At 34.6% G+C, this 144,179-nt stretch overlaps 6 protein-coding genes across 6 annotated transcripts in view; 2 read left to right on the plus strand and 4 right to left on the minus strand.

Moving 5' to 3' along the window:
* Positions 1-4,837: 4,837 nt before the first annotated feature.
* LOC138328286 (guanylate cyclase soluble subunit alpha-2-like) lies at positions 4,838-60,700 on the minus strand. Its single transcript, XM_069275028.1, has 10 exons — positions 59,436-60,700; positions 29,622-29,692; positions 28,884-29,005; positions 21,315-22,024; positions 20,647-20,826; positions 14,837-14,975; positions 13,987-14,153; positions 8,935-9,078; positions 8,343-8,497; positions 4,838-8,219 (listed from the first exon to the last, which is right to left on the minus strand). Exons 1-10 carry the CDS (start codon positions 59,805-59,807, stop codon positions 8,018-8,020), a joined length of 2,262 nt encoding a protein of 753 aa, XP_069131129.1. The 5' UTR covers positions 59,808-60,700; the 3' UTR covers positions 4,838-8,017.
* A 23,740-nt stretch (positions 60,701-84,440) lies between these two features.
* On the plus strand, positions 84,441-85,853 carry LOC138327183 (5-hydroxytryptamine receptor 1F-like). The gene has a single exon (XM_069273167.1). It carries the CDS (start codon positions 84,441-84,443, stop codon positions 85,851-85,853), a length of 1,413 nt encoding a protein of 470 aa, XP_069129268.1.
* A 2,476-nt stretch (positions 85,854-88,329) lies between these two features.
* LOC138327184 (5-hydroxytryptamine receptor 1F-like) lies at positions 88,330-88,993 on the plus strand. Its single transcript, XM_069273168.1, has 2 exons — positions 88,330-88,441; positions 88,596-88,993. Exons 1-2 carry the CDS (start codon positions 88,330-88,332, stop codon positions 88,991-88,993), a joined length of 510 nt encoding a protein of 169 aa, XP_069129269.1.
* Positions 88,994-93,469: 4,476 nt separating this feature from the next.
* Positions 93,470-108,332, minus strand: LOC138328287 (ribonucleoside-diphosphate reductase large subunit-like). The gene is made up of 18 exons (XM_069275029.1): positions 108,166-108,332; positions 107,438-107,526; positions 107,041-107,218; positions 106,746-106,846; positions 106,004-106,103; positions 105,625-105,701; positions 104,502-104,587; positions 103,839-103,980; positions 102,763-102,846; positions 101,918-102,159; positions 101,155-101,356; positions 99,391-99,540; positions 98,750-98,971; positions 98,209-98,282; positions 97,645-97,780; positions 96,877-96,972; positions 96,336-96,524; positions 93,470-94,154 (listed from the first exon to the last, which is right to left on the minus strand). Exons 1-18 carry the CDS (start codon positions 108,182-108,184, stop codon positions 93,972-93,974), a joined length of 2,370 nt encoding a protein of 789 aa, XP_069131130.1. The 5' UTR covers positions 108,185-108,332; the 3' UTR covers positions 93,470-93,971.
* Positions 108,333-126,206: 17,874 nt separating this feature from the next.
* LOC138327185 (uncharacterized) lies at positions 126,207-130,001 on the minus strand. Its single transcript, XM_069273169.1, has 3 exons — positions 129,471-130,001; positions 128,763-128,856; positions 126,207-126,313 (listed from the first exon to the last, which is right to left on the minus strand). The coding sequence occupies exons 1-3, from the start codon at positions 129,756-129,758 to the stop codon at positions 126,207-126,209; spliced, it is 489 nt and encodes a 162-aa protein (XP_069129270.1). The 5' UTR covers positions 129,759-130,001.
* A 12,953-nt stretch (positions 130,002-142,954) lies between these two features.
* Positions 142,955-144,179, minus strand: part of LOC138326925 (C-type lectin domain family 4 member M-like) — a 2,997-nt gene continuing 1,772 nt past the window's right edge. The window contains exons 3-4 of the mRNA XM_069272900.1: positions 144,069-144,156; positions 142,955-143,255 (exon numbers count right to left, since the gene is read on the minus strand). Of these exons, the coding sequence (XP_069129001.1) occupies positions 143,038-143,255; positions 144,069-144,156 (306 nt within the window). The 3' untranslated portion in view covers positions 142,955-143,037. The remainder of the gene's footprint in view (positions 143,256-144,068; positions 144,157-144,179) is intronic.

A 144,179-nucleotide genomic window follows, 5' to 3' on the forward strand; every position in this document is an offset into this window, starting at 1 on the left:
TTATGAGCCTCTGTAAAACGAATTCCAAAACCTCTCATATAAAATGAACACAAATTTTTGATATCTTTATCACATATCTACAACACTATATTTCGAAAAATTCAAAGTCAAACAGCAAAGGCAATCGTTTTTGCATAACAACCATCCTTATTTATAGATGATATTTACAAATTTATTACATCAGTCACGGAATACCTAGCGTTCTTGTTTTTTCTTAAATAGTGTTTTTAATTCATTTTTTCCCTTTAACTTTCTTCACTGTGATATACACATGCTTCGGTGTTGACCTGGTATTTGTTCAGCCAAATATCGCAAAGTCTGACAAGTTCATGTGGTTGTCTATTAAATTTCAACTGCTCGGTTTATAGAATTTTATATAAATGATTTTAGAAAAGGTTTTGACGACTTGAAAAAAATTCTCCATTTCTGTATTATCAGGAATGACTTGCAATATTAAAACGTATTTCTGAAAATAATTCCTTTTTGTATCTGTACCTTTCGTTTGGTTTTCATGTTTTTCTCGTTCTGATGAGAGGATGTTTTTCGCAACATTTGTAGATCTAGCTTTTATTTAATGCAGACGACAGGAGAGCCAAAGCAGCATCTGGCGATAAATTCGGTCAGTCACCCTGTCAAAAACCGGAAGTAGATACATCACGTGCAAGAAACTTCTATTTCCTGTAAGAGAAATAAATACTCCCACTGTGTAAACCGGATATAAATGTGATGTTGTCCGCGTTGGTCTCGCTTTCAGATGGAATTGCTAGCAGGGCTTTTTACGTAAGTGCTGTAAATATTCTTATTGGTAAGAGGCGTCCAGACTGTGCGCGTGAAGCAATTCTCGTGGGGAATTTAATACCACATTAATTACAATCGTATAATGTTCAATTGGAAAGAATCAGTGAAACACACAAGGTAGAGGGTAGGTCGTTATGTCATCCAAGTGTTTTAACGCCGATGTGTTAAGCTACATCCTCGCCTCCATTGCTACAATGGTAGAGAATAACGCTTTGGAATAAATCATATCGTTCTCCAGAGAGAGGCTATGGGGACAGCACAAGAAGTCAGGACGTCGCACAGAAATAATGTAATGAAGCTATGTGCACTACATACATGTAAACCGTTTCCCAAACGTGATATATAAAATAAGGTACATAAAATGCACGGTAATGACAATTTTGGTTATCGTGTAGGATGTCACCTTAAATGTTAATTTGATAATTGTGCCGATTGGTTCTCGTGAGGGATTGACTCCTTTGGGAACTCTTTCACGATCTTCTCTGTTAATCTATTGTAAAAGATTTCTCTAATCAACCGTAATGGTACATTTACACTTAATGCACTTCTGAAACGGTAACTATGGTTGGCATAAAACAAAACAAGATTTCAAATTTCAAAATCATGTTGGCTCTTTTCTTTGAAAAATGATAATTATTCATTTTTTTTTAAATCATCGTAAATTTACATGTCATATATTGATTAAAGCTAGAAAATTACCGTCGGTTTAGAAATATTAAATTGCCGTGGGTTAAGTACGTTTTACAATCAATTAATTCCATCATCGCGTAAACATATGGCGTCACAACTACCGGAAGTTGATACTTATCAACGATAAATATCACGTTACCCATGTCATTTTGGCATCCCAAAATCAACGAATTAATATGGGTTTACTTAAAAAAATATCTAAGAAATGGAAACTTCTTCAATCAGTAATTTTAATACGACTTTTGCACGATATCAATCAACCACTGGTCAGTTTCTTGGGCCAGGAACAAGTGTGAATTATACCCTTTGATAATATCGAAAGGTAGCATTGCTCTGGTGACGTAATCAAATATTGGTACTACGCAAAGTGCGCTGTTGTTAAAAGATTTTCTTCAATTTTTCACCTTAGCATTGCCATGGATTTGAATATATTCTGACAGTATCATTAGTCTATAACGACACGAGCGACATTTTTTAATCACAAAATGTCACAAGCGGCCGAACTCATTTAGTTGGTGTCACGCACAGGCATTCCTATTCTGGTGTACGTCACATTTGACCTTGTCCATCCAGATAAATACACCCCTTGGTGAAACCGGTCATTCCATCCATCATTCCATAATGATGGTCAAACACTGCTAACAGAAGATATGGTCTGGACATTGTCCATAATCAAACTGGTCATTATTTCATTATTTTGATATCAATTTGAGGATCCATCATTTTCATGTTTAGAAATATCAATCGACATTTGCGCCCAATCCTCACTATTTTGAAGGAGAGGAAAACGTATGACAATATTTGGTCATGGCATCGCCGTGCTTCGCTTAGGCTTTCGTTAATGTTTGCAATCCTCTTTCTATAGCAAACTATGTAAAATGAAGCTAATTACTCATATGACTTCGATAATTACCATGCTATTTTTTCGAGATTTGTGTTTGACGAACACACATTCCTTTTTTACTATATGTTAAACACTTTATCTGATATGATTACCTTTATAAAAATATCCTTGGTGATTTTAACCTTCGATCTGAGGTAGCAAAACGTCTCGTATATTATATAAATCAATTATTGATTTTTATTGTATGTCATAAAATACAGAAGCACCTGCATATAAACGTCGACATCAATTGACTGTGAAGCAATAGCGTTGCGAAATATAATGATTTGGTTTTTTTACATTTTGGTTCTTTGTATGACTTTTGATTATTCTAAATAAATTATTTTAATCAACTGTCTTCTTGAAGAAACGATACAAGTATGTATATCTATATTAGTTATATTATTTGTGTTCTTCTGTCTTCACATTTTAAAGTTCGGACCTAAATGTCTGTCGGCGGATCATTAAACCTAAATAAAAAAATGAAAAATACAATTTATAAAAAAACGTAATTTGCCTTAATTTCGGAAATAAAATGAAATATGAATCTTGGATTGGCTTGATTTACTAGCTTTTGATAATAAATTTCTTTTGTCACAGTGCGTTCATACAATATAAACACAAATTTCTAAGCGATTGTAATATCTAAATAAATCAGCTTAGATCTTTGATAAAAGTAAGGGAAGCGAAGGCATGACTTGCTCAAAAAGAAAATTGTTAATTATCCAACGTGTTTCATTTTGTTTGTTTGTTGATGTTTGTTGTGTTGTTTGTTCATGGTTTTGTTTTTTATCTTTTCTATTTTTTTCATTATTTTTTTGATTTTTCTCTTTTCTCAATTAAAAATGAAAACAAACAAAGAATACACAGCAATGTAATTCCTGTTTTTCAAACGCAAACAGAACTTTGATATCTAAACATTGATCATAGGGAATCTATCTGTAGCATAATGTGATCAAGCTAATAAATCCGTCAAAAGGAACCATGATATGGTCTGATTTTGTTTTGATGAAATTAGGTATCTTCAATAACACTAGATGATAAGATTAAATGTGCACTTTCCATTTATATCCTTGCCCTATTTTCATATCAGTATGCATCTGTCGAGCTTGTTGTACAAATATTTTGCCAAAGGCAACAACTGCAGTACATGTTTTCAATACAAAGACGCCATCTACGGCCATCAGCACGTTGTATGATACCATTGAAAAGTTTTTTTTTACCGAATTATGAATTACATCCATATTGTTCAGCCTTGATTGGCATTTATGATACTAAACCACAGATTGTCTGGCCTGTATTCTTATCTTAATTTGTTTTATTGCCTTCCTATATTAAACGTGGATATTTTTGTATGTGAATTATTTAGGCCAAAAATATGTGTCTGTTTAGGGTTACCCGACTTACCCTATTTTTTTACCCTCGACCCTTTTTTCCCCACTTTTCTACGAAAAAAATAAAATGTCGAGATTTTGATCTCAAACTCCGGTTCCGGTCATTATTTTAGAGTGAAAGACACTTAAAAACTCTTCCCGACCTACCGACCAATTTTTTTACCAATGTAAAACATTTTATTTTACCTTAACTTTAAACATTTTTAAATGTGTCGATTTTGTTGAATTATTCAGATTCACAAATCATTTCCATGTTACAGTATTAGTTGAGAACATCAGCTACCTATGATTCTGTTTTATATACCTTGCAGTTAGGGTGATATAATTGTACCTGTCGTCCCAACTGCACGATCGTGAAAGGTGACTTAATTTTGGATAGTATCGCTTCTCTTCAGCATTCGACCCTGTGAGAAAGGCGCTCTCTTTTACGATCAGTTTAATTTCTTAACATGTATTTTGATAAACCATTGTGGAAAACATATGATGGTTGCATGTAGTTGATTATACCATTATCAAGATTAATCCATGTCACAGAAAATGTCTCCTGGCTTAATTCTATAACAGACTATATAAGTAACAAACGACGAATCTACATCACAAACCTTTAGTCAAGCTACATGTATATATATATATATATATATATATAACCTTTGAAATATCAAAAACCATTTTATCACATAATCAACAACGCCGACTGTCAGTGTAGGTTTTGTACTTGACCTTGAACGAAATGATATGTGTTATCATAATATGTCTGACAGATGGACAAGTATCGCAGCCAGAAGAGTATTTACCCGTAGGTCAACCAGATTTTGTTGATTTTATGCTCCATTTTTTTTCCGATATTACTTCTAAATATATCTCCAGCAAAAAATTGAATACATAACCCCATGAAAACTTCACCTAATGTTGGTCTTGCTAACAAATTATCGCGTGAAAATCTGCTATTGAGACACGCTTGCGAACAAATTAGCTATCTTTGATCATCATGGAACGCCGAATTAGATATGCATGCAGCGCTTCGGCAGATTAAGTAAATAACACATTTCATTCAAAAGATCTGAGCCGATGATATCAACCAAAGATTTATTTTATTCCATTTGGGTCACAGCAGTGATGAAAGACCAAGAATATTGATTTCATACCTCACCTGACATTACGTTTACGCTGAAATACATTTCTTATTATATCAGAAACACTCTGCACCGAGAAGGTTTACCTCAGCTATTCAATTGACATAATTTTCTACCATCGCCATATTGGTTTCTTATCACATTCTTTAAACAGAGTCACATTACCTCGGTAAGCCAGGTTTTATTAGAGAAGATTAGCTAGTTTATTTTTTTAATATAATGAACTAGAATTTATTTTAATATAAATTTCTCTCACTGTTTACAAACTTACAAAAAAAATCTTGCAGAATATTTCATACTGTATTTTCTATTTGTTGATACTACTAGTACATACATGTACATATTTCAAAGTGAACAATAATTTAGCGTATTTGGCGTCAACCAATTAGCGCAAAAGTTATGATATGATTGTTACTGTAAACATGCGAATTCTACTTTGCGCAAATTTATTGAAAACGTGCATACTTTAGCTGTAATCGTATTTCATAACATTTCGTGCTTAAATTTGCGCGAAAATATTATTGTGATAGTTACATTGATAGAGCGGTTTTTGTGAATGCGCGAATTTCTTATTGCGCAATTTTTTTTCAAAATCAATTTTGCGCTAAATTTGTTTGAGCTTAAACAAATACGTTTACAGCAACAAACCTTTAAGGTGTGGAATAAAGAAAAAAATCATCACATTCCATATGGCGGGAAAAAAGTAATAGATAAATATGATTTGATGATTTGACCTCTCTGTCACAATATCACATAAAAGGTAGACATGGTTATATGTTTTCAAATAATAGATTATCACTCTTTTTCTCAACACACATGCATATATACAAGATAACATATCGAGAGTAAATGTTCATCATGGATTTCGAATATGAAATATATTAAAGATATAGTACAATGATATTTTCTTGGTGTAACTTTCATACCCTGATAATAAAACAATCTATAGAATAGTAACTTTCATAATAAATTGATGTACACTTTTGTTAAAGGGCCACTACGTTTCCGAAAACGCCGGAAAACAAAAGATGACCCACGTTTTGGAAATAACATTAAATCTAACGGTTTTTTTTTAAAATTGCTCTGGAAGTGCTGGAAAGTGTGTAATCGACATTTTTTGGACTCTACAGAGTTATCATCGTTTTGGAGTTAAAACTAAAATAAAATACCTTTCGGAAACGCAGCTGGCCTTTAAGTATTATTATATGAACATATATTTTAGTACAGATGTGTTATAGATAAAGTGAAAATTGTCAGAACGGTGGGTGAAGGTGTCTCCTGTTATCGATAACTTATATTCAAAAGGTTTATTATTTTACAATCTCTACATATAAAGGATTTCATAACAACTAAATCTTGTTTTATGTATGCTTTCTTCGAATTTACATAGTGGGACTTAAACGTAATCAGTATATGAAAAATAATAAATTAATATTGATAATATACAATGTTGCCTAGCAACAGAGAAATTATATTACATTGATATATACATCAATCAGCTTTTACTGTAATTACGTGATTAGAAACAATTGATGATTCATCATGACATCCATGATTCATTATTGAAAAGAAAAAGAAAAATTCTGATTATACCAGAGTGAAAAAAACAAACCTATATAGTATATAAGAATTTGTATATATTTGTGACATCAACCTAAGTGAATTACATGTTTGTGCTGTGTCCAATGATTGTCATTAGTGACAAGCACCATCCGGACACTGATCTAGCTAATTTCGAACAGTCAAGGACCTATATGTGTATGGGTATTTGCAGATAGACACTTGGAAGCAATACAAATAATAAAACATTTTAATTACACATCAATTCAATGATACGCTTGACAGACATGGCATGAGTCTTGTGAACATCTATACCTATATTATAGGGTTCATATCTTACTCAATAGAGGTGGGGAAGATACATTATATCCACCTACTAGGGTGTAATTAACATCATCATATCAAATATAACTATTTAATATTCTCAATATAAATATCACACGGATTTGCCTGCTAGACGCTATCGTCCAGGTAAATATACAACGCATTTTTAAGAATCTAAACTGTCTAAACTACTTTGTATTTGGTAATTATTATAATTACCAAACTTTCTTCTGGATGTAAGCTACTTTGGTCCCCAACCTAAAAGCTACATTATTTTCAATGTCTGTGAAGCGATATACAGATATCTATTCTTTAGGTGTTAGAATATCTAGGAAAATTATGTCCATGATGTACGTGGGTAAAAAAAATAGGTTCTAGTCTGTGATACTTTTAATAATTCAGGTCAATTTACATTTGCCAATTTTAACTGTAATAAAATTCTGCTGGAATTGCCGTTAAAACGTGTGCATTTATTTCATTTCCTTTGAATAGTTGTAAAATGTAATTTTTGAATTCTTCAGTTTTAATTTATTGCCAAAGGTATCGGATCAAAATAGTATAAATCAACGATCTACAAATTTAAATCAATATCTAGATTCAAATTTAGTTTTGTTTCTCCACTAATGAATCAATATTAGCAACATATTCATGGAATATTTTTCCTTTTTGGATGTAGTTACAAAACAAATAATTTTGTCTTACTACAACCAGTATAACATTGTATATACTATCATAAATATACGTCATTTCCGGTCTTTCATATTGAAAAGATTGAAATCGCACTTCGTTAGATTCGTTGATAAAGATGTCCGCACAGGCGATTGCTCGATTGTCACAAACCCTTCATGATGATTATAATTCTATTGGATACATAACCGCCGTACAATATGTGTCAGATATACATATACTATTTACAACATAAATAAATGGTATGTACATTTGTACGGATAAAGATGCAGCGTGGATACTATATGATGGAATACCACATATTATAGAACATACTATATTTCAACCAATTTAAATATCTTTTTTTAAAACATAATAAAAATTATTTCACCTAATGAAATCAAGAAATAAATACTTGTTTTCAATATCCTTTAAATGTGCATTTCTCTATCTAAATCATAGTGTATTGAGGGGAAAAGGACTGGACGGTATATAAATATAAATAAATACTCCGCACTTCGCACTTGATTCTCCCTGATTGGTCAAATCAAACGACATTTTTAGGCCTATTAGGTAAATGATACGTCTTCTCTCCTAAATTCCTCCATTTGTAAGGCAATATGGTCGACTTCTTTGTCGTCTATATTTGCCCCTGGGAATTTGAAATCGTCCAAAAAGTGACAGACTCCTTCTATGTCTTCAGGAAACCCGTCAGGAAGATCCGCTCGTGTTCTCGAGGTATAGGAAAAACCCTCAGTTTCCGAGATACAACTACAATATAAAATAAAAGAGTCATCTTCTTGCCATTCTTTTATCAAACCATAGTATTTTCAATTAAAAAGAAACTATAAAAAAATAAACAATAATGTTTAAATTTGAAAAGCAAATCCTTACTTGTAAGTGGTCGGACTAATGTTGATGCGTTCAGCCTCGCTCCCACTCTCAAATTTGTTTGCTAAAGTGACGTTATTTCCAAATAGACAGTATCTGGGCATGCGCACTCCAACAACTCCAGCCAATACAGAACCTGTGTGAAGTCCTATCCTCATCTACAAAAAAAATAATATCCTTTAAAAAAAACTTCGACACATGTGACAAAGATCATGATTGACGAAATACATTGTACCCTACCCACCTCAAAAAGAAAGTAATGTTAAAGTTTACTAAAACACACAGATTACATGAAATACTGCATAATTTCCGCGATTTACTAATTTTTGAACTAATTCGCGAGGGTTTATTTTCATGAATTATTTTTCTAGCTTTTTAAATCGTCAGTCTTACGAAAAGCATTACTAAGTGAAACCGTGATTTTGATAAATTTTGGTGGTATATAATTTCGAAATTTTGGATGGACCCGCGAATTTAGCGAAATTGAAACCGCCGCGAATATAAGAAACTATACAGTAGGTGCATATTAGCTATGACGGTCTTCATTCTGCCAATCATGAGGTTTGCAGACACAGCAAAAGCTTTAAAAACATACCCTGATAGCGTTGCCGTCCTTGGATCTTTCCTTGCCGGCTATTTCCATCATACGGAGTGCCATAAATGATATCTGTTGTGCGTGCCTCCTAGATCTCTTATGTAATCCTCCAGCCACGCAATATGCATCTCCAATTGTCTCCACCTGAGGCGACAAAACTTCACGTTGTAAAATAGACATAGTGTTACAAGTGACGTAAACACTACTTATTATGACGTGTATGTGCATACCTAGAAGTCATATAACACATTGAATAATGGAATAGTAACCATTCACATACATTTAACATGGACGGCGCACCGCTTCACTTCTCAACTAAATATCCGTTAATGGAAAGTTTACATATCAATAAGGACCTATTAGTGACTGCGAATCGAGTCGTCAAAATCATAATTCGACATTTACCTTCATTTTACTCAAGCACTTACTTTTGGCACGGATTGACAATATTTTGATTTTTCCAATAAAGAATTGTATTTCATATCCATAAAACAAGTCAACTCATAGTACTAAAGTCTCTTTGAATATACTTGAAACTGCAGCTTCCACTTTCATCTGGATAAAATTTAATCTGAGAATACGTAATAGTTGATTTAGCATATTCCATACTTTTCCTGAACATAAAATCGTATTGGTGAGAGTGCTTTCAAAATATATTTAAATTTTCCTTCGAGAACGATTTGGAATATGAAATTTTACGTTTTGCTAAAGTTTTAATTGTTAATGTTGTTATACTGCGCAAATTATATATATAAAAACCATGCATGTTCGTTTCATACGTTTGAGAACACAGGAAGACACAAAAATGATCCGGAAATCACAAGAAACCATTTTGTACATTTTGTCATTTGTTCACAAAATATCTACCAACTTGTTTCGGTTAACTTAACGTGCTGTGCTTATACTGCAAATCCAGGTTACATTCATTTTAAAGTGGGGCCATTCGGCAAGCGTATACTTTTAACAGTGAATTACAAAGTGAAGAATGTGTTTACAAAATGTCGAGTATCCTTCGACAAGATGTTGCTTGGCTCCTCCAATGTAAACCTTCAATGTATACATTCATAATTGATTCGACATCAGATTACTTTCGCTAGAATAAATATAATTATACTCCGTTAAATTAGTCTGCTTCGTAGACTTCCTACACCATAAGATTGGTCTCAAATTATAACCTGAATACTATAAATATCTTCATTGAAAAAGTGATCAGAACTATCGACCGATCATCATTGAGTTTATTACCAGTATTGTCCAGGTACGCAAAACATAAATAAAATTTTCAGAATTTCAATAAATGTTTAATTGAGATTATGCAATAATTGTTCCAAATACATTTTTGTATTTGGATTATTAACAAGAATACTACACACCTCTCCAATAAATACAGTTTTCGCATGCAATCTCAATCAAGGATAGCGTTTCAATGCCTAGCAGGCAAATTAGAGCTCTCATTTTCATCTAATTTATATCTGGCTTCATGAGATGATGCATTTCTTCAGACTTATTTTTGAAGATAAAGAAACGAGGAAAGAAATCTGAGGAAGACGTGGATTAAAATGGGATTTGTATAAGTCAGTGATACGGAAAGCCATTAGGTTTTCTGAGAGGTTTGATTACACAGAGAGATCGACCGTTATAAGAGTTAGGGTAGTTCGTCCAAATGGATTTGTCGTTATAACATAATTAGACTCGAGAAGGCTAATACCCAGTAATTAATATCGCGGGGCCTACTTTCCATTTCCAAGACCATAAAAAATGCTGACCAAAGAACAATTTTCAACACAGTTATAGGATACTGTCTGAGTGAGTTCATTTTAACAGTTGCAGAAACACAGAATGGATTAGTAGTTGCAATATCCGGTGACTCTTTCACTCAGTCGTTATTACAGAAACCAGGTTCTCGCATCAAGAAACAATGTCAGAGGTTTGCTTAGCCAATCAAAACTTTTGTGACATTAAATAACGTTATCTGTGATTGGTTAAGTCAAGTTGATATCGTATGAATACAATTGAAAATTGTTGTGTGTGGTAGAGGCAAACGTAAACACTGACTAACATAAAGCAGACGCATTTCCTTCAAACAAGATGTAGTCTTTTTACTTCTTTAAAACATTTTACATATACCGCGTTTTAAATTTCATGAAATAGTGTGAGTAATCATTCAGCATAATTTGCTGCTTTTATTTAATACATAATAGCATAATTTGCTGCTTTTATTTAATACATAATAGGTTATATGTGCAAATTTAAAGGAAAAGACAATATCGATAATGTGATAACTAAACAAGGACGATACCATTGATTGATACTGACGGTATCTGTGATCTTGGAGGGCTTTCAAATAACTGCAAGTTTTACTTATTTAGCAAACATAACAAATGGCTTATGCAAAAAGACGCATTATCAACAAGGAGGTTCAATCCACTTAATGCAAAGCAATTTCCTTTTATAATTATGTAAACTTGTCGTATGTTATGAAATGTATTGCTCCAAATCACCTGATATCATGACACTTCATGAAACTAACAACTGATTTCCATTATCCTACCGATGCAATTCAGTTGTGTCAGCATTTTGATATTGATTGAGATCATCAAAACCCTCAGAGTAAAATAAACACCTTTTACTTTATTAATATAACCCAAACGTTTCTCTGTGAATTTTTTCTTTCTTATCAAAACGTAATAACTCTGAGATTTGTCAGCAAATGTATAAGTTTATTGATTTAGTATATAATCAACACGCAATATACAATACGCTATGATGAATTTAATCAAGAAATTGCATCTCTTGAAAAGCCAGACATTTTCAAACACAACAAGGCTTATCGATAACATAAAACTGATGTGAAGCACTATACAACATTTTGAGATTTTAGACGATCAGCGGTTTTCAATGAATCGTGATTAAAACAGGAAAACAGTGTATTTTAATCCAGACAGAAAAAAACCACATTAGCTATTAACAAATAAAAAACTAGCTCATCCCGCGATTAAATATCCTTAAAGTTTTGTGACAGTATAGTGCCTTGTTCTTGTGGCATCTTGACGCGCGCCATGGCTTGCGTTACCATGGTAACCCTTAGGCAAATATATCTACCGGTGTGTCGTTATAAAGATTGCCTATATGACAGGAATATAAAAAACAACTCTCCTTTATTTAATTACTTTAGCTCTTGGGATATCCCGCAATACTAACAATATAACATTGCTTTAATATTGTATGGGTTTCTTTCGATCTGAAACAGTCCTTATTGTCTTCCTGCTGTTAATACGACCGATACGAGCGGGCCAAATATCCGAAACTCAACGCAAGCTTAATTGAAATTAAATAAAATCTGGACCGATTCATCTTGTTTTTAATGATTACTTTTCATTTTCTTTATTTACAACTAAATGTTAAATTTCCTTCATGACATTTTTACTGTAGACTTCAAACAAGAGGCCCAATGGCCATAACGGTCACATGAGATCTGATACAGATATTTTAACTTAAGCTGAAATAGAGAAGGACGTTGTACGGAATATCGATGTACCGTTAAAAAATTAATTTTATTCAGTAGAACAGAAGACGATATCTCTTTTGAAATGTTTGGTCCAATATCTTAACCAATGTATGTTCCGTGTATCACTGTGTACGATTTTGGTTCGGTTGGTGAAGTTATCTGTATGTTGACACCCAATGCTGTCCAATAGTTTAAGAATTTATTACATGGGGGAGATTCTTTTTAAAGATGCTCCACTGCCGACAGAGCATAAATGATATTCATCATTTGAACAATAATGGGTGTTTAATTGTGTATATATATGTCTAATTAACACAAAAAATAATAAAAAATGATTTATTTCGCCTTTGGTGTATGCGCAATCAGTACTTCATTCCATATAGGATATAGTGTCATGAAATTTGTTCGGGATGCAATTAAGTATTTTTCATATCTTTAACATGAAGTCAAAATGAAAGCTCCAACTTTTCAGTGGTGGTAACGGTGTAAAGTAAGTAACTTTTGTAACTTAAGAAAAACACTTAATCATCTGCTACTGTTTTTGAGAGTGAAAAAATACCATTGTCAGCGGTGGAGCATCTTTAACAGTATGTAATGAAATTGTTGAAATATAAATTACAATCATTAATGAATATTTATGCCTTTACTAAATCGGTCAAAAATGTTGTCACCAATTCCATTTTATTTCTCAAATACTATAGCAATTTACAATCAAAGTAAATATAATCTTTGTATATTTTTATAACTTCTATAAGTTTTTTTATGAAAACAAATCAACTTTATTTACTTTACGAGAAAGAATATAACGCTACCTATGAAGTATCACGAGAGTAAAAGTCACAAAATTGATACTAAATGACCCAAACTAGTGTATTTAAAAATCATCGGACAGCTTCACCCTTACCAGTAGACGGCAATGTAGTCATATATTTAAATGTCAAACACCAATAAAATCAGAGAGAGAATGGATGTTTACATCTTCGGGTTTAACAATTATTTTTCTGTAATTTAAACCCTATTTCCACACATATTTTACGTCCATGCGAAATTGAAACCTGTCTGGGATATAAAAAACGATTGAAAGGTCAAATAATACACCAACGACTATCAGTCCTAAAACTTTCAAAAGACACAAATATTATGTTGTGTAGACAATTTTTCGCATTTTGGTCATATCACCGTCTATAAAGATTGAATTACATACGCACAAATGGGTTATTTCACATAAATGCCACGTCATACTGTATATCAACTTAGGACTGACCTAATTTCGCGTTCTTATACCTAACTATATTTTCACGGCGACTGAATTTCACAATTTATTTATATTTTATTTTACATTAACACAAAGTGGTAAATAATCATGAACACTTTAAAATAACTTATTTTGGCAGCGATTTTCTTTCGTGTTATGATAACTAATTACATTTTCAAGGCAATTAAGTTTCCAAAATTCTACTCCAATGCAAAACACGCGAAAATATAGCGCTCGCAAAAAGAAGTTGTATTACAGTATCTTCAAGTAGATTAGGTCGACATCATACCTTGTAAACGTCGACAACTCCGCAGAAATGGTCAAACTGTGTGTATAGTGAATTCAGCATGTTGATGACTTCCATTGGTGTACAAGAAGAACATATCGCCGTAAACCCGACTATGTCACTGAACAACATCGTGACGTCATCAATCTTCATTGGGTCGATTGTCTCCCCTTGAATATTAAGGTGAAAACACAATTTAAAGCTATTGCTGTCTATAATTATATCTCTAGTCAAGTCTATTGTTATCTTCACAATTAGGTACCTTTCAGGCTGGGAGAATTATACGGTTTAATAGAAAGATATTATTAATCTTTAATGCTAAATTATCTGCTAAGAAGAAGATATCGCGTTACACAAACATAATATTTTGTATTTGCATATAACAGAGTTGTGGGGAAGTATTAATTGTGACGTCATGTAATTGCGAGCGTAAAGTCATACTTTTGGAAGAAAACGACGTGAATTGTGCCCACGAAATAATGATGTTAAAATTGAAACATACCCTCAAGGGAGCTTGCTCCATAATATGCAAAGACGGAATAAGTTTCTTTGAAATAAATCACTGGATACATATCCTTGAACAGTGTTTTCAACTCAGTACTTTGAGTGACGTTTTGTTTGTTAAGGAAGAGTATATTCTCAATGATTAATCCTTGACGGTCGTCCATATATGCTACTGGTTGCCAGTAAATTCAAAGCATACTTAACACTTGATTTTAAAATTTTTGTCACATTCAATATCGTTAGATCGTAAAACCTGTGAAACTTTAAGTAAAATAAAGTTAAGCAAGCTAACTTTGATTGCTATTTGCACAACATGGTGAAGGTTTAAAGCACTCTATCAAAGCCTCACCTCTCCAGAGACGCTCGGCGATGTTCGCGGGGAAGATCATTTCGAGTAGCTCTATGTTTTTAGCTTTCTCGTGTTCTACAGCCTGTGTTCCTTCAATGATACCATTCTTCAGCTCTTCCATACGCTTTTTCAAACTTGCCTGCAATAAACAATTAAATTTTTATAGACATATTACGTCAGCCTCTTTTTTATGAGTTTTGTATTTCTGCTTAAAATTACAATGACAATAATATTTCTTCAACCCGCACTACAAAAACGCGCTAAATATTTGAATGTGCTTTTGAAATGTTTGTACCAGAGTCAAACCAGATATTAAAATCTATACTGCAATAAACCACAGCTTTATTCTTTTATGATAATATCAATGATACGCTGGCTAAGGACGGACACAAACAAAATTGCTGCTTTCGAACGGGATTGTTATTACCAAATTCGTCCTGGCCAGCATACAATGACAATACGGACCAAAACAGATATTCAAAAGGGAGACTTCTCGAAACAGAAGAAAACGTTCAAAAGACATTGATTTGAAAACAAAATTTTACGAAAAACTAGAACTGGGACTCAAAAAAGAGGAATTTTTTGTCAGCACAAATTATTGATAGAACAAAACAAACGCAGTCTCTTCTTTGTAATGGATATTTACTATGATACCGAATATGGGGCTCCGTTATTATTTCCAATTTCGAATAAGGTTCTAATCGCGGAAGCCATTCAAACAATACAATAAAACACTGGAAGAGAAATATATTATCCTGGGAACAGCAGCGTATTATTATCGACCGGCTTGTCACGGGTCTGATAATTAACCATTGGGTGAAACTGCTACGGGATGTTATTTATCAGCTGGCCAATACGCTTCATCTCGAGGTAAATTACTCGAGACTTGTCTAATTTTGATCCTCATATGAGCAGCGTATAACGTGTTATCTTTTGATTTATTATTCCCCTAACAAACATTGACCAATATCAATGACCACCGGTCATTGTGGGGGCAAAGGCATGGCCGGAGTTCAATCAGGACATATGGACAAATATCTCACACATATATTCATATTCGGAATTAATATCGAGAATTCCATTAACATTCCGGGAAATAGACAGCTGTAGGTTGTTACATTGGTGTTTAATTAGCTTTATGTTAAATAGAAATTTATGTGTTATTAAAAAATGGCTGTCTTGCACAAACAGATAATATGATACATATCATCAAAAATGATAACAGCTCTCTATCAATTATTATGCAGGACTAGACTTTGACGAATTAAGAAAAAGATATAAGCAAAAGTCATATTCAAGTGAATCGGATGAAATACTTAAATCATCCCTTATAATTTTTATTTTAAAGCTTAAAATAGATACAGTTTTCACAGATTTCAATTCTTTGTTAATTCAAAAGTTCATATTTTCAACTAGGAAAGATATACAATTCACAAGGCTGCAAATGGTTGGGCATTTGTAGCCTTGTGCATTTATATTGCAAGCTTGGAATATCAAATATGTTTCATTGCAACCCCATTGATTCAAACATGCCACGATGATATGGGAAACCGCAGTAGAAAAGCTGCCAAATGGAATATCAAACCCGGACCATCGACAGGTCGTGGCGGTTCCAGTGAGTATATAGACAATACCTTATGGACTTAACAGAGTCAACATCAACATGAACAGGGCTACATTGTAATCACTTTGTATATTGATGTTTGGTTGGGAAGAAATAAGCGTTTAGTACCCATATATTTATGTGAATACTGAAGATCGCTTGTACGTAATGTCTCCCTAAACAATTGTTCGCTCAAGAAATTCAATTTTTAAAAAATGCCACATCTTTTGCGAAATTTTTATGGTCATGTTACTATATCTTATATCATCTTATCTTGTATAAGATGATTCTTTTTCTGTCGCTATTTAATATCACCGCGGCTCTACACAAAATAGCTGCAATATCGACAAGCACATCTGTTTATAAGACTGAAACCCATACTAGCGAAAACCGCGAAAAGTATTAGATGGACAAATGACAGATTCCAGAGTAGGTTGTGTTTTTTTTCGCGGGGAACTTTTCAACCTAAAACTACTTTTCATCTGGTATCAGAAGTATAGTCCAACATTAATCTACATGTTGCCATTGCTACCTAAATCACTTGACCGTGACAAATAAACGCTTCTACATCTTTTGATTAATCCAGGTAAAGTATTAACGATAACTGATAAGAACTATCAAATTCACCAAATTCATTTATACGAACCGATATAATCTAAACAAAAGCCTATTTTAAACGACAGCGCGATGTCTAAATAGATACATCTAGACCAATCATAGGGCTCCTACTATATAAACCCAATTTTGTTGCAAGTATACAATGGAGCCTGGTTACGGTACATGTTTTAAACACAATAACTTTTTATTCCTAGCATGAATATAGGGTTTATCAGATCCCAGGTCATCTGAGACTCTTTTCAGTCATAGACAACTCGTCTACGATACTCACAACAATAAAGTTTTAAGGGGACCCAGGGACAAAGCCAATTTATACTTATTGTACTTTGCCAAGATCTAGCGCGACCCGAGATAAAATAGACCATCGCCTGTAATTACAGGCACGTCCATATTGGTAATGGCACAAAAGTGTGCGTTGTTTGGAGTTTCAAACGGTCAGCGTATCTCACGAATTAAGTCGAAACAGTAAGTTTATAAAGCGAATTTACAATAATAAGTAATATGATTAGATCATCTTTGTATACCATAATTGGCTTTGATAAGCCCCCTGAGTCGGTGTATACGTCAAAGAGAGTTTCAGTTCCCGTTCTTTACTTTTGGTCTAATGGGTTATCTAAAGTTTTACAAAGGATAAACAAGGACCCATTAGTGGTGAACAACCCAGTTATTGGACTTTGGTTTACTATACAGAAGTGACACGGGACCAAAACCCTCTTGTGTGATTACTCAGGCCTAGAGTACATTGTTGTGTTGTACAGGGAAACGCTAAATCGCTAAGTCAACGTGTCCATCCTTTGTTATGGTAGGTAAAGACAAATCCTTCTAAAGTGCTGACAGGACGTGCAGTGTTATGTAAAGCCATGCAATACCTCTGTTCATGTATAATATTGGATATGTGTGTTTAAGCTCTCATATTCTATTAAATGGGATACACTATATTACCTAAATGGTCCTTTCAATACGGTATATGAACTATAATTGCACAACATACATTTTTTATAGAAGAACCAATGCAGTTTCCAGGTATATCGTATATAGCACTGTCTACTAAAGAAATCATACATTGTTACAAATTCAATATTTTAAAATAAAAAAGTGGGTTTTTACTCAACCTGAAGTTTTCAAATGTCATTGCAAAGCGACATTCATATTGGATTTAAAAATAATTTGGTCATTGTAAATGTGACATTGACATAAACGCACTCCCTTGATGTAGATGTTAGGATAAAAGCTAAATCCAGTATGACAGTTTTGTATTGTTTCCAGTTAGAAGGCATTACCGATGTTGCCTTCAATTATTTGCGCTTGAGGTACTTTTTCTGATTGTATTGTGTCTCTAGCCCGTATGACATAACATAACAATTATTGTCGGTATTATATTTTAACAGACAATATAATCTCCAGGACTATCGATGGGATCATGTGCTGACGAACCAGACGGAAGTGACACTTCAGCGCCATCTAGTGTCAAATTATTGGACCTTTTAAAAGCAGAACGAATTGTTTGACCACTTTCCAGATATCGTATCTATTAAATGTGCTCCACATGTGGTGCACATTAAGATTAACAAAAACAGGAGTATGTGGTCGATACGTCTACTTGGGTGTAAAATGCTGCTCCCGTCGCCCATAAAGGCAATGTCAGTACTTCGGCATCTCGCCAGACATACAAAGCCCTTGAGATGAGACCAGTCTGTCTATGGCCCTAGACACATTATTTGGAATATTTACATTTCTTGTATTGCTGTTAATTGATTATAGGACGACGTTGCCTTTAATATATTCAATTATTATTCACTTATTTCTTATAGAATTTATCTCCCGATAAAAAGTGATCATGAATGACATTGTCATATAAAAGACGCGGAACACAATTTCCCGAAGAATTCTTTGACCAACACCAAATATCTTCTAGGCATAAGTTGAACAACTTTGTATTTATTTCCAAGATTAGCATTGCCAAAGTCCGTCATTATGGTCAGCCGGGGTCAGTGAATAAATGTTTTACATTGATTTTTTTAACATCTTGGCATAGGACACGTTTGTAAATGTAGGGTGTAGACAATTAAATTCAAAAGAAGCTAACGTGGTGTCTTTCGATGCCTTTTACGATATGTCCTAGGGGAAACACATTTTAATATCTCCTTCATTTGCTCTCGCTACGTTGGAAGACATTGTCACAGGCTTAATAGGAACAATATTCTAATCGTATCCATAGCAACATTAATATCTACTATTATGAAAATAGATAACAATATGTTAGCATTATGGTGGAAAGTCGTCAAATCACCATATGAAAATCGTTGTATTGCAAAAGAGAAAACATATTATTTAAACTTATTTTTCCATTTCGATAATGTCACAATGTTCTGTGACTTTTGAATCTAGAAACCATTTCCATCCTCTCCTAAAATAAATAAATTATACTGTGTACAATTTACGTACCGTGAAGTTCAATGTTGACTACGTATGTTGAAAGATCAAGGTAAATAGAAAAGTGTTTGTCTGTGTTATATAAGAAAACGTCAGTACGTTTTATCATGATGACTTTAAACATTCACCTTGATGACCAAAGGTCAATGACAACTAATGACACTGGTTGGCCAAATATAGAAGCGTTCCTTCTTGTACCTCCTAGTCAGTCATAAGGTCACATTGTATGGCATCGAGCTTATTTCCCCACATAAGAAGATGTTTCAATTGTCTATTCAACAGATTGATTTCGTGGCATTTCAAGATTCTGCAGCCCACGATCTATAAATACAGAATTCTTAATTTTGATGGTGTTTCTGTCTATCCCTATAAATGTTTTATTAGATTTCCAATTCTTCACTGCAAAATACCATTATGTAGGAAGCTTTTACATGTAACTTCTTACATTATTTATAAGTTTGGCTACTAGATAGATTATTTGATAAACAATCTGGTATCGGTGTTCGCAGCAGCAATATTTCAATAATCAAACATTTACAAGAAAGCAGTTTATGTCTCTAAAGATTGTCAAGGTGAAATTATGTATTCATATGCGTTACACACTGATGAGTGCATGCATCCGTCTGGAATTTGTATATACACCAAAAAAGCTGTTTTATCAACTATATATTATTAATGTGCATAGAATAAAAATGTTTTTCGTTGGCATTTTATCAATCGTCTTGTCCACAGGGAAACTATCGCATAGTACGAAACGATATGAAGCGATGAAATAATAGATTATTCTATGCCATATAACTTTTACCCTATGTTAATAGGCTTAAAGGTATCAATATGCTCGGATATTGATTTCTTTATTATATGTGTGTCACTTGACGTAAAACAATGAATGTTTTAATTCTAAATGTCAATTTCAAGTGTTTGCCGATTTTGACTTGCAAAATGTAATTTATGTAATGTAGAAATAAATTAAATTTGCAATGATCTTGTAGTCTGTAGTAGGGAGCATTTGACAAATATGTCATAAATGTCTTTCATATCCGTTTCCATAATTGATTAAGCATTCCATCTTGCATATTTTAAGCCATTCACCTCCTCATTGTTAATAATCCTGGTTCTGTCAATGAAAGTCCTATCTGACATTTAAACACATTACCTGAGCTTTCGTCTGCTCTCCCACCAGAATGACGTCACGAGTGGCGTCATGGATAGGAACGTCAGAGATGTACAACCCTTTCGCAATCATCTCATCTAGCTTCTCAATACTCGGGGAGCCAAGGAAAAGGATTGCGTCTGACTCCTGAAGGTAAATCATCTGTCCCTTCAGAACGGTGTCCTGACAACCAAGAAATGCAATATAAAGTAAAGCACGTTTATAACGAACACGATAATAACAAATTCATGGTTATAATTTAGTACTTTTCATTCCCCCTCAAGGTTCCTATAAGATGTATATAATGTTTGTATTACAAACTATGCTTATGACGAAGTGATTCCGTTGGTCCTCAAAGGTTTGTTATAACATTGTTGACTGTATTAATAATGGAATGGCATCTTTGTTAAAAACTATAGAATATTACTGAAAATTTAAAAAAAACTTTAGAAATAACAAAATTAATAAACAAGGTCATATTGCCGTTAAGCAAGCAAACACGAAATAAAGTCGCTGCAAAATAAATTAATTTTGGTTTACATTATGAAAAGTCATTCTAATCAATGTCAAAGTCAAATTATTTAATAAATCAAATGTTAATAATGTACCAATACATTTTATCGTTTATTTTACATTAGATCTTCTAAAAATATGACGAAGGGAGACTATACCTGTGAAAGCTGGTTTCCCCCTCTTTGTTGGGATTTTGTCTCTAACACAAATGAAAAGTTCACTCTTGACAATAACTTTGAGAAGGTTAGTTCATCAAGCTTTGGACTCTTAACCTCAAAGTAGGTATCAAATCTCTGCCCCTTTTTAGCAAATCCTGGTGCTATCATTTTCAGAAGAGCCGATCCTAGTTGGGTGATTTTCAAGTCCCTATCAAAAATAACATGGAATGGAAATGTGGTACAAAATGTGTCAACGCCAATCTTAAGATCGGCCGGGTCATCGGATGTGGAAGCCCGAAAGGTACTGAATGTGCACTCCTTGCTATCCGAGTATTCTCTGGGTTTTATATTGAACACATGATGTGTCTTGGAAGCTTTTTCACTAACTTGTAATGAAACCTCGGCATTCACTGAGAACATGACTCGAGCGACAGATTGTATAATCCCACCATAGAATTCAAGGAGGTTTCGACGTTCAGAGTAAAAATGAAGCTCGACGCTTCCTTTTGAAGTATGAGAACATCGGAAGGATGGAGGCACTTGAGAACCAAACTTAGGAGATGTTCTTATATGTTCGTGAAGTCCGTCAAGGTTGCTGAAAAATTCTACCATGTTGCTCCCCATCATTCCAAGGGACCGCCCGTATTCAGTCAGGCAGAGTTGAACATATTCATCTCCAAGCATTCGTAAGACCTTGTCCTGTTTCACACCTGAAAGAAAAAAGGAATAATTTAAAATAAGAATTAACAAAATTAAACTCTTTCATGAAGTTATGAATTTTTTTTTTAAAGTAATTTGTTTCAATGAAAACAAATCAGTGTTTTTATTTGGAAGGCAACTTATTTGTTCGGGATTTGTTTGTTTATATGGAAATTTTATTTCAAAAACTTCGCAAAAAGCTTTGAATGTACAATGTCTCGGTAAGAAATTGGCACCGATTCAATGCTAACACTGATAATAACGGCAATACTGTTAACAAAACCGTCTTGAAAATTGAAAATGATAAAAAAACTATGTTTAGTTTTAGCATTTTTGCTTTCATATGTATTAGCCTCCATACCTGCATTATTGTTCCTAAAATACCAATGGCTATTGATTGTACGACAATACCTCAGTAGTAGTTCAAGGTCAAACAGTATCAAATTGTTAGGGATAAGAGACTGAATCTAGTGTCGACGTAGCTGGAGGAATGATACTATTTGGTGTTATATTCGACATTTATTGACATTCGACATACCAGGAGTAAGACTGAATGTTCACCACTACCTTATACGCGTGCTCAAAATTAGTCTGGGAGTTTACACTTAATACACCAAGTCTTAAAGTAATGTTGTTTAATTTAAATTTATATTCGTCAGAACCCCCAAAGACAATAAGCTTTATTTCTTAAATGACTAAAGGAAAGAATAGGTCTGTGGTGTAAATAACGGTAATATTCAAGTGTATTAACGGTTTGATCGAAGGATTAATGTCTTCAAATATTGAGGCTGAATACTCGAAATAGGATAGGTATCTAGGGAAAGATACTAGTACAACCAAAGAAAGTACAAATACGTTGTCAATTCCAAAGGGTTGCCATGGGGATATGTTAACAAAATCATTAAAGATTAGAAATGAAATAACAATTATACTAAAGGTCAATTAAAAAAACCGACTATTTAGGTAGTCGAACTTCGTTAACACGAATTTTGTTAACATTAAAACCCTGTTTAATTATTTAGTATTTAAGTAAATTTTCGCTATACATTCAATTCTAAAAGGTTACCATTGGGATATGTTAACAAATTATCATCAAAGAATGATGATGAAATAACAAATTATACTAAAGGTCACTTAAAACGAACGCCGAACTTCGTTGACATGAATTTATTTAACTTTAAAACCCTGTTTAATTCCAAATATTTTGTTACATTTTCGCTATACTTTAATGTTAAAGTAAACTCGAATACTCGGATATCTCGAGCTACTTCGTGGTCCCGTCAATATCGTGTTAACGAGATCTATCTGTTTCCTTCTTCTGTATAGTATAACCTTAGAGGAATACTTACGATGACACATTTTGAACCATATTGAGTGAATAAAATGCCATGGAAATGATAGCAAATATTGAGTGAATAAAATGCCGTGGAAAGAATAGCAAAAGAAAAACTCCAGTTTATTTATAAGTTTATTTTTAAAAGCCACTACCTTCCCACTGGAAATATCACATCACATTGAATGGGTGTATAGACCTTGAAACTTTAAACTTTTACCCGTACAATATCACCATAATAAAAACAGACATGAAATCGAAAGGTCACAGAAAGGGCAGGGACAGAATCTAAATATGTATGTTTATCAGAATAACCATGACACCAAATCTGAAGTTCAGAAAAAGAGCTAAAATGTCATCCTGTTATTTCGCATTGTTTACTACCCTTCGATATTTGCGCATGATTTTGAGCCAATATGTTCGCTTACAAACAGAAATTGATAGAAACATATCGAACGTCAAATATCTAGCCAATGGTAATCTCAGAGATGAATGCGTATTTGATCAGGGAAATCATTGGGGAAACTCTGCAATCATATTTACTTAATTAGATCATATGAGTGTGATGAACATTCATATGACGTGTCATATGTATAATTCTTGTTGGTTACATCGTATTTGATACGGTAATTAGAGATTATTCTATCTTCCTTGCGTAATATTCATAAACGTGAAACTTTTGATTGCGGTCAAAATATCGTACATAGTTGTTTTTGCACAAATGGTTTCCTTTGGCGATTTCCCGAGTTACTACAATTCAAAACCAGTTGATGACGAATATCCATTTAGCTTATACTGTTATATTGTGTGTTTAATTCTCAAAATGCCTGTTATAACAGATAATGGACCAGAATATCAAACAACAATGTATGGCATCATGGATTCGTTTTAATTGCAGTTACTGAAAACAAACATTCTTTTGCGGCTACTAAATTTCACGATTTTCATTTCAAAATAATTTCGCGAAAATTAACATTTGCGGATTTAAAAAATGAAAGGAAATTCCTTCCAGCATAAATGGTGCTGCTATTGATTCGTGAAGATAAATTCTCGCGAATTTACTTGGAACGCAAAATTCGCGAAAGCAAATCGTACATGAAAGAAATTTAATTAAAAAAAGTTATTGTTCTTTGTTCTTTGAACATTATTTGAATTATTAATGAACAAAACTAATTAGAACTGCCATTTCCTTTGTAAAGTGTATTGGGTAATTATATCAATCTCGATCATTATAACATTCAGTGCTTTTAAACCTCACCAATTTTAACATTGTTTCAAACATTATTATAATCCTTATATGACATTGACACGTTGTATGCGTCACAATATTAACCTACTCCTTAACTACTTTGTTTAATCACTAAATGTTATCTGAGATCGCCTTATGACGTAAACCGCCGAACAGGTATACAACACTTAGGGTTATATAGCTACACAGCACTTCAGAACGCTCTTCAGATTCCGATTATCAGATACTGTTAAGACAACAATAAATACACTCAAAGACGACTGCTGTGATAACTCTAAGGTGTACTTCAGTTACTGTGAAAAGGTTATTATGATCGATATTATTCATTTTCAAGGTATAGTACTTAATGAGCTACTAATATATGAGGACGAAGGGGATAGTGTTATGGTCGACTGCTTTATGTAGTTGAAAAGTACTTACAGTTTTTACGCCTTAAAGTTGTATGCTGTGTGACTTGTTGTATTTTTGGCATAGTTTTAAACATTCGATTAAACCGATTTTTGTAAAGTTCATATTCGCAAAGTTATTAAACAATTAAATTAAAATATCGATTTTTAACGTATACACGTTTAAAATAGCTCGGAAGTATCCGAACTTGTCCGATCTATTCCGATCTGTACGGGTATTTCCGATATTGACCACGTGACACGGCTTCGGAAGTTCCGATCTATACGGGTATCGCCGATGTCGGTCACGTGATGCAACTCGGCTTTCCGATATTACCCGAAAGTTAAAACATGGTGTTGACTGTGGCGGTTCTTTCAAAATGTGTGATATTTCTTGCGACATTTACCGCTATGTCAATAGTATAATCATATAGTACCATCCATATTCAAACATTGTATGTTTTACGACAGTTTGTGATGGTGAAAATAACAGGAAATACAACTTTAAAGATTTAGAGTTAGCCATGAAATTTCGATATCTTTGTTTCATTACAGATAATTAATTTTCTAAACAGTCCTTATTGCAATTTCTAATGTAACAACAACTAACTAATATAAGAAGATTTGAAATCGTGTTTAGATAATTCGAACTTGGTTACCATGGCAACCATTGAATAAATATCCGGTGAAGCACCAATACAAACTGTTGAATGGAAATGCACTCTGTGACCCCTAGTGAAGGAGGATGACAGTATCCCTGGAGCAGTTCAGTTGATTGGTACTTGAAAACATCCAACAAAGAAAAGTCAAAGATGCTGACATTGTAAAATTGTAAAACGGAGCTAGGTGCGTTCGATGTGGTAAACGTCCACAGTGAAACATGATTATTTCTACTTTTATTTTACCGTTAATCACTTTATTAAGACAATACGTTTTCTTAGTTATACAGCCTTCCTCGAGGGTTAAATTAACACGGAAGTTGCTTAAAATATTTAATTAACTGCATGTTCACTGTAGGACATTGACCTACACAATTTTGAAAATTGAAACAGAAAGGACTATGTATGGTTTTGGTACCTTGTTGGAACAAGAAATTCAGTTGATTTTTTAAAAACATTTAGTACATTAATTGATTAAATTGTAATAGAAGTTTTCTAGTGTTTCTGCTCCAGTTGCCGTGGTAACAAACCGCAATATTCATATATTTAGTTTAGTATTTAGTCATTTTTGGCATATTTTTGGTAAGTTTTCGTTCATGAAACCTTGAAGAAGCCTAATACTTATTATTAAATATTTACAGTTTGCAATGACATGGACTCAATAACCATGCTTTCTAGTATTATCATTATCAGTGTATAATGATAACACAACACGCGTGACAATTCTATTATTACGGGAATAGTCGATGGCATAGCAACGTGAGGTCATGGCCCCACTTATGATGGGAACATATGAATGACTCGATTCCAACCAGCTGTTCAATCGGATTCGTTGAAGATGACGGGAGAGAGAAAAAATATGCGTATTTCAATAAAAAAATATGCAACTGCCGCGAGAATAAATGATATTACGTGAAAAACTGTAAATATAAGGAATATATTTTTATTTTGTTGAGGTTATGAGGGTATAATGATAATGGAGCCCGTGTAAAATTTATGTAACCCGGCTTCGCCGGGGTTACATAATTTACAAATGCTCTATTATCATTATACCCTCATAACCTCAACAAAATAAAAATATATTCCTGAAGTATTGATAATGATTAAGAATTATAATATTGTAAGCGGAACAAACATATTTTTAATATAATTTTAAAGTTTGCTTGTAATTGTTCTATAGTATCAACATGAACAACTTCAAATATTGACAACATTTTCTCATTTACATGATATATGGATGTGCAGGATGATCACCATAGCAACTAAAAATGCAATACTATCATATTAATTGTACCAGGGTTGTACTCGATATTAAAAATTTAATCATTCAATCATTCGGGGTTAACAAGTCATTCATAGTCTTTTAGATAATTATTGTTTAGGCCATTTTTCTTTTTTGGTCTTCTTTTTCATTTGTTTTTACTACTTAGATACCACCTATCATTATGTATACATATTGTTTAGTGTATTGAAGTGGGTTTTTTTCGGAGATACAAAGTCTAGGCAATCATTGCATTCAATATAAAAACAACATTAAAACGATGCAATGTAATCAAATATCTGCCAATTTGATTAATGATACTTTTAGCTTGATTGGCCATACATCTACAATATTTTACTTTAATTACTTACGTACTTTAGATATATACATGGATATAAGTATATATTCGTAGACATTTTGTCTTGATGGCGTCACAAAAGATCTTAGTGTATTGTATTACACATTCAGTAAATACGAAAATATCCTCCATTTCAATATTAGATGCACTTTAGAAAGCATTAGCAATTATATAAAAATCTAAAACAAATTTGAAATGCTGTTATTTGATTTTGAATAATAATACACATCAAAGACTGACTAAGAATATTAAGCGAAATCCGACGCCATCTAGTCTTATTCCCAAGAGAAATTGTCACAAATTCGTTTCAAAATCAAAACTGACATTGCTGTATCAGTTATTGAATTTCCTTACTGCTCAAATATAGAATAGCAATATCAAGTTTAGAATTCAGTTAAACATCTAAATTGTGACATGTTGGTTGAATCACACACTTTTATCAGACAACGACTGAAATTGTTATCTAAAAAAAATATTACTAAATCAAGTGCAGTGCGTTACTATAAATAACTGAGATGAGAGTGAGAGTTAGACCTGGCAGATTGGTGGCGAAAACAACATGAAAGACTCAAAAGGATGGAATGGCATAGTATATATCAATTTGGAAAATACTTAGACCTTGCAAGGTAGACAATATTTTACTATGTATCATTTAATTTATCAAGTCAACCATGCTAGAATTTCTTTCTTTCTTTATCATTTATTTTTCACTGTTGATGAAACATTGCTCATAACATGGCCACAGAAATCAAATTAAAAGATAAAAGGTTATCCGTTAAAAGCTTGATCAAATTACTGCTAGCATTTTTGACACTGGTTATTTCTTTTATTTCCACACTTGTAGAATTTAATAATTAATACAAGTGACGATGTCCATTCTTGCCATTACCGACAATTATGACATACTGTTGGCGATCATGCAGCAACATTTAGAGCTTAAATTGGCCGCCTTGTGGCGCACTTATTTCTCAATTACGCGCCTCATAAAGGCAACTCTGTTTCCGGTCAATCACAATAAAGTAAAAATTAATGTGCGGAGAGTTATACCGTTGGACAACAATGGATAATAAAGGACAAAGTGTAGTTTAACGCACGTGAGAGTGGTAGGCCTCAAGGTGGTTGAGGCAAAGTAAGGGGTCACATGGGCTATTATATAACACCAAAACATTTTTGTGTAAAGTTAGTTATCAAAGTTTCCACCAATCAATAATTGTTATTCATCGGGAGAGCACTGTACTTTCGCTGTATGTCCATTTTCGTTATTTCAGAAAAGATCACAGCGATATAACTCCTATCAATATATGTAATGAATAACCTTATAAAATATATAACATAATATTGTCTTTTGTGAATTGTTAACATAGTTTTGTAGCGGGATTGGACTGCGTCGATCGTCATTTTCCAGTAAGCTCAGTCAGTAGAGCATTCGCCTATAGTGTTCGAAGGTGCCGGGTTCGAATCCCTGTCTGGACGCTACATTTACTCCTCAACTGTTACAGTTCCAAACAAACTTGATTTAGTTCTCCCAATATGTGAGTATAGGGTTTCGGGAAATCCAGTTTTGTTATTCTTATCATTAATTAATTTATTGATGCAAGAAGGTTCGAAGTCATAAGCGACTTACCTAGAACAGCAGCTGCTGCATCAGCCATACCAAGAAGGAAGGTTTCATCTATTGCTGCGTGACGTATATCCGGATCCAGGTATGACGTCACAAACGTCAGCTCATCAAAGTTTTTCAAGTTTCTGTAACATAATAGTTGAATGGTCACAGAAAATTACAGCAAAATTATCACATTTCTAATTACTATACGTAAAATTAAATCATACTAAACGATTGCTTAATTTAGATGTAAATTTACTGTTGATTCGTGTGTTATTTTCGCAGGGATAGTATTGTCGCAATTCTGTGTCATCGTGATGATCGCCTTAACTTCATCTGTGAGATACCAAGAAATGGTTAAATCATACATTCATTTCATAAATAATCTAATTATCTTGTTAAAGGAAGGTCTAAACATATAATAAAGGAAGAAACATGACTAAAGTACTTGAAAATGATTTTCTTAAGGATTTTTCAGTCGGTTGAAAAAAATAAATATTGTATATTATTTTCATTTGTGTGCGTTTAATAACATTGACGAGATTAAAATCCGTGAGACTTGAAAATACTAAATTAAGAATCAAGAAATGCATTAAAATTTTCACCAAAGCGTCATAACTCAGATATTTAGACTATAGACATCATACTGACCTAGTCCCCGATACATTTATACTACTCTCATAATGTAACACTTTCACAAGAAGACACAATTGAGGAAAGAACCTATATAATACGATAAAAGTGGTATAGGAAATGTACCTGACGCTCTCCATGATCTCTTCTTCCTTGTCGCGGATCACATTTTGGAAGGATCTGTTTATAAATCCGGTCTGGAAATAAAAAAAATGTAATATTTATTTCAAAATACCTTACGTTTATAAAAGCAAATCAACTTGAATTGTATATTTCGTTTCTCTTGATAACTCATTTGAATTGCAAACGTATAAGCTATTATTTCAGTATAGCAATATACTGCAATAGAAGACCAGCTTCATTTCTTATCCTTCAAGATTGGCATTGTTCATATCAGTGATTGAAATTGTCCATCTGATGCAATTTTCTACCAAGAATCAATGTTTATTTTTCAAAGCGGTGTTTAGTAAGAACGTTATTATGTTTTTTACGCAGAAACCTTATCTATATATTGTTTTCTCTATTGTTACAGTTGTCAAATACATTTCAAAAACACATCATATGCTGATTAACTTATTAAAATGCATTAAATTATCACAATTAGTAAAGTGCTATTATGCATAATCCGGTTCATAATTGCATTCATGTCATCAAAGCGAAATTCTAAAACTTTCATTGTCAGCAATTCGTTCACATGTCATGTCGTATTTGTGAAACTATTCATCTGCAGACCAAATTTGAAATTGAAATTGCAACATTTGCACAAATGATTTCTCCATTAACAAAAAAAATAATCACTTTCAGCTTCTTCACATCTGAGATTTAACAAAACCATATCTGACGTTGCAATACGTTACATACGTCATCCTAATTACAGGAAAAACCGACACAGATCAAAATGACGTTGCTGAAGAAATACCCCACTCAACCTCATGAATACTTCAGGGACTGTCAAAACAAATGAGTGTTTCATCAAAATAAAAACGGCATCCCTGAGGTAAAGGGTATCCAAACTTGTTTAATTCAAACCACGTTAAAAAACGGGATAAGCCATCGTGGAAGAAGAAATTTAAAAAGTTTCAATTTCTAGCAGGCAGCGGAAAGCAATGTCAGAAAATAATCGAATAATGGTTGCACCGTCGAAAGGTACCAATGCGTCCAATCACATGTGATAAAAATATCAATAGAAGGATTATTTTTCTTATCCTTCATGAATGGAGAATAATTGATTCGATAAGCCTTCTGTATTTTAAATGAAAGACAGAGTAATGCTTAACCACATTCTTCACTTCCCTATGTATTTAAGCGTTAGTATAATAAAGGATAAGTTTGGTTTTTCTAAGTAGGTCAAATTAGTCATCAACAAAAAACTGATAAATGATAATTGACATTGTTCACCAGTGATTGGTATTGTTATTTTTATTGATTGATATTTTTCACTAGTGTTTCACATTGTTCGTGAGTGATTGATATTGTTCATCAGTGTTTGACATTGTTCATAAGTGTTTGACATTGTTTATCAGTGATTGACCTTGTTCGTCAGTGTTTGATATTGTTCATCGGTGTTTGATACTGTTCACCAAAGATTGACATTGTTCACCAAAGATTGACGTTGTTTACCAAAGATTGGCATTGTTCATCTGTAACTGGCTCGTGAAGGATAGACATTTTTGATCAGTTATTGATATTTGTTCATCAGTAACTGACATTGGTCGTAATGCTGTTATTGTTCATTAGTGATCGAATTTGTTCATCAGTGTTTGATATTGCTCATCAGTGTTTGATATTGTTCATCAGTGATTAAAATTGTTAATCCGTGTTTGACATTGTTCATCAAAGATTGAAATTGTTCACCAAAGATTTATATTGTTTTTCACCAAAGATTGATGTTGCTCACCAAAGATTGATATTGTTTACCAAAGATTGACATTGTTTACCAAAGACATAGGTCATCAGTATTTGACATTGTACATCAGTGTTTGAAAATGTTCATCAGTGTTTGATATTGTTCACCAAAGATTGACATTGTTAACCAAAGTTTGTCATTATTCATCAGAGAATGACATTGTTCATCAGTAACTGGCATTGTTCATCAGTGATTGACAGTGTCCTTCAATAATTGGCAGTATCCATCATTAATTTAGAGTATATATTCTTATTCAAAGGTAATTTAAAAATGCTATGAATTCTAGGAAACAAGTTTTACTTTCACATGTCAATACATTCATCACCTGAACACTTGGCACAATTGTACTATGATTATTTTGGCATCTGTTGATATATATTCTCCGCAGTTTATGAGTCTACGATACCGATAGCATTGACTTTTGTAATTATCGTACGCTTGGGAAGGAAACAACATAATAACGTTACGGAAATGTCTATTACAAGTGGAGTTATGTCTCCGACCATTTTGATGACCTAAAGTAACATTATAAAGAGAGTGCAAATGATATGCATAAAATTTCGTCTGGTATCCGGTGTAGACCGGATGTAACAGTCTGTAAAACCGGAAGTGTTGAATAACGATATCCCGGATGTACGATCGAACTTTGGCACACGTAATGAATCCAGCGTAATCCGGCGTCTATCAGTACATCTAGCGAATTGTCACCATAAATAGCATACAAACGAAAAGCAATTACAATCAGGATTGCTTTGCATTAAACACTGTGTTCTTGCAATTGTCTAGGTATTTTCATTACACGTTGATGTTGATTTGATGTGGCTCCAGAAGGCTCCGTGTTCACTGACGTGGACATCTTTTATTATTTGATAACATTTGGTTTGTAAGTGTAGCTAATGTTATATATACATACTAAGGACCATTTCTAAAACTCAATTCAAAACGATGTTAGCGATTAACTGATAGTCCATTTCCAGTTAAAATCTTTTAAATTACATTCAAATATTTATTTTCTGTATTAACTCAAAGAATGCAAACCGCAATCGATTCGATCATATGATGTGTATTAATGATTTTGTAATTTGAGCTTGTTAAGATTTTCGTATTCAATTGAGTTCACAGCGAGTTTTATGTTTTTAATCTTTTTTTTTCTATTTTTATGAGCTTTTTTGCATATTATGATTACATTTAGAGATTTTTATTCTGACCCCAAGCAAAAGAAAAGTGCTGTTCAATCAGTTATTTGGAAAAAAAACTACATTGCGAAGCTTGCAAAATCAGGGAACAATGATTAAATAATTTTATGATACCGGATCAGGTGCAATACTTCATTTTCGTGTATGCAACCTCTCTAAATGCGATCTCGCGAGACTAAACAATATCTCGCGAGACTTTGCCACCCACCTTACATACGCACGTTTTGAGCGTGTCATGGCTGCTGGCTAGGACACTTTCATCGTTTGATCACCATAAAAATACTACAAAGCATGTTTTGTATAAACACAATATAATCTTCAGATAGAATCAAAGACGACAGAGAAAACGCGTGCTTTTCACTCCCCGAGGATGTTTTATAAAACAAATTCCGTACCAACTCCACTCCACTCCTCCTATAGGCACAACTGAACAATAGCAATTTGCTGTGATTATCTCATTTGAAATATTCATTCCAATCAGCGATAGTGATCTGAAGTCAGCCATTGTCTGTTTAATTACACATGGCATAGCTGTGTTTACAAATAACGTTACATGTTTGCCTTTAGCTCAGAGAATTTAGCCTCGAAGAACTTTCAGTAATTATTTATAGATAAGGCGAACGGTCTATGACGTCACAAGTTTCAATTCCACTCACAAATGTTTCTATGTTATGTGATTTGTCGAACGAGGTCAATACGAACATTCATCCTTACTGTAATAAACAGCTGGAAACAATTAATTTTATTTCAATTCTATCCCTGTAGTGTAAAAGTTAATCAAGCATTTTTATTACTTACTGAAGAATTACATTTAATATAACTTTGACGTCAAATACTATTTCAGCTTTCATACTTGATCTTGGTTATATATTGAAACATGTAGGATATTGACATTTATTTATCAGTGTCAAAATACATTAGTAATCAGGTAAGATCAGCATAGACCGTGATATAACCAAACGGATGTCGGCTACATAAACAACCGCTATTATATATAAAGATGGGTCAATGAAGTAATATCAACGATATGTTCCGGGTAACACGAGATCCTTACAAACTTATGTCTTTAAGACACGAATCACTTCAAATAGAGGATATGGGGCAAGGAAGTCATCATAAGCGTTTAGACAAAATAAATTGCAATGTATATAAAATAATATGACATTTGATTCAATATAACTATGTAACTACATAAACTGATTATTATTTCAATGAATGTTTTATTCATTTTTTAAAGATTGTTTTGTTAGGAGACAACCTTAAGACAGAATACTATAGGAATTAAATATTAAAATCTTTGGTAAAGGCTTTACAAAAAAAAAGTAAGTTTTGACGATAGTGCATTTTTTGTATGTACACCTTTGTGGTGAAAATATAAGATAAATAGAACATGCATTGTTGAAAAGTGGAGGGTTATTCGATATGCTTTATTTTACGTCATTCAATTTTTTTTTTTTGTTTTTTGTTTTTTGTTTTTGCGTTTTGTTTCGTTTGATTTGTTGTTGTTTATGTTTGTAGTTGTGGACAAACGTAGGAGTACCGTGACGCAACAGCAAGAGATGAATATTAACCCATATCATAAAAGGGCAACTTGTAAAATATCAGATATTAATGGTTACTGGGCAGTCATTTCTCTTGAAGAAACAAAGTGTTCCAAGGAACTATCCTAACTCCCATTGAGCAAAGAAAACATCCTATGAGGGAACTGAATCTGAAAGTGGTACGAAGCCAAACAAAATGTAAACATATATATCTAGGATTGCCATGTGGCGCCCTTGAAAAGACACCATAGTACAGATGGATGTTTTGATGTCAATATATTTTCTTAATCCACAAGATTTTGTATAAAAGATCAAAGCGCGGATACCTTTTACATTAACTTTTAATATCTTCTATAAACAATCACAGTTGAGTTATTATTACTGTAAAAACCCAACGGCTTTCCGAGTAGCTTGGCTTTTCTAAAAGAAGACGATTTCGGGTAAAAATAGCAATATTCACTCGATCCACATGGCTTTCGTGTATAAACAACCCTCGGGGAAATCGACACCAATGTATACAGAAATGTATTCGAGAAAATCCACCATATTACTCCTGCACTTCATATTGCGGCAAAAACTACCGAAAGTGATTTCCAAAACATTATCACAACATTCTTAAACGAATGTTCTTCCTATCACAATCAGTTCGCTTGAAGCATGATTAAGGAAGATAGTAGAATAGAATGAAGCCTGGATTTATCGTTTTCGAAAACAGCGGTTTTTAATATTATTTCTGATGTACGGAATATGTAAATACCAAAATAACACTCCTCGCAGCGATGGTGGTCACGCAAGCTAAATCTATTAAATACTGGCTTATCGACATTGAGAAGAGCACGACTTTCAAAGCCATCGAAAGTCGGTGTGATTAAAGAAACTATGAAACATAAATTGCAGGCGAATATTACGGGGAGATAATGCTATCAACGAGGCAGTTTCTTATAATTAGTATTATGTAATATAAATAAATGTCTGAAGTTTGGGCCTGCGTTATCAAGAGTCTCCATGGGGAGTTAATACAGGGGATGGGTATACAGAAAGCCACACTTTTACAAAGGTAAGGTAGTGAGTTTGAATCTATGATTCAGAAAGGGAGAGGCCACGACGGAAAATTTATCTGCATGTAAGTAAACTGCAATATGTCTTGAAAGATAAGACAAAAATGTATGTAAACTAATTTTTTAAATGAGTAATATAACGGTGGTGTGATGTTTTTGATAATAACACACGTACACTGGCGGAGGGGAATTAGTAGCATTTACCTGGGATATCATTCAAGCTGATGGCTTTGTGTTATATAACTGGTCCTTCGCCCTATGTTTCCCTGATGACGGGATATATTTCATACCCAGTCATTATAGTTACACCGGATGTTTACACCTTGTTGGTCGTTAAATTATATTGGTACATTGAAAATGCTGGTTATTTGCCAAGAATTAACATTAGGTCGGCGATTTTTGTTCACATAATCTTGAAATAAGTTAATTAGATGCTAAACGTTTACAGAAAAAAACTGTTGTAGCAATTTGGTAATATATATATTTTTCCTTATCAATAGGCACATACGAATGTAGAAAGTCGGTCGCTACTTCCAAAGTTTGTCCATAGACCTATTTATGTCTCACAGACATCTCTGAAGCATATGCATATACTACAGTAACGCCGATCTAGAGACTATATCTCCGCTTCAAGGGTCAGTAAAATGAATTGTAGAGACCAATTACCGGTCATGGAAAACATATATTACCAGTCTGTCCAATATATTCCGGCCTAATCGGGACGGAACAGCCTATAATGGTTCGGTGGTTTACTAAAGGGGCCTCGGGGACACTCTCAGACAAATTTCATTAGGACATCCAACACAAATTTTAGGTCCGATTCTTCCTTAAATCTGTCACCGAGATCAATATAAATGTATTTTATTCAAATCACCTACCGACATCAAAGTTTATCTAAAAGACATTTTCTATTCATTAACCACCAGACAAATATAATTGTATTAGATGGTTGATCAATCAATTCTGGGTTGGATGGGTTCAATCTTTACGAAATTAAATGTTTTTATCACTGAAAATAAAGTCCCCTAGCTCTTTGGTCAGTCTGAGTCCCATTTTATCTCTGCGACTCCGAAATTGAACTCGGAAAAATGGAAAATGAAAAATGAAAAATGAAAGGGGTTCCGAAAAGCCAAATGCATCTGTATCACATTATCCTGGTCAAATAATAACCAGAAAATCACCAGGAGAATTGTTATCAAAAGCAAAATTGATTTCTTCTTTGCGGTTCATTTTCACGCTTAACAGATCTTATAATACAATGTAACAATACACTAGAAAATTCAAAGGACATAAAGTAAATCAAATTTCAGAAGATAATTCAGAATATTCGATAACAATTTTTTAATCATATACATTTTAAATGATAGCAGTCGATGAGTATGGTTGTGTATCTTGGCACTTTCCATCACACACTTTTGACAATTTAGTGGTATTCAAGAACATATCAACTTCACAACATATTCCGATATCAAAACCCGGAAAGATGACACCTTTGTTACCAGTAAAAGTACATCCCGCATTCAATCGATTGTTTACCCAGAAATACACAATTTCAATTTTGTCTAATGCAATATCTGGTGTTTCCACCAACTACAGGCCTAATAAATCAGATTTCATAATTTTGTTATGAAAATGTCGTCTGCTGTCAGACAGAAAGGACATCCGGGCATTTGTTCTACTTGATACGGGTCTTGAACTCCATATCACCTTTGGGTAAACACATTGGTTTAGTTAAATATGTAATGATGTTTTAAAACGATTATCTATAATTTAAATCGTTTTAGATGAAAGTCAAAACGGTATTAATAAAAATGTAAATTTAGAAATGTTTTAGTGAGTAATTGCATAAAGTTGATATGGAACCGTTCAATAATGTACTTTTGTAAATGTACTTTAGTAGACCTTGTCTACTCATCAACAACTCCTAAAGGATAATCAATAAACAATAAACACGGCATGTTTACATTTGGTCACAGTTCAGTGATTCCAGGTAAAAACAACAAAAAACACAGTGAATGTATCATACTTGAATTTGTTTGTTCGCTCTATGTGCAATTGCATGACGAAATTACCGATTTAAGTTGTTCAGAATAGTGTCAAATCAAAGATCAATAGCAATTGAAATAAATATGATATATATCAAGACATCATCATTGTACCGAACGCGAAGTTAGTATAGACTGTTTTAGCTTACTCATAGCGTTAAAATATTAATATGAAGCTAGAAAAATTATTCTTTAGTCTTTATGTCTCTACTTATTTAGTAATAACGAAGGGCCGGCGAGAGATAAATATGTCCCGACATAATACTACAGGCCCTTTACCCCTGCGTTGCAAGTTCAAATCCGAGTGGAGCAGTTATCAGTATTGACCGCTGTGCGACGCTTATTCTCCGTGTACTCCTTCTTTCACTCACCTATAAACCAGGCATATCTTCAAATGACATTGACTTTTAATAGAAAGTTAAACTAATACAATTTATCATAATTATTTAACATGTACATTGCTTTATTCTATATCAACATTCAAGGTCATTGACGGATAACCTCTCTGTCTGCAATGTGTCGTGTGTACTGTATAATTGGAAAATTTCGCGGATGTAAAATTTCGCGATTCGCTGTTTGGAATTTATTCGCGTGGGATTATTTTCGCGAATTATCATTGTATTCTTTTAACCGTTATTTATACGAAATGCTTTAATATGTAAACCATGATTCCGAGAGGTTATTTATACGACATGTTTAATATATAAACCATGATTCCGAGAGGTTTTAAATTTGGATGAATTCGCTAATTTAGCGAAATTAAAGCCCTCTAAAATATTAGCAATTTTACAGTATTAGGAGTTCAATTCTTGCCATTTTTTAGTGCTCTAATACCGACACATACTTCCACTTTTTGCATTGCACAACAGAGTCAGGAATAGCATATACTATATATTCGAATACAATAAATAATGTCTGTTTCAAAAGTTTTCAATTAACTTGGGCAATTGTATAAATGTCATTCTTTATAACATTTACTATTTTATAACAGTTTGCGAGACGTTGTATTTTTTGTTTAAGTGTGTCTCGCTTGTAGTTTTTATTTTCGGTTGTAAATATTTCTATTGGAACTTAGTTAACAGGTTCTTTAGTGCAAGACATAACTTGCATTCTAAAGAAAGCAAGCTGTGGAAAAACAGCATGGTTAACCTTTGTTATCAATGTTATCAGTGTCACCTACATTTTTGTGTTATACAGTAGGGTACCAAGAGGGTACAGTGTGGGTTCTCTCGAGGTTTAAATAATTATCATATAACCAGTTAATTTAGTGGAATGATATTTTCGCGATTTCGCGGGACATTGCTACGATCGCGAGAAAATTTCATCCATGAAATATTGAGAAATGGGTGAGTCATAAACCTCCTTAAATCCAGATCGCGAAAATTAAAAAAAAACAACGCTGAAATTTAATTTCATAAATTTGAGTTCAAATCGGGAAAATTTTGAGCCGCGAAGATAACCGGCTATACGGTTTATACTTTCAAAATGAATATATGTAAACATTATACAGAAAGTATTTTGTTAATTAACAAAATAAACGACAATAAGAAATAGGTCTAATGGGCTGCATGTGTGTTTATCCTGTTAATGTGTATTGTGGACATTTTTTTATTCAGAAACAAAATATTGATAATTTCAAGCGAGGATAAGAACACAACCGTAATGAGATCAACATGTAACCAATATCCATTTTTATGATGGGAGATTACTTTTATGACGAATCTAACCGCCTCGAGTTGACATGAGAACAGACACGTTTTTGTTACGTTTGAATTTACGACAAGGAGAGAGAATAAGCATGATGATTAGCAAAAATAAGTTCAAACGTTATAAGATACCATGTCCTAAAACTGTGACCTCTCCCACTTCTTCCTGGTTTAAGAAATCTTACATCCAACAATACACTGTGGCGTTTATTGTCACGGTACTGCCACTATCAGATCAGCGACATTTTGTAACACTTAAATATTACGACAGGGACCTGACTGTAACTCCTTGATTTACATTTTTATTTCATTACCCGTTTGAATGGTATATGTTTATATACTTTTTATTGACATGGATCTCAAATGGTACGTACCCAACCAACTCTAATAACTTTGTTTATTTTATACATGAAGTCTCCTGTTAAAAGCATAAAACCTAGGGGTAAAGCTTAGTTCAAATGTCTCAGGTTCTCATAACATTTCCCTTGTTTATTTTATACATTAAAGCCATTTATCTACAAACAGTTATCAATCTCTTGTGAACAGGTCCTAAACACGAGATGAAAGAGTTTAACATCTAATAAATACAGCCATAAATGTATATTTATTCTAACAACGTTTGTTAAATGTAAACAAACCGATGTACTCACAATCTGATATGTTAGTTTCGTAAACAAACATCCCGGATATTGTAATTAAGTTCATTTTCTAATCAACCGCTGTTGTTATAATCGCGAATGAAAGATTAGTCATTGGAGGGCGAAAATACGGCTATATCATACACGTTTAATGTTCCAGGTGTCATGGATTTGGCAATTTCTCCAAGAGTTCATTTTGGTCTCTTATTCCTGAAAGTGAGTCTAAGGAACAATACAACTTTTTCTCCACGTTGTTCTCTTCTTCTGTCAGTCGCTTTCAAACGTTATTGTGCAATTTAATACTATGTTACTGCATAACCTCCATTTAAAGATGCTCCACCGCCGACAAAGCATAAATGATATTAATTATTTGAAAAATAATTGGTGTTTAATCGAGTATATATATGTCTAATTAACACAAAAATAACATAAAAATAATTTATTTTGCTTTTGGTGCATGCACAATCAGTACTTCACTCCATATAGGATATAGTGCCACGGATTTTTTTCGGGATGCAATTAATTATTTTTCATATTTTAACTTGGAGTTAAATTAGGAGCTCCAACTTTTTAATTGTTGCAATGGTGTAAAGTAAGTAACTTTTGTAACTGAAGAAAAATACTAAATCGTCTGCTCCTGTTTCTGGTAATGAAAATACCATTTGTCGGCGGTGGAGCATCTTTAAGGTATGTTTTCAAGTAACGGATGTTGCCTTCTTTCGATATTGAACATGCCATGAATAAAAGGAACGGAGGGGATGCACGGAAAGCCCTCATCGTACTCCTAGACATTCTCAAGACTTGCTTTAGCCGTGAGAAACGGAAGTTGTAACATGTATTCGAGGCTTCTTGGTGTATGACTAAATAGGTTTGCGACTTAAATGTCACGATTCGACACAATAAACACTGCACATTGTTACTGAAAAATAGTGTTTCCTTGGAAGCAAATGGATTTATCTTGTAACCTAAGTAAATGCTGCATCTTAATAGCATGCGATAAACAACAAACGTATACTATGAGAATTAGCATACATACATAGTCTATATTTTACAAGTGTATGGCTTCAAAGACGGTCTGCGGAGTGGTTTCCGGTACAATCTTCGGATTTCCGGTAAACATGTTAGCTAATAGGAACCTTAGTTGTCCGACATTATTAATGGAATTGGCGAGAGTGGGAAAAATTTTAATGGACTAGCATATTATCTGTATAATTTCACTGAGATTGTCATCCCTTGCAGAATGCGAGCTCCAACAAGATAACCTTTTAGTAAAGCCATAAACAGTTTATTTTCGTTTTATTGGATTTCTTCAGTTAAAACTGCGCATGAAATAAGTTTGGTCAAATCTGGCAGCATCCATCGTTGTTGTGTAAATAGTGAACCGTAGACTGTACAGATGCCTTTTCTGTTTCAGTAGTGTGTTGATTGTATTAAGCGTTATCAATTATTCAGTCAAAAATATACATGGATAACTTTTCCCAGCCGAATTGACGCTTCAGCTGTTTCCATTGTTTATAGTAACACTTTTACGCTTTTTAATGCTTGAGGTAAATTCTATGCTCTATATTTTAGTTCCATTATCTTTCCTACGTCACATAATGTTTTTTTGTGGCTGTTTGTTTATGTTTTGTTTTTGTTCTGTTTTTATATATTTATTTTTTTCTAAACTGATAAATAAATCTTTATACTAAAGGCCATTTGGTGTTGCTCAAGAATTCAGAGAAAAAATACGTTTGACATGCTGCTCATTCATAAGCCGCATTCCACTGGCAATTGTAATTCTGACTTTTTTTACAAATGAATCGAAGCACATCGCACAAATTAAGACTATTTGACATGCGTTCTTCTACTTATATTTGAATCGGCTACTGTAAATCTATAACACGCACATTTGAATGTAAGCACTATAAACTTTGCACTTTTATCCATTTACATAATACAGATGATTTAGTCGCGTCAAAACGTGTTCCGAGTGAGAAGCTATCTTCGGAAGTCATCTGTACAACGCTAAATATGGCATAATGAGGTTTGACTGCCGTGGTAAATCAAGCGTGTGAAGTACAATAATGTCGCATCGCCGCATACGCGGACAGAATGTACCCTAACATTTTGTCATTAGGTCCATTGTTTGCTACATTGTCGTACCGATAAAATGTGTGCAAAACCTCGTCTATCTCTGCAGTCATAATTGAATTGATTCCACGAGAGTTCGGGAGTTATTATTTAATTTACCTATTTGTGCGGTACTCAAAGACTTGTTTTATCTTTGACGCAAATAGCCGGGGAATCGTCGCGAGCGATGATTCTAAATGATTTATTCACCATATGGCAGCAAAAGTACAGTTATATCAAATACGCAACAATATGCAATAATTTTCAGCAGAAGTTACGAAATGAAGCATAAATAGAATTTTCTTGTAAAAAGTGCAATGATGTTAAAAGGATGAAAAGACATGGATTTAAAGTGATATCCGACAGAGAAGAAGCATTAAGAGTGTTTCAATTACAAATCCGACCAAAAATCAATTTATTTTATTACAGCCGGAACCCAGAGATCACAAATGATCTATGTTAAGTGCCAGCCGTAGGAGTGGTGAGTGCGTTTGTACAATACAAAATTTTGAAGGCAATTCTGATACATGTACTACACTTATGTAAAAAATATAAGACCACAAGATAGAATTATATTTAGAAGTTTACTGAATCAGAATATGGAACATTACATAAACATCTGAACATATCAGAACCAGAGGCTTCGAAAGAGTATGCGCTATTACATGTATTGACAACAACTATAATAACATAAAAGTTAATTCCATTCATATAAAATCTGAGGAGCAAAAAGGAAAGCAAAATCGTGGATAGTCTGTATTGTAATTATACTAAAACAAAACCTGAGTAAAACAGAGCAGTGCAATTTCGGAATCACAAAAAAAAAAAAAAAAAAAAAAAAATTTTGATATGGTCTGGTTTTAATGAGCTCAAATGGTATACAAAAACAACTCTTATTCACTATTTATCTATTAATGGTTATTTGGCAATTAAGGTATATATTTAACCTAAGATACCGTACAGCGTCCGGTACAATTACCTTACAACCGAAGAAACTGTCGTCCCACGTCTGCTGAAATACTGAACGCTGAGAAGGAACATGTACTACCATAACTGTTCATGCTATTGCGTATCAGTCAAGAGAAAGAGCCGAAAACCTTTACATCAGATTGCAAAATGTACATAAGCCAATTCTGAGAAGAAACCAATACGAAAATATCTGATTAGATCAACGGAAAGAAATCAAGAGCATTTTACTACTTATATTATGAAATGAGGGTACTATTTGCCATTCCTACGCCCTACCAGCATGACGAAACAGAAAAACTAAAAAAATCACCGAGAACAATTCTTTACTGCGACGAATAACGGCTCTACAAAAGCAGTTCCAGTGGAAATAAAAGATATAAATTCAAGCTTGTAGATTGCTTAAGTAACAATAGAGTTGCCGAAAAAAATATGAAACAAAATTTGCACTTCTCATAAGGTGCTAAAAATTTAACATTTTTATAGAATTATTAATCAATTCTAAGGCAACTATACAAAATGGTTGTCTGGGGATACGATGTCAATACTTCGAAATTAAGTTGTGTGCAAATATGAGAACAGCAGTTTTGTCCTTATGAATATAATAATGGCGCTGATATGAAGATTAGGGAATAATTACTCGGTATATGGAGCTTAACGTTCTTATGTGATACAAAAGAGAACTTTGTTATTCATAAATTGTAATTGTAAAGAAAGTTGGACTTACAATTACATTATTTAGCTATTGTAGAAGAAGTTGTTTTGATAACAACATTACGTATATCACTTGGGAATACAGACATACTATGCTTAAACCTGGTAATGTAGCTGGGGCATATACCTGTTAAGACGTAACCACGTTACTCTGCACAAAATAAAAGATTGAAGAACAACCTCAATGACTGATATATACTTTGGATGTCCAATTGTATTGAAAGCAGGGATAAAAAAGTATTAACTTGTACCAAGACGACATATGCTAAAGAAAAGGAAAACTAAGAATGGGATTGAGGGATAAAAATGTTTCTGGTTTCTCGCGACTTGTCTATTTCTCCAGGGGAATGGCATATCGCGGCTCAAAATGTAGCTTATGAAATTCTAGCGTCTTTTGTTGTAAAAAAGATGGTACCAAGCAATACTCTTGTTGATCCACATCTTGGTAAAAAATGAATGGTTTGAATTACTGCATTGCTGTTAATTGTCGCGGTTGTAATATTTTCCGGGCTTACTTTAACGCGGAAATAAAGTCCAAGAAACAAAAGAAACATAAATCATCGGTAAAACATATATATTTCAAATCCGCGAATTTTTTATCTAATTTTCTTGTTTTAAGCGAAAGTGTAGACCTCTGGAGATATACGATTAACTGACCTTTTTACAAGTGTGTACAAAAAAATATTGTTAAAGTTGATGCCATCATTTATATTTTAGATATATGACATTACTTATTTCTCATTTCGTTTCTGTTATTTTTAACCTTTTTACAAATAAAGCCCATGTTTTAAGTCATTGATGCAGACGTAAGCACTCTTGCTAGATCGAGGAACGAAATCATAGATATTTGCTGACTTGCGAGGCATTATTGTTATAGGTTTATTGCACTTTAATTAAGCAATCTACACTTGGTTATTGTCTTAAGGTTTTGCAATTTGTCATTATTAAAACTTTCTTTAAAAAGGAATATAATTTTATATATTATTTTCAGTTAAAAAGTTTAAATGCACGTTGTATTTTGCTGAAATATGGCACTGTCATGAAACTTGGACAATAACAGGGATTGTATTTTTGCTATCGTTATGGAAAACATCTTCCATTCTTTTCTTCACAAATAGGAAATCTGAATTCGACTTTTGGCGGTTTAATTTTGCCAGCCCCGATCTTTATATAATCATTTTTTTTTGCTATCATAACAATGTAAACTGTTAGAGTTTTGTCTTAAGTTCAAACCATTTAAGAGATATGCTGATTGCTTTACGATCAGATTTAGTAAGGAATGGATTATTTACAACACTTGATACTATATACATCGTTGTGTCGGCTCCGACGGCTAGACAACTGACATGAAGTTATTTATGAACAATTTGAAATTAAATACAAGACGATGTACAGACTAGCTGGCAACAACAAGTATTGCATTATACAACACAAATATATAGACTATTGTATTCCTCGATGTTCTTGGCGAGTCGTTGTGTGCAATAGCGTCGCTGTAATAATGTTATTGCTAGATAGAATGTCTTGCAGAAGACTTTTAAATAAGTAACATCCACTTTGGTAAACCGTAATTGATCACAAGCAAACGTCGTGTAAAATCTAGTTATTTTCTGTTAACCCATAATGTCACCTTGCCCTAACACCGTGACCATGACCTATTTTATAACCCTAGCAGTGACCCCAAAATCTATGGTTCAAAAATCAAAGCAAAAAGAAACAAAATAATACTTGAAACTCTTAGTAATCATGTAAAATAAATACTAAAACAATACTACCATTGGAAATCAAATGAAGCCATGGGATCTGGATGTTAAAGTGTTTGGTGCTTCAAAGAACATCCTGCTTTAAGCTGATGACAACATTTAAATAACAAAACGTAATTGTTAGAATTAAGACATAAGAAAACTAAATGATAAAACCATTGTACATTTTCAGTTGTTAAAAAGTTTTGGGAGTTCTTTAGGACATGCGACTTGCCGACTTCCGGTATATGATACTTGCAACGACTAGAGTTAAATCTCCCGACACTATAACGCCAATAACTGTATTTGATGTTTTGCCGTAACACTCTGAACAGCAAATGCTACTTCCTTTCTCAGCCAAAATTTTCAGATGTCTGAGCATGTCTGATACAGCTGGACACCATTACGACGTCCTAATGTGTTGTAATACATCTGAGGACAGCAATGTCACGTTTTTTCTATTCTCTGTGACAAGACGTTGCGAATGACTGCTCGTCTTATGCGAACTATTGTCTGGCAATATATTGCATAGAGTGTCTAAAGGAAATCAAATTAGCGAGGCTAATAAAGGAGTTGTACATGTCTGTACATGGGACACTTTCTCGGAACCAAATACATGAGGAGGCAATGAAGTGTTGTAAGCGAACTGATACATTTCGCGTCTGTGACGAAAAGCCACGGACACAAATAAGCTTCCAGCGTCACCATCATGCAGTTACAACGCAGAATTTCCTATAGACCATTGTGAAGCAATAATTTGACACCAAGACGGCTCTTATTCAATTCAGAGTATTAAATTTTGCGAAATAATAAACAGAACGTTATGATCTCTAACACAACTTCCATTTCAAACCCTATCATCTCAGATGTGTGCCCTTAAATGTTTTATATAAGAACAACAGACAAAATGCCGTGAAATACAACCATTTATATAGTACCGTACCCCAAGTGACCATTACAACTTAACCTGAAGCGAGGGTTTGCCTCACGTAGCAATAATCCAAGATATGTGTAATACTTAAAGTCTACCATACGCCATCCGTTGGGTGTGACCACAAATTCTGCCAACTCTGGATAATTTTACAGGCATGTAAAGAACAATTTTTGGAAGCATCGCGCGATCGGACGACTGACTCAGTGACTCCCCGGACACCGATACGCTATTTGTTTATTTACATCCTCATAATGACTATTGGTCACGGGTGTTATCATTATTCGTTTGGGTTTTGTTGTATTTTGATCTCTCAAATGTCTTAAGAGCACACGATCTATGAATTTATCATCTTATTCAAACATGTGTAGAATATCATATCATATGCTTTCTTACGGCAAGTTGTTTGTGAATGTAACCTTAGTGCCTTCCAACTTTATTATCGTTTATTATCGTCTTGACCCTTGCTCCAGTTTCATACTAAATATCCTCCCATGATATTCCGTCATTGCACCCATATCACAGAGTTGTCTGCCCTTGCGGAGATGTATCGAATGGGAATCCATTAATTTGTGAGCGAAATTTATGTTGTCCCTACAATATGCATTATGTTCATAAATATATGAAATGAGGAACGCAAGGACTCCTGGGAGATATTTATGAATATGTACAGTGTATAAGACATAGCAATAAATACGTAAGAGTAGATAACTCTGTAAATATAAATACAAAATATGATATGAGTATAAGAGGAGAAAACAGTTGCATGATGATGTTTATATTTAAATGAATACATACTGGAGATTTTGCGTTAACTAAAGGCAAACAGAGTTACAAGACCCGAAAACACTTACGCAATGTTAGGTGTTGTAAACGAGAGAGTTTAATAACGTGCAGTGGTAAACTAGTACATTACTCCTTAAACTTGGATGTAATTTTGTTTTCTATTCTTATTCAAATGGTGAAATTTCAAAAGAAGTGCTGTAAAATATAAAATATTATGTATATCTGTTTGCCAAATGTCTCTATTCCCCCACTTTTGACAAACTATAGTTAGTTTAGGTAAACGAACACATGTAAGCACAGGTAAACTTTTATATGGAACTGTCTATAATTGGTTTCCCATTGTAACATACTAACACTTTTCTTTGTTCTCTAAAATATGGGCAAAAGGAGAACACACAGAATCTTGTAAAGGCATCTCCATTAAAATTTATGACTTTCAAAATTACACGATGAAATATGACCGTACTAATAATACATCATGTTACGATAGTACTTCCTGGTTCATTGTCCTCATTACTGTTTTCTTGCACTCATATTTTCGAATTATGAATAATATCATATCTGCACCCTCTCCCCTATCACCTTAATCACCGCCGTCAGATCAAGGGCACGTGCGCTTTATCCCAATATTTAACCAGATATTAGCATTGGGGTTCGACAGATACAGGTTGCTGAAAAAAACGGCTGTTTGCATAAGACTTTTATATAATTGATATTTTTACTTGTACATTTTGCTTGCAACATTTGAATTACTTTCAGTTTGAGTTACAAAGTGGATAAATGCTATTTTTTTCAATAAAAGACAGTTTTCTACAACTATCAGCTCATAAGAAAGGGACATTGAACAGATTCCCAGGCGCAAACAGTACATAATATAACAGTCTTCCGCGGAGCAATTCAGCCAAGGAGTTTGTGGTAATTGCTTTGTCTGTGTTATTTGATTTGCTACGGCAAATACTTCAGTAAGATCATTCTTTATATTCGTATTGGTCATCTTCGGCGATGTACAATACCATACATATTTAAACGTCAGCCGTCTGGGATTGACCAAAGAACTATTACTTACGCAAATGTTTACATAATATATCGTTCAAGAATTACGCCTAACAATGGACCTAATTTTTGTCCAATGCGATCGCGCGTTCATTGCTTGGAAGTCTTTATTTTAGTCCTGAGGGATATCTTTAGATTAAATGACAGTTAAACATGCAACATAATATGTTCCTGTATGTAACGATTGCGTTCTTGGCAATATTTAAGAATCTACCGTTGGTTGAATTTCGAAATAATTGTTGGGACTGGCTGTGAAGAAATATTGTAGGATTTGGAGACAATGCACATGATAAAAATGATAGTAGGAGATTATTAAACATATAATAATGTTTGTACATTCAAATCATTTTCATTGGTTTGACCTTTAAGATCACATCATGTTGTTGTCATGGTATAAATATGACAGGTAATGCTTCTTTTATCATAAAAAATAAATCATGTGTTAAACGCTTAAAGTAATTTTTTCCTTTAAAGTCTTGCTATAAAGTCAAAAAGGTATCCCTGACGATAGAAGTTTTAAACAATTATGAGCGTTTCTTTATATATTAAATATATAAAACGGGGTTTTCTTCTCAATACAGATACATATATTGCATCTTCTTATCCTGGTCATTTTAATTGTATCTCATTGAGAAGGATGAAGGGTCATGGAGGATTCGATAGACACCAACAATTACATTTTAGTGTCGCCCTGACCCTCCCATTCTAGTAATCCATTGCTCACAATAATACATCTAGAATCATCATGGTAATTAGCCAGTCTATCTGAACCCCCAACTGATTCCCCCGCCGAGTACAATATGGCAATGGTATAAAAGGACGCTGTTAGATCAGTCACCGTTAGGTATGGAGAGTAATTTCAGCCAAGAACTAATCAATTAACCTTCATACACAGAAGAGTTCCAACACGACACTTCCAGAATGGCGGATTCCCAAGCGTTAGGGCGTTCAGTCAGTATAACAGAGAGCACACAGGACAAACATGACCGAATAGATCAATATACAATGCAGAGGTATTAGAATACATTCGGAGATAAATTGTAAGTATAACCGGCTGTGGAAACATACTTCGAATATAAGACACTGACGGGCTTGAAGTCTAATTGAAAACGGATTTAACATGAATTAATGTGGCCTGAACTCACAACGCCGGTAGCAAACAGTTTCCCTGAGCAGACGACACACCATCAACTTAATCACGGATTCCCGCCAGCTTACCTTGTGTTGACACCTTACATATTAGACAGAAAACAATTTTATCTAGACAGTGAAAATAAATACCAGAATCAATCAGCGTGTCTAGAAATACTGCTCAAATATTGATTTGAAGAAGATGCATATGTCAAATTTTGTTGATTGGCATTCAAATTTGTCTAATCTCGTTTTGAGCGAGATCTTGTTCACAAAGCCAATTTCAACACCTGACTATTACAGAATACGCAAAATGTCGGGCGCTGTAAAGTTTTCATCCTATACACATTGTATATTAGATAAACATTATTGAGACAAACGACTTTGAAAGCACGCTAGGAATGAAACAAGGGCTATAAATCAATTTGAATGAACGGTATCGATCGAGGTCAAATTTGTCAACATACCTACACAGCTGCAGTTGTGTGCGGATTTTTAGTTTAATAGGGAGTTGAAAAAATGCAGAGATAAATGTAGAAACACTACCTACATTGTTTCATTTTTCAAGCTTGCTCTCTGTTCGTTGTGACTTTATTAATCCACTTTAGATGAATTCCCCCAAGCATAAAGACTGTCTATTCGAAAATCCGATTCGTAAGACGAAATCTCGGGAAAGCGATATCAATGAGCATGATTCTTTTTTAACTATAAAATTATTAAAACCCATTTTGTTTAATTAAATCAAAATTTAATTTAAAAAAATACGGAATATTTTTATCTGCTATTTGATCAGCACGATTGCAAACAGAGATGGCACATCACACACAATGTTCTATTGATATTTTATTGCATAACACTACAGAATTCATTTCTTCCGTGTTAATTATCCCTAATGCGTGTTATCCATCTAAAATTCTGAAATGTGTTTAGAAAACTTGGCTCTTAAAAGTTACCATTATTCTTTCAGCATTATGGAATCCAATAAAATTTGTTTTAGGATTATATCATTTTTTGGGTTTTTTTGCCTAATGACAAATTCTCTATCAGTCAAAATGTCGGTCATTGAAGCCACTGAAGATGACTCCATCAATATCGACATGTTTGCAGTAATTAGCTATAGTCAGAGGGACCAGTAAGTCGATGACTTGCTGTGTCCACTCAGACAGGTGTCCAATGGATTACTCTCTGTAGTGTCATGGGGGTAATTAGGTCGGAGGTTTGGGAAAAGCTAGTCATATTGACGTAAAACATAGAAATGTTTACACAGATGTATCAATTGCATAGTACTTTTTACCGATGAATATTAACGGTATGATACAGAGTTGAAACTTATTTTTCTTAAAATGTTTTATAACATTGACAGGGGGTTAGGATTCGTACTTGCTGCCCCTAAATGCACCTTAGTAAGGAGCGACTTCATCAAATATTTTATCTATTTTCCCGTCAAGAAAAAAACGAACTTTCTTTTCAAATGTCTCCCTTGACACCGTCTAGTTTTTGGCCTTTGTTCAACACCAGACCGTTACGCAACATAAAACTTTTGACAGATGTCTTTCATATTATTACAAGTCAACAGCTATATCGGACGATGCATCCTTAACTCTTAATCGATATCTCAATGTTAAGTGCACCTATAAAACCTGCCTTAACTACCAACTCTGTATAAAGACCACCTGCTAAATAAGACCACTTTATTAGGATTCTCATTGAAAAAATTCAAAACAACGTGAAAGTTATAAAAAAACCGAATTGGTTGTAAACAGCATTTCCCTTTGACTTTTGAACAGCCTTACAGACTTCTTTCATATGAGTTTTCCGATGTTCTGAAAATGAAACCTATTTGAAAATAGGTTATCATTAATATGCTATGTATATAACATTTGAAATCCTTAAAATAGAACAAATGTTTTCTGTGGTGTTGAATAAAACATTATAGTGTTGCTTAAAAAATAGTTAGTTAGCGAAAAATGTTCCAAAATGGAACTGTCCCTTGTGACCTGTTTGAATGGTTAAATAGGTATATCTACCCTAGACTAGACAGGTTATTTAAGGTTTTCCATAGCACCAATGGACCTTACAGTGACGTGATTGAACCACAGTTGAGCCACATAAACAATATGTCTTTAAAATATACTTCAGACTAAAAACCATATACGGTTTTCCACTGTCAGCTTTAAATGTCATATTGAATTTATCTTACTATTCTTTTAAGAGGAGGTTTTTCAAAATATTGCTTTAAATGCATTTTTCGTTCAATGCATTGACGCACCAGACGCACAGAAATCTCATATATGTTTGTAAAATACACAACATTTGATAAAGAAACGTTAAGAAGTCCTAAAATTGCAATATTGTTTTCCTCTGAGGGTTCATTATGTTCTTTCTGAAATAAATCTAGTATGACTTATCAGTAACTTTCTATCTTTAACTGACTACTTTAATGTTTAGTCTGTCAGCATTTTTATCTTTACAGCCCACTCGAAGCCTATGAATTATTCACATGATTTTTCATTGTCACGCAAGCCAATTCATTTCAGTTAAGATATTGGAATGGTGTATATGACGTTACGCAACTTATGGATTTTGAAGTACCGACGTTGTTGATATTTGCTTTTATTCTGAAGTCATACGACATTTTTATTCCTTTTCCATGAAGTGATTTTTTTTGTATATTTAAATTCATTTTGAGGTTTTATTTTTTACATTATGCATACACCATTACGATTCCTTAAGAAGTCGAATATAATATATTCCTTTTCTTGTCAGAGTGAACGTGCTAATTTCGAAATGATGAAGTCCTCAAATGTGCTCCTACTGCAAAATTTCAAGGTTTTTGCAAACACAGAAAGGCTGCTAATTTATTCCAATCGTAAGTGTTTACCGTGATTTGACAAGATATGGGTGAATCGCTTAAGAGTTGTGACCTCTGTGGTGACCTCTGTTAGAACCTCGGAGAAGACCCTAGTGACTTCTGTCACGTGCGTTCTTCATCGACTCCCTATCATTAATGTACAAATACACCCCCAAGGAGTTTAGCCCCTATCCCCCACACTGAATATGAGTGTATATAAGGGTTTAATTTTCAATATCAATATTTGGAAGTCTATCCTAAGTTATTACCTTGTAGAGCGAACACTCGAAAACGCTATCCGGGGACTTGGCTCCGAGTAAACACCGATGTCATAATGTCGCGAAAGTACTTAGTGTTTGCAATACACGTTTAACAATATTAACCTCATTCAGGTTAATCATACAATTCCGTGAGGTGAATCTAGAAATTAGTGAGAAGTTAGTTTGCAATAAAAGAATCTTGTTCGTGCAGTACCAGGGTATTAACCTTTAAAATTGAACATTTTATTTGACTTTAAAATACGTTGTTTTGTGTCATTTGTTTAAAGAAAGTCACCAGTTGTAGCTAGACATCACGTACACAAGCTACAATGACTTATCTTCGCTCTGATGTTTGAACATGACTGTAGTTTTGAGGTCAGATTAACAATTACAGTTGATGTTGTAAGAAACCAAAAACAAAACTTAGAAGAACCTCAGAAATCAACAGCAACAGAAATACGAAAAAGGCAGAATAAGGTCAAATATGAATAATAGACAAATGTTAAAATCCCATCAGGAAAATGCATGACTACAGTTTGGAAATATTACTAACGATCATAATTAATGTTGCAAGAAAATAAACAAGGCGAACACTGGAATAACACAACAACAACCGTATAATAAAAGTTTAGTCAAAACTTAATAAGTTCAAATATGAATAATGAATGAATGTTAATCCCTACGAGGACCCTCGAATGTGTTTCAAATCATATAACACTATCCTTTTGAAAGGTGTACTTTGGGAGAATCAGGTACTGTAAAACTCAATAAACATCATCATGCAGACGATCATTTGGAAAATGACATGAAATATTGGTTTCTAATATCTATTTAGGACACCTATCCTAATCAGTAAAATCTTCATGATTCGATTTACGTACGTAATGAAACTCTCAATCTGATTTATCAGAGTAACTTCCCTTGGTTGCGCTCTTCTTCGATACTGAAAATAAACACTGATTGTCAGAATGTGAACATTTTTATCTGTCAACAGACGCAGCCGTTGAAGAAGGATTTGTGGTATTAAAGATGCATTACTAAGCTTTTTAATGAAATCGAATTTGGGCAGATGCAAACACAGCTGAATCACTTGATGAATCTTTCTTAATTAGTCAAAAAATGCATATGCAATCAAGTCTCACCAGTCACCACCGGAAGAAGAATACACTGCATTTATATTTCGCTTGCAGTACGGTTTTAATTACATTGTTCGTTTGAACAAAGAAACATTTATCAAACTGAAAAACATTTATCCAAATCAATGAGCGTTATGAAGAATTGAAAAGATAAATTTACTACATAACTTTTTAATGTGACGTTTTAAGGCATAAAATACATCAATCTTGCTAATGTGACGGACATTAGCATACATATTTCTGTTGGAGAATTTTATGCTTTTTGAAACTAAAATTCACTAGATTTGCTTTACTCTGGTTATATGATTATGACATTTACTAGGTTTCCCCACGGAGGAGCAGATGAATGTTTAAACACTGATTTATGAGGGAGTTACACGCTCTGTAGAATCTCTAATATTCATTCTCGTTATTATCCCATGTTTCTGAATTGACAGATGTTTTCTGTGTATCTATTCACTCGTACATGATAAAAATGGCGTATATATCGTTACATTACGAACTGTGTCCCATACTTAAAAAACATCAAGTAGATGATGTTACATACCAAAATAACCTAAATTACAGTTATAAAACGTCATATCTTTTAAACACTCTCCCGTCGGGTGTTAATGTTAAAAACACTTATTTTATCGCCAGTGCCATCGAATGTCGAGTGCCTTAAGAAATAACGAAGATATCAATGCTGATGAAGAAGACAAAATTGCACTTGAACGTCAAGAACCACGTAGAGGTGTAGATATTCTGTATAATGCAAACCACTAGATTTTTTCGCGAGTTGTATTTTTGGCGTATTTTTTTGTAAGATATTTAACGCAAATTAAAATGTTTCGCAAATATTTTATAAAACGTATTAGGAATTCATGGTTGTCAGTTAGTGAGTAAGAGGATTGCGAATTTCAATATTCACGAATATGCTAAAAATAGCAGGGGAAAAGATGAAATTAAAGTGGTTCACACTTGCGAGATCTGTTACATTTTTGTATGTTGGTTGTAGAATGATATCGGTTCATCTGAATGGTTCGTGAAGGAGTATGTCATATGAACGACGAATCTGATAGCAAGTAGCTGTTATTGGTATTTTATGACTTATTTCCATTATCTGTGTAAAATCAAGAAGCCAAGATACACTCGGATATTTAACTACTGAAAAAATCCTTAACCATTATTGATAAAAGGTGTGAATAATCTATTGACAGGTTACTTGAAAAACATCTTAAAAAATAAAATATGTCACTAGTGGAGAAACGGTTGCTCTAAATATAGAAGCATAAACTTTATTTCAGAAACAAAACGAATTCTGAAATATATCAGCTAGTATGAGTGTTATGCTATAAATAGACCACTATCCCACCAAATGCGATAAAAAAGTTCATAAAATATAACCTAAAACAGCATTCGTTTTTTGTGTGTTAATATTTCCTCAATTACAATAAAAGTCGCCATATAATGCAATGGCCTAACATCACTGTTGGATTTGCTCTCTTATGTACCGACACAGAGAGCCAGTGACGACAGACATTCCATCTCGTCATGAGTAGAAACCGTTGGTGACCAAATATATTATCCTGCTATCACTTTACGCCGGCTATTGTGATGGCACGCAAACTTTTCATTTATACGTTGTATAAAGTGTGGTCAGAGCCGTGTGGTCGGAAGGAAAGAGTCGCATTGATACACACCGTCTGATAACGGGGTGTGAACATGGATTTATATTGCACTATTTACGATGGCGGATGTGTTCGGCCAGTAAAGCGTGTCAATAGTCTCAAGGGGGACTGATTGACGAAATAGGACCACCAAAGCTCAGAGTGAATTTTGTAATAGTTCATAGATAAATGTAATGGTGTTGTTGTTTTATTTCTTTATTTTGTGCTTTTTACGATGGCTGATGTGTTTGGCAAGTAAAGTCATTATTGTCATTATTCTTAAGGGGATTCAATTGACAAAATAAGACCACCAAAGTGCAGAGTGAATTTGTTAATATATCATGGATAAATGTAATTGTTTTGGTATTTCTTTTTTTTCTTTTCTTTTTTTGTATTTGTTTTGCACTATTTACTATTGCGGATTTGTTAGGCCAGTAAAGCATGTCATTTGTCTCAAGGGAAACCGATTGAGAAAAAAGAACCACCATAGCTCAGAGTGAATGTGTTAATTGTTCATAGATAAATGTAAGGATGGCCTTTTGATTTTATTTTTTTATTCTATAAAAATCGATAATATTCGTAATAATGGTATTGACTGACTTCAAGAATTGTGTTTGATATGAAATTAGGATGAATAATTTTTAAATGCTTTTGCAATATAACGTGATTACATTAGTCGTTTTGATGTGGTGTTTTACTAAAACGAACTAAGAGAACAGGAAAGCCAAGCGCCAAAATGATTGAAAAATTTAATTATATAAAAACGAAAAAAATACTAGGAAGTATTGCAAGCTTTATCTTTCTGATAAATGATCTGCGTTTTCATTGAAAAATTGTCATAGACATCTGTCATTGAAAATTCCTCGGAAGTGTGTTTTGGATCACATGACATCAGGTTGATCTAAACATGTGTCCAGAGTACGTGGAACTAAAGGAAGACTATCGAAAGGTCAGGAAGGTCAAAGTTTTACTCCGGGCCGAAAATGACCTTGAAAGGGATGGGTGAGGTCACGTGATGGGAGATAAAGTGATGGGCATGGCCCCATGGATGTGTGTGATAATCATGGTTACATAAATTTTTTCATGACATTAGTCTATAACGTTACGCTTTGCGAAGATATACACTGCGTTTGCACGTGTTTATCTTTACAAATACAAGCGATTCGCGCCTTATCTTAGAATCTCGCCAAAAATAAATGGAGAGCAGATTTTATCAGGAAAATGTTAGACTTCTATTAAGAACAGCCCAAGGATTGCAGAATCTTTGAACATGGTGTTTGGGAAATTAAAAGTTAAAAGTAGATGCCCTTAATAAGTATATTATTACTTTATCTAAAACCTGCTGCAGCTGTGAAAGTGAAGCTATGCGTAGAAAATAAATCGGTCAAAGTCACAAAGTGATATAGATTTAGTATAACATGACTAGACTTATTGATCAAAGGGTAAATGCAAAACTACTCTTAAAACTTAAAACTGGTGAAGTCGTTATGGACAGGTACAGTAAAACCTGCATTAGCAACCATCTGTTTATTACGACTATTTTATTAAGGTCATAGACGGTCCATTTCACAATTTGACATATGCATAAAGAAGACTTATGATAAAAGCTATCTGTCTTTTTTCTTTATTTCTATTTCCATTTTTATATACAATGTTGATTCTATAATATCTCTGCAAGGAATCGACACGATTTTGATAGACAAGTGGTCGGTATACACAAGTGGTCGGCATAAACATGCAATCGGTATACACAGGTGATTGGTATATACACATGGTCGGTATACACAAGAGGACAGTATAACAGGTGGTCGGTAAATACAAGTTGTCGGTATAACCGTTGGTCGGTATATACAGGTGATTGATATATATATATATATATATACAAATGGTCGATATATTCAAGTGGTCGGTATAACAAGTGATTGGTATATATAAGTGGTCGGTATATACAAATGGTCGGTATGCACGAGTGGTCGTTATACACAATTTATCATTGTAGTACGTTATCCACACGATAAAAAAGCCACCATCCTGTTTATAGGTGCTTTTAGTATGGAGAAGGGGATTATTGGGAAATGACATTACCTAATACGATCACAATATGGATATTTAAACATCATCAGTCACTATCAAAATTACATTGTATACGTTTCATTCATAAACAAGTGTCAACACATCGGTGTGTCGCCACGGGCACTCCTGTATTGATCGAGGGTTTGAGATATTACAATACGTAATTTGTAAGTCAAGGTCTGGTCTATGTTATGTCCCAAAATTGAAACACATGCTTATTAATCGGATTTGGTCCCAAACTCAAATGCTATTTTCTTTAAAAATTGTTTTAAATCTGTAAACTAGTCTATCAAGAAATTGTTACTTAGTTGATGCGGTTAGATGATTAGCAGTGGAATTTTATTGATTACTAAAACAAATTAAGTTAGATTTGTTAGGCAGTGTAAACGAACCAAGAATTAAGCCTACGTTCCAGACCTCAACTAAATATACATTTAGACTCTTCTGAATCAAAGGCTAGACCAGTCCATTATGGATTTTCAAGGGTGAATGAGTTAATTTCTAAGGAACTGGCGTGGTAGGGGACGCAATCCATTGACAAATTTTGATTGGGATAGCATGTTTAGAATATACTATCATAAGCAAGGGCCATAGTTATCGTAATATGGTCAAAGAACATTCAATTGTCAAATTTGAATTCAGAAAAAAATGTCTGTTGGTGAAAATACAAAACAATGACATATTCTTCACAGGTTATTGTCTGAAGAAAATCTTTAATAATTTGTTCCAAGATCCGATTCCATGGGGTTTCTACATTTTCTATAAAATTACATACCGTGGAAGGAATTAAGCTTTTTGTTACATCTCATCGTAGTATAGACATGTCTTTTATATGATGATGATGATTGAAGTAAGGTTAATGAGCCAATATGAATATGCTATTATTACTACTATGAACAATATCACATTACCAATGACAAACAAGCTTCGTAAATTTGGTTGTTGATATTTTTCATGACGCAGTGGTATGTCTAGTTATGGAGTATAGTATTGCAGAAAGCGTAAATTAGGACATGGATGTAGGATCTCCTTAATTAGGTCATAGATGTGTGATTTCCTTAATTAGGTCATAGATGTATGATCTCCTTAATTAGGTCATAGATGTATGATCTCCTTCATTAGGTCATAGATGCTTAAGAAAAACCTTACTCTGACAAGTGTTATGAATTTAATAACATATTTTTGACGTTTGAATATTCATAGTTTAAGTGCATATCATGATACTACGAAAGCTTTCAGGTTGTGGGCTATGGTGCTATGAACGTCATTTTTTCATATGTTCAGGAAATTGCATTGGAACAATACTGTCATGGATGTCTTATTACATTAACATTAGAGGGTGACAGTACCTATTGTCACCTAAAAGATATCACTGTCACCCTGGGAGAAGCCGAGACAGTGATATTCCAAGGTATTAGTCATTGTCATACTGTTGCATATATATTCGTTCACAGTGATCTAATTCATATTGTGACTGATGCTATAGTTCCGTTGATAGTGATTAGTGGTAGCAAGATTCATGGACTTTAAGTGCGATTAATGGATTATCGTGTTTATAGCGATACTGTAGGTGGAGATTCGCGGTAGGGGCTATATTACAATAGGTATCGTTAGTGTGGTCATCATCGGGTTTCAGGGCATCAAGGTCATATACTCATAATGGTGTTCAGTTTAGCTTTATGTGTTAACGAATTGTCATGTTCTCGTTCATATCCTGCATATGTTTGAGAACAAACTATTAATATGTTATCGTGTTTGAAATATTTCTCTTAATATATAATCGTATGGAGCAATAGTTACAACGGTATGGGTAGCAGTGTGCATGTTTTGTGCTGTACTGCTATAGATGTACTGATTCTTGAAGTTGTAGTAGGGTATTTCGCTGTACGTTTCGGCTGTAGTGGTCAGTTCAAGTTTACCCTTTTCGGTCAATAATAACACTTTGTGGTATGATGAGCACTCCAATTTACTGGTGCGGATATTTGTGTTAACAGTGGTTTGTTATGTTGGTGACCTACAGTTGTCATGGTTACCTCTTTGAAAGTATATCTAAATGGCGTGTTCATTTGAAAGACTGATTTTGACATCAATGTACACCATACATACAGCATCCTTTCGTTATTGACGGAAATCGAAGTATATGTTGAATATACGTATTGTGAAATTGATATTTTGTACTGAAACACTTCCTCCGATTGATCATCAATATTGCATAACAAATCAGTATGATTGTACATCGTATATAAAAGACCATTGTATAATGTGAACAATACCAGGCTTGCCATCCATGCGATACATAATCCGCTTATCCTATGTTTTATTAATGTCATGGCGTAATGTTGTAGCTTGGATGTTTGAACCGGGATGTAAATAAGAAATCACAATGGTACGCATTTCCGGTTCAAACCGGAAATGTCAAAATTGTAAAATCAAAAACGGAACTTACCGAGGGTAGCAGTAGAGTCCCTACTGACTCAATCAAGCCAAGAAGATCCAATTTCTTTACTCCGTCAGTCTCGTCAGATCCCATTGAGCAAGTTGACATGTTACTAGTTTTCCTACTGGAACTGGACAATTCACTCCCAAGGGACGCATTTGATACTGTCCCCTTTCCTGGCACGAGGTAGTTGTCGGACACAGCCTGTTCAGGTTTGCGCTGTCCAGTTTGGGTGCTGGCAGTGGTAGTTTTGAAAGTGTCTGAAGGGCCATTTGTGCTCCCATTAGGTAAAGAAGACGGTTCGATGTTATTGTTATTGTTTTTAGACTGTTGTGCCACTTTGGCGTTTTCTATAGCGTTTCTGAATGGGCAGCCGCTCATCTTGCCACTGGTAGTGTCACATCAATACAAAAATATGTAAATTAAGGTAAACCCGCACTTGTCATAAAAATACCGATACGCAATCTTAAGGTCAACACAGATGCACAGGTATATAATATTGTAATGTGAGATCGAATTCCTAACGATGTTTTCATTGATTTAAACTGTTTTCCAGATAAACATAAAAAACCCAATGTACCTTATTGACTTCTCAAATTGTTAACCGGTAGATATCCCAACAGCAGTGCTATTAAATCCTTGGTTCGCTTATAGATGTGACACAAAAACTCCCATCGTTTATAGAGCGTGTGTAAAGTACCATTGTGTGTCCTATTTACACTGTGCGTGTGTATAGCACCATTGTGTTCCGCTTTCACTGTTTACACCTAGAAAATCTCACCTGAATCCCGTCTCACCTGCTGATTAGTTTTACATGTGTAACATATATACCTTGTGTCTTATCTCACAGTCAGGGTGGGCCTACACCCTCCTTCGCTGTATTTATATAAACTTTACGTTCTCGTTCGCGTAGACATATCACTTCCACTAACTATATGTAAATCCGCGTTGTATATCGTATTATATGTGGTGGGTTCTACGACCGACACAACGTCGATCCTCCCCAGACATAAACATGAACAGTACACGTGCGAACGGTTCTTACACAGAGAGATCGGGCTGGTTCTACCACAGCAAGGGCACTGTATATTCAGCTTGTTTAAAAGCGGGCGATGAAAGACAGCAACATTGCTATATAGCTAATGTAAACACTGATCGAGTACAGCGGACGAAGCTAAAGTAATATTGAATCTCTCTGTTGAGATTTCTTCTGTCCGGCCCAGCAATAACTTCAGCCGGTTTGTGATTGAAAAAGGTTGCGCTCTACATCAAAGGGATCAAACGAGGATGTGATGGCTGCTAATTTCTGCCTTTGATTTCCTTATCGATTTCTTTACGATTTTGTCTGTACTGGCGTGTCCAGGTGTATTAGCATAATTCTATCATCTCCATTTCAGATCTTTGATATTCTTATTTTATTGAGTTACGCCTATAGATATGCCTAGAACAGTTTTATAACTGTTATGAAAAATATGTTATATAACTAGGACAGTCTTGAAGGTCGATGTACCTAACTGTTTTCGAGATGTAATAAAATTATATGTGCATTGTCATTCAAACTTATCTAACGAAATGTAACTACTATAGATTGTAATTTTACAAAAGGAATGTACTATAAATACACTGTAAATGTTCTGACAAGATGTAATATTGTATTGACGTGATATTACATTCAATGTAACTTTACTTATGAATAATTATAGGTCATTTTTGATAAAGACGATATCTTATATAAATGTTATATAACACTAAAATCGAGACAATATATGTGTATTATCCAATCGTTTTACCAAGAAAATCAAATGGAAATAATTTGTTGAAGTATTTACGTCTACAAGTTAAGAAAGTGTGGCTTAAGACTGATATATGGTTTCAGAACTAGACATTATGTAAAATTAAAGGAATTACTGAATTCAGACACGAAATATTATCAATGGTACTTTATCTTAAATAAATGATAAGAAAAAAATGTATTGGTTAGTTTCCATGCAATAAATGACATACAAGTTTTTCCTGTTTGTCCACCGTTCAATGTGACGTCCGTATCTTCATTACGATGTTTCCCTAATCCGTGTTTTGTCCATTCCTGAAATAAAATAGTATGATACGACTTTTCATGTATTCATATTCTTTACCATAAGACAATCATAAATATGTTTTTTTCCTCAAATATAATTGACGTATCATAAGACACCATTATCAAGACTGTACAATAATTCATTTTTAAAACGCCCTTGTAATGAAACATAGTCATAAACTAATTTGCAAAGTGAATGTGTTTTTAATGAAAATAAAACAAATGTTGACAGACGTATCCGTTTTGTGTGATCAACTTTAAAATTGTTTTGACATATAAACGAGTTAACTTAAGTTACAGTACCACTGGCATCTTTATCATGCTAGTTTTTTGTGTATATCAAATTTGTAGTATTGTTACATACTCTGGGCATATAAAGATGAAATGATAAAAAAAGATAGAACAGAGACAATTTAACACCACTCCTGTCATGGAAGTAAGATATAATTTCATCGGTGTAATCATGCATATACGGTTTCGAATTGGCACTCCCAAGTTCAAAGCAAATCTAAGGTCCTAAGGGGCCCACGATATTTCAACAACATCACATTTCTACCATTCATGTCAAAAATTAAAAAAAAAAATTAAGATAATATTAAATACGGAGACAAATCTTTAACACAAAAATGAAGGCAACGTTACGACCATGCTGGTTACACGTTACTGATAATTCAAACTCACCTAGTATCGAAAGCACCCTCCACAAGACATAACTCAAATTAACTTTCATTGTGTGTGTGAATGTCTGTATGTTTTGGGAGGCTGTGGTATATTCGTGGTGTGTTTCTTTTTAATAGTGGAACTCGTAACATTTCTATAGTGTTGTCTCACTGAAGTATCTTTCAAAGTATACCGAACAGAACACACCAACCGGTCACATCATACTGACATTGGGTAAACCAGTCGTCCCACTCCGTTTATGCGATTATGCACTAAACGGGAGCAGAATCTACCACTTTTACAGACTGGTTTGTCTGTGACAGGGGAAAGAACCCGGAGTTTTCCTCACGGGGACGAGTACAGTGGGATAGCGCTATTAATGGGTAAGAGTTTTGATTTTGTAACACAAGCATACCGCAGTCTCCAAAACGACACACGTAAATGATCACCTCAAGCAAGAAGTAACACATACCTCACATGATTTCCTTAATGGCCTGTGTTAATAATATGATATTCAGTAAAATAAAACCAGTAAACTTATTTATAAAGGTTCTCCTGAGAGAGTGATATTGTGTTATCAACAATACAAGGTCGACTATAAATATGTTAAGTATAAATGTACAATAGGGTAAGTGGCGTAGAGTAAAATATTGGTATATTGAGAATAAAAATTGTTAAAGTATTTCATAGATTTTAATTTCTTATTAGATATTAGATTGATTTTTTTTAACTAATATCGGTATATTTTCAAGTTAAAATGTGCGCTTCTACGCTGACTCCACAAAACCTAGCATATTCATTTCTTATTCTTAATATACGTTCTGAATGGCAAACTTACTTTTCTAGGACACATTCTAGAAAAAATATACACAGTCATCATTGTTTAAAAAAAATCTAGGAATATCTCATACTTCATTTTTTTTTTACTTAGATCGACATCCTACCGTAAAAATGTCATTAAAAAGTTGATTTTCATTTCGCTTTCAATTTATTAAAGTCGTATCATGATTTCTTCGCTTTTTCTTAATCTTTTCTGATGTTGCCGTAATAGAGAGTAATTTACAGACCAGCGTAGAGATCATGATATATATCAATCAGAGTATGTTTATATCTGAGATATATGAGATAAAGAGCTTATGAGTTTGTGTCTTTAGTCCTTGATGTATCCATTTAATGTAATTGGGTGAATTGGGTTTTATCTAATCATGGAAATAAATAATTATAGTAAATATAAAGTTACTTAAAGGTCTCTTTGTTACTTTGAACATTAGCTTTCCAACGTTTTGGACTATATATAGGATATTTGTCGTATCTTCTGTGCCTTATCAATATAAAATATACGCTTTGATAATGCGAATAACTAAAAATCGAATGGCACAACATTGTTTTGCTAATTAAATAATATCCAAGTCTCCATTGTATGGTCTGTTTGAGCAGATGTCATAGAAAAACTGGATCATAGAACAAAACAATGCTGATAAAACAAATTGTAATTTCAAAGATTATTATATCAGAGAATAATAATGAAATCATTTTTTGTTTTCCAAATATTTATGGGTTTTATTAGATTATTGCCCTATTAACAGCCAGTGTCATGTAAGGACATGCCAGGTTTGTTGGTGGAGGAAAGCCGGAGTACCCAGAGAAAAAGCAACGGCCAGCGGTCAATACCCGGCAACTGCCCCACATAGGATTCGAACTCGCGACCCAGAGGTGAAGAGCTTGTGGTAATATGTCGAGGCATCTAAACCACTCGGCCACCGCTAGGATAACACTAGTTCGAGAAAAATAACACTAGAATATCAACTACCCTTTAAATTAATCACGAATTATTCAGTAGGGAGCAAAGAATGTATCAAAAGGCATAATTTTTCAAGGCAGAATTAAACATATGTTGTATAAGTTTAACGATATATTCACATCGAGGCCATTTAAGGATGTGCCAGGTGTACAGGGTGAATGTAAGTCGGAATTTTCGAAGAAAAATCATCGACCTGCGATCAGTACTTGGCCATTAAAGAGTCCAAAAGTGGTTTAGCTCCCTTCAGTTACTAAGTCCCTTTGCAAACATTGTTGAAAAAAAAACCTGAAAGAATTTAGGACGTATTGAATTGGCATACCCCTCAATATTCCTCTTTTTGTTCTACCTCTTTCAAAATGAAAGTTTCAATATCAGTAATTCCATTCTACCAAATTACTGCTTTAAATAACACGGAACTGATTGATGACAACCATGGCTTTTGGATGGATTTCGCAATTATCAAACTAGATATATACCCATAATACAACTAGATCAACATTTTGTTTAATTGATTAAAATTGACAACTAAATAATCCTGATTCTTCAACACCTGGTTGTAAATTCCAGGGGATATGATTTTTATAAAATCATAATTGTTTCTATTATATATGCCTCAGTTCACTGAAATCTGAAAGTGTGATGGAAACTGAAATCAGGAGTCTATCCGGTCAAACATGCCAAGACATCCGCTGTATTTGTGTTACATATTAATTAGAAATATAATGAGCAAATTGTGAAATAAAAAAAACCACTCAATAATGATGTCATTCGAATTTTGTTTAATTAAACTACCGACCTCTACCGAACGAGCTACCTATACAAACAATCTTGTTTAGTCTGCTTCGACATTCAATGTCAATATGATACTTGAAGGCAGAACTCTCGACTACTTAAATTTCGATTATCTAAAAATAATTTACGACGGACTGCGGTAGTTGTACATGTGTATTTGTGTATGGAAATTACTTGTCTCCAGAATTTCCCCACAAACCCCCAATGTATATGGTAATTCATCTCACAGGTAATACTTCCATGTGTATTTATGCAATCTTACAATTGAGGAAAGCTATGAATAGATTGATACTTGTAGTATGTTTCTGATATCTAGTCATGTAATACAAGGTAAATGTACTGAAAAGCGCATTATACGTTGTAGGAAAACAGAAAACAGTACTACTCCAAATCTGCACTACAACAACGCTAGTTTTTTTTCTCTGATGAAATTTAGATTAGAATGATAACTATCTAATAGATCTGTAATAGATCAGTTCCTATTGTTTCTAGATTGAATTGTTACATTAAGATTCATGCATTACATACATTGAAAATGACATTTTCATCTTTTCCGTTAGCAGTAGGATAGTAATAATCACAATTTGCTCCGTTGATTGTAGATATCTTAAGTTCGATAATGATTTACGAAACTGTTGCCATGACATTTACCTAGAAGTAAGCCATATCTAGTTACCTAATATCAGGATTGAAAATAAACAATTTCGCAGCTGGCTCAGGTACACGCCTATCTCGTTTCATTGTACAACAAATATTCACATGAAAATGCAGTGGGGGTTGAAATATTTGAAAGAAATAATCTTATCATGAAATCTCAATTGATGTTACACACAGATGTTTTATATTTGTCAACATCCGTAAAAAATACTGATTTTGTTTGGTGGATAAATCAGGCTTAACGTCATAAAAGTATAAATGTGATGCGTGTGAATGATAGGTATCTGTAAAGCGGGGTTTTTGGAACTCTTGCCATGCTATGGTGCAATCTCACTGAAGCATGCCGACATAGATGCGGAACAGCACATCCCATCCGGTCATATTATACTGACGACGGCAAACCAGTCGTCTCAACTCTTTACTGCTGAACGCTAAGGAGGAGCAGAAACTACCGCTTTTATAGACTTTGGTGTGTCTCGGCCAGGGGACAGAACCCAGAGCCTACTTCGCAGGGGCGAGCTCTCAATAGAAAGTCAAAAGTGAGGCGGTGTCAAAGGAGACGTTAGGAAGAACGAAGTCAGTTAGGAAGAATAGGAATGATAATATCCCAAATTTAGTTTACTTTTTTAGCGATGTTGGCAACAGGTACGCACTGAATCCGTTTTGCTTTACCCATTTCCTCTTGTTAGGATCAAATGGTTGACGCTGAGGGACCAAAACACTGTGAACTTGTACATACCAGTGACTTGTCCACTACTTGTTTCTTATCGAAAAGTTAGGAAATGCCAAATATCTGATAATGAAAGTTGTTAATGTCAAATAAAGAATGTACTGCCTTCGTGATACATAATATATACAATGACTCTTAATATGTAAGCGTGTATATTTTGTCTGATGCTCTTCCAAAACCACATCATACTGCGATCCACTCTGTTGAGTAGTAAAGTGTTACTTAATCTTCAATCTTTGTTTTAAAGTCAACAATCGCTCCAGAATCGGTGAATCTTGTCAGATATGCAGAATGGGTTTGCATCAAATTAACCTTAATTCATAACATGCATTATTCAGGTGCAGTATAAAATATTGCAGTGTTAAACTTTAATAAACTGTCATTCCAACAACGTTCATTATTTGTGGTTCGGGTTTATGAAGTTCGGAATTTAAACAAAACTTGGCCATGCACCGTTTTACCGGCTTTCATAAACCATTTGTCAACTTAACAGAACATGCCAGGTTCATTGTTCCAAAAAATATTTTTCTTCAAGTATTATTTATTGCTGTCAGCTTAATAAACACTGATTGATTGAACTCAATTATTACGATTGTTGCACAACTAAGATTAAAGGTTAGCTATCAACAGGTGTAAAATAGTTTTATGTATTTAAATTGCTTTTGACAAAAAATTTAAAAGGAATTTATATTGGGCGTATAAGTATGAATATGAATGTGTAAACCTTCAATTATTTGTACAAGGAATTTCCCCGACAATGGAAATTCTGTGGGTCTATTTCACCAGATTTACAATACTGACTCTAAGTAAATTGGCGACTATGGAGAGGCGTTTACATATCCAATATACTTCTACAATGTAAGTATATGTTATCTATAGAAATGGGCACGAGTCTACTTTGTCACCGTGCTACAAGTACCTCGTTAATATGAAGACGAGGGTCGAGCTAGTTTAAGTACGTCGACTACTATATATGTATATTAAGAGAGCATGCTTTACCAAGCGATATACACACTAGGAACTTGATGACACAGGTAAACAAAGAGCTCCGTAACTCTGCTAATGTAAACCAGAGTCTCAATAATGCCTTTTTAAATATACCACAGGTTCAATTTATAGTAGAGAGGGAAAAGTAGCACTTGAGATCTAAAAGCAATATTTCCCAAAGTTATTGGATTTCGAGTCACGTTTATCGCTGTCCCAACGCGAAGGATTTATGGGTGATTTAAACACAATTCATGATGTGCTGGTACCCGGTATTAAACCCATACAATAAATATAGTGAGAGAGAAAAGAGAGATACGAACCATAGCTATATTCTTCACAATATCTATCTCATCTTATAGTTCAAACCGTAATAAAATATATATTGGCCCGAGGTAGTTGAAAACTAGACGCATGATGAAGTCTATCGATGTTGACTGGGGGGTGGGACCGCTGCTTGGAATATATGATCAATTTACACCTGGTGCTTTTATTCAATGTAAATTATCAATAGTACTCGATTACCTTTTTGATTTCATTAATGTTGATTAAATTGTATGTATAAAGTTTGATTAAAGAAGGTTCATAGGTCTAAATAAAACTATTTATAACCACCATACGTCAGACACATGTACGTTTGTTTAACTTACAAAGAACTGGACATACTTTGTAACCTTAAAAGCAGCTCTAGGCGGAAGTTCTGGATTTCGTATATGTTCATTTCATGTTCTATTTGTAGTCCGTTGCTCGGAACCAATAATCAGTAAAACTTGAAAGTTCAGCAAGTGCAGAACAGTAAAATATGAAATCGACAAAAAGAGTTCAAACTACAGACTGAAAAATCAATTGATTTTGTTGTTTGTATTGTACAAAGAGACTTCGTTGCTTAAAACACTGCATTACATTGTTAATGTGTTTAATTGGTTATATATAATCTCCATGTTTTCACATCCATCGGATTAGTAATCATTATCTAATAATAAGGATATAACTTGAGTAGATTTTCTCCGGTATGAAGATACACATATTAGTGTTCTCTTTATTAACTTCAAAGCGGTACATTCATATTTTTGTTTTATATTCCCATTACATATTCAAATTAATCCTTATAATTCACTGTATATTAGATGCTATCTTCAAAATTCCAAATCCATTGAGGAACTCTTTTTGAAATTGTTACGCCGTTGTATCAACCAATCAGAAGCACCGGTATCAGAAGCAGCGTTACAAACGCAACTTATCACGGTTTTCTTTTATGGACCGATAATGTAAATACATTAAATATTTTGGATCTTAATCGATAAACAATATAAATTATACTTAAAATTGTCACTGCCATGTCTTAACCGTAAATAAATAGTCTGATTACATAAACATGAACTTTTGAGTCAATACTAGCATCTGTTTTATTCCCGCGTCACAAGCAACTGTGACCCCCCAGGGAATAAGGTGTCTTCTCCAGGCTGCGTGGGTTGTCTGTTCTTCTATTTTAGACATTCTTTTTCCACATATTTTCATGACATGTAAGTTTTTTGTCGTGTCATTATGATAGCAGACGAAGACACCAAACCTTTGCAAAGGCAAACAATTGGTACAACAGATTGAATATTATCCTTTCAGGTGGGAGTGTGAAGTGGATATCATATGTAACATGAAACCAACTTCAGAACATATTCATTATCCTCTAATTGAACTCAAGGACCACGCATTGATTAAATTAATGCATACTAGTTTAGAATATCTCAATTACAAAAAATTGAAGCTATGATTGAGGAATGAAATGCAATGTCAAGTACTTAACATTGATTTCATTAACGCTTAATAGTTTTAGATATCTCAGTCACAAAGAGAAAAAAATTGAACCTAAATGCAGTGTTATTTGCGTCGCATTGATAAAATTAATGCATGATAGTTAAATCTATCTATAATTAAGCTATTATTAGAAATGAAATACAATACCAAGGACTTAGCAACGATGAAATTTATTAATAAAAGTTTAAAATATTCCTGACAATTACAAAGAGAAGAAAATGAAGCTAAGTTTAAAAAACGAAATGTAAAAGCAAGTACTTATAATTGATAAAATTAATTAATAGTTGAAAATATTTCACTTATAAACGTAAAGAAGTAAACTGAGAAATAAATGCAATGTCAATTAATCAATGAAAATGGAGATTGACAATAAAACGTGATAATACATACGAATTGTTAATCAAAATACAAAACCAGCAATGATGTCTTTCACGCTATCTGTCTTTCTGGATAGGCATTGATTGTGACGTTATGTGTTTGCGAACGTAACTTCATACTTTTCGGAGAAAACGACGTGAATTGCGCCCGCAAAATATTGACATCACAAGCGATACCAACCTGAAAGGGAGTTAACTCGGTAATATGCAAAAAAATTCAAATGACAGTGCTTTAATACTGATATCATGTATATGAGTTAACATTGAGATCTCATCATCATCGATGAAAAAATTGAATGAAAATACTGCAAAATTCTTTATTTTCACGAGAAAATAATGTCTCGCGAATAATGGTATCAAAATAAATAACATCTCTTTGTCATGATCTGATGTATTCGCGAATGTATTGAAATCAACGAGGATGAAAAATATAGTATACGCGAAAACAAAGCAGTTAAGATATTCTGAAATATCTGTCTAAAAATTAAATGGACATTTACTTATAGAAAGGTAATTTAAAAGACATGCAGTACGTATAATCAAGGATTTATAAGTGAGATATACGTCCTTGGTATAATCAAAAATTTCATTTCATGAAGCATAAATCGTCTTTCTAGAAATTTAAAAACCACGATACCCGTGAAATAAAAATACAATAAAAAATAAAGAAAAGAAGGTATCAGGATAAAAACAAAATGTTTGACTCCTTAGACATGTATTTGACCCTTAAAATTTTTAGCATATGTTGATTTTCAGATGTTTTGAGCCGATGATTTCTGACAATGATTGTTGGCGTTCTTAAATATAAAGTTGACCCTTAAGCTTGAAGCACATTTTCAAAGGTTTTGATCCTTAGATTTCTTACAATGATTGTCGACGTTCCAAAATTGACACTTAACCTTGAGGGAAGCACATTTGCAGATGTTTTGATCCTCAGATTTCGGGCAAAAGATTGTTGTCGTTTTCAAATTGCTTAAAAGGTCGTCTGGATGACCTAGTGGCTAGTGAAAATAATATTCACGAATTTCCCTCTCACTAAGCTTTATGCCACTGTAGACTTACATATCCCCTGATCGTGGAGCAAGTGTTGCTCTTGGGCGTGTAGATGTTTACATAACACAGCAAACGACAAAACTTTAATATTTCTGTCCACCTCAGAAGAGACTTGGGTAAACACATCACACCACGGGTTGTGTACACATAAATCTCCCATCTTAACCCCGACAAACCCTAATCCACTCGGCGAGCAGACTAATTTAACTTGCTCCTAATACTGCCCTGTAAATTGACCGGATATTTTAAAAGAAAACTGCCTATAAGTAATAAGCTTGTTGTGTAAGTAGGTTTGGTGATAGGAAATGTCCTTAATTGTGTTTATTTATGAATAAATTTCAATTTACATAACCTCAGAATGTTCCTAAGTTTTCGTTATTACTTTTAAAAATTGGAAAATACATACTGCATAACACATAGGGAGAGATGTTACAAAATCTTATCATTAGGTATCCAGCGCTTTACGAGATCATCAGGACACCGACACCAGAATATGTAATATATCGAAAATGATTCACGTGATAAATGCGGAGGCGGGTGAAGGGAGGTAACTCGTTTTCCTAGCATGCTCAAAGGCCAATATTGTAATTGAATTAATCAGAGCGTTTTTTTTTGTAACAATGTTGTCAAGAAAAGTTATCTTGACATATCTTGAATATGATATGTTCTAGTTTCGTCTAAGGTTTATAAGGTTATGAATAATTTATAAGCAATTTATGTGCACGCATGTGTAAAATATATCTTAATTAACTCATTATTAAACAAGTAATGAATTATTAATATAATATTCATAACAATTTCTAAATTAATTTAGACTACATATGCTCTTCATTTTGTATTGTGAATGGAACAGTTTAGATGATGTCCCTCGCTGCTATTTAAAGAGGAATATTTGTTTAAGTGTGCAGTTTTTAAGTCTCATTTTCATAATCAAATCGTAACTTTAGAAAGCAATATCAAAAGTTGAAGTTATCGTCTTGTGATGTAAACATAAGCGTGTGTGTGAAGAATATAAACATTTACTGTACATGACTGACAGGCAAATGATACAGACGACAATTAATTGTCACGTTTCCCTTGCAAAACAAATCTAGCAGAAATAGCATGTTTGACCTTTAACATCCCTGATGATACGTAGAAAGGAGAAACAGACTTATGGTAGTTTTTGAGTATTCTGCATAGTTCTTACCCATTGTTTTTTTTAAGAAATACAGGTACTGTGTGCAATAAACAAAGAGAGTTTTTTTTAAGACACGAGCGTATAAGTCCTTAAATACAACGGAAAACATGGTTTTATTTTTGTTCTACTTTTTTTTCTTTTATTGATGTTGTATATAACGTTTATCTTGTATATAACGGTGACATAAATAGGGGTATTTACCGTAGATATGCTAGTAAATAAGAATAACGATTTCAACCAGTGTCTCAGGACATTCGAGTTTTTTTAAATAATTCTAAATGGTTCAAGCAAGGGTCGTTCTTGAATAATCCAGATGTTTCAGTCTAAAATATGCCGGAGTAGCCGAAAACAATCACAGACCTGCGTTTAGTGCCTCTTTGCATAACTGTCCAAATAAGTTTTCCAAATGTGCTGATTTCAAAGCCCTAAGTCAATAAAATTATTTTTTTCTTTGTTTTCATAATAAATCTGACATTCTGACTGGCAGACTTTTTTTCATACCACTATGGTAAAAAACAAATCTGTGAATGGTGCGAAATCCCATTACATTGTAATCATAAGAATTGATGTCACTATTTTTTGTGAGAATCCGCGTACAGATTTCAAACAAAATTTCTTTCATACCTCGATGAAATCAAAATGGTGACATCAACGCTAAATGAAAAATATATTTAATTTACATTTGTTTTTGACTAAATTTTCTTTCGAAAAATCAAGGATATTAGGATTAAATAACTAGTGGTGGAATATAGAGATATTGTAGTCATTGTAAGGTCATAACTACATAATGTTGTAAAATTAAAATTCCTTAAAAACAGGGCACGGAACAATATGGCCCTAAATCAGTAGTAATCGTGTAATCAACTCGTCTTGAAAAATGATTCGGTATGACAACGCCAAATAAAGACGCTGCGAAAAAAAAGTTTATATACAGTAATGAACAATAATCTTATAGGTAATAATGCAGAAAGTGGCCACATTCATTTTTACTACTTAAAGATGCTCCACCGCCGACAAAGCATAAATGATATTCATCATTTGAACAACAATTAGTGTTTAATCGTGTGTATGTATGTATAATTAACACAAAAAATAATATAAAATAATTTACTTCGCCTTTGGTACATGCGCAATCAGTACTTCATTCCATATAGGATATAGTAGCACGGAATTTTTTCGGGATGCAATTAATTATTTTTATATTTTTAACTTGAAGTAAAATTAGCAGCTCAAACTTTTCAATGGTGGTAATGGTGTAAATTAAGTAACTTTTGTAACTGAAGAAAAATACTAAATCGTCTGCTCCTGTTTTTGATAGTGAAAAAATACCATTTGTCAGCGGTGGAGCATCTTTAAATTATTTGCCTTTCTGTCGGATACTTTGGATTTTTTTATTTAATTTAATCTATATGGTCCCCAATTCATTTATGGTCTGTAACCTCAGTCTGAACAAAAGGCTACAAGGTGCATCCCAACCACTCATAACTGTACCATTTTTAACGATTTTAAAATACGATTTACCCCTACACTTTCTTCTCTGTACTTTTGCTTTAGTGGGCAAATGAGACTAATGCATGTTAAAGCATATCAAGGCTATGTAAGGAAAATTAACGTCACTTAAACACTAACAACTCAATAAATGATTAACGACTGTGACGATATAATACCTCAATGCAGTACGAGAATGCTTTAAATCATGATATCACTGTCAACGTGAATCGCTAATGATGCAAATAACACCTTTTTGCTAGTTTTATATAGTCGAGAGAGATTAAACAAGAGTGAACAATCAATAGTTTCTATAAGAAACTCAGATGGATTAAGACTATACAAAGATTTACTACGGACTCTATTCATGCTTTCAGTAGGAAATTCGATTTCCGAAATGAGAGGAAAATTGGTCGGTAAGTTTTGATATACATTTGTATGTATACGAAATGTTTTATGGTCACTTGCATAAAACGTTTCAAAGATAAGGAAAATCTCAAACCATCTATGGGAAATAAAAGAAATCTCAGCCATGAAAAAGGTTTTATACAAGCGGACTCTGTTGTCCAAATCGATTTTTATTTAACTATTTGACTTTATCTGCGTCATATGGAACTTCAAAGATTATTAGCATCTTATATTGTATGTTCCCAATATCAGAAGTTTTATAATAAGATAGGTAGACTCAGAAAGAGGATTTCAATGCTATTAATTCAATTGGCGATTTTTTCATGTTAATTCATACTCTGTCTTCTTCAATTGATAATAACTATATTTTATATCCATTCATCTAATCCATTGTTTGTTTTTACATTTGCCACATCACATACATTTATTATGTAATGGTTTTGCAAGGATTTTAAGAAATAATTCATATTCATATTTCGTTCTTATAAAAAATAATTACATGTAAACAATTCTCAAACACAGAAATATTTATTTCTTCCCAGACGTCATTACAAAAAAAGAAGAAATTACAACTAAGTGATATATATTTTGTTCATTGTTCGGATTGCTATTTATGGTACTATTTTCCCATTTGTTCCCCTATTGCGATACACAGAACAATGCTTTCTTGTAAATATTCGATAGCCACAAAGCAAAATTAGAATGATTTGTGACTGAAAATAAAGTTTTTGTTAATAAAATAAAAACTGAGTTTTCTAATGACCGAAGAAATTGTCAATGTAAAAAGATGGATATTGAGCAATAGGACGATCTACGGCATTGTTTATGTAAATCCTGCAATATAAACCTTGTACATCATTTTCCCCTTCATGCTTATGAAATGTAAACTGTGGAAAGTGTATTGGTGATAATTTCTTCTTTTTTCTTGAAGACTTTATTAAGTATTTAAACGATTGGAGAATTTTAATTTAAAATAAAATTTAAGCGTAAACTGGCAATATACTGTTTAGTCGAACACTATATCTGCAGGAATGATAGATTATTACACGAATCGTGTTTAAAGAAATGTACCAATTTCGAAAATCCGTGAATAAAATTGCCGAACGGTAAGGTTTCAATATAATTGAAACTTCAGCATTTGATTAAAACTATTTTACATTACATGTGATGTTACTTTTTTTGATACATTAATGTCTGTTTTCGAATAAATCTTGTGTATCTCCTGTATATGACGTGTCTATAAATAATTAAGAACAATGCATTTTCCACATTGAGCCTTTCGTCTACAGCTTCTTCGTCGCTGTACATACATAGACGAAATCTCAGAATCAGAAACCAAGTCGAAAGGTCCATGTCCTCTGAAAAATAATGAGATCAATGGACAAAGAAAATGGATATTCTATTTCTGAAACAGACAACCTGTCAGTACCATCATTTTTCTGAAAAGAAAACATTTTGGTATCAGCATTCCGTTAATCACATCAATATGGTTTAATATGCTTGACAGTATTTAGTTTACAATACGTACGGCGTGGGACAAAACATGTGTTCAAGTAGCCTCGAGCTGGGAAACGTAGACACCGCGTGTGATAAAAACATGTGTAATACGTCACAATTAACAAGAAAAAACTTCTTTATTATTCATTATATACTCTATAAGCCGATTTTGCGATTGAATTTTCTAATCGGAAGTCATGATACAAGAAGAATATTTTTGCCAGGATTATTCCGTATTCATCCGGAAGTCGCCCTTGGTAATAAAGCGAGAAAAATAAACGAAAGACGAAAAACATACAAAAACAAGTTCACTTTTATCTTTTTTAATTTGAAATAAACTCACGTCATTTGTCCCCTTGATGAGATACTCCCTGAGAAACAGTGCGGTTTTAAAACGTCTGCCTTGACGTCTCTTCCCATTTCATTCATACATTCTGCTTTGTTCAAGCCTTTTCTTAAAAACGGGTTGCGGCCCTTTAGTGGTGAATATGTCTTGATAATATAAATACGAGCCATCCACCGTTGGGTTATGAATTCGAATCATACATTTTTGTAGCTAGGTACTTACTGCTAGTCGGTGATTTTCTTTGGGTACTCCAGTTTCCCTCACATCCTATACCTTGACTGTTATTGTGGCGTAAATAAATCAAATGATTATAAAAAAAATGGCTGGATTATCTACCATTTAATATATAAATTGCTGTATTAAACAACAGCATCTGATTATGGGATAACTTGTCACAAATACTCAGTAGTTTTTTTTTTTTTACTTTTTAGTTATTCACTATACGTATCACAAGTACCATATGATTTCAGTAATTTTAATACCAAACCTGCTTCTTAAAGGCCCATTACCTTTCCGGAGCAAAATATAAAGATTTCTTAAAAACATCAATTACCTCAGAAAATATATACCGATGGCCTAAGATGAGGTTACAACACCAAACATATGCAAGATTTCCTGCGTAATACATGATAACAATGGAGAGTCATTCTCGCTGTTTTACCGTCTGCCGCAGTGATAGTCAACTACCCCGCGGTATTTAGGACGACGGGGAAAAACTTAAGACGACCCGCGTTATGAAAATTAACATTTTATTTATTTTGATTACATTGTTTAGGAATTGATAATAAGTGTAGTATTAACGTTAAGTTAATAACTTTTGCCACTCGACAAAATTATTAATCCCATTTTAAAAATCAAAAACCGTTTCGGAAAGGTAGTGGGCCTTTAAGAATTGTTTTTTAAATATCAAAGCGGATGTGTCGAGATAAGTATCTGTTTCAACACGAAGGAAATCGGTAACCTATAACAATGAATGTATGGCTGCCTGAATGTATATAGAATTTCTTATCTGACACAATGGCAGCCTATTAGTGGTCTGGTGAAAAGTTTTATCGTTCAGCAGTAACCTTTCTGCGATGTGCAATTGTTACCAATCAAATACCCCAAATGACATGTAAAAGATATTTTATTTCGTGATATTCCAAAATAGCATTTTTATGATTGTATTGTAGCGGGAAATTGTGGTGTGTCTGTATCTATATTTTCATAAATACATCAAACGTTTTAGTGACATTTCATTTTAGTGTTGGTATCCAATCTACATTTGCATCTTCATCCTCGTAAATCATTAAGTGATACGGTGCCATTAACATCCGCAGTTGATTTTCTATGAGCAAACGCCTCTTAAGTATAAAATGGCTTTCCAATACATTATTGTTGGTTTTCGCATACTCTAACATATATCGCGTGGACCTAACTTTAGATTTCCAAAAGACGCTTGAAATGTTAGTGTTATGAAGTAATATATTTGGCACTTGATGTTTAATGTTATATATACCTTGTATGTATATAATTGTTAAAAACCCAAAAGTTATCAATATTTATCCCCCACATTATTTAACACTTGATCACGGATGCAGTTTTGAAGACTTAGAGAAAGTTTTGAGGTCGATATATTGAAATGCCGTTTTTATTAGTATTATGAATCAAATACCACCTAATCGCATTTGTGTGCAAAGGCAAAATTTTCTTACTTGAAATATCTGGTCAATTTCAGGACCATCCTCGATATTCCAGGGGTTCCGATCACTTACGATCTCTACACCCCTGGACTATCTCATAGTGAAACTGGAGGCAACAGAATAGAACAGGTAACTTAGTCATTTGATGTACATCAAAAGAGCCGTATAACGGTACACTGTGGTTGACTCTGTGCCTCTGATGTTAGGCGTCGCTCTCTCTGTAGTCTTCAAATGAAATATTTGCTAGCCTGTGATTGGTCAAATGTTTTCCGCTGAGCTGCCTTCAATTTCACTATGAGATAGTCCAGGGGTGTAGAGATCGTAATAGTCCGCTAAACCTGCCTATATTATTAGGCTTTTTTATTTATTTATTTATTTGCCTAATATATATTCTATATATTAGGCAAAAAAAAAAAAAATAAAAAAGCCTAATAATATAGGCAGGTTTAGCGGACTAAGATCGTAAGTGATCGGAAGCCCTGGAGTATCGAGGATGTTTCAGGACCAGATGTCTTGATCTGAATTTATTCAGGTTAGGGATTTTGCCGGTGTACCTGAAAATTCTTGCTTCATCATTGCCCTTACGCGCTTTAATGTGTCCGAAACAATATTGTCCATTTTGTATCACAACCGATTTGAGCTAATTATTTTTCGAAAAATAACTCGATGGAGCGCTGATAATGAATTTCTGAAACACAGTTATAGTTCAATTGAATATTGACCCTGTGTCGATGAGACAAATTTTGATAATTAATTGTGGTCTATATATTGCGAGCACTAATAATGCCGCCATATTAATAGACAGTCTTTTGAATTAATTTAATTCTTTATTTATTTAACGAGGATTACAAACAGCTCGAAGGCTAGCTACTAATGCTCTCCTCAACATATATCAAACAAACAATATGTACAATTACACAAAAGACATACAAATGTCGCACACGCTCACGCTCGGACTGAGACAGAGAGAGAGAGGAAGGGGAAGGTGTGTGTGTGTGTGGGGGGGCCCCCCCCCCCCCCCAGAATCTGTTTGAAATTACGAACACTTTGTGTTTAAGTACAGGCGCAACGAGGGAGAGAAAATCAACGGTAACTAATGATGATTAACCAAAATAAACAATTTCTAAATCCTACATCAATAAGAAAATTCTACATCAATAAAAAAGAATACTTTATGTAACCGTTGTCTATATTAACAGCTAGACCTGTTCCTACACTTGTTTAAAATTTAATACTATTACATTTTAACGTTCAAAATGACTAATTTCAACACATTTTATCACCTTCCTTAAGATCATTTCTCATTGGTTTTTTAGGATGGTTAGGTTCGAATGTACTATTAAAAGCAACATAATTAAAAAGTCACAGCTAATTAAGTGAAACAAGCTTTTCCGCAAGCTTTATTTTGGAAGACAATTGATATCAGGTGTTCTGGAAGCAATATTTCAAACGAAATGATCATTTCTAGCCACACACTTGGAACAAAACCTTCCTCCGTTGTAAGAGAAAACAAATGACTTCGCGTCAACCGTGAGGTGATGGCCACATGATGGGGCGATCACAAGATCGGTGTGAGATGTCATCGACGGTGACCAGGCTCGCACTTACCCATCACAGCATATCTGCAGATAATACATCATCCTACCGCAGGTGTCCAAAGCGTTGTAAACGCTTGTAAAAATAGCACCACATTGGTGCCAACTGGCAGTGTCGACGGTTCTGTTTCCCTTGCGAAAGTCTGTTTTTGTGTTTGCCACTGCCGACAAACATCCAGGTTGTGCGCTAGGTTTGTAGTGTAAACACTTATCAGTACTTTTACCTAATAGATAATATGGATACCTATTCGGCGAGGATGACTCAAACAAAAAATGGTACAAAAATATGAAAATAAAAATAAATAGTTATTTAGGAATTACAGCAGATGGCTCAGGACAATAAATACATGTAGTACATATTTAAAAACCAAAAATATCTATACATGTAGGTAACAGGGTGCAGGATTTACAATACATTTAATACCTGCCTCTGCCAGGGATCGAACTCGGGACCTCTGGATTACTAGTCTGACGCTCATTCTAGCCGAGCGATATATTACGGCTAGTATTGATCAGGGTTACATATATTATTTCGTAAATACCAGTAGATGATATTAGATTTATAGATATCACGTGATATACGTTTGCATATGTCACTAGTGCCATATAACCTTTGTTTGTTTGTTTGTTTGTTTGATTAATTAACGTCCTATTAACAGCTATGGTCATGTAAGGACGGCCTCCCATGCATGCGGTGTGCTGCGTGTATGTTGTAGGAGGTGTGTTTTGGGAGACTGCGGTATATTCATGTTGTGTCTTCTTGTATAGTGGAACTTTTGCCCTTTTTATAGTGCTATATCACTGAAGCATGCCGCCAAAGACACCAAGCAACACATCCCACCCGGTCACATTATACTGACAACAGGCGAACCAGTCGTCCCACTCCCTGTATGCTGAGCGCTAAGCAGGAGCAGAAACTACCACTTTTATAGACTTTGGTGTGTCTCGGCCAGGGGACAGAACCCAGAGCCTTCCTGACAGAGGCGAACGCTAAAATAACCTGGAAGGATTTTCATTGGCTGCGACGATAAGATAATCAATTGTGACGTTAGGAAAATGGCGTGATGTTTGATTCGAGGACGACGGTGCAAAATGGCTGCCTCTTTTGGATTTTTCAAGCTCATTTTGACGTTGAAAATGTTGAAAATGTAGTTTGTTGTAGTTTTTATACAAAAACATATTTTTTCAAATATTTAAGTTATCATTCAAATCCATCTTTGAAGATTTTTTTCTACGAAACCCTATCAAGCCAAAACTTAGTTACTTTGTGAAAATACGTACGAAAAATGACTGTTGAAATAAATATTTGCATTACTCACATATTGCACCCATACAATTCTCATCAGTTTCTCATCAGTCCAACATTATTGGAAAGCCAAAAAAGGCTTGTAGTGATATATATTAATATTTACATTAATGGTAAAATACATTTATGTGTATACGACTGCGTTTTGTTTATTATGCAAATTGGTCAAATTTTTTGTTCTGTTTAACGTAAACAATGTTTATAGAGAAAGAGAATTAGTTGTCTTGTTGTTTGTTTCCTTTTTGTTAAGGTCACCAAAAATTCTAGAAAATCAATCAACACCTATTTTTAAGGTCACAATGATTTGATCAATCGTAGTTTGTTGATGAATGAGAATGAATTCCGCCTTTAAAATACGGTTTGCAACCTGGCAACAACGATAACGATATTTGTCCTTCCTTTTTGCATATAATGTTACCTCTAAAATGTCAGGAATATAATTTATCCACTCCCCAAAGTGCCTTAGACTTTTAACCGTCAATGATGATAGATAGGGCTAACTTATAGAATACAACACTGTGGAAGCTTTAAACAGAATTGCTAAATTAATGGTATCAATATCCAAACACAGTGCTTGTCTCTATTGGATCGCGCTGTAACGAATCATCTGATCGCCAAAATGAGAGCTAGTTAATACCAAAAGAAATTATTATGATTCTATTGACACAATTTTTAAGTACAATAATTTCCTTGTTCAAGTTGTATAGCAAGATTGGTTTTGTTATTTCTAATGATTCAATTGAAAGTGTTGTTTAAATGTTTCCAAATCTGCTTTAAACAAAATGAATATTCAGAACTGAGGTGTATACTTTTAAAGGAAAATTCTTTTTGTTCAAAGTAAATACCAAATTGCTCTGTTTTCTATCAGACATAAAAATATTGCCAAAAAATCATACCAGGAGAATATTTGCCACGAATACGCATGGGCTCTTAATATGAATCCACGAATACGCATGGGCTCTTAATATGAATCTACCAACCCTTTGAGTATGCCTGTCTATAAATTGACGCAAGATGCATGTTTAGTCATCACAAACGTGTTATTTTTAAGGAGATTTTAGTAAATATTTATTTGTAGAAAGAACAGCTAATATATACAATGTAGCTTTCCGTCATATGACTCTAAATTATCACACTGTATCATGGAGTGTAGCTATTCCACGTCTTTCGGTTACATGTGGGCGATTTTATCACTATTTCGCCTGAAGTATTCACTATTTCGCCTGAAGTATTTGGGCACGCTCAATGGGAAATTACCGGAAGTTGTAGGTGTCAAAAGGGAATTACTTTACTACTAAATCGTAACCCTGTCGTGAAATGTGGCATTATCTCCATTGGAATTGACATACACGTAGGATATCATGGCTTCATAAAAATAATTGTTTTATTTTTAGTGGGAAATTAACGATCGTTTGACCTTTCATGTATACTTATGCGGGATGCATTAACCATCAGTTGAATTCTTTTATGCCAAACATCAGTTAAGATTTCCCGATGGTCACTCCTAAACGCGTGTGCTTGGGGGTTAATTGACATCAGTATAAAATAGTTATATTTGGACCTTTGTTTAATACCATTTTCAATTAAGTCCTATACACCAATAAACGATATCGTTTAAAGGATATCTTTTATTTGCCGTATTGTATTGGTAATAATTAACTTCCCACGTTACATTTTCATAGTTTGGTTACTTTCAGATTAATAGTTATCACAATCAATAATGTTTAAAAATCAGTGAAATACATCTATGTAAACATCCAATTCTAAGAATAAGGATATGATAAAAAAAGTTTCTCAACAACATGAATGAGATAAAAAATTTCTAAATATTTAAGTCTATTGGAAGAGAGACAACTCCAATTTGCGTCCACATGGAACTAAGTAAAATGTTCGGAATGATTGTTGATGATGTTTTAGTTTCTATGAGATAACAAGATTATACTGTAAACAATTCTGTTTCCGCGATGATTTCTTTTCGCGTTTTCATACCTCACGACTTTTTAACGGATATTTTATTTCGCGTTTTCCAATTAACGACTTTTTCACGGCTATTCAATTTCGCGTTTTCATAACTAACTACTTTTTCACGACTATTTCATTTAACGTTTTCATAATTAACAACTTTCTCACGACTATCTTATTTCACGTTTCCATGCCTAACAATTTTTTCATGGCTATTTCATTTCGCGTTTTCATAACTAACGACTTTTCACGTTTATTTGTTCGCGTTTTCCTAATTAACGACTTTTCCACGACTATTTCTTTTAACGTTTTCATAACTAACGACTTTTTTCACGGCTATTTCTTTTCACGTTTTCATAACTAACGACTTTTTTCACGGCTATTTAATTTCGCGTTGCATGTCTTACGACTTTTTCACGACTATTTTATTTTACGTTTTCGTAACTAACGACTTTTTCACGGCTATTTCGTTTCACGTTTTCATAACTATCGACTCTTTCACTGCTATTTCATTTCGCGTTTTCATGTCTAAAAACTTTTTCACAGCTCTTACATTTCGCGTTTTCATGCCTTATGACTTTTTCATGGCTATTACATTTCGCGTTTTCATGTCAAACGACTTTTTTAAAGGCGTATATCAAGTGGTGATTAGAAGTCCTTTGGTGCCACTTACATGTAAACTATGATCAGAACGATTATCGCGGGTATTAATTCTCACGGTATCTTATTGCTCGCGAAACTCGCGAAATTCAATCACACACGGAAATTAGATGGTTTACCGTAGTAATGCAATGTATAATGCAAGAAAAACTTCGAAAATAATGACATTGGTTAAAGTGTTAAAGAATTTAATCAAGGTTCAGTACATATTTCTGTCACCAAATAACTCAACACAGAAATATGAACTGAACCCTATACAAAACCGATTTTTTGCATATTTTGCCTTTGAAAAATCTACGAGTCAACAGTAATATCTAAGATTTGGACGGATGCATAGACATATTTCAGTAAATAAGTTATGTTCAAGTACACCTAAGAAGTGATATATAGGCATACAAAGAAACACTAGTTTAAACATGGTATTAAAACTTCAAAAGCTTTTGTGTGAAAATAAATCAATTGACATTTAATTTACCATGGCAAAGAAAATTTTCAACTACATACTCTAAAGAAAAGAAGCCAGAGGCTTGTTGATATGTGTTAATATAGATATCGAACATTAGCTTTGTACTACTTTACGGAAGATCTCAAAAAGCTGCATTACAACATGCACCAAAATGCAACATAACGTGGTATTTTTTCTCACATTGTTTTGTGTGTACTATTGTAAAACCCTCAACGCCGAGGATTTTTTTTTTTTTTTTTTTTTTTGTAAATAGATATTTGCTGAAATTTTCTGAAAATTTATTTCTTTAGTTGTTTAAACAGAAATATGTCAGGTGTTTAATTTCTTCTGGGTGTAAACTAACAAAATGATGTCAGATATATTGAAGAAAAAAATCATAAATGAAACCACTTCATATGCTACAGTTAGGCATGAATGAATATATTATTAAATAGTGTAATCAAGAGGATTATGTTATGTAAAAAATCATGATATTGTTTGAGTCCAAAAATAAAACTTATCTATCATATTTGAGTAATCAGTGCAACCGAAATAGCTTCCATTGGTCTGGTAACTAGGCCACAGTGCAATTAGTGTTTATTATACTCAGAACCAGTAAACGTCGTTTAAACTGACCGCTTATCGTAGGTTTGGCTGAACAGGAAGAAAACGAATTTATCACATCATGCTTTGTAATGAATTGTTTAAACATGGTCGCATGTGCTTCCATTTTGTCACTTACGCCATTATCAGAGGAAAGCTATGGCTTCAATTAAGCATGTATTATAGATTTATAAATTGCATTAAACGTTAACTTTGGGTCCATTAAGGAAGATATGAACTCTCGTTCACCAATCCTCATTGTTTACAATAAAGATAACCTAATAACTGGACTTTGGACCTTGGTGTTATTATTTGATGAAACGAACAGGATATCATTTGTTGAAAGGCGGCAGAGAAGGGATGAAGCTGCATGATTTTATGACAAAAATATTAAGGTAAGTTTTCAAAAAATAACTGTTCAGTCATAATTTTAATTTCAAATGTGTATTTGTTCATCATATTTTTCTTACTTTAGAGTTAACGTTTTATTGTTGTGTTAAGATATGAGAATGTATCGCAATTTTTAACTTTTCCTAATCAAGCTAAATAACAAGTACTTATAAATCAATTTTTGATCACGAATACATTCCTATTGGGTATCATTGTCCAGAACTTATAAACCTTCTTGTTGTATTGAAGACAAATCATTTGCGTAAGGACAGTCTGTATTCAATTACGATTGATATCAAGCAAACGTCCATTATCCTTCAAAACATTCTACCTTCACTACGAGGGCCAGTATATATTGGTCCGAATGGAATGAATTTTAAAAGAGTATCATCTAACCTTGTTATCTTAACAAATTCAACCATTGTTAAAATTGAATATTAAAATTGTATGTATTGAAAGATCTACTATATGACTTAATTAACACCTACCTTTCTGCTACAGGAAGAATAATGAGTAGTGGGTGTTCTGTAAACGCTACTGACCTAGAGTTTCTACCAGCCGATACTAATTCTTCCTTTCTACAATTGACGCGGTGGATGAACTTCTGTCGAGTGGCGTATGTGGAGAATTGTGACGTGTACTCAATGACCCCTCCGCCAAGAGACATTCCAGGACTGTTCAAGAATGCTTCTTATGACGACTGTTTTAATACACGAACTCTTGTTGCCTATTGCATATCAATAATCCTGACGGCGGCAATAATCTGCACCAACACCGCCATTCTGATAGTGTTCATGCGTTATAAAAGTCTAAGAACGTGTTCTAATATTCCAATAATGAGTCTAGCCGTATCGGATTTCCTTACAGGGGTTGCGTTTACGTACTCATCCATCTGGAACCTGGTGTTGCTCTCTTCCGGATACTCCTTCGACATACAAAAGACGCTGGCATATCTACGCATGCGTACTAACTACTTCCTGTGTTTAACCATGGATGGGACAGGATTGGTATTCACGTGTTTGATGTCGTCTGTTCTGACACTGGGCGTGATTGCAATAGAACGACATATCGGGGTATTTTACCCTTTCAAATACACACATTGGATTACAACCCGTCGGATGATTCGTGCTATTGTCTTGGTTTGGGTTGTCTCCCTCGTCGTTGGTATCCTGCCTTTGTGTGGCTGGAACAAATGGGCCAATAAATGCCAACTAACAGATGTTCTGGATCATTCGTACATCGTTATGTGGACGTCCATTTGCTTCGTGAGTGGTGTCATCATGATGTACATATATTTGAGAATATTTATACTGTCCCAGAAACACAGTCGTCAGATTGCTGCAGTGCAGATATCCTCCTGTTCTGGTCCAAGTACGTTTGTTAATGACACGGCTACATCGGCCGCAAAAGAATCCATGTCTGATGACCATCAAGAAGGAATAACGAAGGCTGGTGAAGAAGTTGAAAGTCCTAAGGCTTTTGAGGCAGATGTTGAAACAGGAAATATACTTATTTCTATTCAAGGATTAAAGAAATCCATGTTCATCATCCCATCAAAAGAAAGTCTGGAAAAGCAAACCTCAGATCAGGGTAAAGAAGACAGCTCGGTGCAACCACAATCCCATGCGCCACAGGAAGTACCAAATCCTCATATCACGCATGAAAGACGACCGGAAGTTCGCAACAAACCGAGCAGGCGCGCACTGGTAACCACAATGGCCATTTTGGGCGCGTTCTACTTGTGTTGGTCACCGCTGTTGATATTTCTTGTCGCGTTCAAGGTCACAACAACAATGAATCTCACCACTTATTACCTCGCCTTGGTGACACAGTTAAATTCGATTTTTAATCCTATCGTTTACGGTATCCGGAACCCCGACATCAGAGAAGCTCTCCAGAAAATGTTTCGCTGCAGAAACTGAAACTGTGAAAGTGGACTCAAGAAATAAAAGGAAAAGGTGAAATGAAATGGTGCATGTACGTTAAATAAAAGTTAATTGTATTTCAGCAAAAAAAAGTTTAAGGCCACATTTAAATTTCTTTTTAGACAGTGACTTACTCAAGAGTAGACTATATCTGGACAATAGTATCGAAGGACAAAAATATATTGATGTAAATTGACGACATGGGGTTATATGAATTAAAGTCGGGTAAAAAAACAACAGAGATAGAAGAGTCAACAAAAAAGTTACATATTAAATCCGGCCATGACAATATCTGAATTAGGTATATAGATTCACTCAGAGGAATTAGGTAACCAATTATTGATACAAAATCGTCTTGAATAATGAAAAAAAAACGAAGAGGGAAAAAAAATTTTGAATGTTTTAAAAGACAATCAGTTGATAAGCAGCCAATATGCTGACCTCAAATCGATCCAGGTGAGCTAAAAATTCAATGAGACGGTTACAGGCCATACATCTATTCTTATTGAATCTATTATTCTTTAATCTTATAACAACAGTAACCAGACTTTTATACGTATGAATGCACAGTACATAGCCTCGATCTGTTGTTCTTCATTATACCAATAACATAAACATAGGCACACATGGGAGAAAGAAGTCTCCGTTAACGTGGACGCCCTTTCTTTCTCTCACTATATCATAAAGACAACATTATAATTCTGAGTGTTTTCTTTCCTGTAAGCTTATATCTTCGATCTAAGATTGACAATTTATATTGTAAAAATATAGAATGTGATATGCGATCAAAAGTGGCCCGATATTTCAGGGTTTCAATTATTAATATCGTGTGTGCGTACTTATGACTATTTATTGAATATTAAACTATTTGATATTACAGCGGATATACTACCACAGTCAATGAAAGTTAACCGGGTCAGAGCATTTTGATACATCTGACAAGTAAATATTATATATTCAAACAATAATGGCTAAATTCTTGCCAGTTGTGATGAATGCGTGGGGGAATGTTAAAAAAACCGCAATTTTAATAATTTAAAATCATCGAGAATTTTTCAAAAAAAATTTCCACGGTATATAATTCACTTTACATAATGAATCCAAGAGGCATTATGGGATGATTGTCTGAAAAACTCTGGCAACTATATAGACCTAAAATGCCAAACGTGAAGATAGTTAAAAACATATGTTTCTTACATTATCAACGACATTGTTAAGGGTTTTTAATTTACCATTCGTTTGGAAACTTAACACCAGGATAAAATCGGTTGGATAAATGACGATTCAATCCAGGTTCAATAGTATTGCACGCATGTTACCATACCGGTGGCGATCCAAAGGTCACGTCCCCTACCCCCCCCACGTTAAACAATAGTTGAAAAGTCCCCAAATAATGGGGGTCCCACGTTTTTGAGAAGTCCTAGTTAATAAAACCCCAAAATAAACTATTTTAGGGCAAGACAATTCGCCCTGACTAAGGTACAAACGTTAATGTCAAACCGTTTTGGCAGCAGTGGATCCATTGATATATAATTGCCGAATAAGGCATTATTCGACGAGCAAGTGTGCCAGGTGTACGGATAAATATTAAAAGTTCAGAACACATTGTGTAATTAAAGCATGACAGCGAGCGAGTTTGAACAATAAGTATCTGCGATTCACAATATGAACTGACACGTATATATTATATATTCAAACAATAATGGCTAATTGTTTGCAGTTGTGATGAATTCGAATGACATGTAGAATGGCCAATAATTTAACAATAAGCAATCGTTAACATTTAAGTTATATGTGCCTTAACTGGGAGGAAATTTTGATGCGTCGTTTTTTCTTCAGTATTCAAATCTATCAAAAACTATTAGATTTAATCATTGAGCTGTGAAAATCATTCAAATGGTCCAATAACATATAAAATGTCTTATAAACTTTATTTACAACATATATCATGCACTGTAATTCTGTAAAATTCTTATTTTTTATGCCTTATATATGTTTCAATGAAAACATACCTGCAGAAATCTGCAATTACAATTACTGTAAAACGTGATATGAAATTATAGACCACAATTTGGCCCCAAGGTCTGACCACTGTATACTCATTTCTCTTCACTACAGTTGTAAATGTAAATATGTATGGCAGTACTTCTTCATTCGTGAGTATAAAAAATATACAGGACATATCACTTGCGTAAAAAAACCTTCCAAGATAAATCACGAGGGGTGAAGGCGCAACGTCTTAGGATATGGAAAAAGTAGAAATTCTTGATGGAACCGGCCATAGATCTAAAAGAATACAGAGGCCTCACTAAGAATCCAAGTAAATACGTAAAAGAGTGAGTCCAATTTGGAGTTGGACTCAAGAGTAAGCCCAAGTTTGACTTATCTATATCGAGATGTTAAGGATGTACTCCTCTGAGAAGTCAAAATTTTCTTGTATTAAGCTTTTTTTCCTCATAGATTTTTGGAAATCATGTTCGTGAGTGGTGTCATCATGATGTACATATATTTGAGAATATTTATACTGTCCCAGAAACACAGTCGTCAGATTGCTGCAGTGCAGATATCCTCCTGTTCTGGTCCAAGTACGTTTGTTAATGACACGGCTACATCGGCCACAAGAGAATCCATGTCTGATGACCATCAAGAAGGAATAACGGAAGGCTGGTGAAGAAGTTGAAAGTCCTAAGGCTTTTGAGGCAGATGTTGAAACAGGAAATATACTTATTTCTATTCAAGGATTAAAGAAATCCATGTTCATCATCCCATCAAAAGAAAGTCTGGAAAAGCAAACCTCAGATCAGGGTAAAGAAGACAGCTCGGTGCAACCACAATCCCATGCGCCACAGGAAGTACCAAATCCTCATATCACGCATGAAAGACGACCGGAAGTTCGCAACAAACCGAGCAGGCGCGCACTGGTAACCACAATGGCCATTTTGGGCGCGTTCTACTTGTGTTGGTCACCGCTGTTGATATTTCTTGTCGCGTTCAAGGTCACAACAACAATGAATCTCACCACTTATTACCTCGCCTTGGTGACACAGTTAAATTCAATTTTTAATCCTATCGTTTACGGTATCCGGAACCCCGACATCAGAGAAGCTCTCCAGAAAATGTTTCGCTGCAGAAACTGAAACTGTGAAAGTGGACTCAAGAAATAAAAGGAAAAGGTGAAATGAAATGGTGCAAGTACGCGTTAAATAAAAGTTAATTGTATTTCAGCAAAAAAGGTTTAAGGCCACATTTAAATTTCCTTTTATAATTAGACAGTGACTTACTCAAGAGTAGACTATATCTGGACAATAGTATCGAAGGACAAAAATATATTGATGTAAATTGAAGATATGGGGTTATATGAATTAAAGTCAGGTAAAAAACCCAACAGAGATAGAAGAGTCAACAAAAAAGTTACATATTAAATCCGGCCATGACAATATCTGAATTAGGTATATAGATTCACTCAGAGGAATTAGGTAACCAATTGTTGATACAAAATCGTCTTGAATAATGAAAAAAACCGAAGAGGGGAAAAATGTTTCGAATGTTTTAAAAGATAATCAGTTGATAAGCAGCCAATATGCTGACCTCAAATCGATCCAGGTGAGCTAAAAATTCAATGAGACGGTTACAGGCCATACATCTATTCTTATTGAATCTATTATTCTTTAATCTTATAACAACAGTAACCAGACTTTTATACGTATGAATGCACAGTGCATAGCCTCGATCTGTTGTTCTTCATTATATCAATAACACAAACTTAGGCATACATGGGAGAAAGAAGTCTCGGTTGACGGTTGACGCCCTTTCTTTCTCTCACTATATCATAAAGACAACATTATAATTCTGAGTGTTTTCTTTCCTGTAAGCTTTTCTTCATATTTGAATTTATATTTAAAAGGATAAATTGTGATATATCAAAAGTCTTATTTCCGTTCAATTTAATATGTATATACTTTGCATTTATTGAAATTAATTTGATTCATGGATATAATGACAGTAATGAATTATCGCAGAGCATTTTATCTGCGAAATATTACGATATTGTTGAATAATAAATCTTCAAGTCAGAACGTGAAAAAACGCATTTTTTAAAATTAAAATTCGAGAATAAATTTTCCACGTAGATAACCCACTTTAATAATGAAAAAGCGCATTATGGGATGATTGTCTGGAAAAACTCTGGCATCTATATAGACCATAAATGCCATAGGAAGATAGTTTAATGCGTATGTTTACATTATCAACTCATTTTAGGGTCTCTGCATTACCATTGTTTAAACTAGACCAGGAAAATCGTTTATCAACGACGATTCAATCCACAAGATGTATTCAGCCATTTTAATTGACGGTGATCAGTTGACGTCACCACGTCAACAATAGTGAAGTCATAATGGTCACGTTTTGGGTGTCAGTTATACCATCATATACTTCACTTTGTCTTTGTTAGTTTATAAAGTAGAAGGGACAAGTAAATTTAAATATTGGCATGTGACCATTGATTAAGGTGGCCGATAAGGCAGGTTTCATTATATATATCCGTGTGTGCGTTTTATGATAAATATTAATATTAAACTATTTTGTATTACAGCATGATTGTATACTACCTTTCAATAAAGTTCTATTGACAATATGAACTGACACGTATATATCATATATTCAAACAATAATGGTTAATTGTTTGCAGTTGTGATGAATTCGAATGACATGTAGAATGGCCAATAATTTAACAATTAGCAATCGTTAACATTTAAGTTATATGTGCCTTAACTGGGAGGAAATTTTGATGAGTCGTTTTTTCTTCAGTATTCAAATCTATCAAAAACTATCAGATTTAATCATCGAGCTGTGAAAATCATTCAAATGGTCCAATAACATATAAAATGTCTTATAAACTTTATTTACAACATATATCATGCACTGTAATTCTGTAAAATTCTTTTTTTATGCCTTATGTATGTTTCAATGAAAACATACCTGCAGAAATCTGCAATTACAATTACTGTAAAACGCGATATGAAATTATAGACCACAATTTGGCCCCAAGGTCTGACCAGTGTATACTCATTTCTCTTCACTATAGTTGTAAATGTAAATATATATGGCAGTACTTCTTCATTCGTGAGTATAAAAATATACAGGACATATCACTTAAGTAAAAAAACCTTCCAAGATAAATCACGAGGGGTGAAGGCGCAACGTCTTAGGATATGGAAAAAGTAGAAATTCTTGATGGAACCGGCCGTGGATCTAAAAGAATACAGAGGCCTCACTAAGAATCCAAGTAAATACGTAAAAGAGTGAGTCCAAGTTGGAGTTGGACTCAAGAGTAAGTCCAAGTTTGACTTATCTATATCGAGATGTTAAGGATGTACTCCTCTGAGAAGTCAAAATTTTCTTGTATTAAGCTTTTTTTCCTCATAGATTTTTGGAAATAGGAGTTCATACCATAAAAAATTGGAAGAAAAAATATATGTCTGTGTGCTCGTTTTTTAGTTATTGTCACTCAAAGATACCTAGTTAACAAAATATTGGATTTTATTGGAATTTTGCCGTTTTGACCATATACACAACAGATTAAAGCCATATTTCCTAATGAGCTGTTTTATGTGTATAGATGTTTGAATTTATTTTCCGGTAACCTTCTTTAAAAATATACCATTTTGAAAAAAATATACCAATTTTGATAAACAAGACTAATATTTTTTCTCAGAATAACATACTACACCTACCCCTTAAAGATGTTCCACCGCCGACAGAGCATAAATGATATTCATTATTTTAACAATAATTGGTGTTTAATCGTGTATATATTAGTCTAATTAACACAAAAAAATAATAAAAAATAATTTTTGCCTTTGGTGCATGCGCATTCAGTAGTTCATTCCATATAGGATTAAGTGTCAGGGATTTTTTTCGGGATGCAATTAATTATTTTTCATATTTTTAACTTGAGTAAAATTAGAAGCTCAAACTTTTCAATGGTGGAAATGGTGTAAAGTAAGTAACTTTTGTATCTGAAGAAAAATACTTAATCGTCTGCTCCTGTTTTTAAAAGTGGAAATATATCATTTGTCAGCGGTGGAGCATCTTTAATTTTGAGCTGCAAAATGCACCATTTTGCCAAATTTAACCCTTTATAGAAAAAGTTCTGGTATTAAACTTTTGTTAATACACTGTATTTTGCATATTAACAGGGAAAGAGTTGTTCTTTCTAAATCAGGCAGAAAAATGGGGGGTCCGTGTGCTTACTTTTTTGCCCCATATGAATATTTGTTATTTTTCAGTATTTTATATTTAAAAAATAAAAGTGCTCAAATTACCATTAAATGTAACAATAAAGTGACAAAATGTATCTTTTCACACATTAATGCTCAATATTTTACTAACCATGAACACAGTAAAGATTTACAGCAAAAATTAGCTTGATACAGCTAAAAATACTGGTGCAGTGATGATTTAAGTAAAAACAATTTCAGTAAAAAATGGTAAAACTGTGGCTCTACTCAAAGCGAAAAAAAAGACACAATTTCAAAATGGCCGCCAAATGGGTCATTTCTTAAAATCCCCGAATACAAATATTTAAAAATAGAAATGTAATTTTTATTTAAATTTGCAACTGGCAGCTTGCTACAAATATTGATAAATTTTATTTGAAAATCTTATAACTTCGAAACGAGACTGAAACCTCAGAAGAATACATCCTTAAGGTAGGGCTTGAATCAGATTACACTTTTCCCTAACATTCAATAACAGATTTGATTAACTCCAGATGTTCAATAAAAAAACACATACTTAATGTTTAATACTACACAATGTACCATCAGATGAAATGAATGGTTATAGATTATCACAAAGTGCTTCAAGGGATACAACCCAATGATGCTTGGGAGCAGGAATGTTTACATCACTCCAATGTGAATATCAGCCGTTGAATACTTTTTCTTTCTATCTAGATTCTTTGAATAACAATATGCCACGTGTTTCAAATATTAATATGTATGTTGTTGGTCTGCTAAAATGAATAAAGCTTATGAACTGGGCCAAGTTTCTAGAACATTCCTTAAAGATGCCCCACCGCTGACAAAAAGTATTTTTGCAGTATCAAAAACAGAAGCAGATGATTCAGTATTTTTCTTCAGTTACAAAAGTTACTTCCACCATTACCACCATTGAAAAGTTTGAGCTTGTAATTTTACTTCAAGTGAAAAATACAAAAAAATAATAATTACAAATGTAATTGCACCCCGAAAAAAATCCTTGGCACTATATCCTATATGGAATTAAGTACTGATTGTGCATGCACCAAAGGCAAAATATATTATCTTATATTATTTTTGTGTTAATTTCACATATATATAAACGATTAAACACCAAAATTTGTTCAAATGATAAATATCATTTATGCTCTGTCAGCGCTGGAGCATCTTTAAGGAATCCCTAAACTTAAAATTATCCATAGGAAATCATTTACAAATCTAAGGAAGGCTTCTTAACTTAAGATATTTTCCTTAACTTTTGTAATGCTTTTCTGTGGAGAAATTATTTAAAAGTTAAAGAATGTTCGTGAAATTTGGCATGGACAGGAATAAATAACTCAAAAAAAAGGAGAAGATTTTAAGTAAGTTTTATATGAGACATAAATAAATATCAATATCACAAACATTTCAACAAGTAATACAAATAAATGGACAATGAATTCAGCCTGATGAAAATGATGTGGTAATCATTTCAGGTGATTGAACACAAGATTGTCAGTAATAGTCAGAACACATCAAAAATCTCAAAAATATCCTCATGATCAGAACTTTTTTTAAATAGTATGAATCAGTAAACCTAAATTCTCAATTCTAATCCAATAAATTGTTTGTATGTTAAATTTGTGGATTTTATGTTGAGAAAGACCATTTTGAATGCTGCAATTTCATTTATATCACGATATTCAAAAGCACAGTCCTGTGGAGAATATGATCAGAATTATAGTTGATAACAATTCATATTTGGATCATATTTCATTCACTACTTTTTTTATAAATTATTGTCCACAATCACTTCAGATCGTTGTTTTCTCGTTTAAACGAGTGGCACTATTGATCTGTATCTCAGTCTTGTTTAAGATCCACACATCATGCAGTCTTCCTTATTCTGAAGAGAGCAAACCATGGCGGCCATCTTCTCATTAACCTCCTGTGTGCCAGCGTCCGTTTTTTGTGCCAGCTTCGTTTTGTCGACGGTGAACTGGATAGCTGAGGCAGCTGCTTTAGTACGCAGGTAGTACATGCCAGTCTTCAGACCCTATAGAAAGAAAGACAGTTATTTTAGTTAAATTTGATAAAGTAAAAGATTAGTTCCAAATGTCAAATTAATCCTTATGTTTAAAATACTAAAAACTAGAAATTTTAACACATAAATATCTCTGCCTCCTCCCAATCAGACAGACTAATGTGATCCAACATATTCTCGCTACTAATTAATTTTGCCTTTTCTGTCCAACTTCTCATTATTGGCGATTTGTTTTCAAGATCTAGGCTCTTCTGAATCAATTCCACAGGGACGGTTATTTGATTTATCCTATCATCTGTGAAAATCATTCACGCGAAAGGAAGTTGATTAACCCTTAGGCTGCTGCAATGGTTTGTATAGTAATGGCTCGAGCTCTCAGTGCTGCATTAATTTTGTAAAATCCAGGGAAATGATAACTTAATTATAAATGATTATATCTTGAAAACTATTTGCATTATGTGAATAAAAGTTTTATGAAAATTGTTTGTTATTGCCTGTAGTTTAAATTGATGCTGTTTATTCCGCAAATATACTTCTCGTTAAGCATACAGGTAACAATACAGGTGACTAAAGGTAAAAATATTAGGTTGTATCAAATAATAACAAGAAAACTCAATTAAAATTATGAAATAAAACCAATTTAATCGAGTAACCTTGGTATTAAGAAGCATATGACTTCATTTGGTTATTAAGTCTTTGAAAAAATCCAGGTAAAAACTTCTAAAACTAATTAATATTCACAAACAAAATCTTGATAATTGTTCATGAAGGAAAGAAGCTAGTTTCCTGTTTAATTTCTGGTCTATCATCACATAGTGTATGCATTTTCATTATGAACCACATCTTATCTCTATCTTAGACCAAGTTACCCTTAAAAGTATTCTTATAGCCCAGATGAGTCCAGGTAAGTCATTTTCAGTCAGGTGAAAGTTAATTAGACAATATAACTAGAAAACGATCTTAAACAATCTCTGAAAAATTGTTTTTCAAATGCATCATGACCAACAGTGGTGTAAATAACTTAATCTGGATAAAACCCATAGCCGTTATCAACGTAAAAGAAACACCTGTATCTTATAAAACGTAATACTGTCATTTTTTGTTCGTCTGTTTTCTTTCAACATGCCGGTCATTGACGGTAAACTTCGTGTAGATAACATAAATAAGTTTGTGTGAACAACTTTATTTTCTATATTGTAATCATCCAAAAATGCGTTTAAAAGCAACTAGCTTACATTTATTCATGTTGTACATTAATTTCAACTCGCCTGTGAACGGAGCATTGTCAAAGTCAATCTTGTCGTCTGTCAACATGGCAGCCGGCCGCGTGGGGGGGCTGCCTCATGTTCTGTGTTGGCATCGGGCACACACTTATTTATAGGAGAAATTAAAATAATGTTGCCTTCTATTGGATCCCAATCTAAAGTATCTGACCCTTCAAATTTACTTTCAACTTCTGACACATCGCTAGCAAAGAACTGTTGTACACGTTCTTCATCACTTCGATCTATCGGAGCGGCCATTTTGACGAGTCAGTATACCATTCGAATTCCTCCACACCTGTGGTTATTTTTAGCCTATAATCCCGAGAATATCGAATGTAATGACATTAGAACCAATCGGAAGCATTCTACTTTCGTTTTCAGTCATAAATTTAGCAACAGGAGGGAGATTTGACGATCGGACTGCCGGTTGAAAACTTGGAGTCAAAAAACGTCTTTTTACTCGTGTAGCACTGAGGGCCATTTAAACCAACGCGTATATAGCCGCGTGTAGCAGTCTAAGGGTTAAAAGAAACTTTTTTTTATCCTGGCACTTGCACTTACACAAGTTGTTATATTCACGACTACCCAACATTGCTAAACTTTTCTAAATTCCTTCTACAACTTCTCAAGTTTACAAAGAAAGTACTGATGTGGGCAAAATGTCCCAAATTGTCTGTTTTGTTCCAATGAGGGTTCACTTATTATGAGGGAAGTCCTGAAATAATTCTCATGACTTCCATCAAAATATCTATTGTTTCTTCATTGAACTCCAACATAATGCCTGAATACTTGTTATTTATAATAAGTACTTCAGGTAATTCAAAACTAAAAGTGTTTTCTTTAAGAAATTGAAGGAGTTAAGAAATTGAAATAGAGTAATGATTTCTCTAAGAAAATGAAACCGGTGTAATTCAGCAGGTTCACTCACCAGTTTCCAGGCGTAGAAGTGCATACTGGTAAGTTTGCCGTAGTTTGGCTCCGCAATGTGGACGTTCAGAGATTGTGATTGGTCAATAAACGCTCCTCTGTCTGCAGCCATCTTGAGCACAGTCTTCTGTGAAATCTCCCAAACTGTCTTATACAACTGCTTGATGTCGTCGGGGATCTCTTCGATATTCTGAAAAGTATATCATGGCAATGATTTAACCAGCACAAACAAATTGACACATAAAATGATTTTAAAGCAAGACTAGGGAGGAAATTTAAAAAAATAATTTTCAGGTCATCAAACATTGGGTATGCTACAATGTTTACTCTGCCATTGACGAAGTATGCATGTATTTATAAGCATGAGGCGTGGCTACATAATGCCTGGCAATTGGTCAATTACTGTATTTTCCCTAATAACAGCACAGGAGCGTCCTTATTAGAGGAGCTCTTAATAGGGAAAATACGGTACTCCATAGAGTAGTAGATACATGTTTCAGATAATTGAACTCCCAGAAACTGTGCACAAAAACATAACAAACCTGTATGGAACCTCCATTGGCGATCAGTTTGTTCTTCATCTCATCATTCCATAGTCCCTTTTCAGTCAGATCTCTCAGTAAATGCTGGTTCACGACCTAAACATTGCAAATATCATTGTCAATGTATTCTGGTTCAGGACCTAAACATTGCAAATATTATTGTCAATAAATTCTGGTTCACGACCTAAACATTGCAAATATTATTGTCAATGAATTCTGGTTCACAACCCAAATATTACAAATGTTGTCAATCATTTTAAATTTACAAAAAATATTTTGATTAAATATTTGATTCACATAATACATCCATAACCCACAGCCTTTAGCCAATGAAACGAGTAGATGTAAATTACAGGTCAAAAAAGCATATGCATATACAAATTATTTCCTTTGAAAATAATTGCTTTATAGCATGCTTATAACTCCCGATTTCACTAACTATGACTTACAATTGATTGATATTCAAAAGGCACTAATAACTATAATTTAAAATTCAAAATTGCACCAGCTTGGCAATAATTTTGCTGATCACCTTCCAGGTGAGTTTGTTCACCTGAGATTTACCTGTGATCTAACGCTGAGAGCAATGCCGAGATCGACTAGAACTCCCTATCAACACCTATGAAAACACCCCACCCTACCCAGAGTTGGTGTTCGGAATGGCCCTTTCAAAAGGCCCTGTGCCCCTAAAGGCTCCAAACAGAAGTCCTTGATGGTATGATGGGTACTACCTAGAATTTCCTCTACCCCTTCCTACTAATACATTACCTGGAACTCTCCTGACAGGACCCTCCTTGTGTAAATGTTACTTGTGTAGGCCTCGATGGACTCATTGTTTCCTAGGATCTGAGCTGTGGAAGCTGTTGGCATCGGCGCCAGTAACAGACTGTTACGTACACCATGTCTAACAAGGCAAACATTTAAAGTGATTCATCAACAAGGAGAAAACTTGTATTCGGAGAATTTACAATGTTAAAGGTTTAGGATCTAACACATCTAAATATATCACAATGCACACCAGAGACAAAAAAAAAGTGTAAGTATAGCTAGATACGGTTGAATTCAAAAGTGTTTTGGGAGGAATTTTGAACCAATCATTTCAATTTGAGAATGGAGTTCTGTTACAAAATCACAAATAAAAAGTTACAAATCATTGATAAAAGAAATGACATGGGCGGACTTCTACTTTGAACATGAATCCTAATTATCAGATAATATTCTGTACTGTATAGCTGTTTTTAGTTGCGGAGATAAAATTACTGTAGTCAGTATCTGATACAACAAAGAACTCGAGCGTATAACAATTGCAATTGGTGTACAAGGCAAACTTACTTGGCAATCTTGGCACGCAGACCATCCCAATCATGCATAGTAGCCTTCACATTCCACATATCGTGCTGTAAAATCTACAATATCAAGGATAATATCAGACATCTCTGGTGATTTAAAAGTTCTTAATAATACACTATGCAATACATTAATTGTAAACTGATAATTCTCAGTTTCTCCTGAAGCCAACTAGACTTGCTCTCTGATACCTCTACAGCCTCTTGTCACTAGATTTGTATGTAGCTCTTTTGCTTCTGGCAAGTGCTTCTAGATTTTCAGTCTAGAAGATCTGAAAAGTCTAGAAAAACTCACTTGCGGAGAACAGTGTAAATTGAAATGGCTTCATGCCAGATTCAAACTTCACAAAAACTTCCTAATTTTCTTTGCAGCCTTTGAAGTGAAATCAGGAACCATAAAAGATTTTAGATAAGTAGACAGTCAATCATCTCATAAGTATTTATAATTACATTTAACGACTTCACAAATCTTAACAGATTCTTAAAATGCTACTCCAACCTAGCTATTAACAAAACACTGGTCTTACCCCTTTGCTGACAGGACATCCATCATAGGTTTCATAGGGTCCAAGCTTTTCTGCAAGTTCACAACTTGCCTCCAGAGCCCCAAAGTAAATGGTCTCAAAGATCTGTTTGTTGAGTTCCTGGGCTTGGGGGCTGTCGAAGGGGAACCTCATCAGGATGAAAGCATCAGCCAGTCCCTGCACTCCAATACCAATTGGTCTGTGACGGAAGTTGGACCTTCTTGCCTACAAAGAGTCATTTTTCGTTCATTTTTCTTCTTTTATATATATTGTTGCATATGACACCAACCATTCGAGGGACAATGAATTTTTTTTTTTTTTTTTTTTAAATTTAGCCAAGTGGTTTTTCAACACAGTTCAAATTATAATGGCACTGAGTCATGTGAGATACCAAGAAAGTACAGATGGTCACTTGGGCAGGCTTTACTGATGTGGCAAAAAAAATATAAGAAAAGAAGAAAAGGTGCAAAAGTTGATAAAATTTGTGATGAATATTTATCAATGTGGATGTAAAGATCTTTCAATCATGGAGTAAGATTTGTTACAAATGAGAACTGGCAATACTAATGAGAAATCGCTGTTTATCAATTGGACTTGACTAAGTTGACATAAACTAGGAACTGTCTGTGATTACAAGGGCTTACCTCCTCCACAGGATAAAAGTTGATGTCAATGATTTTGTTGAGGTTCCGTACAATGACCTTTGTGTTCTCCTTCAGCTTGTTGAAGTCGAAGGTCTTGTCTGGTAGTACGTACATGTTGAGAGCGATAGATGCCAAGTTACACACAGCAACCTGATGGAAACCAACATAGTGGAAATGTCAAAAACATGATAAACAATTTATTATTAAGATATTGATGAAGTCTTTTTGAAACAGCACAACATTTGATGATAAGTGGCTTAAGTCACCAACCAACTGTCGGTTCCTGGCAACTCATCAGCGACCAGGAACCTCCAACAGTAGAGCTTCTGGCTAGTGTTCAAAAGTCTTGAGTTCAAACCCAGGTCAGGTATGGTCACTACTTTTAGTCTGCTTCTAATAAAAACATTTACTCATTTACCCCTGAAGACACTTTTGAACTCTTCTATTTAAAATACTGGAACAGTCCATTATAGAATTCCAGGGGTCAATGAGTCAACATATATTAAAAATACTACTAAATCAAGAAAATATCTAAAGATGTTGTTAGGAATCCAAAAGTTTTCCCCATGAAACGCGTGCCCCCTGACTTTCTCTCATCCGGGGTAAAGTGTACCCCTCCTCAGAAAATCTGAGGGGTACAAGCATAAATCTAGGGGTACAAGCAAAATTTAAACAATCATGAAGCATTTCATCAAGCTCTGATCATTCAATAATCGACTCCTTTGGTGACATAAGGGCAATTTTACTTTCATTTCTAATTCCAATTCATTAGATATCGTGCTGCAAAAAATGATACTGAAAGGCTCAAAGCTGTAGATTTTAAAGAACTTAAATAGTGTTTCCAATCAAATCATCATAAACACTGAGGTTGGAACTTTTTTTACTCGTTTCTTACATTGATCTACGTTTTCAGACGATGTTTCATTCAGGGATTTTCTTTTGGTGATAGAAGAACTCGCAAAGAAATCGCTAATCGTACGCTTTTTAGACAGCTCCATGTTTACAACATTGACAAGTAAACACCACTAGTGTTACGCCTTACGATCTTTAGTGTGTGATAGTGCCCATAATCAAATAGCGAAACATTATTCAGGTTAGGAAATAACCTAGATCGATAGGTCATCATGATCAGCCAATCAAAATGCAGGGAAATCGCCAGTAGCAACCAGCTTACAGAAAGATCTAGGACGAGGTTGTCTGGTCATTTCTTCCGACAGTTTTAATATATATAAATTATAAATAACAACTGTTTTCAGTGATGCGTGAATTACGTACACCTGTACGTAATGGGGCACGCTGATGAATTTTACTAGTTTATAAGGGATATTACAAGATTTTGTTTAACAACAAGCCATTTAAATACCAGTTTCCTACACACGATTAACACAAAGAAACTACCATCTTTATTGGAGAAATCGATTTCAATGAAATGTAGCGATGTAAATGTGTGAAAGACGATCCCCACTACAACATCAGGACATATGGATTTTCCCGGAAACAAAAGTGAAAAAAGAATGGTAATTTGGTAGAAAAGTGAAGACAAAATGATATCTATACTCGGAGTGAAGTAAACTTCAGCTTATGATCGATCATTAGTCGATCATCAGTCACTTGCTTGGAAGGGATGATCGATCATGAAAATGAAACTGTTTCCCAACACTACTCATCATAACTACAGAAATCTAATTTTATTTGAAATGCTCCCTCATTTGCCTTCTCCTCCTCAGTTGCATGTGCAAAGAAAAGTTAAAAAGGAAACCTCACCTCATCTGGGCTGCTATATTCCACGATCTCCGTACAGAGGTTGCTACACTTGATGGTGCCGAGATTCTGTTGGTTGGATTTACGATTACAACTGTCCTTGTACAACATGTATGGCGTACCCGTCTCTGTCTGGGACTCAATGATGGCATACCACAACTGTTGGGCTTTGATTGTCTTGCGGCCTTTTCCCTCTTTTTCGTATCTGAGGAGACAAATTTTTTTATTTGATAAAGGTTTGTTTCCTGTTGTTTGATTATTGAAATATACTATAAATATATATTAGTTTTACACCTAGCACAATCCTTGAATTGGTGCATTTAAAAATTTTCAGTAACCACTAATCAGACTTGAAGAACAAGACCAATCAAAGTTCAGCACCAAGTCATCAGCATGATATGCACTTAGATATTTCTAGTTCAAGACAATACTACAAACATACATATTTGGTATTAACCAAATATGTCAAACATACATATTTGGTATTAACCAAATATATATGTTTGCAGTATTGTCTTGAACTAGAAATAACTCAAGTGATTGAAAACCTTCAAATCAAAAAATGAGAAAAAATAAATAAATAAAATATGGCAAATTATCAATTGTCTTGAGTAAGTTTTAAAAGTCAATATGTTGTAAATTTTGGAACAGTCAGATCATGGAAAAAACAAGTACCTGTAACAGTTGGCAACGAGTAGTAAAGGTTAAAGAAGGAATAGATATAGAAGTATGGAATTGTAGCTATCTAGCAACTAAAAGTTCTTACTTGGTATAGAGCTTCACAAACTCGTCGCCCCAACAGTCCGCCAGACCTGGACACTCGGCGGGACACATCAGGGTCCAGTCTTCGTTTTTCTCTACTCTTTCCATGAACAGGTCTGGAATCCATAGCGCGTAGAACAAGTCACGAGCTCTATTTTCTTCTTTTCCAGTGTTCTTTTTACAGTCGAGAAAGTCGAACATATCACAATGCCATGGCTCCAAGTAAATAGCAAATGCTCCAGGTCTCTGTAAATCGATGCGAACAGAATCGGTTTTACTTTCAGAATTATATATTGGACACTCAGATCAAATGATTATATAAAAATATATGTGTGCAGCAAACTTAAAAAGTATGATAGTTTGTATAAATCAGTCTTAAATCAGATATATACTTATAATATCAAAGCAACTAAAATTCCAGTCATGATCAATTTCTATTTTTAACACAAATTAGTCTGGATGCATTCGTGAATGCAAATTCTCACAAAATGATGCATCCAGACAGAAATAATGATAAACACAATGCACTCAAAATGCAATTGGCCACCACTTTTGTAAATATAGTATTTACTGATTTTAGTCGTGTGGGGAGCCACTAGCCTATTACAATTAGCACTAGTCCGGCCATAAATACTAGTCATGGGCATCGGACTAGTGCTTAAAGTCACAGACTGCACAAGCTTTTGTGTAAAATGTGACAAGTTTACCCAAGACTATAATTGTAACAAGGATATTACCATATTGATATTTGTTACCTTTTTGATATAATATTTAATGTACATTTCTGAATATTTGTGCAACACTGGTCTATATTCTCGTGATTTCTTTACCATGTTCTGCTGTGCTCACCTTATTACCGCCCTGATCAACGTATCGGGCGGTGTTGTTATACACTCGTAACATAGGCAGCAGACCGTTGGAGATTCCATTTGTCTGTAAAACATTAAGACTAAAAATATTAGTACTAAATAACATTTTGTTTTTCTTTAAAAAAAGTTTTAATCAATACTTGGGGTTTTCATAAGTATAGCAACATTTTAACAGCCAGGGTCAGGTAAAGGACGCGTCAGGTTTGTTGGTGGAGGATAGTCGGAGTACCTGGAGAAAAACACCGACCAGCGTCAGTTCCTTTCAACTGACCCATATGGGACTCAAACTTGCGACCCATAGGTGGAGGGTTCGTAGCAATAGGATTAAGACATCTTAACCACTTAGCCACTGTGACCCTAATATAATGTACACAAAATGTTACAAACATAATCTCTCAAAAGCACTTATGATTGACAATGTCTATAAAGACCATCTATGGCACAAAGATTAAATTGCTTTAAAACTTATAACTCAGAAAAATCCTACTTTATATTATTAGAGAAAATTGACTTTACTAAAAATCAGGGATCAATCTAGGTTTTGGGGGAAACTACTCTTTTTCAAAATAGGAGAAAAGTTTGGCGAAATATAGGGGAATTTGCATCTTCTTATTTTCTTATCTTGACACTATTCAAATTATATTCATTTTAATTCTATTTTTTTTTTAAATTAGTAAACCAAGATTTTGAGCTCAATAATGAAAAAATTGAGTTTATCATAAAATATGCAGTAGCTGTATGATAAATATGAAGAAATTTGCAAACAAAAGTCTAAAAAAATTAATAGGAAATAAGTCACAGGAGAAATGGTGGTACAAAAACGGTAATTTTTTAGCTTCAAATGGGGTATTTTTAAATATTCAGAGGAATTTTAGGCCAGAGGGGAATTCATTCCTTGAGGGAAAATTTACCCATAAATGGTAATAAATTAGAGCTAGATTAATCCCTGAAAAATACAACTAAATATGGTAGTTTTTCCGTGTTTCACTAGACTATATGTAGCTCTAGTTGCTATACCTTAGAATACATTTTATGCACTTCAGTACAGACACTCACCCCTGCGATGTAACTTCCAGTTCCACGGATATTGTGAACGTTGAGACCTATTCCTCCAGCTGATTTTGATATAAGGGCACACTGCTTGAGGGTGTCGTATATGCCTTCTATACTGTCTGAGTGCATGGTCAGCAAGAAACAGCTATAAATGATAATGATATTACTCGGATATTTCTTCTCCATATCAATTCATGTAATCAAGTGATTTAAAGAATTTCAAATATCATTTTATCACATTTTGGTAATCAGGGGTTTCATTATCTTTCAGGAGAGGCGATACTATTGCAATTTCAGGGGGTACTTTTCTATACCATCTGTATGCTATCTAATGTAATTTAGCCCGGTTTGACCGGCAAAAAGTACAAGTACCGCCTGGTAATAAAGTCACTTTGTTGGACATTCTGAGGTACATACAACAAAATTGCCATTTACAAAATAACAAGAAAATCATTTAAAATTTACTTTGAAAGGCCACCTAATAATTTTCTAATTGAGCTAAGAAAATTTACGTTTTGTCAATAGAATATATAGTTACTATATTATAGTACTTTGCTTCGTATTGTTTCCCCCTCCCCTCCAATTTTTTAAAAACATAGATGTGTGAAATACACTAGATTCTTATTTTGGGATATCAAGTACGAGATATCAAGACTTTTAACATACCTTGACAGCTGTGGTCTGCATGTGCCAGCATTGAATAGCGTTGGTGAAGCATGAGTAAACCATTTCTCTGACAGCAAGTTGTAGGTCTGAAAAATTAAGCAGAGAATAATTCTACATACGTATATATTACACGTTCATCAACAAAACCAGGGGTGTCAATATCAGGCCATACCAGATACTTTTTGTCGGTTAAACCTGGTTGTGGTACCGCCTAATTAGGTTCATAACATACAGATATTACAGAAAAATACTCCCTGAAATTGCAATTGTAACGCCTCGCCCGAAAGATAATGAAACCCCTGCAAAAACATCAAATCCTGTACATGAAAGCTTAGGACAAGTTAGAAATGGTGTTAAAATACCAGACAAAATTTCCTCTGATATATTAACTACTTCAATTTTGTTTTGTGTTTTTTTCTTTTCTTTTTCCTATAATCAATATGTTATAAAATCTCTTTTAATGTATTCAGTTCTTCAAACGATTACAAGTAGTCTTACGACTGGAAAAGTGTCCTTGCAATTTCAGAGGTTGAAAAGTTAAGTCAATGGCTATAAATCTAACATTGTTCAAACTTCCCAAAACAGTTCTACATGGTCATTTTGCCCATATCAAATTGCCAACTATTAAATTTTTATTTACAACCTGAACCCAAGGATTTATAAGTGAGAAGGATTCATGACTGTATCTTTACATTACTTATCACCACGCGAGACGCCTATGAACCGGGAATAAAAACCATTTTTCTCAACAAATACTTGTCTTTTCGAGTAAAACGAAACACCAATGTAAAGTATATTGAATTTCACAACGTTTATTACTTGCTTTAAGAACGGAATATCTAGAGGATATGTCTTAAATTTGCGTTAAAAAAATATGACAGCTCATGAAATGACAGTCCGCTTCAGAAAGTAAGATGGTAACCCTCGCACCCGCAAGCTACATCAAAGGCTGCGCCGGCGGATATCAAAGGAAAATCAGTCGTTGCCCAACATCATGGTCAGTGCCCAAACACAAAACCTCCTACCTAGTATTTCCCCAAAACCCAGTGTGACTTATCCTTCTCATATACGTCCTTGCTGAACCCGATAGGGTAGGTAATTTTTAATCTACAAGAGAACTTACTTCAATAGCTGCTTCGATGTCCTCCTCATGTATACCAACAGCTACTCTCATCAACATGTGCTGTGGTCGCTCAGCCACTGAAATATCCAATTTCATTTTAACATTTCAGCAAACTTTTCTAGCCAAGAGGCTTTCAAAGATTCTTCCACAAGTTCACAATTAGAATCAATTCAATTAGGAGCAACTTACAATTTTGTTGTTTTTACCATTGTTCAATATTTTTTAAACTCTTGACACTATTCAAAATGTGTTTTTCATTTCTTAATCATTCAATAGCATACTTTTAGTAAGCTGTCAAATTCTGTGCACAGCATATAATCATCAATTTGTAGGAAATTATTTTTAGAAGTTGTTGTAATCAAAAATTGCTATTTGATACCTTTTCCATCCATTTTCAGTAGATATGAGCGCTCTAATGTCTTGAATCCGAAATAGTTGTAACTGAAGTCACGGTCGTAAATAAGCGCAGAATTCAATCGCTGAAGAAGATATAAATACATTGTATCTCACTTTATCATTTCTTAGAGAGTGTGTATATTAATTACTGTTTCAATGAAGATCATTTTAATGTCACATAAAAATAGAAACTTTGATTCATTATAAGCTTTATATTATGAAACAATACACCTGGAATCAAGTTTTAATTCTGGGCTTTCTCTCACTTTTGTGTAAATGGGGCCGGGGCCTTCAGAATTGTGAAAATAATCGCGGCACTGACCAAAATTGGGAAAATTAGAATTTGTCAAATAAAACAAAAACAACTAATTCATTTCAAATTCATTTCAACCAATTGATTTCAGTTTCCTTTCTTTTGGCATTTCTTATTGATTTTTTGGACACAAACGCGATTGTGAAATCAACTTGAAGAATTGTGAAATAACATATGTATTTCAGTTTGGGAATGGGGCCGAAAATCGGCTCCAAAAACAGCACAGCGAGAGCCCTGTAAATAATTGGAAAAGGTAAAATAACTGTAGTACTTCAATGATACATCAATATAGTGGATTAAGAGGGCTGTAACAATACATAGTTCAACTTTGAAATCCAACATGATACCTGACAATTTACAAACAGCTCTGATTTATATTAGAGAATCACATGAAACAAATTCACAAACATACGTCAGAGTTATCCATGATGATTTTGTGGATCTTGGGAGAAATCATAGGGGAGTGTTTGTTTGTCTTGGGGTTAATCCAGTTGTAAAGATCATTCATGACATCTGAAAAAAATGAATATTCAAATATGACAGTTATAACCTCTTAGCATAAACTTAACTTAAACATGGAGATAAATCAAAATTGTTTCGGTGGTCTAATCATTAACTGTGTAGCAATTTACCAATGCATCAATATATGTAGTTAAAATATGTTTTTAACTGTTGTTATGTTGTAGTCTCATTAAAAGTGTACAAACCGCTAAAAACTTTTTTTGTTTCTTTGTGTAGATTTGACACTGCGATTCTCGCTGCCAACTGGGCGTAGTCTGGATGTTTAGTTGTCATGGTGGCTGCGGTTTCGGCGGCTAGGTTGTCCAGTTCTACGGTAGTAACGCCAGGATACAGACCCTTGATGACTTTGAATGTGATCGCAGTCTGGAGAATTTACAACCAATTCTTAAATACATTCTTTATCTTCATACAATTTATAAGTATATACTTTAAAGTTGAGCGCAATGTTTCATTTTGACACTCACACAATAAAAGTAAGTAGATCTCATATTTATGTATTATATAATGCATTTTTTTCCCATTTACTTTAGTTTTATAAATTCATTGAAGTTGGGGTTAATAAGTGATTATGATATATCCTACCGGGTCAACAAAGTCGCTGTTGAGGCCATAACACAGTTTCTGAATCCTTGAAGTAATCTTGTCAAACATAACCTTTTCCTGGCGCCCATCTTAAACAAAGAGATGAACTTGTTTTAGCTAATATACTCAACACAAATTTATGAAAAAGAATACTTCATTCTGGCTTCAAAACTATAAACACAATTAGTCAGAAAAATGTGGAAACATACATGATTTAATCAAAATATTTTACAAAATCACAAATAAAAAAAACCCAGTTTCGTATCTATTGTATAGGAATAGGACATGTCGATCCTGCCATTGGCTGCCCATTTTCAAAACTTAATCAAAACATACATTTATAAACATATTTGTTTTATTTTGCTTACGTTCTTTCATCTTAGTTATCATTTTCCTTTGCTTTTTACTCTTGTAATGAAAACAGAATCGGATATACAAATTGCAGAAGGGGAGGGTGTTGTTTACACTTATTTAAATTCAACCGCTGAACGATTTCAATTACAATTTATCGTAAACATTCATATAATTTTAATGTTGTAATATTTTAGTTTTCAAACGATTTCATATCAACTACATATTAATCTATGAAATACCACACAACAACAAATAAACAATTTCGTGTGGCCGTGGGTCAATAAGGGACATTCGCGGGATCATTTCAGTACATTTCGAGGCCTAACATACGAGCAGAATAAACCATAGATTTTGTTTTAAACGTTTTTACTTACCTCTCTTGTAGACAAACATGTTTGCAAGCTACGGAAAATCTTGTCGGACAGTAAAGTAGATGTCAAAATTTCTTGCAGCTGACCGGACGATTCTTTGTTGCTGTTTTCCCCCTTGAAATGAGCGCCAACTGCGATCACCTGACTGATTTCCCGCACTTCTGTGTTGATCCGCCCATTTTTGCGGGGTCATCGAGACGTTTTCTAGAGACGGCAATTTTGACGAAGCGTTTCAGAAACACCGAACTTTGATCGTGAGGCCCATAGAGGGGCACTGGGAACTCTGATACAATGTATATGTAAGAAAATACATGACTATATGTTATCAAGGACTTATACGTCCTTCATATATTTTTGTTCACCGACATCTGTCATTTACAAATTAAATGTGAAAATCAGCTAGAGGCATAAACATGCTATTTTTTCTTCAGTAATTTATTGAAAAACACTAAATTTGATAAATTTAGCTGTGAAAACAATGCCTGCTAAATATAAGTTACAATTAATAACTATGCATTGTATTTTTGTTTTTGTTTTTTTTTATGCTATATGTATGACATATTTACAATTATTGATAACGCTGTAAAAATGTGAAATGAAATTGTAGACCACTATATCTAGTTAGTTTAATGGTCTGACCGTATATACGTACTCATTTCACTGCAATGTATAAATCTGTAAATATAAACATATTTAGCAGTGCTGCCAAAATCAAATTAAAACCAGTACACTGTTAATATTGTGATTCTCAAAATCGTGGTAATATCTGATAATGAAAAAAATGTTAAAAGCTCTGCTTGATTCGTATGGCAAGCCAAGTTACTTTTTATTCGATCAATTCCGATATCGGAATTTAAGTTTCCGATATCGGAATTAAATTCCTGGTATTGCCGCACCCCCAATTTGGGAATTAATTTCCGATATTGGGAGGGGGATCGGAAATTCTTACTCAGATATCGAAAATCCTAATTCTGTTATCGGAAATTCTGATTCCGATATCGGAAATTTTATTTTTGATATCAGGGATTAGAAAACAATATTCCATATCAGAACTTTCTAATTCTGATATGGGAAATTTTATTTCCCATATTAGAATTAGAATTTACGATATCAGAAATTAAAGAAATTTACGATATCATAAATTCGGAATAAACAGTAACTTGGCAAGCCAAGTTGCTTTTTATTCAATTAATTTCAACATCGAAATTAAAATTTCGATATAGGAATTGAAATTCCCGATATCGGAATTAAATTTCTTAAATTTTAAATTAATTCTGTTATCGGAAATTCTATTTTGATATCAACAATTAGAAAATAATTTTCCATATCAGAAATTCTATTTCTGATATCAGAATTAGAATTTCCAATAACGGAAATTAAAAGTAATTTTCGATATCAGAAATAGAATTTCCGATAAGGTAAATTCAATTTCCTATAACGGCAAAAGAATATCCGATATCGGAAAATAGAAATCCCCATATCGGAATTAGAATTTCCGATATCGGAAATTCGAAATAAAAAGTAACTTGGCTTGCCATAGATACGTGAGAATGAAAATTACGGCACGTTTAATTTTATCTAACAAACATAGGTAATATAACGAGAGGCCTAGATCACAGGGGACCAACTCAATAAAAATGAATATTGTCAAAAAAAAATTGTATTTGGTGGATGGACAGATGAGTATATATGACAGTCATGTGATTTTTTTTCAGAAAATACAAGATTTGAAAAATTATTGAAAAAAAATCGGGATATTTACTTTAAAAAAGAGTAAATATCCCGATTTTTTGATAATTTTTCAAATGGCTTCTGTGTAGACGCGACTCTCTGGATTCAGAAATCTGTTAGGGTGTATGTCGTCCGGTCAGGAAGAGTAGCCGTCTGTGTCCTCTTCACTGTTAGATATCCCTCCGGCACAAAGTGTCTTTTAAATCCCGATCCAGTCCACTGTATACCTTCTGTCGTACAATCTTCAATATACTGGCGGTATGGCCTTCCATAATCGCTCTTGTTGCTCACAGAAAGAATAAATTTGGGTTCTTCGCTAATCTGTCCTAACCGGTCTTGGTCTGTGGTCTGTCTGGGGGCAGGCTCTACCGGTATGGTCACTGGGCTGGGTACCACAGCTTCCTCCACCCTTTCTGGCATGTCTGTCGATTGATTCCAATGGGACTCCAGGATCAAATCCAAGGTCAAGGTCCTCATGGAGGGTGATGCTTGATGAGGTTGTCCAGTCCGATAGAAGAGGTGACACTGGGCACCTGTCTACCATCACCTGCTGTGGCGGGCCGTCATCGTCCTCAAAGGTGGCGATTAAGTGACCAAAGTGGAAGGGAACGAAAACTTCTTGACGGACACGGCCATCATGGGTTTCCTTCCCGAGGCGTTTCCTTGTGTCTCTCACCGGTTCCGTGGCTCCCCTTCTTGTGTTGGTCTAAAATATAGGTCAGGAACCAGCCCCTGGTACGAAGAATCAGCAAATATTGCACACCAGACGATGGCAATGGACGGACCGTAAATTTCTATTTAGCTGGCCTCTATGATGGAATCTTTTACATACTGTCCACACTTGTGCATCTCTGATGCCTCCTTGGGTGGTTCCCTAGACTCTTGTACGTAACGGTGGCCATTGAATTGGTACTCAATGTTTCTGAAACGGTAAGTATTATGGTATTTAAAGAGTTTTTTTTGTAACCTGGCTGTCTTTACGTAGGTACAATTGTACTTCTTATCTTCCTTCTCCTTCCCAAGTATGGTTTCAATCATTGTTTGTTTATAGGTTTTTTTTACCTTGCACCGTGGTCCCTTCTTTATTTGGTATACCAGGTCAGATATTCTCTTAATATTTGTATAAGGGCCATCCCAAGGTCTTGCTAGTTTTCTTCACCCCCTCTAGTTTTACATCATATAACCACACATTGGTTTATGAATATTGTCTATTGCTTTATGGCCATAAAGGTTTTTGTCGGTCGCTAGTTAGCAGAAATATGTATAATAGAGATTCGCAACTCCTTCTTTGCCCTTGTTAACGGCAAGGGTCCGGAAGTGCGATCCCACAATCCATTGTGGCCCCCTACAGTCGTCTATCTTCGCCATCTTGGAAAATATGTGACGAGAAAGCAGTATTTATTTTCATTTATAACGTTGTGAAAACCTTCAAACAATAAGGTAAGTATGTATATATGTTTCTGCTAGTTAGCTATATATAGAGTCATGTGTTTTCTTGCTACGTCATATACTGACCACAGTTTAGTCAACAGATCTTGCACCTAACTGGCTGAGGTAATATCAGTCTGATCAGATGGGGGTTTACCATATAAAAGGTCTAATGGGAGGTAATGTTTCACCTGTACCTTCATGTACCGACGACCAGTAAGCATACATTACTAGTGGTAACATTTCCTCTCCGTCCTTTTGGTATTTAGACACTACCTTACTGACCATGTCCTCTATAATACGATTTAGCCTCTCTACTCAACCGTCTCCTTATGAGTGATACGGGATTGTCCACGTCTTCTCTATATCAAGTTTGGAACATAGATCTTTAAAAAGGTTTGACTCAAACTGTCTCCCCTGGTTCGAATGTATCTGTCGTGGTACTCCGTATCGGGTTATAAATTCCCTGACTACGATATCAGCAACAGTACTAGCCTCCTGGTTTTGCATAGGAAATGCTTCAGCCCATCTCATAAAGTAGTCTGAAATGAATAGTAGATACATGTACTGATTTCCTTTAGGGGACCCTGGTAGATAAACTATTGTGTCTAATACGACTGTTTCCATTGGGGCTCTAACTGGATACAAACCCATCTTTCCCCTAGTAGTACGTTTGGGTTGCTTCCATGATTGAAACTCTACATATTGGGCTACAGTCGTTCTACCTGCGCTGTTAACTCCGGTTCAGTAAAATCTAGTTTTGATCAGAAGCACTGTTCTCACTACTCTTAAATGACCTTCTCGAGCTCTCGGACCATTAAGTAAATCCTTAATTATTTCTCCTGTACTATGATTATGTATAATTAACTGCCAGATTGTATTTCAAATAGATTGTTTTACCCAATTGCGGTACAATACACCATCTCGTAATTCTGTACGGGCTCACTGAGCCCAATACGCTTTGACATCTTTAGACACGGGTGCAATATCCTTCCAGCTCGATGTTTACCCTCCTTCCTCCACTTCAAAAGGCACTTAAAGGTCTCATCGCCTTGTTGTTGGTCCCGCAGCTCGGTGAGTGAAATTAGACAAGTACAAACTGACAGGAATCTGACCAATCAAAATTTACATCCTCACATGGAGCTGGTTCTGGAGTCTTTTAGAGATAATTTTTAATGAACATTAGCAACAACAGGTTACATAGCACACCCAAGTATTTGCAAAAGATAAGCACATCCTATAAAACAACCCCAGAAGACAACCTTTAGCGAAGAGAGAGGATGCAGAGACTGACATCAAACGAATGTTGAAGGCAGGAGTAATATTACCTTCAAAATCGTCATGGGCTAGTGGTATTGTTCTTCTTAGGAAGAGAGATAATTCTTGGCGATTTTGTATAGATCATAGAAAGTTAAATTAAGTAATCGTTAAGGATCCACATATTTTAGCCAAGCCTCGTTAAACACACTGAAAGAGTCGAAATGGTTTTCGGTCATAGGCTTACAAAGCGGCTATTAACAAGTCGATATAGATCCCAAATATAGAGGGAAAACAGCATTCGTCACAACCAATATAGTGTAATGCTGCGGCAACTTTCAAGAAGATTTATAGAGTGTATATTGGCAGAGGAGAGAGAACATTCAGCTCATATTGATATTGATGGTATCATCTGTTCCGTTGATACCTTTGAAAAACACTTAGTATATGCTGGATACCGTACTGGACAAGCTAGACAGAGCCGGACTGAAGATGTCCCATAAGATGGTGATCTCAAAGATTTGTTGGGGTATTTCGGGATTGTCCGATAATCCGGCTGAGACATTCCTCTCTGTCCTAACAGTTTCATTTGTTCCATCCAAGCAGTTTCTGCTTTCATTCTGGCTTTAACCTCGACCTTGTGAAGTTGTCTGGTTTTGACCTTGCCATTGTCCAATGCGCCCCTGGTTATTGCTACTTCTTTGGTTGTTGCCTCTTTTCTGTCTATAATCAGCTGTGACCTGGCTTTTGACAATTATAAAACAAGCGCTGCAGTATATTTTCCTTCGTACTATGCCCTTGTTTCTTCGTTTTACTCTGATCATATAATTAAAGTGAATAGTCAGGCAAAGAAATTCAGTCTAAATGCGTTCATTGGCCTTCCAAAAGTTCGCACATATTAATACGACGGCCAAGTTCTGCTTACGTTTCCCAGTTCTGACCATTAAAGTAAAGGAAAGTTGAAAGCATTGAAAGCGAGGCTGCGTATAAATGTAACCACGGACATAGTCAGCCGGGAGGACGTTTTAGGATTCCTATACTTTAAATTCATTTCTTCGTACGCAGACAGATTTTGGCGAGATATTTTATTTTTCTATTTCATAAGAAATTATACTGGATACATATGCATTCACACCATTTTTACCAACTTTAGCCATCCTTGCCCGACTGTTCACTTTAATATATTTTCTGTAGCTCGAGTCATCGACAGTTTCACGAAACCTGTCTTGCTCAGTCTCCTCCTCCTCCTCTTTACAAAACTGTTGGAGTTGTTGTCGGCCCAATTTTCCTTTACTTCTTCCCATATTAAATGCTTAAAACTTGAGAGCGAAGTTTATTGCTTCATCAACGTTTTCCGAACAGACAGCCCATTCTCGGTCATTCAGTGCCTCTCGAAAGTATGTGTATCCTAGGCTTTCCCGAATTTCCGGAAGTGCTGTAGGATATCCTAATCTTACTAGTCTTTTCACATCCTGAGCTAAAGTAACCAGTGGTTATTTATTCTGTCGCATTCTGGCTTCAACTTGGACTCTATACATTTTACATTGGTTTTTAGGATCGAATTTGGCGGTAAGGACGGTCTGTTACTAGCTGCTCAAAATTCCTCAACTACCCGGTCCTTAAGTCTCCTAGTATTTCGTCTTTGCATATTACTGAGTTAGCTCCCTTGCGGGTTGGTATCTGTCAATATTTTGTGAGCGAAATTCACGTCGTTTTCTCCGAAAAGTATGACGTTAAGCTCGCAAACACATTACGTCACAATCAATACCTACACACAAGGGCAGATAAGTCTGTAATATGCAAATACGGAATACTAGGAGCTGTCCGAGCCATGCATGATGCCAATTTCAAAGCTGACAACTTTGATGGTCATTGGTTAATAGAAGATACTAAGTTAAAATGAGTCAAATACTCAGTCAAACAAGCTTTTCCGTCATAATTATCAGGTTTAGAATTCACTACTCTTCCCTGGTTTGACTGGTACGACTTATGTCTATAGCATGGTTCATCTCCCCACCATATTGTGAATGTCGTACAAATACTTCACCCCTAGGACTTTCCCTAGGGTAATGGTCTTGCGTAGTATGGTTACTAAATACCTCTATATAGTCATTTGTACAAGAACTTGTCCAGTTACCATTCATGTCTTCATGGACAGTTGGGTATATCTTATGGTGTTGGTCAAGTTCAAGGTCATCCTTCTCTCCCTGATAATAATCGTCAACAGATGCTTTGGTTGTATGCATGGAGCTGTCTACGATCAGGTCTTATTTCCACAGGTCTTATTTCTATATCTCTACTTCCCCTCCTTATTACTGATCCCTGTCTTCTAGGGTTCTTAGTCACATTTTCTGTCTGATCCTGATCAAATTCCTCATCATGATCCTTATCTTCCCTAGCATCTATTCTAGGACTATTTTTCTTAGAATTTCTTGGCGTGTTTACTAATTGTGATAACAATTTTCACTGCGTAATAAAATAGAAGTTTGCTCTAACACTTACTGGATTTTTATCGTTTATATATTTCATCTTTCAACTGGTTTCAACAACTTGAAACCTGTCAACAAACTCAAATTGGACCTTCTGGTATTCGAAGAACGTCAAGACTTCTGGAAACGAAGTCTATATGATATTAACCTTTGGTAACAAGGTTATGCTTTGGTTCCTCTGGTTAGCAGGTTTTATAATATGTATATGTATCAGTGATAGATGAACAAAGTTTGTAAGTTTCAATGAATTTTATTAATTTATACATGTGTCGAAATGACAACCAGGTGACAGATAGACACTCAAGATTATTTCACCAATTCTGTGATAATCAGATTATGATGATCTGTAACTGTAAATTCTATCACTAAGTCTGAGAGAAAAATCCTCGATTCTCTACAATCAAAGAGGCAAATAGACTTACTAATAATTCAACTACCGGGGACTTTACAAGTCTAACCCTGGCGTACAAAATGCTAAAAGTACATTTCGGGGGAAATCCTCTATGATTGACCTATATTTTACTTTGCCAGTTTAATTACAATTACTATTGTAAGGCAGATAGGAAACGAGTTACCATATCGACACATTGGTTCCGAGATCTGGAACCAACTTCCCTCTTCGAAAGCAAGGAATAACTGTCAATAAATAGAGGATATTTCATGAGTGGCTATGTGATATGAAATTTATCGAACGAGTTCAATAATTTGATATGCCAAGAGCCTTTCGTCTCTATATAAAAACAGTAGAAATCCGGCTCTAATGTAACGTTTCCGTCAACTGAGACAATCATGTGACGTCATATATAGGGTATGTATAGAATATAGTGTTATTACACATGTGTCTTACGATACTTAAGATACTGTCGTTTGATAGGGCTGGATGGGCCAGTTATGTGATAAAACTACGATAGCCCGCAGTAATGCCACGATGCGGGCATCCTTCGATACGCTGATTGGTCAATATATATATTACACAAACCGGAATGACGTATTATTACATAGACATGCGCACATATCGCAATAACAAAACTGAAAAGTTTACACAATTCCCGATGTCTAAATCAGCTAATAAAATACAGTAAAATACCTACAACGCAGGTAAAATATAAATCCTATGGTTACAGCACAACCTGTTTAAACAGATAATTCAGACATAAGTAATAATAACGATATGTGCAAATTGATAACATGTCCTACCAGCAGACACTTGCGTACACGATGTAATCACACACGTGTGGTACAACTTAGCAATATAACGTCTCGCACTGACAGCGATCACAATTTCTTCATTTAATTTAATGCTTGTCCTGTTTACGCTACATTACGAACTAAAACGGTTTTTATTTATTTTCACGAAAAGAAAATATTTCAAAGGAGAAGCATCATCATCTAAAGATCCGAATATGCTCTAGCATTCAGCTAACGTTTGAAATGTTTTCTTGCACGTTAATGACGTAATACCAAAACGTTCTGAAGACTATACCTACTGTAAACGTACGTATATTAGTGTAGTCAAATGTTAGTCCGAATGCGAAAATTTGTCAATTCAGACTGGATTGCCTGTCGTAAGTTTAACGTTCGTAAACTATTTCATATTTTTTTTTCAATGTTGAACATTTAAATTTCGTTAATGTTGCCTTGGTAAACAGAAATGAATCCCGGTTATGTGTTGATTAAATTGACCAATCACAGCTCACTTGGTCACGATCTTGATCAAAATGGTAGCCCTAGGCCTGGAGTGTCTTAATATTTATGAGCGCAGTCTAGCGAAAAAAATAGGTACAAAGGCAGATAATCCAGTCTAACTGTAAATTAGGTTTTAAGGCACAGACACAAATTAGTGTAAATCGCTGTTTCAATATCGGAAATAGCCATTTATAAAATTTAACGCTCTAGTTCTATTAGCGCCTCAAAACAGCGTGAAAAGGCGCCAAAATAAAACTAACATAACTAGTACGCTTATAATATGTATTATGACGTTATCCGTGGGTGTTACGTAGTAGAAACGTATATCTAGTATTGTTAGGATTCTGTAGACTCTAACATGGCGATAGAGCCGGGTTCCGGAATATACAGGTTTTAATCACTATAAGTTAAGTTGGAAATCGCCTTAAAAACACGTCAGAACTCACAGTGATCCGGATAACACAAGAGTTGGATACGACAACTTTAATGTATATTACAACGAAAATTAGGTTTATATCTTTTTATCCAACGCACAGAATGCTATAATTATGACAGAATCAAGTAGCATGGCTCGAGGTTATTGAATACGATGTTTATTTCAGACGAGTAAGTTATATTTCAAAGGCTAATATCTTCTGTAAGTTTTAAATAATAGCTCTCACGAAATAAACTCCATATTAAGCATCCACTCTTTGTTAATTCTTGGCAAACTTACCCCGTCTTGAAATTTCAGATCTGAGGAAGGAATCGACCTCTTCATTGTCAACTCTGCTAGGCTTAACATCCATGCCTTCACAAATCTACTTTTTGGGAATTAAGTAATTGCAATGGTTATTTGTATAATCATTAATTCGAATAGCAGTAATAAGTATAGGTTACATTAAACCATCCATTTACTTAAAAAAATCCATAATATTTGCTACAATTGCATTATTTTGATATGTTATTAAACTATGAGCATATGTTTTTAATTACATGTAAACAGATTAAATGTAGCATATACGAATTTAAAATCGGTACATTATCTTTTAACACATCAAATTTTAAAATTTCAATTTTCTAATTAGGTTTGTTTTTACACTTGTAGAGAAAACATTGAATTTTATTTTCTTTTAATCATTAATTATTTTTTTTATCTAAGTATTCATTTTTGATATTAATTTTTTCTATTTTTCCTGAATTTCCCCGAAACGATTTTTATCGACATATGCTATTTATTTATCTATTTTTTCCATTTATTTATTCATCATTTATTGGTGATGTTATTGTTTGTTCAAAACTGGTATCTAACAAAATAACAATATACTTACGTGATTTTTATTTGCAGGTCTTGCTGTGCCAAAATGGTAACATTTACCGTTGAAAGGCACCCATTCGTGGGAAGGGCATACGTCTGGATTGACGGACAAATGTTTTTATACAAAAAACTCTACCCATAACACATTGTACACTGGGATTTTATTCAAATCTACCAGAGTACTCCCCTTCATTTCGCTTCGAGACTTATAAATAGATTGTGAATGGCGGTAAGGCTATATAATAACGAAGCAGGTTCCGTCTTTCCTAGACACAGTTTTAGTGTTATTTTTTGCCTTTGTTCATTTTTATCATTCATGTTCTGTACAGTCAAGCATAGCAAGAAACATGGTTGGAATACTGTATTTTTTCCGTTTTTAATAATCTCTTCTTGATGTATTTCGCCTTATGAATTTTTAATATCATGCACTTATGCTCATAAAGCTTGGTATTCCCAAGTGTGTTCAGACATTAAGGCAACGAAATGACAAACGTTGATGGATGAAAATCAATGGTTGAGTTCAAAAAGAGGCATTTGATGGTTACTCAAGTTTTCCTTGAATAAATGGATTACAGATCAATCGTGTTCTAACAACATGAATAAATTTACCTAGACCATGGTGGCAAGGATGATCTCCAATCTTCATGTCTACACAAACTTCTGTATCTGAACAATTGTGCTGCAAATAGCTAAGACTTTCCATCTATAACCGCGAAATATCAACATGTAAGAATTCAGTAGAACTAAATGCATTTTCATCGCAAAACTAATTCGCCAAAAATATATAGTAAGCATAAACTCGTGAAACTAAAGTTTGCTTGTCTAGTTTTACATTTGTAAACTTACCTTCCTCCTAAATCTGATTAAAATAAAATTATTGTATGTGTATCACATGTGATCTCATTTGGGGTTCGGGATCGTGTATGTTTAGTGAGAAGCAGTAGGAGATTGTTCCTAGTAACCGGAGCTAAATATTCCCGACATATCGACTATCTTAAAGTTTTAGTCCCTGCTTAAACTAGTGATATTTTGAATGCCTCTATGTCCCGTCTTAGGTATACTTGAAAATAATCTAGCTGATGTAAAAAGTGTATGCAACGGGCCAAACCATAGGTATTACTGTTGATCCGTATATTGTTGTGTTGTTTGTTAATTTTGGCAAAAATATGCAACAGATTATACATTTCAGTTCAGTAAGTCCACAGGGTTCGTACTTGTGTTTATGGTATGTACACGGAGTGCTGGTTTGACTGAATTCGACTTTACAAAGACATAATTGAATCCCTTTTGTCATTGTAATAATATAAAATAATGGTTCAGGCTTAAATGAAGCCAAATTGTGGTCTACAAATTCTGTTCATATTATACAGTGTTATTTTTAGTTGGAAAGTGATTTCTGTAGGAATGTTTCAATTTTAACATACCTAAGGTATAACAAACAATCTAAACACATATGAGTCATACAAACAACAATTCTACACATATTAGCAGTGATAAATTCTCGCATTCCTTATATTTGCGATACAATAGTTATGGAAGAAAAAATAGCGGAATTTCATTTTAGCACAGAATGCCTGGCGGCGTGATCCATTCTTGAAATGATTACTTCTAAAATATGTACGGGAAGAGTAAGACATTTTAAAGTTTCATTACAATTTTTGTCATATATTTCTCGTTAAACCATTTGCCAAATAATTGAATTGATAACGCAATACCATAATTGAAGACTGCTTTGAATAACTTTTTACCTCATATGTGTTTAAAACTAATAGACTTTGACAGGGAACGGCAAGGTATAGTCATCTGATTTTCACCAGATTTTTTTTCAGCGAATCTATTTAAAATTACTTTAAATCTACAAATTAATCCTTCACAAAATATTACGATATTTCACCTTCGTTATATGAAAACGACAAACGTAAAATGTCAATGACTTGAATAAATCTCTGTATTCACGTACATACAATGCTTGAGGATATTCTTTATGTATAGGTAGTTTTTGCGTAAAGATATATATTTAAATCGTCAGCATGGAATACATACATGTAGTTTGAAATTTATTTTAGAAAAATATTGTCTGATTTATAAGGGTGAGCAGTGTCAAACATTGAATAATTCAGAATATGTTCTAAATTTCCCCGTGGTGTAGGTCACATTTACATGGTGATCATCCAACGATGTACACGTACAGGGTATTTTTAGACAAACATATTTACGTATTCTGTTTTCATAACTATGTAATTTGCATTATTGTCGAAACTGAATATTTAAGAAAGTTCACTGAAGTATACTTTGTAGACCATTCGTCACAGGTATAATGGGCTTTAAGATCCACCAAATCGATTAAACAGGCTTATATCAGTTTCCAAAAATTGCTACGAAATACAATGTTGTTGTTCGTTTTTGAAATAAAAATATATTTAAATATGCCTCCAAAGAGAAAGTTTTGAAATTAAACCGGCATACGTATACATCGAATTCAAAAGATGTATTGATTTATATTTTATGATAGATATAATTGTTGACCACATACAATGCTATTTTTTGAATCATTAAAGTCCAAAGAAAAAGGTGATAAAAGCAGTGATATGGTGGGCTTAAGATAAGCTGTTCACGGTCGTGGTGGATTTTCTCACAAAGTCGGTATCGCTTGCACATCCTCATACGATGTGCCACCCCAATGGTTTAGAAGTGAAGAAATGATTTGTAATATACATTGGGGTCCAGGTCGATGTGTATATAACTGGTACAAAGGCTTAATACAGTGGAGAGAGAAAGTGATGCCAAAACAATAACAACAGCTAGTAAACCTCCAAACATGATCTTACCGGAATATCAATTAACGAGTTAAATTTGAAATCCAACGCCTCATGTTTGATCTTTACAGAAGTGTAGTAAGGCTATCGTTTACATACTACCGAGTCCCTTCAAAGTCATGTATCATCTACCTTAGATATCTGCAACGCTAGCTTGGTATATCTTAATCTACGTAGTAACTGATCAGCAAAACTAATTGAACCTGTCTTCTAAAATGAATAATAGATTAACTCTTAATGTGTGGAAACAAATGGTAGATTTATTATCTTTAATAATCATATACTTGAGAACTTTGAGTACTTTGAAGTGGTATGCCACACATTGAAAAGATCGTAAAAGCTACTAAAATATTGTTACGTATGTAATTAGTGATTAGTTAGTCAGGTAAACCGTTACAGTTTCTTTTTGTTTTCTCATCACATTTTATGTTATTATGTCAGGGTCATGAATTCGTCGGTAGGGGGTCAAATGAGGTCAAGCAAAGGTCAAAACTGACATTTAGGATAGAAATGTTTTGGAGATTGGATATGAAAAGAAACAGAAAACTTGATAACTAACCAGAAATCTTATTAGTGATGTTCCCAACAATTAAATTTACTGTACAAAGTGTATAGGTACTGTTGCTTGTGGCTATTACAACTGAGCTGACTGCAGATGAAATATTTTTAATTTTCTACAGTCAGAATGAAATCTGTGTATTTGTGTCTGTACATCGTTTAGTTGTAGTTTCCTCATTACATATTTGCAAACATTATGTCTGGATCACGAGTTCTCTAAGGGGTTAAATCAAGTCAAAGAAAGGTCAAAATAAAATTTACCATATACATTTCTTGAAGAACGGAATAAGAAAAAATCATGCATTTAAGCAAATATAATGATCAATTTTAAAGTCATAGTGGCGGAGATGTAGGGCATCAAAAATCGCAATTTGAATTTTTCCCTGTAGAATTGATCAGTGCCTTTAAAACTGGATGTACATTATTGATTTATCGCACATGTATTTTTTGAAACTTTGTCTGCAAAAGTTATGGATTTTCAAGGTTATATGTAAGAAAATGGCTATCTGTTCGTTTTCCGTAAATTTTATCGTATTTTTTAAGACTTCGTCGTATTTATTGTTTCATGAAAAATGTTTCTGGTAGAAGGAAGGACATGTTGAAACTCTGATCATCTGGATATATATTAATTCGATCGTTTGCAGATTATTACTTTCTGTCTTGCATTCGTTCACCATTAGTTCGATTTGATGCAAAGAGAAAACGTATAAAAGCGGACGTCTGTTTGACAAGGATACTTATTTGCTGGGTTAAATTTTCTTATTTTTTGCAATCAATCTACCTACATTTAATATTAATGATCTTTGAGAGTATATCGAATAGTAGTTCGTCACGGTACTTGTATCTTATGTAACGATCCAGATACACTGTAGATGGTTTAATGATAATAAAATAAAGGTTATTTGATAAGAAGCAAATTCATCAAACACAACAAGAGCTTAATAAGTACAGTCTACTTATTATATATAAGTCATACCATGGTAGCACATCAACGTAATGACTGACAAAAACGTAGAACAATTTCAATTTCCACACGTTTTCAGAACAAGCAGGCTTGATACATGACGCAGTGAATAACAAATCAGCTGTAAATTAGTTTGTAGGGCTGATTATCAAAAAGAATTTTTAATTTCAACCCGCAATTTAGCAAATCATTTGCTATTTGATCATTCTGCAATTAAAGATGCTCCACCGCTGACAAATAGTATTTTTTCATTATTTAAAACAGCAGCAAACGATTTAGTATTTTTCTTCAGTTACAAAAGTTACTTACTTTACACCATTACCACCATTGAAAAGGTTGAGCTTCTAATTTTACTCTAAATTAAAAATATGAAAAACAATTAATTGCATCCCGAAAAAATTCCGTGGCACTATATCCTATATCGAATGAAGTACTGATTGCGCATGCACCAAAGGCGAAATAAATTATTTTATATTATTTTTGTGTTAATTAGGGATATATATACAGGATTAAACACCAATTATTGTTCAAATGATAAATGTCATTTATGCTCTGTCGGCGGTGGAGCATCTTAAAATAAACAAAGTATTTTCTTAAATGTAACATAGTGGTACTCGTCAGTAGAATTTTCTAGGACCATGACACTTAGATGTTTAGATAAAAATTAGTTCGATGAATACATAAATTATAAATACACTCCTTTCACTATCCATCTTTTATACATCTATATTCAATGGTCATTTATCAATTTTATTCTATTAAACACAGTTTCTTTACTCATTGCATTAAGTACAGAATGTCAAAGACAGTTTTAAATAATGGACTAAAGTATTTGAACCTCAGTGTATTACCAGAAAAGACCGATCATTGTCACCTGTCTAATGACCATAACAAACAGTGCGGGAAGAATAAATGTCAAACTGAGAAAAAATATTTTAATACACACACATGTACACTGTACATCTATTTAGATAAACATAAGGCATTTTGTGCTGCTAACACAAATTTTTGATTTTGCCCTATAAGGTCTCTTACGAATATAAAACGGTAGTTATTTATTTGAATGAAATGAAAATATTTCAAATGAAATGCGTCATCATCTAAAGACCTGAATATGATCTAGCATTCAGCTTACATTTGAAATGATTTCTAGCACGTTAATGACGTAATACCAAGACGTTCTGAACACTGTATATATACCTACTGTAAGCGTACTTATATCAGTGTAGTCAAATTTTAGCGCAAAAGCGAAAAACTGTCAATTTAGACTGAAATGTCTGTCGTAGGTTTTCATCCCTGCGTTCAAACATGAACGGCTATTTAGCCATTAGATTTAAATTGTAACGTTCGTAAATGTTTTCATATACCTTTTTAATGTTGAATGGTTCCTTAACAATATCGAACTTCAATTCACCTCGTTGCCATGGTGAACAGAAAGGAATCCCGGGTCTAAATGAAACCAACTATTTGTTGATTGCATTGACCAATCAGAGCTCACTTGGTCAAAATCTTGACCAAACTAATCAATCTCTCCCAGGGTGCATTGCGGTCCCCACAATTTCACCTCTGTAAACGGCCCAGTGAAACACGTATTTCGGACACAGACTAAATTCTTTAATACCTATTGTAAGTTTCCTTATGTGTCATTTTCACGTAAACGACTTTCAGTTCTGACAATATGTAATTGGATCATTCAATATGGAACTAAACAATAATGGATTCCTTTGCAGATGCACTATATTTACTTGTAGATAACTAGTCATGATTTGCATACGACGTTAGCCGTTTCTAAAACAATCACTGTCTTAGTGTTGATAAACGCAGCCTAGCGGAGAGAATTGGTTCTAAGGTAGGTAATCCAGTCTTACTTTAGACTAAGATTTATATGCACGGAACGCTGTCCCAATACCGGTAATACCCTTATACCAAAATTGACGCTCTAGTTGAAATAGCGCTTCAAAGACAGCGTGAAAATCGCTAAAATAAGATTTTCACAAGCATAAGCACTTTTATGATATTATTATGGCGTTATCCAAGGATTGTTATGTTGTAGGAGTATATATCTATTGTAAAGGTTCTGTAGACTTTAGCATGGCGATAGTCATCATTCACGGCTCCAGTGTGGTGTATGTAAATAACGGTTAGATGTTATATGACGTTTCACATGCTGAATTGTGATAATCAACCCAACACGGGTAATCGTGCCAACCGAAAAGGTCGATGGCGGCACAGTCTTCATTGCCCGAGCTATTAGGTTCGCCATTGTTCCATCCGGTGAATGACACGGGGTCCCCAGGTCCCCAAACCCATTCCCCCTCCACATCCTTGTCATTGGCTCTAATCCACACTCTCCCCAAACCTGTGAAATAATAGGTATGTATAACATCAATATATATCTCCACATTTTTATGAATACATGGGAAAAAGTTTATTTTCGAAACATAATACTAGTACGTTGGTTTGTAGTAGACGACTTACTCTCATATTTATATTTTTTCTTTCATTACTAAATCTGGCTTTCTGATTGGCCAATTCTTTTTTGCATACCACTATGAAAAAAAAATAGAATGGCGCGAAACCCCAATTTTACAATGATGTCACAATAGAAACAATGACGTTGTGTATTGATTTGAGAAAATTATTTGAAAAACCAATTTAATCTTATTTTAACACGTATTTTATTTCATCAAATAGTCTAAATCATTGATTATAAGTATTGATGTCACTTTTTTAAAGATTCCAACGGGGTAAGAAAAATAATTTTGTTTGTAAACGTTTGTAAGAATCTGCGACGCTGATTCACAGTTTCCAAACAAAATTGTTTTCATACCCCGGAGAAATAAAAAAAAAAAAAAAAGATAGTCTCTCGTGACCCTTGCGCGGTGGCCTTTATGGGACTTTACAGGTGAATGTTTTCCCTTGTTTTCTGTGCTATTATCGCGAAAATAGCATCAAACCGAAATCTAGGTGCAAAATGTTTTCATAAATGGCATTTGTTATCACCTACTATCCAAATTGTGTCAGGTTCGGATGCTACCGGCCGTCGAAAAGATATGAAATTTATTTCAGACGAGGAAGTTATATTTCAAAGGCTAAACTGTTACTTTTTAATAATAACTCCCACGAAATTAACTCCATATTAAACACTCATAATTAATTATTGGTAAACTTACCCCGTCTTGAAATGAGAGATCTGAGGAAGGAATCGACCTCTTCATTGTCAACCCTGATAAGCTCGGCATCAATGCCCTCACAAAGTTCCTTTTTGGGGATAAAGTAATTAAGGTTATTTGTATAATCATTAAATCGAATAGCAGTAATAAAAATGAGTTGCATTAAACCATTCATTTACTTTACAATGTCTCGTACAACCCATAAGGGTTAAAAAAAACCCACAATAATTGCTACAGTTGTAGTATTTTAATAACTTATTGAACTACTAGTATGTACTTGTAAACAGTTTAAATGCAGCAAATATCAATCTAAAATCAATAAAGGTCCTTTTAACACAACAATATCAAAATAATGACACTAGTTACGTTTTATATTTCAATTTTTCGTATAAGAATGCAAATTTCTAATTTGATTTGTGTTACAATAACATTGAAGTTAGTTGGTTTCTTTTATCTATTAATTATTTTATCACCTAAGTATGTATTTTATTATTTTTTTATTGTTTATTTTTACTAACTCCTCCTCCTTCTGAAACATCGTCACTTTTCTTTTGTTGAGATATGACATCTTTTGATCACTATTTCTTTTCATTTAAATATCCATCTTTGTTGTTGTTGTTATTATTATTTGTTCAAACCTGGTATTCAACAAAATAACGAAATACGTACGGCATTTTCATCCAGAGGTCTTGCACTATCAAAATAGTAGCATTTACCGTTGAAAGGAACCCATTCGTCAGAAGGACATACGTCTAGAATGATGAAAAAGAAGAAGTTACACAGACAGCACTACCTAAACACATTCTAATCTTCCCTTCGTTTCTCTCCGTGACTTCTAAATAGGTTGCTGATGGTGGTAAGACTCTATAATAATAAAAACAGATTCCGTGTTTCCAAGGCACAGTATTTGTGTTGCCTTACTTTTTAGGTCATCTGACCGAAGGTCAGGATGACCTATTGTCATCGTGTTTCGTCCGTCGTCGTGCGCCGTGCGCCGTGCGCCGTCCGCCGTGCGTCGTGCGTAAAACTATTTATACAAAAGCCTACTCCTCCTAAACCCTTGAGTGAATTACATCCATATTTGGTATGAAACATCCTTGGGAAGGACAATCATATTTTATATAAACGAGATAGGTCCGACCCCTAGGGGCAGAGGGGCGGGGCGCCAAAAGGGCAAATTTTCTTAATTTAAGCTTTTAAATCCTACTCCTCCTTCATCCTTGAATGGATTTCATCCATATTTGGTGTGAAACATCATTGGGGAAGGACGATCATATTTTATATAAATGAGCCTGGTCCGACCCCTAGGGGCTGAGGGGTGGGGTCCCAAAAGGGCAAATTTTCTTAATTTTAGCTTTAAAATCCTACTCCTCCTTCATCATGGAATAGATTACATCTATATTTGGTGTAAAACATCATTGGGGAAGGACAATCATATTTTATATAAATGAGCCTGGTCGGACCCCTAGGGGCTGAGGGGTGGGGTCCCAAATGGGGAAATTTTCTTAATTTTAGCTTTAAAATCCTACTCCTCCTGTATCCTTGGATGGATTTCATCCATATTTGGTGTGAAAAATCATTGGGGACGGACAATCATATTTTATATAAATGAGTCTGATCCGACCCCTAGGGGCTGAGGGGTGGGGCCCCAAAAGGGCAAATTTTCTAAATTTTAGCTTTAAAATCCTACTCCTCCTTCATCCTTTGATGGATTTCATCCATATTTGGTTCGAAACATCATTGGGGAGGGACAATCATAATTTATATAAATGAGCATGGTCCGACCCCTTGGGGTCGAGGGATGGGGCCCCAAAAGGGCAAATTTTCTTAATTTTAGCTTTAAAATCTTACTCCTAATTCATCCTTGGATGGATTTCATCTATATTTGGTGTAAAACATCATTGGGGAAGGACAATCATATTTTATATAAATGAGCCTGGTCCGACCCCTAGGGGCTGAGGCCCCAAAAGGGGAAATGTTTTTAATTTTAGCTTTAAAATCCTATTCCTCCTTCATCTTTGGATGAATTTCATCCATATTTGGTGTGAAACATCATTGGGGAAGGACAATAATATTTTATATAAATGAGTCTTGTCCGACCCCTAGGGGCTAAGGGGTGGGGTCCCAAAAGGGCAAATTTTCTTAATTTTAGCTGGCCCACTTCCTGTTTTCAGGTTTTGGTCTCCGATCTCAATCAAAATTGGTCTATAGGGATTTTAATTGATGCCGAACAACATGCAAACATTTTCGTAAAGATTTTGATATTCCAAGATGGCCGCTGGCCCACTTCCTGTTTTAAGGTTTCAGTCTCCGATCTCAATGAAAATTGGTATATAGGGGTTTTAATTGATGCCAAACAACATGCAAACATTTTCGTAAAGATTTTGGTATTCCAAGATGGCCGCTCGCCCACTTCCTGTTTTAAGGTTTCAGTCTCCGATCTCAATGAAAATTGGTATATTGGGGTTTTAATTGATGCCGAACAACATGCAAACATTTTCGTAAAGATTTTTGTATTCCAAGATGGCTGCTGGCCCACTTCCTGTTTTCAGGTTTCAGTCTCCAATCTCAATGAAAATTTGGTCTATAGGGGTTTTAATTGATTCAGAAGGGGAAACTTTTAGGTGAATTAAGACAATCATATTTTATAAAGGACCGAGCTAAGACCCATTGGGATAGTATGGCGGAGGTCCAAAATGGGAGCTTTGCTGAAATTTGGCTTTAAAATCTGACTCCTCCTTATATTAATTCTTGAATGGGTTACAACCATATATGGATAAAGGGCTACTAAGTTTGTTCAACAAATGACATTTACCTATTTCAGAAAACTTACATATTCAACTAAGGAGTTCAGATGACCGTTAAGGCCCATGGGCCTCTTGTTAGTTTTTGCATGTGTTCATTTGGAAGTGTATATCATGTTTTATTCAGTCAATGTCAGTTATAAATATCATTGGTAGATCGTATTATCTGATTATCTCTTCTTGATGTATTTTGTCTCATGTAATTTTATTGATGTATTTTGTCTCATGCAATTTTGTGGTAAGCACTGGTGCTCATGAAGTTATTATGTATTCCAAATCGTGCTCAAGCATTAAGACACAACGAAAAGACAAATGTTGATGGATAGGTATTGTAGAACTTTGCCTTGGATATATGGATATCAGATCAATTGTGTACTAGCAACAGGACTAAATTTACCTAGATCATGGTGACAAGTGTGATCTCCAATCTTCATGTCTACACAAACTTCCGCATCTGAGCAATTGTGCTGGAAACAGCCAACATCCCCCATCTGTAACCGCGAAATATCAACACATGTAAGAATTCAGTAGAACTACATGAATTCAAATCACGAAATTTAATTAAAAGAAATATATCGCTAGGCATTAACTCACGAAACTTACGCTTGTTTTTTTTTTCAGGTTTAACTCTTCTGATTAAAATAAATTATGTGTAAGAAATGTGATCTCATATTGGGAATCAGGACAGTGTTAGTATAGTGACTAGCAGAAGGAGATTATTCCTCGTTACTGGACCATTCCCTACATATAAACTAGCACATATTGTTCTCTCTTAAGGCAACCTACATTTCCGAAACACCCCCCACCCCCCCAAAAAAAATCAAAAAAAATCTTAGAACTATTAATTACATTAGAAAGTATTTACTGATGGCCTAAGATGAGGTTACAACATCAAAGAAATGAAAGGACCCCTGTATCTAAATTTTGCACCTAAATAGAAAAGTTTGAAACTACACGGGTATACATGGAATTAAATATGTAATGTTATTTATATTTTATGATTGATATACAATGTGATGGTTGACCATGCAATGACACCTTTTCTTGAATCATTATAATTTGTCCAATGAAATACGTCACAAAAGCAGTGATGTGGTGGACTTACCTGTGCATTGTCTACATCTAATAGTGACGTCATGGTTCCTTCTTCAGCAGATACCATCATCAGATCACAGGTAAGCTGTTCACGGTCGTGGTGGATTTTCTTACACAGTCGGTATCGCTTACACAACCTCATACACTGTGCCACCCCAATGGTTTCCAAGTGAAGAAATGGTTTGTGATATACATTGGGGTCCAGGTCGACGTGTATATAACTCGTACAAAGGCTTAATACAGTGGAGAGAAAAAGTGATGCCAACAAAATGACAAAAGCTAGTAAACCTCCGAACATGATCTTACCGGAATGTCAATTAACAAGTGAAATATGAAATCCAAAGTCTCATATTTGATATTTTCATTAGTGTATTAAGGCTATCGCTCACATACTACCGAGTCCCTTCAAAGTCATGTATCATCTACCTTAGACATCTGCAATGCTAGCTTGGTATACCTTAATCTACGTAGTAACTGATCAGCAAACCTAATTGAACCTGTCTTCTAAAATGAATAATGAATTCACTCTTAATGTGTGGAAGCAAATGGTAGATTTATTATCTCTAATAATCATATACTTGAGCACTTTGAGTACTTTGAAGTGGTTTGCCACACATTGGAAAGATCGTAAAAAGCTACTAAAATATTGTTACGTTTATGTAATTAGTGATTAATTAGTCAGGAAGACCGTTACAGTTCTTTTTTGTTTTCTCATCATATGTTATATGTTATTATGTCAGGGTCCCGAACTCGTCAGTAGGGGGTCAATGAGGTCAAGCAAAGGTCAAAACTGACATTTACGTTAGAAATGTTTTGGAGATTGGATGTGAAAAGCACGCTCTCAGTCACATATAATGACGAAGGCGATATATGACTTCAAAAATCGCAATTTTGATTTTGTTCTGTAGAATTTATCAGTGCCTTTAAACCTAGATGTACATTATTGATTTATCGCACATAAAAAGTTCGTTCGATATGTTACGAAAACGTTCAAGGTCAAGATTACAGACGTATAAAAAACAACAATTTTCTCTTTAAATGTTCATAAACTTCATAACAATACTGTAACGTACCGAGCGGAGTTGTTACCAAGATATACTTAGTCCCTGTTTGAATAGCTAACTACACTTCAACAGCTAATCTATACAAATAACAATGGTTACTACCCGTAACGCTATCCCAATTACTATGCACTATCTACAACACTATCTATCAAGGGAGACAACTCCTATAACAATAGAGCGCAACACACTCAGTGCTGATCACGGCCCTTCAAAGCTACAATATAACGACTACCTGTCGTTAAACGTGTACACCGACACACACTATAAGGTCGTAGCCCGCTGACTGCGAGCCTGTCGCCACACTAACACAGCTAGCTGGTACCAGCCCTACTCACGACTTCTTATGTCGTGAGTGTTCACGACTACCTAGCTAGTGGTCGTGAGCTGATGTCGCGATTAACTCGCGACCTGTAGTCGATATCAGTGTACCAACCAACGTATAGCTAAGATCTGTAAAGCTCTAACCTTAATAGCTATACAATACGACTACTGGTCCCGTCGCTCGGAATGACTCTGATCAAGGCAAGACTTATCAAGCCACTTCTATCTTGCAGTGCCAATACCTACTACCTTGTCGATGTTAAAAGCTCGACGTTCAGGACCAAAAGGTGAACAATTCGCCAGCTCACTCCCTTTTATACTGCGAGAGAAAGCAGCGCCCCTGGCGGCAATCATCGTAATTATCTCGGAACTCCTCGAGTTTAACTAACGTATAAGATGTGTTCGCTACATTAAAGTCACCGAAACGCTTACACTGTATACTGCCCTGACAATGAAGCGTCTGAATAACGTCAACAATAACAATGCACATACAGCGAAGCAAATGTGTTACACATGACATAGGGGTAAGGCCTATTTTCGCCACACTACCCACGCCTCCGAAAAAACAAGCGACCTCGTTTGCAAACCAACATATATTAAGCATGAAACCAACGAACGATGTACAACTATTTACAACCGCCTTCACCACAATATGTACCTCTGTTATGTATTTCCTGGACTATGTTCGAGGAAACAGAAGTAAATAATCCCTTGCTCATCAGCAAATATGTTTTTGCAAAGTCAGAGTGCCACGCTGGTGGATGTCTCGCTCGCCCTGTCCGCCTTGAGCATCATGAATTTGGAGTACTCGACGTGGTTTCGTGTTCTGCTGACCTGTACGCCATCTTTACATAGGGAAGATGTTGGTCCCAATCAGTTTGATGTTCATTGACTACTTAGCATGGATATCAATGTTCAGTTGAACCTTTCAACCATTCCATATGATTTTGGGTGGTAGGGCGTTGTTTTCTTGATATGAAGAAGCTTGCACATCTCGCTGAACAAAGCACTCTCAAATTGGACTCCCTGGTCGGAGTGTATCATGTTTGGAACACCGAAGCAACATATGACCTCCTCTACCAGGACTCGAATTACAGTTTGAGCCTCCATAATCGGTTGAGCGTGACTTTCGGTGAATTTGGTATAATAGTCCGAAATTACCGAAATGTGTCTGTTACCATGATCAGTTTCAGGCAGCTTACTTTTTTTTATTTATTTATTTATTTGTTTAGTTTTACGTCCTATTAACAGCCAGGGTCATGTAAGGACGTGCCAGGTTTGTTGGTGGAGGAAAGCCGGAGTACCCGGAGAAAAACCACCGGCCAGCGGTCAGTACCTGGCAACTGCCCCACATTTGATTCGAACCCGCATCCCAGAGGTGGAGGGGTTGTGGTAATATGTCGGGACATCTTAACCACTCGGCCACCGTGGCCCCACAGGCAGATGTCCTGCAGCCTTATTGTCATGGGTATGCTCTAATGCAGTTCGTCTTTCCGATTTGGGAAGAACAACTTGGGTATTGCGAGGTTCCATTAGGACTTTTCCTATATAGGTTATCTTCCAGGGAAAATGAATCAAATCGAGACCAAATTGATTTCACCGTCATGTTGCGGCTCTCAATACTCTTGAATGGAGGTTTCTCCCCGTCCTGTACCCACTCAATGACAGCTTAATATCATTATCTGCTTCTTGCTGTCCCTGTAGATATAATATGGCTCTGTCACTTGTTCGGTTTCACTTTGGATGATTCTAAATTATTGGTAACGACCCCACATCATTGTTGGGCCTCATTACTCTCTCTATCAGTGTCCAAACTCTTGCTTTCCCACTCGGGGTCAAAGCCGAACTGTCTACAAGGTATCCTGCTCATGGCATCAGCATTCAGATGTTGTTTGCCAGGTCGATGTACAATATTCATATTGTATGAATTTAAAACTTGTAACCACCTAGCCATTTGTCCCTCTGGATCCTTAAAGTTCAATAGCCATCGAAGCGAGCTGTGATCCGTCCGCACGGTGAATCGTCTTCCGTACAAATAGTGTCGCAGGTACTTGGTGAAATGTACGACCGTGAGCAACTCTTTCCTGGTGACGCAATACTTTCTGCTTTCGTCAAAGTGCGGCTAGCAAAGGCTATGGGCATCTCTACCCCATCAACTACTTGGGAAAGTACTGCACCGATGGACTCATGACTCCGTGTCCAAGATTAATTCTTTTGTGAAATCTTGGTGGGCCAACACAGGAGCTGTTACCAGTGTTTCCTTCAAAAGCTTAAAGGCCTGCTGGCAAGCAGGTGTCCAGTCAAACTTTCGGCCATTCTCCGTAAGTTTATGAAGGCACTTGACAATTTGAGCAAAGTTCTTTATGAACCGTCTGTAGTAATTACAAAATTCCAAGGAATGACCTCAGCTCCTTCACATTGTTTGGCCTTGGCCATTGTTCGACTACTCTAGTCTTTCTAGGATCGGTAGCAATCCCTTGCTCAGAAACCACATGGCCCAGAAACAAGACTTCAATTTTTGCACAGATGGCATTTTCTAGCATTGAGTTTCAATCCAGCGCTCACAAGTCTGGCGAACACTTTTTGAAGGTTGTTCTACATTTCTTGGAACGATCTACCGACAATAATGATATCATCCAGATAGATGAGGCATATCTGCCGTTGTAAGCCAGATAACACTGCTTCTATCAGCCGCTAGAATGTTGCAGGCGCTGATGTCAAACCAAAAGGCATTACCAGAAACTCATGCAACCAAGTGCATGTGGAGAACGCTGTTTTGTGTTGTTCCTCTAGCTTTACTTCCACTTGCCAGTACCCGGAGTTTAAATATAGGGTCAAAAACCAAGAACACCCTGCCAGCTGATTCAAAGTTTGATCTATCCTCGGCAGCGGATAGGCGTCGGGAATACTCACAGAATTCAGTTGTCGATAGTCGACACAGCACCTGATCGTACCATCTTTCTTCTTCACTAGTACAATTTCCGAGCTCCATAGACTTGTTGACTTTTGTATCACCCCGCGCTCCAGCATATCTTCGACCTGTCTATCAACCTCTGTTCCAAGATTTCCCGGGACTCTTCTTAGCGACTGCTTAATGGGACGAGCATCCCCTGTGCGAATGCGATGTTTAACAACATCCGTACGTCCAAGTTCCGAGTCTGTGACTGCGAGTAATTTTTCGTACCTCTTCAATAACTTCAACATATCCTTTTTCTCTGCTTCGGTTAGATTAGCCTTAGATGCTAAGAATAAATCATTCAGATCTTGACTCAGTGTAGTATCCCCTGTTGTCATCTCCGATTCTTGACTATTGACTACCGTTTGTATGGCGCATACTTGACCAATGGTGGTGGCAGGGTATATCTTTTGTTCCTCTATCCCGACATTCATCATACACACAGGTATAGTAGGCATGTTCTGAACTAGCGACCTTCCGACTAATGCTGTATCTCGTCGTAAAAAGGTTTTCGAAGGCAACCCATATCAACCTCGTACTGGCTGGCGATTTCAATACCATCCAATACTAAACGACCTTTGTCAAAGTCCAGAGACCGATGCCTCTACTTTATGACATCAAGCCCTAATATGCAATCTGTACTGATTCTAGCTACAACGGCCTCTATGTTCATATTCTTGCTGGCTTCGAGCAATATGAAATTACCACGACCGACAACATGTAGCTTGTCACCTCCTACCGTAAAATATCTTGGTGTACCTTGGTTAGTCTCGGTCTGGCTTATGGTGTAATGCTATCAAACACTCGTTCTGAGATTATACTAACAGGTGGCCCAGTGTCCACCAAGAGTTTCACCTTGGATCCATATACATCTGCTTCTATATACATTCCAGCTGCTGCAAAGGCACCAATTGAAGCTTTGGATAGCTTCTTCCTACGCCTCACTCCTACTCGCTGCTGGTCGGCTATCCTTTTTCTTAAGCTGTGGGCAATCCCGCTCGAAATGTTCTTCATTCTTATAATTGTAGCAGTTATTTCCACTCGGTCTGTGTCTCTTCTCTTTCATTTTTGAAAATCGGTCTCCAGTGTGGCGAACTTTCTGAATGTCTTCCAACAGTTTGACCATCTCACTGGACTCAGTTTGTTTGGTAATAGCACTACCATCGCTTGCGCCAGTCCCTTTGTCCTCACAAACGCTGGTCCCTGCCTAATTAGTTGTGGCACGTAGGAAACTAGGTCCATCTCTATGTTGTTTCTCACAATGGTTGTATGCATCGAGTTCCACTGCTAACCGGATTGCATCGGTCAAATTGCGAGGACTGTTTGATGTGAATTCTCATGTCAGAATCGCTCAATGCTGCTTAGCAAGACTCTCCCGTACATCACTGGGCACTGTGGAGTATGCCAGCTTTACCAGCTTCCTAATTGCTTTCCTAGATCAGGCAGTCTTTTTGAAGCCCTTTGCCTTATTTCCATTAGCTTTACGCGGTATAGCTCTGTCTGGTCAGGTGGAGAGAAGCGCTCCTCCAATGCAGTCATCAAAGAGTCGTAATCCTGCTAAAACTCTTTCCATTTAGCTCATACACCAACTTGGTTCTGGTTTCAGAACTGGGTATAGTCATATTAATGAATAGGTAAAATATTAGAATTTCAGGATTTTTTAGTGCAAAATGCGCCTGATTTCAATAAAGCTACCTTGGTTGGAGTTTGAGCAGAAGGACCCAAACTTTTTTTTTCTATCTAGTGTTATATGAGAACATATACATTAATTATAGAACACAGTAGCTAACTAATATTCCTTTGTTTTAATAATACAGTACAAAACTTTAACAAAGTTTAAAACTGTGGTCTATGTAAAATTATTTAGTTGGTTGCTCTCTTTAAAGCGGAGGTCTGTTAGACAGCAATTTTTATTTGCTGGATGGAAATTCCGTGCTCTGTTCGAGAACGATCTAGCTACATTTAATACTGATGATCTTTGTAAATAGATCAAATGGTAGTTCGTCACAGTAATTGTATTTAAATGTAATAATCATGATGCAGGTGGTATGATGATAATAAAATCCTGTTTTATTGATCTGAGGCAAATCTATCAAACACAACAAGAGCTTAATATAGGTACAGTCTACTAATTATATATAAGTTATACAAAGGTAGCGCATCAACGTAATGCCTGACAAAAACGTAGAACAAATTCAATTTCCACATGTTGTGAGAACAAAGCAGGCTTGGTACTCTACATGACACAATAAATTAAAAATCAGCTGTGTATTAGTTTGTAGAGCTGATTATCAAAAAGTATATGTAATTTTAATACGCACTTGAGCAATAAATTGCAATTTGATCATTCTGCCTTTTCATAAGCATAATATTTTCTTAAATGTAACATAGCGGTACTTTCCAGTCGAGTTTTCATCATATTTAGATGTTTAGATAAACATTAGTTTGATGAATACAAAAAGTACAATTACACCACTTTCACTATCCATCTTTTATGCATCTATACACTTACAAGTAACAACTCAACAACCATATTTAATGAATAAGGCCACCCTCACAGAGGGTGACAGGGTATTTATTAAATCAGCAGCAAATGATAATCAATAAAATACATTTTGTACATGACAAAATTTATGTGAAATACACATAAAACAATATTTGCTTCAAGAATTAAATAAACCAAAAAGCCAATGTGGGGTTTACAAAGTAAAAACCGCCGTTTAGCCCGTTGTGAGATATACAAAAAATAAAAAAAAAACTTATAGGGTGGGAAAAGGCGGGAATTCAAAATTAAAGTCTAAAAGCCAAATTCAAAGCAGGTTAAAACTGTTGAGGAGGAAAATTTCAATATGGCTGCCTGACGCTTAGGGTTCTGGTGAAATATTTGGGGTCTGGGACCCCTTTCGGACACATTGACCAATCAAATGCCCTTCCTCTATCCCCAAGGGGCATAACTCGTACCGACAAAATGTAAAATCCATACAAGGGGGCATAACTCGAATTAGTCTATATGCTGAAGAAAAGAACATTATTAACACAAACAAATTCTACAAAAGATTAATAAAATAAAACTTGTATTGGTGTTTCCGATGCATTAATTAAGCTAAATACTTAGCTGCCTTTTATGCATCTATATTCAATGGACATTTATCTTTTTTTTCTATTTAATACAGTTTCTTTACTTATTGCATTAAGTACAGAATGTCAAAGACACTTTTATATAATGGACTAAAGAATTTGAACCTCAGTGTATTACCAGAAAAGACAGATCATTGTCACCTTTCTAATGACCATAATAAAGAGTGCGGGAACAATGCATGTCAAACTGAGAAAATTTATTTCAAAACACACACAATGTTCATCTATTTAGATATACATAAGACATTTCGTCTGGCTTACACAGTGATTTTGCCCTATAAGGCCTCTTACGAACATAAATCGGTAGTTATTCATTTGAATGAAATGAAAATATTTCAAATGAAATGCGTCATCATCTAAAGACCTGAATATGATCTAGCATTCAGCTTACATTTGAAATGATTTCTAGTACATTAATGACGTAATACCAAAACGTTCTGAACACTGCATATATACCTACTGTAAACGTTCTTATATCAGTGTAGTCAAATTTTAGTGCAAAAGCGAAAAACTGTCAATTTAGACTGAATTGTCTGTCGTAGGTTTTCGTCCCTGCGTTTATACATGAACGGCTATTTAGTCATTAAATTTAAATGTTAACGTTCGTAAACTATATCATATACCTTTTTTAATGTTGAATGCTTCCTTAACAATATCGAACTTCATTTCCACCTCGTTGCAATGGTAAACAGAAGGGAATCCCGGGTCTAAATGATCCCAACTATTCGTTGATTACATTGACCAATCAAAGCTCACAAGGTCAGGATCTGGACCAAAATAGTCAATCTCTCCCAGGGTGCATTGCGGAAATTTCAAGATTCTTGAAACACGTATTTCGGACACAGACTAAATTCTTTGATACCTATTGTAAGTTTCCTTATGTATCATTTTCACGTAAACGACAGTCAGTTCTGACTTTATATTCAATATGAAACTAAACAATAATGGGTTCCCTTGTAAATACACTATATTTACTTGTAGATAAATAGTCATGATTTGCATACAACGTTCGCTGTCTCAAAAACAATCACTGTGACGTCATATATAAAGGAGCCCAATGTATTAAACAATCGTCATGACGTAATATTCTTTGACCCGAGGTCAACAGACGGCCAGCCTAAGAGCCAATTTGATTAAAATACAGATCCTTAGTATCACTGTGTTGAATTAGAGGATCTGACAACATCCCATAAGGGGTCATGTCTAGGTGACCTTTGGAGATGGCCAATCAAATTGCTGCCTAGAAAATCTTGAAGATAAATTTCATCTGAACATGACCCATTATGGGGTGTTGTCAGATCCTCTATTGAACGGAGTGGTTATAATTATCTGTATTTCAATGAAATTGGTCTATGAGCCGTTGATAGAGATGAAAGTGGGGACCGCAATGAACCCTGGGAGAGATTGCAAAATGGTGGCCCTAGTCTGTCTTAGTATTTATAAACGCAGTCTAGCGGAGAGAATTGGTTCTAAGGTAGGTAATTCAGTCTTACTGCAAATTAAGATTTATATGCATGGATCGCTGTTCCAATACCGGTAATACCCTTATACAAAAATTGACGCCCTAGTTGAAATAGCGCTTCAAAGACAGTGTGAAAATCACTAAAATAAACATAAGCACGTTTATAATATTATGGCGTTATCCAAGGATTGTTATGTTGTAGAAGTATATATCTAGTATTGTAAAGGTTCTGTAGACTTTAGTATGGCGATAGTCATCATTCACGGCTCCAGTGTGGTGTATGTAAATAACGGTTAGATGTTATATGACGTTTCACATGCTGAATTGTGATAATCAACCCAACACGGGTAATCGTGCCAACCGAAAAGGTCGATGGCGGCACAGTCTTCATTGCCCGAGCTATTAGGTTCGCCATTGTACCATCCGGTGAATGACACGGGGTCCCCAGGTCCCCAAACCCATTCCCCCTCCACATCCTTGTCATTGGCTCTAATCCACACTCTCCCCAAACCTGTGAAACAGTAGGTATGTATACCATCAATGTATATTTCCACATTTTTATGAATACATGGGAAAAGTGTCCACCAAGAGTTTCACCTTGGATCCATATACATCTGCTTCTATATACATTCCAGCTGCTGCAAAGGCACCAATTGAAGCTTTGGATAGCTTCTTCCTACGCCTCACTCCTACTCGCTGCTGGTCGGCTATCCTTTTTCTTAAGCTGTGGGCAATCCCGCTCGAAATGTTCTTCATTCTTATAATTGTAGCAGTTATTTCCACTCGGTCTGTGTCTCTTCTCTTTCATTTTTGAAAATCGGTCTCCAGTGTGGCGAACTTTCTGAATGTCTTCCAACAGTTTGACCATCTCACTGGACTCAGTTTGTTTGGTAATAGCACTACCATCGCTTGCGCCAGTCCCTTTGTCCTCACAAACGCTGGTCCCTGCCTAATTAGTTGTGGCACGTAGGAAACTAGGTCCATCTCTATGTTGTTTCTCACAATGGTTGTATGCATCGAGTTCCACTGCTAACCGGATTGCATCGGTCAAATTGCGAGGACTGTTTGATGTGAATTCTCATGTCAGAATCGCTCAATGCTGCTTAGCAAGACTCTCCCGTACATCACTGGGCACTGTGGAGTATGCCAGCTTTACCAGCTTCCTAATTGCTTGTCCTAGATCAGGCAGTCTTTTTGAAGCCCTTTGCCTTATTTCCATTAGCTTTACGCGGTATAGCTCTGTCTGGTCAGGTGGAGAGAAGCGCTCCTCCAATGCAGTCATCAAAGAGTCGTAATCCTGCTAAAACTCTTTCCATTTAGCTCATACACCAACTTGGTTCTGGTTTCAGAACTGGGTATAGTCATATTAATGAATAGGTAAAATATTAGAATTTCAGGATTTTTTAGTGCAAAATGCGCCTGATTTCAATAAAGCTACCTTGGTTGGAGTTTGAGCAGAAGGACCCAAACTTTTTTTTTCTATCTAGTGTTATATGAGAACATATACATTAATTATAGAACACAGTAGCTAACTAATATTCCTTTGTTTTAATAATACAGTACAAAACTTTAACAAAGTTTAAAACTGTGGTCTATGTAAAATTATTTAGTTGGTTGCTCTCTTTAAAGCGGAGGTCTGTTAGACAGCAATTTTTATTTGCTGGATGGAAATTCCGTGCTCTGTTCGAGAACGATCTAGCTACATTTAATACTGATGATCTTTGTAAATAGATCAAATGGTAGTTCGTCACAGTAATTGTATTTAAATGTAATAATCATGATGCAGGTGGTATGATGATAATAAAATCCTGTTTTATTGATCTGAGGCAAATCTATCAAACACAACAAGAGCTTAATATAGGTACAGTCTACTAATTATATATAAGTTATACAAAGGTAGCGCATCAACGTAATGCCTGACAAAAACGTAGAACAAATTCAATTTCCACATGTTGTGAGAACAAAGCAGGCTTGGTACTCTACATGACACAATAAATTAAAAATCAGCTGTGTATTAGTTTGTAGAGCTGATTATCAAAAAGTATATGTAATTTTAATACGCACTTGAGCAATAAATTGCAATTTGATCATTCTGCCTTTTCATAAGCATAATATTTTCTTAAATGTAACATAGCGGTACTTTCCAGTCGAGTTTTCATCATATTTAGATGTTTAGATAAACATTAGTTTGATGAATACAAAAAGTACAATTACACCACTTTCACTATCCAACTTTTATGCATCTATACACTTACAAGTAACAACTCAACAACCATATTTAATGAATAAGGCCACCCTCACAGAGGGTGACAGGGTATTTATTAAATCAGCAGCAAATGATAATCAATAAAATACATTTTGTACATGACAAAATTTATGTGAAATACACATAAAACAATATTTGCTTCAAGAATTAAATAAACCAAAAAGCCAATGTGGGGTTTACAAAGTAAAAACCGCCGTTTAGCCCGTTGTGAGATATACAAAAAATAAAAAAAAAACTTATAGGGTGGGAAAAGGCGGGAATTCAAAATTAAAGTCTAAAAGCCAAATTCAAAGCAGGTTAAAACTGTTGAGGAGGAAAATTTCAATATGGCTGCCTGACGCTTAGGGTTCTGGTGAAATATTTGGGGTCTGGGACCCCTTTCGGACACATTGACCAATCAAATGCCCTTCCTCTATCCCCAAGGGGCATAACTCGTACCGACAAAATGTAAAATCCATACAAGGGGGCATAACTCGAATTAGTCTATATGCTGAAGAAAAGAACATTATTAACACAAACAAATTCTACAAAAGATTAATAAAATAAAACTTGTATTGGTGTTTCCGATGCATTAATTAAGCTAAATACTTAGCTGCCTTTTATGCATCTATATTCAATGGACATTTATCTTTTTTTTCTATTTAATACAGTTTCTTTACTTATTGCATTAAGTACAGAATGTCAAAGACACTTTTATATAATGGACTAAAGAATTTGAACCTCAGTGTATTACCAGAAAAGACAGATCATTGTCACCTTTCTAATGACCATAATAAAGAGTGCGGGAACAATGCATGTCAAACTGAGAAAATTTATTTCAAAACACACACAATGTTCATCTATTTAGATATACATAAGACATTTCGTCTGGCTTACACAGTGATTTTGCCCTATAAGGCCTCTTACGAACATAAATCGGTAGTTATTCATTTGAATGAAATGAAAATATTTCAAATGAAATGCGTCATCATCTAAAGACCTGAATATGATCTAGCATTCAGCTTACATTTGAAATGATTTCTAGTACATTAATGACGTAATACCAAAACGTTCTGAACACTGCATATATACCTACTGTAAACGTTCTTATATCAGTGTAGTCAAATTTTAGTGCAAAAGCGAAAAACTGTCAATTTAGACTGAATTGTCTGTCGTAGGTTTTCGTCCCTGCGTTTATACATGAACGGCTATTTAGTCATTAAATTTAAATGTTAACGTTCGTAAACTATATCATATACCTTTTTTAATGTTGAATGCTTCCTTAACAATATCGAACTTCATTTCCACCTCGTTGCAATGGTAAACAGAAGGGAATCCCGGGTCTAAATGATCCCAACTATTCGTTGATTACATTGACCAATCAAAGCTCACAAGGTCAGGATCTGGACCAAAATAGTCAATCTCTCCCAGGGTGCATTGCGGAAATTTCAAGATTCTTGAAACACGTATTTCGGACACAGACTAAATTCTTTGATACCTATTGTAAGTTTCCTTATGTATCATTTTCACGTAAACGACAGTCAGTTCTGACTTTATATTCAATATGAAACTAAACAATAATGGGTTCCCTTGTAGATACACTATATTTACTTGTAGATAAATAGTCATGATTTGCATACAACGTTCGCTGTCTCAAAAACAATCACTGTGACGTCATATATAAAGGAGCCCAATGTATTAAACAATCGTCATGACGTAATATTCTTTGACCCGAGGTCAACAGACGGCCAGCCTAAGAGCCAATTTGATTAAAATACAGATCCTTAGTATCACTGTGTTGAATTAGAGGATCTGACAACATCCCATAAGGGGTCATGTCTAGGTGACCTTTGGAGATGGCCAATCAAATTGCTGCCTAGAAAATCTTGAAGATAAATTTCATCTGAACATGACCCATTATGGGGTGTTGTCAGATCCTCTATTGAACGGAGTGGTTATAATTATCTGTATTTCAATGAAATTGGTCTATGAGCCGTTGATAGAGATGAAAGTGGGGACCGCAATGAACCCTGGGAGAGATTGCAAAATGGTGGCCCTAGTCTGTCTTAGTATTTATAAACGCAGTCTAGCGGAGAGAATTGGTTCTAAGGTAGGTAATTCAGTCTTACTGCAAATTAAGATTTATATGCATGGATCGCTGTTCCAATACCGGTAATACCCTTATACAAAAATTGACGCCCTAGTTGAAATAGCGCTTCAAAGACAGTGTGAAAATCACTAAAATAAACATAAGCACGTTTATAATATTATGGCGTTATCCAAGGATTGTTATGTTGTAGAAGTATATATCTAGTATTGTAAAGGTTCTGTAGACTTTAGTATGGCGATAGTCATCATTCACGGCTCCAGTGTGGTGTATGTAAATAACGGTTAGATGTTATATGACGTTTCACATGCTGAATTGTGATAATCAACCCAACACGGGTAATCGTGCCAACCGAAAAGGTCGATGGCGGCACAGTCTTCATTGCCCGAGCTATTAGGTTCGCCATTGTACCATCCGGTGAATGACACGGGGTCCCCAGGTCCCCAAACCCATTCCCCCTCCACATCCTTGTCATTGGCTCTAATCCACACTCTCCCCAAACCTGTGAAATAGTAGGTATGTATACCATCAATGTATATCTCCACATTTTTATGAATACATGGGAAAAGTTTATTTTCTAAACATAATACTAGTTCGTTGGTTTGTAGTAGACGACTTACTCTCATATTTATTTTTTTTCTTTCATTACTAAATCTGGCTTTCTGATTGGCCAATTCTTTTTTGCATACCACTATGAAAAAAAAAATAGAATGGCGCGAAACCCCAATTTTACAATGATGTCACAATAGAAACAATGACGTTGTGTATTGATTTGAGAAAATTATTTGAAAAACCAATTTAATCTTATTTTAACACGTATTTTATTTCATCAAAAAGTCTAAATCATTGATTATAAGTATTGATGTCACTTTTTTAAAGATTCCAACGGGGTAAGAAAAATAATTTTGTTTGTAAACGTTTGTAAGAATCTGCGACGCTGATTCACAGTTTCCAAACAAAATTGTTTTCATACCCCGGAGAAATAAAAAAAAAAAAAAAGATAGTCTCTCGTGACCCTTGCGCGGTGGCCTTTATGGGACTTTACAGGTGAATGTTTTCCCTTTTTTTCTGTGCTATTATCGCGAAAATAGCATCAAACCGAAATCTAGGTGCAAAATGTTTTCATAAATGGCATTTGTTATCACCTACTATCCAAATTGTGTCAGGTTCGGATGCTACCGGCCGTCGAAAAGATATGAAATTTATTTCAGACGAGGAAGTTATATTTCAAAGGCTAATCTGTTACTTTTTAATAATAACTCCCACGAAATTAACTCCATATTAAACACTCATAATTAATTATTGGTAAACTTACCCCGTCTTGAAATGAGAGATCTGAGGAAGGAATCGACCTCTTCATTGTCAACCCTGATAAGCTCGGCATCAATGCCCTCACAAAGTTCCTTTTTGGGGATAAAGTAATTAA

Source organism: Argopecten irradians, chromosome 7 (genome assembly GCF_041381155.1).
Source record: "Argopecten irradians isolate NY chromosome 7, Ai_NY, whole genome shotgun sequence".
Classification (NCBI taxonomy): domain Eukaryota; kingdom Metazoa; phylum Mollusca; class Bivalvia; order Pectinida; family Pectinidae; genus Argopecten; species Argopecten irradians.

Bases quoted from the DNA above. Each gene is read 5' to 3' on its own strand.
- LOC138328286 (XM_069275028.1), bottom strand. From the start codon at position 59,807: ATGAGCGGCTGCCCATTCAGAAACGCTATAGAAAACGCCAAAGTGGCA. The intron at 20,827-21,314 runs GTATAGTCTCCC...CTTGGTTGTCAG, and splicing joins GGGGAAACCAGCTTTCACAG to GACACCGTTCTGAAGGGACA. The intron at 9,079-13,986 runs GTATGATGTCGA...TTGTCGCCTCAG, and splicing joins GAGTTGTCGACGTTTACAAG to GTGGAGACAATTGGAGATGC.
- LOC138327183 (XM_069273167.1), top strand. From the start codon at position 84,441: ATGAGTAGTGGGTGTTCTGTAAACGCTACTGACCTAGAGTTTCTACCA.
- LOC138327184 (XM_069273168.1), top strand. From the start codon at position 88,330: ATGTTCGTGAGTGGTGTCATCATGATGTACATATATTTGAGAATATTT. The intron at 88,442-88,595 runs GTACGTTTGTTA...TTTCTATTCAAG, and splicing joins ATCCTCCTGTTCTGGTCCAA to GATTAAAGAAATCCATGTTC.
- LOC138328287 (XM_069275029.1), bottom strand. The intron at 102,847-103,838 runs GTGAGTGTCTGT...AATGTTTTACAG, and splicing joins CTGGAAGTTACATCGCAGGG to ACAAATGGAATCTCCAACGG. The intron at 96,973-97,644 runs GTAATGTATTAG...TGCAATGTTTAG, and splicing joins TCCTGTCAGGAGAGTTCCAG to GTCGTGAACCAGCATTTACT.
- LOC138327185 (XM_069273169.1), bottom strand. From the start codon at position 129,758: ATGTTCGGAGGTTTACTAGCTTTTGTCATTTTGTTGGCATCACTTTTT. The intron at 128,857-129,470 runs GTAAGTCCACCA...TCGCGGTTACAG, and splicing joins TAGATGTAGACAATGCACAG to ATGGGGGATGTTGGCTGTTT. The intron at 126,314-128,762 runs GTAAATTTAGTC...TCATCATTCTAG, and splicing joins CACTTGTCACCATGATCTAG to ACGTATGTCCTTCTGACGAA.